At 36.8% G+C, this 144,179-nt stretch overlaps 2 protein-coding genes and 1 non-coding gene across 5 annotated transcripts in view; 1 reads left to right on the top strand and 2 right to left on the bottom strand.

Annotated features, from left to right (window-relative positions):
• Positions 1 to 23,114: 23,114 nt before the first annotated feature.
• On the bottom strand, positions 23,115 to 105,362 carry STAM (signal transducing adaptor molecule). Of its 3 annotated transcripts, XM_036097072.2 has the most exons (14): positions 105,144 to 105,361; positions 84,902 to 84,986; positions 61,366 to 61,441; positions 61,186 to 61,281; positions 59,432 to 59,578; positions 51,668 to 51,758; positions 48,968 to 49,160; positions 47,440 to 47,534; positions 43,682 to 43,770; positions 41,702 to 41,789; positions 41,424 to 41,478; positions 40,706 to 40,859; positions 38,538 to 38,713; positions 23,115 to 24,441 (listed from the first exon to the last, which is right to left on the bottom strand). In XM_036097072.2, exons 1-14 carry the CDS (start codon positions 105,181 to 105,183, stop codon positions 24,216 to 24,218), a joined length of 1,611 nt encoding a protein of 536 aa, XP_035952965.1. In that variant the 5' UTR covers positions 105,184 to 105,361; the 3' UTR covers positions 23,115 to 24,215. The 3 variants fall into 3 exon arrangements, with proteins under 3 accessions (XP_035952965.1, XP_077931314.1, XP_077931313.1); XM_078075188.1 differs by lacking the exon at positions 84,902 to 84,986 and having other exon boundaries at positions 105,144 to 105,362; XM_078075187.1 differs by lacking the exons at positions 84,902 to 84,986; positions 105,144 to 105,361 and adding an exon at positions 66,655 to 66,826.
• On the bottom strand, positions 47,190 to 47,292 carry LOC118538846 (U6 spliceosomal RNA). The gene has a single exon (XR_004918797.1). It is a non-coding gene; the product is annotated as a U6 spliceosomal RNA (small nuclear RNA).
• Positions 105,363 to 124,121: 18,759 nt separating the features above from the next.
• HACD1 (3-hydroxyacyl-CoA dehydratase 1) overlaps positions 124,122 to 144,179 on the top strand; it is a 20,890-nt gene continuing 832 nt past the window's right edge. Inside the window, exons 1-6 of the mRNA XM_036097065.2 lie at positions 124,122 to 124,485; positions 133,265 to 133,382; positions 133,564 to 133,582; positions 133,659 to 133,747; positions 136,699 to 136,820; positions 141,431 to 141,609. Of these exons, the coding sequence (XP_035952958.1) occupies positions 124,229 to 124,485; positions 133,265 to 133,382; positions 133,564 to 133,582; positions 133,659 to 133,747; positions 136,699 to 136,820; positions 141,431 to 141,609 (784 nt within the window). The 5' untranslated portion in view covers positions 124,122 to 124,228. The remainder of the gene's footprint in view (positions 124,486 to 133,264; positions 133,383 to 133,563; positions 133,583 to 133,658; positions 133,748 to 136,698; positions 136,821 to 141,430; positions 141,610 to 144,179) is intronic.

The following is a 144,179-nucleotide window of genomic DNA, read 5'->3' as shown; positions in this document are numbered from 1 at the left end:
CCTGAAATATTTTTTCTATTAAAATTGTCCAGATCTCAAAAATTTAAAGAAAGGAAGGAAGGAAGAAAGGAAGAAAAATGATTTAAGATTTCCCATTACACAAATTGTGTGTAGTGGCATATAAATGGGAGCTATTAAAAATAGACCATTAAAGAAAAGAGGAAGTCACTTCATTCTGTACAACAATCCTCAGATTTTATTTTTTAAGAGATTACAACAATCTGGGTTAGCCTTTCAATATTCCAAAGTAACAAACTTAAGCAAATAAATAAATCCTATTTAAATGTAGATGCAGCCCTAATTAATTACTGTATATTCATCCCAAAGTTCACAAAAATGGGTGCCTGGGTGGCTCAGATGGTTGGGTGTCTGCCTTCGGCTCAGGTCATGATCCCTGGGTCCTGGGATCGAGTCCTGCATTGGGCTCCCTGCTGGGCGGGGAGCCTGCTTCTCCCTCTGCCTCTGCCTCTCTCTCTCTCTCTCTGACTTTCATGAATAAATAAGTAAAACATTTTAATAAAATTAAAAAAATGATTTAATCTATATTTCCCAAATCTTCGCTGCTAAGGACTTGGTAAGTTTGTAGCTCTTCAATTTTTTCTTACTTAAGATAAAATAACTTGACAACAATGTTAGTAGACATGGCCATATCTTTGCCAAGTACACAGAAATGACAACTATCCAGTTATTTTGGTTAATGTAGATAAAAGGTAAAATTTCCAAGTGGGTTGCCTAAATGCAGTGCTCCCTAACTCCACTGGGTGGTGCAAGTTTTATTTTGTTTTAATCACAGATTTTAAGTCAGTATTTTTAAAATGATATTATGGGTTTGAAATCTTCTAACCTAAATTACTCATTTAAAAATTTAGACTATAAAGGCATACAAATTATGTGTCTTCTTGTACTATGCATATTTGGCCCATTTAGTTCCAAAAACATTTAAGTTCGCTTATCTCTTCTCTGTCCAAAGCAGCCCACTGGCTTCCCATCTCGTTTTGAGTAAAAGCCCAAGGCTTTACCAGAATTTTCAAGGCCTTCCACAATCTTTCCCAACCACCTTTCTGTCTAACTTAATTTTCCATTACTCTCCCTCTCACTGTTCTCTTCGATGTTCTCCAAACATGCCAGACATATAGGCTTCACCCATTATGAAGCCTTTGTCCTTGCTATTCTCCCCTCCAAAAAACATCCTAAGAGCCAAGTACCTCATTTTCTTTAGGTCTTTACATGACACTTGCTGCCAGACTGCTTATCCAAAATTTCAACACACCCCCCTCCTCAATTTCCTAATCTTTTCCCTCCTTTATTTTTCCTCTCATTACTTAACAACATGTTTATTTGACTTACTATATTAACTGTCTGCTCTCTCAACTGTAACATAAGTTTCTTTAGGGCAGAAACTTACCAGTTTTGGTCTCTGTTATATACTCAAACCTAGACTAGTGCTTGGCACATAATAAGATCTCAATAAATATTTGTTGACTGAGTGACAAAATGAATTCACAAATGAACTGAGTGGACCCTCCATGCCAGCTATTGTGCTTATGCCAGGGTACAAAGATAACCAAGACACACTCTCTGCCCTTATAAGCTTACAGTCTAATTGAACAGACATTTCCTCAAGTAATTTCAATAGAAGCACAATGAGAGATGTACACCCAAGTCATTATGGAAGCAAAGAGGACAGCAACATGGAGGTTCAGGTAAAGCTTCCTGACAAAAAAAAAAAAAAAAAAAAAAAAGAAAGAAAATAGGCACATTTTCTGTGCTCAGGAAACTAGTCTAGCTACAGAAATACGATACTCAAATACAAAGATCAAAAGGGAAATTTTAAAATATCTTGAGACTAATGAAGACAAAAACACAACATACCAAAGCTTAAGGGATATAATAAAAAAGGTACTAAGAGTTTACAGTGATAAGATCTCAAACATACAACCTAAATTTATACCTCAAGTAACCAGAAAAAGAAGAACTAAACTCAAAGTTAGTAGAAGGATGGAAATAATAAAGGTCAGAGAGGAAATAGATAAAATAAAGAATGGAAAAATACAAAAATAAACTGAGAGTTGGTTTTTAAAAAGACAAAATCAACAAACCCTTAGCTAGACCAAGTATGAAAAAAAGAAAGACTCAAATAAATAAAATCAGAAATTAAAATATGAGACATTACCATTTATGCCACAGAAATAAAAATATCATAAGAAACTATTATGAACAATTATATGATGAAGAGTTGGACAACCCAGAAGAAATGAATAAATTTTTAGAAACATAAAACCTAAGAATAAATCAAGATGAAACAGAAAGGGCACCTGGGTGGCTCAGTTGGTTAAGTGTCCAACTCTTGATTTTAGCTCAGGTCATGATCTCAGGATCATGAAATTGAGCCCTGCATTGGGCTCTGCGCTGGGCATGGAGCCTGCCTAAGAATCTCTCTCTCCCTCTCCCTCTGCCCCTTTCCTTGTTCACATGCGTGAGTGCATTCTCTCTCTCAAAAAAAAAAAAAAAAAAAAGGATGAAACAGACCAATAACAAATACTGAGATTGATCAATAATCAGGAACCTCCCAGCAAAAAAAAAAAAAAAAAAAAAAAAAGCCCAGGAGCTGAGTGCTTCATAGGTGAATTCTATCAAACGTTTAAAAATAATTAATGGTGGGGCGCCTGGGTGGCTCAGTCGTTAAGCGTCTGCCTTCAACTCAGGTCATGATCTCAGGGTCCTGGGATCGAGCCCCGCATTGGGCTCCCTGCTCCGCAGGAAGCCTGCTTCTCCCTCTCCCACTCCCCTTGCTTGTGTTCCTTCTCTCGCTGTGTCTCTCTCTGTCAAATAAATAAATAAAATCTTTAAAAAAAAAAAAATAATTAATGGTAATCATTTTTAAACTCTTCCAAAAAATAGAGGGAACACTTCCAAATTCATTTCATAGGCCAGCAATCACCCTCATATCAACACCAGACGAAAACACCACAAGAAAACTACAGGTCAATATACTTGATGAACATGGATGTAAAAATCCTCAACAAATGGGGTGCCTGGGTGGCTCAGTCCTTAAGCATCTGCCTTTGGCTCAGGTCATGATCCCAGGATCCTGGGATCAAGCCCCGAATTGGGCTCCCTGCTCAGTGGGAAGCCTGCTTCTCCTTCTCCCGCTCCCCCTGCTTGTGTTCCCTCTCTCACTGTCTCTCTCTGTCAAATAAATAAAATATTTTTAAAAAATAAAAAAATAAAATCCTCAATAAATTATTAGCAAACCTAACTCAACAGCACATTAAAAGTATCACATACCATAACCAAGTGAGATTTATCCCTGGGATGCAAGAATGGGTCAACATACATGGATCAAACAATGTGACACATCACATTAACAGAATGAAAGACAAAAAACAATCACATGATCATTTAAATAAGTGCAAAAAAAATATTTAACAAAATTAACTACCTTTTCATGGTACTCTCAAAAAAAAAAAAAAAAAAAAGTACGGAAGGAACTTGCCTCAACTCAATAAAAGCCATATATGAAAAGGCCAAAGCTCACATCACACTCAATGGTAAAAAGCCCAAATCTTTTCCCCTAAAATCTGGAACATGACAACACCTGTTAGGATGGCTATTACTCCACAGGTACTTTAAAAACCAGTGGGTTTAGCCCAGGGAGAGCCAGAGAGCAAGAGGAAATGGAGTCCCTGCCCTTAAAGAGCCAACATAATAAATAACCCTGCTGAGACAGCACAGAAACAGCAGTTTGAAAAGCGCCTGTGGTATTACATAAGGTAGATTCATTTACTAATCTCAGAACACGCCCTATAGGGGAAGAGATCTTCAGGAGACTTCTCCAAGAATAAAAGTGCCGGTTGGTGCCATTTCTCTTCCCAACCCCCGCCTAGATAGTCATACATTTGTGGGAACCAGTGTAAACATTCTTCACCGATTTTGTTGGCACTGCCCTCACATTCCCCTGTGGTCCTGCCTTATCCAACCCACCATTTTAGCGGATATCCCTCCAAAGCCCTTGCCCTCGCCACACCCTATAAGCTGCCCCAGTAGGGACTAGTGCCACTCCCAAGTGATTCCTTCCCTAGAAAGAGGGGGAGATAACCCCACACACCAGTGTGCCCACAGTTCCAGCAGGTGAGACTTTCAGCTGGCTGTGCAGGGAGAGAGCCCTGCTGTTCAGGGCATAGGGCTAGTATGCTCGCCAGCTAGTCTGACTAATGACATCACCCACCTACAAGCCCATGGTGACCTCAGAAAGGCCACTCAACAATGCAGGACCGAATCCTGCCCAGTGTACTCACAGTAGGCAAAGTGGGTCATTGCAGCTGACTGGAATGAAGCAAACAAGGTTCAGCCCTAACAAAAGAAAGTGTGTGGCCCACAGAGGGGACACATCCGGAATGCCTGGTTCTGGTGGCCGGAGGGCACTGTGCTACAGGGACCTCTTCTACACAAGGCAACTACTTTCAAGACCAGGAGATGTAGCTAACCTTCCTAATACACAGAAACAAACAGAGAGTAAGAAAAAATGAGGAATATGTCCCAAATGAAAGGACAGGTCAAATACGCAAAAGAGCTAAATGAAATGGCGATCATCAATATCTGATAAATAATTCAAAGTGATGATCATAAAGATACTCACTGGACTTGACAAAAGAGTGGAGAATCTCAGTGAGACCTTCAACAAAGAGAGAGAAAATACAAAAAGGAACCAGTCAGAGATGAAGAACTCAATAGCAGAAATAAAATCTACACTAGAGGGCATCAACAGCAGATTGGAGGATGCAGAAAAACAGGCTGGCAATCTGGAAGTCAGAGTAATGGAAAGCAACCAAGCTGAACAGCAAAAAGAACAAAGAATAATAAACAAAAAATGAGAATAGGTTAAAGGAACTCAGTGACATCATCAAGTAAAATGCAACAACATTATAGAGATCCCAGAGGGAGAAGAAAGAGCGAAGGGAGCAAAAAACTTTTCTGAAGAAATAATAGCTGAAAATTTCCTTAATCTGGGAAAGAAGAGACATCCAGATCCAGGAAGCACCAAAAAATCCTAACAAAACCAACCCAAGGAGGTCTGACTCTTGATTTTGGCTCAAGTCATGATTTCAGGGTCCTGGGATCAAGCCCTGCATCAGGCTCCCTGATTAGCGGGGGTGGGGAGGGGGTCTGCTTGTCCCTCTCCCTCTGCCCCACCCCCTCCGGTTGTGCTCTGTCTCTAATAAATAAATTAAAAATTTTTTTTAAAAAAAGAAAGTATAGGGATGGAAAAACATATACCATGTAAATGAGAACAAAACAAAAAAACATAAAAAACAGGAAGCAATACTTATATCAGACAAAACAGACTTTAAAAAAAAGATTGTGGCAAGAGACAAAATGGAGCACTACATAATAATAAAGGGAACAATCCAACAAGAGGATATAACAATTGTAAATATCTATACACCCAACAGAGGAGCACCTAAATACATAAAACAATTATTAACAGACATAAAGGGAGAAATTGACAGTAACACAATAATAGTAGGGTACTTTAACAAACCACTTACATCAATGGATAGATTATCCAGATGGAAAATCAACAAGGAAACAGGGGCTTAGAATGACACATTAGACCAGATGGGCCTAACAGACGTATATGGAAGAGCCCAGCCAAAAACAACAGAATACATTCTTTTCAAGTGCACATGGAACATTCTCCAAGATAGATCACATGTCAAGATAGAAAAAAAGTCTCAATAAATTCTAGAAGCCTGTAATCATATCAAGCATCTTTTCTGACCACAGTGGTATGAAACTGGAAATCAATTACAAGAAAAAAATCAAAATAACAGAAATACATGGAAGGTTAAAAAAAAAAAAAGTCTACAAAAAATGAATCAACAAAGAAATCAAAAAGGAAATAAAAAAATACATAGAGACAAATGAAAATGAAAAACAATGGTCCAAAATCTTTGGGATGCAGCAAAAGCAGTCCTGAGAGGAAAGTTTATAGCGATACAGCCCACCTACCTCAAGAAACAAGAAAAATCTCAAATAAACAACAACCTTATACCTAAAGGAGCTAGAAAAAGAACAAAGCCCAAAGTTAGTAGAAGGAAGGAAATAACAAAGATTAGAGCAGAAATAAATGAAATAGAGACTAAGAAAAGCAATAAAACAGATCAATGAAACCAGGAGCTTGTTCTTCAAAAAGGTAGAGAAAATTGATAAACCTTTAGACAGACTCATTAGGAAAAAAGAGTGAGAACTCAAATAAATAAAATCAGTAATGAATGAGAAATAATGACCATACCACAGAAATACAAAGAATTGTAAGAGAATATTATGAAGAATTATATGCCCACAAATTGGATGTGTAAGAATTGAATAAATTCCTAGAAACATACAATCTTCCAAAACTGAATCAAGAAGAAATAGAAAATTTGAACAAACTGATTACTAGCAATGAATTTGGATCAGTAATCAAAAAACTCCAAACAAACAAAAGTCCAGGACCAGACGGCTTCACAGGTGAATTCTACCAAACATTTAAAAAAGAGGTAATATCTATTCTTTTCAAACTATTCCAAAAAAACATAAAAGTTAGGAAAACTTCCTAAGTCATTCTACAAGGCTAGCATTACCCTGATACCAAAACCAGATAAAGATGCTACCAAAAACAAAAACAAAACAAAACAAAAAAACTGCAGGCCAATATCTCTGATGAACATAGATGCAAAAATCCTCAACAAAATAATAGCAAACTGAATCCAACAATACATTTTAAAAAATCATTCACCATGATCAAGTAGTATTTATTCCTGGGATGCAACAGTGGTTCAATATTCACAAATCAGTCAATGTGATACACCACATTAATAAAACAAGAATAAAAGTCATATGATCATCTCAATAGATGCAGAAAAAGCATTTGACAAAGTACAACATCCATTCATGATAAAAATTCTCAATGAAATAGGTTCGGAGGGAAGATACCGCAACATAATAAAGGCCGTACGTGAAAAACCCACAGCTAACATCAGACTCAATGGTGGAAAACAGAGCTTTTCCTCTAAGATCAGGAATAAGACAAGCATGCCTGCTCTTGGAACTTTTATTCAACAGAGTACTGGAAGTCCTAGCCGCAGCAATCAGATAATAAAATGAATTAAAAGGCATTCAAATTGGTAAGGAAGAAGTAAAACTGGATGTGCAGATGACATGATACTGTATATAGAAAACCCTAGAAACTCCACCAAAAAACTTATAAAATGAATTCAGTAAAGTTGCAGGATACAAAATTAATATACAGAAATCTGTTGTGTTTATATTCACTAATAATGAACTATCAGAAAGAGAAATTAAGAAAACAATCCAACTTATAATTATACCAAAAAATAAAATACCTAGGAATAAACTTAACCAAGGAAATGAAACATGTGTATTCTCAAAACTATAAGACGCTGATGAAAGAAATTGAAGATGACATAAACAAATGGAAATATATTCCATGCTTGTGGGATTAGAAGAATTAATATTATTAAAATATCCACATTACCCAAAGCAATCTACAGATTCAATGCTATCTCTTCACAGACCTAGAACCAATAAGACAAAAATTTGTATGGAGCCACAAAAGACTGGGCAATCAAAGCAATCTTGAGAAAGAAGACTAGAGATGGAGGTATCACAATCCCAGATTTTGAGATACATTACAAAGGTGTAGTAATCAAAACAGGATGGTACTGGCACAGAAACAGACACATAAATCAATGGAACAAAACAGAGAACCCAGAAGTAAGCCTATGCTTATTGCAGCATTATTTACAATAGCCAAAATATGGAAGCAACCCAAGTATCCATCAATAGATGAATGGATAAAGATATGGTATATATATATATATATACACACCCAAAAGAATATTACTCAGCCATAAAAAAAAGATGAGATCTTGCCATGTGCAGCAACACGGGTAGACCCAGAGGGCATTATGCTCAGTGAAATAAGTCAGAGAAAGACAAATACCATGTAATTTCACTTACAGGCGGAATCTAAAAACAAAAACAAAAACAATCAAACAAAATAGACTCTTAAATGCAGAGATCAAACTGGTAGTTGCCAGAGGGGAAGTGTAGTGGGGGATGGGTGAAACAGATAAAGGGGATTAAGAGGTACAAACTTCTAAAGTATTAAATAAGTGCACAGAAAAGTACAGCACAGATAATATAGCCAAAAATATAACAACATTTAGTGACAGATGGTGACTACACTTGTGGCGAGCACTGAGTAATGTACAGAATTGTTAAATCATTACGTTGTACGTCTTAAACGAATATAACACTGTATAATTAAACTTCAGTTAAAAACGCAGAAAAATGTAATAAATAAGTCAAATTATACAAGTAGAAAATAGGATGGTGGTTATCAGGGGATGGAGGGAGATGTGGGAAGTTCATGTTCAATGGGGATGAAGCTATAGTTCTACAAGGTAAGTCCCGGACATCGGCTGTACAACATTATGCCAATAGTTAGCAATAAGGTATTTTGCACTTATACAAGGACAGATCTCATGTTAAGTGTTCTTACTACAAAAACAACAAAACAATTCCAGGAAACTTTGGGCAGTGATGGATATGTTCATTACCTTGAGTGTGGTGATGGTAATATATATGTGTACACATATATCCAAACTCACAAATTTGTCTCTATTTAAATATAAATATAATTATTTATATGCCCGTTATCACATCAATAAGCAGGGAAAATTTTTTTGTTCCAAAGCATTAAAATGATTAATGCTTATATCTATCTGACTTCCCAGTTGCAATATTAGCACCATCTCCTTATAATACTTAACACATTACTAAACTCCTCCCTGTGCTGTACTTTTAAATGCATGTGTTTTATTTCCTTACACATTTATGACATCCTTAAAGGCAGGTAGAGTATTTTGCTGCATTTCAAGGACCCCACCACCACCCCCAGTTTTGATGGTTTACTAGGAGGACTCACATGTTCAGCATATTGTACTCAAGGCTATAATTTATTACCCCAAAAGGACTCCAAACCAAATCAACAAAGGGAAAAGGTGCTTGGGGTGGTGAAGTCTAGGGGAAACCAGGTACAAGCTTCCAAGAGCCTCCTCTCAATAGAGTAACATGGGATGAGTTTAATTCCCCTAGCAACAAGATGTGACATGTGTGAAATGTTGCCAACTAAGAAAGCTCATTAGACTTAGTGCCTGGGGCTTTTATTGGGGGCCGATCATGCCATCTGCCTGGCATATGCCCAAATTCCAGACTTCCTAAGGCAGGCAGGTGTTCAGCATAAACCACATCATTCGTGCAAATAGTTTGGGCACAGTGGGCCACTCTTACCAATTCTGGGAATGGTGGGAAAACTCCCCAAATCCAAGCCAAGGGCCAACCTTGTAAATGGGACTTTGAAAAGATAGCAGTCAGACCTGCTATACTTTTTTCTTTCCACTTGGTCACTGTTAAGTCCCACTAGTGTTCAAATATCTGCTGAATTCCATTCCCAGTATTGATAAAATGAGACAACAGGAATCAAAGAAATAAAAATTTCATACACATGAAGAACTATGTTTATATCTTAAAACTGTCTGCATGTGTTTTTAAAAACTGTCTTGCCACGTAATAGGAGTTTGTTCCGATATTACCTGAACTTGGATAAACCAATTTCCTGTAAACATCTAGCTAATTATAATATAGAAGTCAACAATATGTATTGGTTAAATCACCACCACAGAGATAATGGCCCAGATATAATATCTATTTTTTTTAAAGATTTTATTTCTTTATTTGAGAGACTGAGAGAGAGAGAGAGAACACACACAAGCAGGGGGAGGGGCAGAGGGAGAGGGAGAAGAAGACTACCCACTGAGCAGGGAGCCCAACATGGGGCTCAATTCCAGGACCCTGGATGCTTCACCAACTTAGTACCAGAATGACTTTTGCTGTGGTATGACATGGCCACCTCCAAATTATGCTCTAAACAAGAGGCCGGTCTTTGAGAATAGAATAAATTGATACACATACCTTGACAGATCAACACAGTCTACTTTATCAGAAAAAGCTGATTGCAAACTATAAAATCTACCTAGAGCACTGCCTTAATAGATTATGTTCTGTATTTTTAAAAAGATTTTATTTATTTACTATAGACAGAGAGCAAGCAAGCACAAGCAGGGGGAGGGGTATGGGGGAAGGGATAAGCAGACTCCACGCTGAGCATGGAGCCCGACCCAGGGCTTGATCCCACAACCCTGAGATCATGACCTGAGCCAAAGCCAGGAGTGGGTTGCTTAATGGGCTGCACCACTGAGGTGCCCCACATTATATTCTGTATTTTGACGAACTCATACAGGCTTTAAGAAAAGCATACTGGTTCCTTTGATTTTACTTTTTCCAAGTGTCCGGGAATATAATCTGAAAAATTTGCTCATTTTTACAGCTCCTGAGTATCATGGGTATAATGAGGCAAAAGGCTCAATCAGTAGGGTAGACCAAGATTACGGGAAACCCTGAAATCTAGCCGGGGAATTTTAAACTGATTCTATGAGGGTTTGTAAAGTAGGTGATGTAGATGGACTCTAAGGATCCCTGAAGCATCTGAAATTGTATGTAAAGCTCTGGGTAGGAACATTTTTTTGGGAGAGGGTCCCAGGTGACTATCACTCTAAAATGTTTGTGAAGTCTCAGGCCAAGTATGTAAGGAAATTTAGGTCAAAGGGAAGCTACACATATATCAGTATTTTCCAAACCAGTGTGAAAGGATCACTTGGGACACTTATTAAATTATATATTTCCAGCCTACCTCAGATGAACTAAATCAGAATCTCCAGGCAAATGGCCTAAAAATCTGTATTTTACCAAGTATCTAATTTGAGTGATAGACTTCAGCGTCTTTAAAATCCATGCCAGGTTGTACATTTTACAACTCCATGGTTTTTATGGGCCTACCCCTATTAGTAAAGGCCTGCACTACTGTGTTTCCTGAGGGGTGACAGGAAAATGGTATCTCAGTGGGTCAACAAATCATTGCTCCTATTTGTCTCATGAGATGATGCTGTCAGAGACAAAGCTGTTAAGTTCCTTGCATGTAATTCTCTTCTCCAGAAAATTCAAACAACGAATCAGAAACTCACTGGATTGTAACCTTCCTTCCCAAATAACCTATCTGAATCCTAGATAATCTTCAGTTAAATGTCTAGTTTTATATTTTTCAGGATTCAATCCCAGCAGCACCACCTACTGATGATTTAAATTCAGTACTTCCTGTAAATTCTTAGCAATGTGAATATTAAACAACTGGAAAACTTAACTAGCATGCACTTGGCTTTTCATAAAATATGCATGATAACTGAGAGAGGAAAGATTGAGTAATTTTTGCAAACGGGGAATCAAGTTGCATTAAATGACAATGCATGCTTCGATCCTGCTATCTAATGAATGTGTGCCCCCTTAAAATTAATCTTGAAATCCTAAGCCATAACTTGATGGTATTAGGCAGTGGGGCCTTTGAGAGGTGATCAGGTCATATGAGCAGAGTCCTCGTGAATAGGATTAGTACCCTTACAAAAGAGACCCGAGAGAAGTGCATACCCTCTTCCTCTTGCCATGTGAGCTTGCAGGAAGAGGACAGCCTTCTATGAATCAGGAAGTGAGTCCTTACCAGACACTGAATCTTGCCAGAACCTTGTTCTTGGACTTCCCAGTCTCCAAAACTGTGAGGAATAAACTTCTGCTGTTTATAAGCCACCCGGTCTATGGTATTGTTATAGCAGGCTGAAAGCACAGAGACAAATCCAGGTATGTTTCTAGCATGCTGGCTATTTTCCATTTGTCCCCTACCCTCCCTATCATTCAATATTCCAGCTGGGTTCAGCCACCAAGAGGATTATTGGCAGGAGATCAGAGGGTGGCAGGAGACACGGGGATATCTATCTCCCTTGTCCCTCTTTCCTGCCTGCTGTGCCAGTCACATCTGGCCCTCCTCCGTAAGTCCCACCTCTGCTCTCACTGAGCTCTATGCAGTTACTGTATAATAGTTGCCCCCTTTGACCTAGGAGTCACGACAGCAGAGAGTGCCTTGCCTCAACACCCCTTGTTTCTTCCCTTTGTCGTAAGTAGTTCTTTCATGCAAGTCTGTTCAGATGGACCTCCTGAGTGTAATTCTGCTTCCTGAAGGATAAGGAGAGTCACCTTGTATCCTATAAAATAGATCATTCACTCAACACTTAGGTGAATACAGCGAAAAAATACTGTCTTCGGTGCAACACAGATACAGACACAGAGATGAAAAAGATTCCACTGTTATCCTCAAGAAGCTCATACTGACATACGTAAATGAGACGTGGGTTGACTAAAAACTTTCAAAGAAAATGATACAGTGTAACTATTTCAATTTCCATACGTAATTTTATTAATCTTATTTTAGGTATCAAACAGGTAAGCCTTTTGGCCAATTATGTCTGCATAGTTCCCTAAAAGTCTCACCGAATTTATTCTTACCAGATTAGAACCCTAAGGTTTATTTCAACAACTTTAAATAAGATTTATTTAGAAATTTAGAAATTTAGAAACCTGGAATCCAATTACTTAACCTAAACATGTACGTACACTTTTACATTCTAAAGAGGTATTCTTACATATGAATGCTTACCTTGGAGTCCTCCTGTGGGACACATTCACACATACACACATACACAGCACAAAATTCTCACTTTGTGTGAAGATTCTGGAGAGCAGGGACCTGCCTTATTCTCTCCTGTGGCTTCCAGAGTTCTCACAGGGCAGAGAGTGAATCATTTTTTCAGTGAAAAGCTGGGAGCAGCACAGCATGGTGGAAAAGAGTACAAATTTTACCTAGGTTTGAACCCCAGCTATGGCATCTTCTAGCGGGATGACCTTGAGCAAATTACTAAACTCCCTGCCTCAGTTTCCTCACCTACATCATCTTTGTTTAAATGATTTTTGAAAAGCACTTAAGAGTGGTACCTGTCCTGGGGCGCCTGGGTGGCTCAGTCGTTGATCCCAGGGTCCTGGGATCGAGCCCCACATCAAGCTCCCTGCTCAGCAGGAAGCCTGCTTCTCCCTCTCCCACTCCCCCCTGCTTGTATTGCCTCTCTCACCGTCTCTCTGTCAAGTAAATAAATAAAATCTTAAAAAAAAAAAAAAAAAGGGTGGTACCTGTCCCATAGTAAGAACAATGTAAGTGCTCGTCCAATAAACAAAATTAAAGGGATGCTGTTTTCTACATTGCCTAGAAGTACTGTAGTTGGAAACGACCTTAAGAGATAATGATTCTCTCATTTGTCGGTGATATAACTGAAGCCGGGAAAAGTTAATACAATTAGCTAGTGTAGAAGATGTGACTGTCTCAGATAACTTCACTCCTAGGAAGACTCACTCATTGATACGACATGCGTAAGACATAAATGGAGCAATTTTATCCAACAAAACAAATAAAAATCTTTTTTTTCCAGGGAGGAGAAAGACATATGGGCACCCAATCCATTCTGGAAAAGGTTTAGTCATGAGTAGATTAACGTTTGTTCTGCCAAAAAATAAAATCTTGAGTATTATTAACCAACACAAGTTTCAAGACCTCTGAAGGCTCTGAGATTTTACCTTACTTGCAAGCTAACAAGCTAGTCTGCACCATTCCATGAATGCTGAAAAATGAAGACACAAGACCCGTGGGTCTAAGACAAAGGACTGTATCATTTACAGCACTAGCAGGAGCCAGAATATCAGCATTTTTGTTCCAAAGGAAGACACTAAGTCTATCTTCTATCTGCCCACCCACCCCCCTTTTCCAGGCTATGTGTTTTGTTACTGAACAAGAAATTACTACAGTTAGTGGCTTAAGACAATATACATTTATTATCTCACAGTTTCTGTGGGTCAGGATCCTGGGCCTGGCTTATCTGGGTCCTCATCAAGGCTGCACAAAAGATGTTGGCCAGAGGTGGGTTCTCATCTGGAGACTTGACAGGAAGGCTCTGCTTCCAAGCTCAGTCTGCTAGCAAGATGGGAGTCTCATATAACATAATCACAGGAGCAACATCCCCTCACCTTTCCATAGTCTGCTGGTTATTAGAAAGTTACAGGTCCTACCCACACTTAAAAGAGATTAAACAAGGCATGATCATCAGGAAGGGATCATGGGGGAATCCACTCTAGAGTCTACTAGCCTCATCACATCAGACATATTCTTGAGAATTACATGATCAGGTCCTAGAAGCCTTAGATCAGCACTGTCCAATAGGAGTAGAATGTGAGACACGTTATTTAATGTTAAGCTTTCTAGTAGCTACATTAAAAAAGTTTAAAGTACACAAACACTACAATACCATATTGTGACCCAATGGTTACAGTGAAATACAGTCCTACTGAAATGATAAAGTTATGTTTAAGGGGGAAAATATTTTTATGTTGCTTCAGGTTTAAATTTAATTAAAACTAAGATTTAAAATTTAGTGGGGCACCTGGGTGGCTCAGCCAGTTAAGCGTCTGCCTTCAGCTCAGGTCATGATCCCAGGGTCCTGGGATCAAGCCCCGTGGCAGGCTCCCTGCTCAGCAGGGGAGTCTGCTTCTCCCTCTCCCTCCCCCGCTCATGTTCTCTCTCAGTCTCTCAAATAAATGAATAAAATCTTAAAAATAAAAAAAGATTTAAAATTTAGTTTAATTGCACTAGCCCATTACAAGTGCTCAAGAGTCCAATTGGACGGTGCAGCGTTAGATTCACTCACTCTTTAAAGCAGGAATCAAAGCCTCAGGTATCTCCAGGGGTCAGGCAAAAACAAATGAAGTGGTAACAAAATGCTCTTTGACCAAACTTTAGTCAGGCTCCTTTAAGCCCTCTTCTCGACTAGACCTTGACATGGTCCCTGTCCTTGCCAGGCCTGAAAAACCTCACTTTAGCAAGAATTCTGCTAAGTCAGTTTAGAGAGAATCCCCCTCTCCCTCGAGAGGATTGCCTTGGCCTGCCCTCAGCAAGGACCCCCCCATCCTTGATGGCTCTTCTTAGAGACTGTCCATCTATGGATCGCCCACACCCGTTCTACTCTGCTTCTTAGCTGTAACTCCCTAGTTATTTTATTCTGGATTGAGTCCAGTTTTATACTGAGGTCATTTCCTCTACTGCAAGTTTCTGATTAAAATCTGTATCATATTAACTAGTATCTGGCTCTAGTTCTCTTTGACAACGGAAAGGGTGAGGTTTTAAAAAATGGAGGGCTCAGTGGCAAACCAGAGATGCAAAACCAGCTGTGGGAATAATATAGGCCTCGTGTTGTCAAATCATGATTTTTTTTTTTTTTCAAGGAGCAAAAAATTCTGTATTTTTCATGGGAAATCACCTAGTCTTAACATTTATTTTTAAAAAAAACTCTAACCCTATGCAGGCCAAAGAAAACATGTTAGCTGGATTTGGTTGAGCCATTAGTTTTTAATCTCTGCTTTAAGGTGCCTATCCTTCTACTGTGGTTCATTCTGTATTAATTTTTGTTTGAATCACAAGGGGTAGTCTTAATTTCCTTTACTTCCAAAGTTTTGGGGAGCTACATCACTATAGTTCCTAAGAACTGACCACATCCAAGGAAAAAACGCTTCTCCTGGGCTCCAAGAATCTCTCCTCCCAGCCTTTCCTTTGCAACCCGACCCCATGCCTACCTTTTGTCTCACTCAAAGACAGTCCAGGAAGGAAACAGGGAAGATTGCCTCTTCTTCTTTACTCTCTTCCTGTAACTCTTAAATGTCAAGGAAAAAAAGGGGCATGGTTTTCTGATTAATTTTACTTCATTCTTTGGTACATGTGCCATTTTCCCCAAGTATGAATGAAAAGCAAGAAAGGGCAAAACGGGAACTAGTTTACCTTGGTGCTTCCTACAGCTGAATTAAGATATAACATGCCCTCAAATTGTTGAAATCATCAAGGAAATGAAAACTCCCCTGCTTGTGTTCCCTCTCTCACTGTGTCTCTGTCAAATAAATAAATCTTAAAAAAAAAAAATCAATGAAAATAATGACATAACGGTTATGCCCACTCAGGTCAGAAAATGATGGTTATCTGCAATTTTCTTTTCTTTCCCTTTGAGGTGGGGAGAGGGCAGGATTTTTTTTTTTTTTTAAGATTTTATTTATTTATTTAAGAGAGAGAGAGAGTACGAGTAGGGAGGGAGGGCAGAGGGAGAGGGAGAAGCAGACTCCCCGCTGAGCCAGAAGCTGGATGCGGGGGCTTGATCCCAGGACCCTGAGATCATGACCCAAGATGAAGGCAGCCACTTAACCGACTGAGCCACCCAGGTGCCCCAAGAGCAACAATTTCTCACAGACTGTATTTAAGCAAAATATATAATTCTTTGAATCTAAATGTGTTCACATGTTCAATTGGGATACTTTCTAATCTGCTAAGGAGGAAGAAAGCGTTCTGTCCTACATGTCCATAATTCTTATCAATCACTTAAAAGTTTAAAAGGAATTTTTCTAACGTTAGAAATAAATGATGACTAGCCACTCATTCTCTAAATCACTCTCGGAGTCAGTTTTGATATAATGATTATTTGGAAACCACAAATTTGTTGCAGGAGATTGATACACTAGAAAACAGCAGGAGCAAAATGCAAATTTCAGTTGGCTTGTACAGGAGAAACATGAGGCTAAAGGTAGAAAACGGCGCCTGGCTGACCTGAGCCACGTAGGAATACTCAAAATCCACACACTCCCCCCTCCTACCAGCAGCAGTGCCCTCCACTCACCGCTGGGGCTGTCACACTCCCCCCACACCTGGTGTCACAACTTGCCCTCAGATTCCTGCAGCCCCGCCTTCCACCTTCCCCAAACCCGCAAACTACAACCCTTCCGACACTCACTTCCACAGGCACACTTCAGGTCTTTTTCAGAGTAAAGTGCCATCCTTGTGGTAATATTTATTAAACATTTAATAAAGGTGTTAAAACTGTGCTACTGTTTTTATTAGATTCCTATTTTTATTCTTAAGTGTTGTCATTGCTGAAATTTTGGAGTGCTGTGGCTCTAACCCTGTTTCTCCCATAAAGTCTTAGTAAGGCTTTTTTATTGCACAAGAGTGCATAAGATGATTTCAGAACACATATTAGCATTACAGCCGAATCCACTGTGTACTATGATGACCTCTAGTTCAAATGAGTTATAACAAAGTCCAATATACAAGAGTCAATGGCTGGAAACAACTGCCCACATTCAGGTGTCTCTTCAGGTGATTTTAAGCATTCTGTACAGAATTTATATTTCTCGTATACATTTATATACAACAGCTCCTGGAATAAGTATCTAGAAAACAATGAGTTATAAACAGCATTTGATTAATAAGCCATGAATTAATAGAGAAAAAGAATATTTAGAAATACCACTTTCGAAAGATATTAAACATAGTATCTAGATCATGCTACTCAATTTTAATTTAGTGATGCTTATCTCTTGGTCAAATATGGAGAAGAGCACTTCAAAGTTTTTAATCTCAAAATGTGTACTTTTGACAAAACTGCTAAAACATATTACCTAAACTCAGCTCCTTTAGCATTTCCCTCTTTGGCTTAATTTTTGAAAACAATTTCCCTGACCATTTTGAATTATTATAAAAACAAACGAGTATAAACCGGACACTTAACTCAATTTTAACCTTTCCCTACTGAAGGCATCGACAGACCATGTTACAGTTAAGTATTCTTCAGCAAATAAAAACTGGGGGGTATTTTCTGCCTTTCAAATATATCAGTCAGAAGAGTTAAATACATACAAATGCTGGATGAAAGTTAAAATAAAAACAGAATTTTGTCCTACCATGCTAAAAACCTTGGGGAAATTATCATCTTTCAAATGCATGAAAGGCATGCAGGGAAGAAAGTTTAATGGAGTAAGCAAAAGCACAGTAACTGAACTTGCAGCGTGATGTAATTCCATTCCACCTACTGGGAGTCTTCCTATTTCAAATCCACATTTAATTTCACCTAAAGAAAATCCATTTGCCTACCTGCCCCCCCCATGTAAATTAATATTTTGCAACCACATGAATAAAATTAAATTATCCTGATATTTTGATACTACAACATTTCATTAAGACCAATCAAAATCTAAGGAATCTTTTTTTAAAGATTTTATTCATTTATTTGACAGAGAGAGAGAGCCCAAGCAGGGAGAGTGGCAGGCAGAGGAAGAGGGAGAAGCAGACTCCCTGCTGAGCAGGGAGCCCAATGTGGGACTCCATCCCAGGACCCCGGGATCACGACCTGAGCCGAAGGCAGATGCTTAACCGACTGAGCCACCCAGGCGCCCTCCAAGTAATCTTTTAAAAAGAAGAAAAACATATTAACTGTACAAAGACAAAATTAAAATTAGTCTTTACTATGATGTAAGATAAAGAACTTTTTCTAGTAAAACCCAAAAAGTATTCATTTCTGGGACAATGACTGAAAAAAATTAGCATAAGGCAGCAAAGACTCTAAACAAGGCAGTGACTATTCCCTTTGACACAAGCAGTGATAAACAACTGGAAACAGTTTATATCTCCCCCTCTACAGAAAAGAGCTATAAAAAGCTTATCTACTTCTTTTCTACTTTATTAAATATTTGATATGTCTTCTTTATCAGATTCCTTTAACATAAATCTAGTAAAGAAACTTTTTTAATGTTAGCAAGATATCTTCTAAAGTACAAGAAAACTAAAATTTATTCTTAGAATTGTTTTATATAACTATATATATAAAATAAAAGATCCATATAACTGACTCACACACAAGAAAAAGGTTGATTAGGAAAAAAAAAAACCACCTTTCTTTAACAGCTAGCTAATGTTTTTTTTCGAGTAATAACGTGTAACCAAACAATGTATAATGGCATTTTTCCCGACCAAATATGTGTGATGTAAAAAAATGCAACTGCTGATTCTACATCTTATTTGGAATATTAGAAATAAACGCTCAGCCAGCACTTTAATGTCTCAAGCAATCTGCTTACTAAACAGCTGAAGGAAGGCCAGAGTAGCACATGGACTCCAGCATCACCTACTTTGTCTACGAGAACATCAAGAACAGTAACATTTTACATAGTCTGATGCTACCTATCTCCTTTAGTTTGAAGCAATATACAAAAACTATATGCGGGGCGCCTGGGTGGCTCATTCTGTTAAGCATCTGCCTTTGGCTCAGGTCATGATCTCTAGTCCTGGGATTGAGCCCTGAATCGGGCTCTCTGCTCTGCGGGGAGCCTGCTTCTTCCTCTCCCTCTCCCTCTGCCCCTCCACCATGCTCGTGCTTTCTCTCTCTCTCAAATGAATAAATAAGATAAAAAAAAAAGCCACAAAACTACTGAGCTATGGTTGTATCAATGAGCTGAGCATACAGCCTGTTATATACTTTAAGGTTATACACTTCAAGGTTAATAATGTTCATTTCTATGTACGGTTTTCTGATATGAGCCTGAAAATTTTAATAATTTTTAACCATAAATCATATGGTTCTAACTCTAATTCCTTTAGGATTAAGTAATAAAGTACTATAATCAAAATGGAGCATTAAGTCTAATAACACCATAAAGAGATAAATCCAGCATGTGGAATTCTGTGCTACAACTAGTATACATCTTTAAAAAATCAGTAGCAGGGAGGAAAAAAGGCAAGAAGATTAATACAGATTAATAAAGAATAAAGAAGAAATGTGGTGCATATTACTGGATATTCAAAAAAATTAACTATATATAACAGTTTGGGGACATCTGATAACAATAATATCATAGAATTACGGTTAATTTTCTTAGATGTGATAAAGGTTTAGGTTATGTAGAAGAATGTACTTATCCTTACAAGATACATGATAAAATACTTAGGAGTATGGTTCACAATGTTTGTAACTTCTCTATTCACACAAGACAGTGTGTATGTACACATACAGACACACATATATATACACATGTGCATCTAAACATACATAAAGAAATAAAGCAAATGGGACAAAATGTTATTGATTAGTGAATCTAAGACAGAGTATTTGGGTGTTCAATGTATTAATTCTTTCAATCTTTCTGCAGGTCTGAAAATTCTCAACATAAAAAGTTGCTGGGAAAAGCACCAGATACTTAGTATCAGATACTTACTTCAACAGGCCAATTTAGTAATAATCTCCCACTCCCTCTCTCTGTCTAATCTTAACCTCTAAAGCAGTGGTCTCCAAATCAGATAGACACATCCTAGGACACAGACAAAATGAACCAGAGATATGGAAGGAAAATATTAGAATTTCTATTAATATTCTTTTTCTCTGACTCTTCTAAGATGTCTATTTTTCAGAGTGTTGCATAACGTACAATATATATCGCCACAGTAGAACCTGTACAATTTGTAAGTACATATACATATATATTTTGAAGCTGTATACTTAAAAATATTTGTTACTGATGAGGGTATCTGATAAAAAAATTGGGATACAATTCTTCTCTAAAATAGACATATCTATTTTTAAGTTTCTGACCACCAGAAGACCATTAAAACCAGTCCTTTTTGCTTTTATCAGGGAATGCTGACTCAATAATTTAATATGTAATCCTTATCTGAAATTCTAAGAAACTACAAGAAGCAGCAAAGAGACAACAGTGGTAGTGGGAAGTATTAGCGTAAGCTAAAGAGTCAGAAAATCAGCAAAGTACAGAATGACCACAAGTTATCACAAATAAAATGCAAAATTTTGTTCAGCAAGGAAATCTATGATTTTAAATACTAAAATTTAAAATGCTCTAGAACATAAGGAAAAAAGTGCTGAATCTAGGAAAACTTCAGAAAAAATTACTTAAGTTTTATAATTTCAAAGAAAGGTCATACTAAAAAAGAATACATAAAACTCAGCTTTGATTAAAAACTGGAGGGAGCATATCATCATAAATAGTATAGAAAATAATCTAATACTTGACAAGAATACTTAATCAAACCATGATTCTAAAATAAAAGATAACTGAACATAAGGCCTTCAGAAAATATTTAGCTAAGTTTCTTCTATATATTTTGAAGGGTGAAGGCAGTTAGCTGATTAAAAAAAAAAGGAAAAGAAAATGATACAAGAATGAAAACTTTAAACTACATTTTTCTTATTAAATATTTAAAAAGTGATATAACAGAAAGCTATAATTATTAGTACAATTGCTAATAAAATAATAAACCAAGGAAATAGATGAGAAAAGAAAACAGTGATTTTAAAGTATTAAAAAGATGAGCATTTGATCAGTAATACCAATGGACCTCATTTTAGAAAATAACAGTTTTTATAAAGCTGCATAGTTTATCATATAGGACACTAATATGTCTTATATAAACTTGAAGCTTTGGACTAAAGATATTTCAGAGCTGAATTATACATGTCACATATACATGAAAATTGTACCAAAAAAAAAAAAAAAGTTAGTGGTCTATTAAGCATTTTAAATACAAAAATTAAAAGGTATAGAAACAAAGTTCCAGAAGTTTGTAACATAAAGACTGGAATCTCTAGGCCCCTAAAATGGTACCTCACTGAGTAGGAGAGAGAGGTACAGAGAAGGATGATCCTAGAGTTGGGAAGACTGTAAAATCACAGTAAGTACATACTACACATTAGTCCTAGAAGGTTTATGGCACGGGTAAGATTATAACATCCAACTGGCCATGGGTATGTCAGTTACTTATGCTAGACCGTACCTGGCTGAATATTTCCATGAGTGTATATACACTCACGGAAAAATTCATGTTTATGTATACACACTCAAATTCTATAAAGGAAATAAACTGAGAAGTAAAATTTGCTTCACAGAAATCTACGTTATAGTTAATTCATTTTATAAATAATATAAAATTTATATTTAAGAATTATAAGTAACTCTATACCTTAAATAATAATAAATAAAGAATTATAAATAATATAAAATTTATATTTAAGAATTATAAATTAATTCTAAATAAATTATAAATTAAGAATTATAAGTAATTCTACACCTTAAAAAAGGGAGGGGGCAGCTATATTTTAAAAAGACTTTTTGAAAGTATGACACATACACTGGTTACAGAACAGAATCATTTGTGCTCCTAAATGGTCCTTTCTTATTTCTATCCTTGACATGTCATCTGAATGATGGAAAATCCAGGGGTTCCTTTCCAGTGGAATTTTTCTATGTGGTACTTTTATACCAAATAAATGCAAAGCACAAACTAATACAGTATCAATTTTAAGTGCTCATCATTTAAACCTTTATAAGGCTAGTAATAGGTAAGAAAAATGTATATGCATTGTAATAAGGGCAGCTTTTTAAAATCTCACCATTCATTGACTTTTATAGGTCAAAAAGCATTCTAGAGACTGTATAATTGATGTTACAGCATGAAGGATATCAAGATAAACTGGGAAAATGATACATTTGCCATTGGTAAACAGAAATTTATCAAAAGACAAAGAGAAAAATACAACATGACTTGGCAAAAAGTCTATCAGTTAAACTAGAATATTCAAATTGGAGTGAAAAAGATTATAATCTGTTTGACAATGTTTATCAAGAAACAATATATTAAAAATGTTTTTAGTGTAAAGTGTGAATTCAAGTTTTAAAATTACTGTTTTGAGGGAAACATACTCTAAACTCAGGATAACACAACACTAGGGTGACATAATGAAGTTGAAGACAATGCTGTAAATTTGAACCTATAACATTAGTCACCATTAAGATTACTTGCCACAGATGGAATCATTTGTCAAAAAGGAAAGGAATGAGTTACCTGATTACAGTAGTCTTAGAAAATACAAATTAAATTTTCATTTATGGTGTGAAACATATTAAGTCAATTCATTTAATATAATGCTGAACTCAATTTTTCATTTGTTTAAATAGTATTAAATAGCAGTATAGCACAACTAGGGAAATGATAAATATTTAAGAAGATTAAAATGTCAGTGGAAAACATATTTCATGTAGATCAAAAGGAAAGCCTTCCTTCAAAAATACTCCTGAATAGGAAGCCAAAATAATTCCATTAGAACTTTGAGAGGAGCCCCAAAAGTCCAGTTTGAAAGGTAAGAATAAATATACAAACTCTTAAGCAAAACCAGAATATAGAATACTTTGAAACATCTACTTATATCCATTTTAATGAACAATTAAAGGATACAATTGTTAAAGACATATTTAAAAGACTAATAGTGGGAAAAGACAGATGAATCAAATTTTGTTTATATCCTAAATAATTACAAGAGACTTTGAAAATGTAGTGTAATTCATGTTTTCTTTCCAGTTTAAAAATTTCTATCCATTGCCTCTATCTTTGGTGTCACTGCCACCAATAAACACAGTATACAGCTTAGAAATCTAATTACTATCTTCAACTAGGAAAAAGTAAATCAACATTATTCCTTTAAAAATAAGATATAAAGAATGTGATCCTACTTAATTTTGTCTCATGGTCCCACAATATTCTGAAATATCATGCCGAAATGTAAAAGTTTAAAAGGGAACATCATCATTTGCTGTACGTGAACCAAAAATTTAGCTACTGTACGCTGGTATGATGACAGCTAGTAGTATGCAGAGGCTACAGAAAGACATAAAATACATAAGTTTAGCTCACAATTAGTCAAAGGAAGGTTCAGTTTAATGTGAAACTGAAACATGGACAACATAATGCCTTCATGTAAATATGCTACAGCTTTGTTCTCTTGCAGTTTAAAGGGACAGTGTAATTATCTTAAATTTACACAAAACATTATGAGACATGGTAGTTGTTCATGATTAAAATAAAATAGCAATGTAAATTAATTTAACAGTGTTAAATATATTCACATGATCACCACTGTGATTCAAAATGGCCACCAATGAAGTTACACAGCAATATATGTACATAACATTTGCCACAACAGTTTTTTGTAAGTTTGACTTTTGCAGACCAGGTAATTTCATGAGACAAATAATCTTGTATCAATTCTTTCATATTATGAAAGGAATTAAATGTTGTAAGTAGTTTCAATCCTCTAGGGGAGGGGAAGGGAGAACCCCAAAAAGTCAGTGCAAATTGAAGAGAGTTCTACCTTCTTGAATATTTGAACCTGTAGACCAAGATAGATTCCTATAAGCTGAGGATAAACAAACCTTACGATATTAAAGAACCTCATAACATTGTCAGCGGCATTTAGCGGATTATTTGCCACAAGAAGGAATCCCAAGTCCTATAGCAGAGCCTTCTGAGAATACGGTTGCTGTGGCTGAGGTGGCTGTTGACTGCCTCCTGGCTGAGGCAGCGTTGATGATGTCAAATTATAGTTCGGCACCTGGGACATATTAGTTCCTGCATTCTGGTATATAGTGACATCGGCAGCAGCAGCAGCAGGAGGAGGACTATATACTGAAGCCTGGTTGGGGTACGTATTTCCTTGAACAGAACTGACCATTGTGCTGTGGAGGGGGCAAAAAACACTCAATTAGATCAATACTGACTTACATAGCCATTTAGAGATAAACATGAAAGCTATTCATTAAACATTCGTTCATTCAATCCGTCCCATAAATATTTACTAAATACATATAAGAGCCAAACATTTGCTAATTTAGGTACTGGGATATTATAAAGAAAGAAGGAAAAAGAGTCCTTATCGTCAGGGACCTTAAATTCTAGTAGGAGAATAAAGATATTAAATCTATAAAGGGGTCAAGTGGTAATAACTGGTATCAAGAAAAATAAAGCACAGTAGGAGGACCAGCAGCACCTGGGACAAGAGATTCCAGTTTATGAACAGTGGTAGGGCAAGACCTCTCAGATAGGACAACATTTAAAAGACAGCTGAAAAACATGAGAGAGGGAGTCATACTGATTATCTGGGGTGGGGTGGGGGGAGTACATCAGGCAAAGAGGACAGCAAATATAGAAGCTTTTGCGGAGAGAAAATGCCAGGCATGTTCAAGGAGCAGAAAAGGAGCCATGATGGAGACAAGAATGAGCAAAGGGGAGAACAGCATAACATAAGGTGGCAGAATTAAGCGGGAGGAGAGCCTTAGAACATGTGGTGCCTTGTAGATCGTAACAAGGATTCTGGCTTATATTTGAGTGAGATGAAGATAACTGACTGGTTGGTTTTGGACAGAAGACTGATGGCATTTGATTCAGGTTTTAACAGACTCACTTTGGGCCAATGATAGATACAAGGATACCTGAAAGGAGGCTACTACAATTGTCCAGATGAGAGATGACAGGTAGCTAGAGCCATGGTAGACGTGGTAAAGAGGAGTGGAAAGGGTCAGATTCTGAAGGCAGTGCCATCAAAATTTGCTAATGGGAAGTGGTCAAGATTGCCTGAAGTTTTAGAACTGAGTACCTGGCAGAGTGGCCATTCACTGAAAAGGAAGACCACAGATAAGGACTACAGTAGATTTGGGAGGGAGAATCAAAGCACAGTTGTAGACACATAAAGCGAGAGGCCTAGGAGATTCACAAAAGACAATGGACAGGCCTGGAGTCCAAATGAGAGGTCCAACAGTGTTCAGAGTCATGGGCCTGAATGAGATCCCCTAGGGAGTGACTACGAACAGAGAAATAAGTAGTTCTTATTTAAACCCTAGACCTAGAAAAAAGGAAGATAAAGAGGCACTAGGCAAAGAAGATTGAGGAGTGGCAATAAGGTGGAAGGAAAACTAAGAGAGAATGGTCATGGTCAAGTGAAGACAGTATTTTGAAAAGGAAGTGACCATTGGATCTAACAGTACGGAAATCACTAGTCCTTGACAAGAGCAGTTCTAGTGACTAGGGGAGATGAAAGCTTAATAACCTTGTTTCTCTTATTTCCCTGAAAATAAAGCAGCATTTTAAGAGGCCTCTTGGGGTGCCTGGGTGGCTTAGTCGGTTAATCATTTTGATTTCGACTCAGGTCATGATCTCAGGGTTGTGAGAGTGAGCCCAGAGTCGGTCTCTGCAACTGGGCTTGGAGCCTGCTTAAGACTCTATCTCCCTCTGCCCCCCCTCCCAACTAAAAAAATAATAATAATAAAATAAAAGGGGCCTTCTATCTACTCCCACCACATTTACTATCTGTACCACACCCACTGATAAGACTCTGCATTCCCTCCTGCTGAAACTGATCAAGGTCAGTGCTCCCATCCAAGGCACCACCTTCCACTGTGCATGGCTCCTATTCCACCAAAAACATTCCTTCAGAGTTGTTGCTCTCTGCTTCTTCTCTTCCTGTTCCCAACCTGCTATTTGAGTTTCTACTCTGTGTAAGACACTAGGTTAACTAAACAAAGAAAAATATTAAGAGCTTTAATATTGAGATTCCCCCCATACTTTTTATTAAAAATGTAAAACAATCTATACAATGGGCAATTGCCCCAAATTTTCAAAATACTGCCTACTTCTAAACTTTTCTCCAATTGCTACACTGTTTATAAATCATTTGTAAATTCAATGCTCTTCTACTTTGCAAAAAAAAAACAAAACCCAATTCATTATTATAATAGTCATTTACTGCTACATTCCACCTACTAATGTAACCACTTAAGTAACGGTTTAAAAGCATTACCCATCATCATTCTATGTGTTGTGTTGTGAGATATAAAGTATAACAAGAAGTTGGATTTGATGCCATTACTTACATCAGTAAGAGTCACAATACTAGTATAATAAATACAATGTTGAGACCAAGTGTTTAGCTCTGGAGCCAAAATGCCTGGTTTTGTTATCTTACCTAAGTAGGACTTTAGTCCTCCCCTCCATGTCCCAGTTTCCTCTCTATAAAATGGGTGACAGTGTATCTACTTCACAGGTTATTAGAATAAAAGAGTTATAATACATGTAAAGCATACAGCACAGTGTCTGGTGCTTATTGAAACACCCCCTAAGTGTTAGCTATTACGGCAGTCATTCCCATTTTGTACTGTATTTCCTATCTCATTTATAGTTCTGCCATCTAACCTGAGGGCAAAACCCAGCAATTCACCCAATACTCCTCTTTCATATGGCTGCTCTACCCTAGCTCCCCACCTTTCACCCACATGTAATCATTCGTTAATCTCCTGAATAACTCTTTCCCCATCTCTTATCATTTTGTCCTGCAGTTGGACAATCATTTCTTGCCTAATATATACAATCTCCCGGCTTCTTACCTAGGACCTAAAAATTCATCTATACTACTGCCATTTAAAGCCCTTTAACAAGCTTTCCCAGGTAAGACCCAACCTCCTCAACATATCTAGAACCATTCATTATCCTTGCCAGTAACTCCAAGTGTATCTCCCCCCATCCCACTGAAGACTTTAATCCTTTAGTGACACCCCAAAATGTGCCATGTACTGTCACAACTCCTCAGTTTACTCAATTCCGTGGGTACCAAGCCATTTCATACTACCAAGTCTTTGCTTATGATAGAAAATCTTTCTTTTTTCCTCCAGGCTAAGAATAACAAAGCTTGAGCATATTTTCTTGTAAATCTTCCCTGAATCACAAGGCTCCTAAAGCACCTTGCAAGTACCTCTATTTGTAATTTGTTATAATTACATATTTTTTTGTGTCTGTCTCTACTAACCAGTAAGCACCTTGAGGCTAAGAAACTCTATAAACGGTCAACTAACATTTGACCAGAGAACCAAGAATATTCAATGGAAAAAAAAAAAGATAGCCTCTTCCATAAATGGTGTTGGGAAAACTAGATAACCACATGCAGAAAAATGAAATTGGACGTCTGTCTTATATCATTCACAAAAACAAACCTGAAATGGATTAAAGACATTATTTAAGACCTGGAACTCCTAGAAGAAAACATGAAGAGCTCTTTGACATTGGTCTTGGCAGCAATTTCCTGGCTAAGACAACAAAAGCACAAGCAACAAAAATAAAAATCAAAACAGTGGGAGTACATCAAACTAAAATGCATAGCAAAAGACACAGTCAACAAAATGAAAAGTCAATCTACAGAATGGGAAAAAATGTTTTTAAATCATATATCTAATAAAAGATTAATATTCAAAATATATAAAGAACTCATGTAACTCAACAGCAAAAAAACTAACAACCCAGTTAAAAAATGGACAGGGGAACTGAATATACAGGTTTCCAAAGAAGACATAAAATGATCAATAGGCACTCAAAAGTGCTCAATATTACTAATCATCAGGGAAATGGAAATGAAGAGCATAATGAGATATCACCTCACACCTGTTAAAGTGGCTGTGGGAAAAGAGAATCCTTCGGCAGTGTTGCTGGGAATGTAAACCGGTGTAGTCGCTATGGAAAACAGTATGAAGGTCCCCCTCCCCAAAATTAAAAATTGAACTACCATATGATCCAGCAGTCCTAATTCTGGATATATATTCAAAGGAACTGAAATCAGGACCTCGCAGATTATCTGCACTCTTATTTTCACTGCAGCATTACTCACAATAGCCAAGATATGGAAACAACCTAAGTGTTTGTCATTGGATGAATGGATAAAGATGTGGGGTACACACACACACACACACACAATGGAAATATCAACCACAGCAAGAAGGAAATCCTGTCATTTGTGACAACTTGGATGAGACATAAGGACATTGTGCTAAGTAAAATAAGTAAGATACAGAAAGACAAATACCATATGATCTCACTTATATGTGGAATCCAAAAAAGTCAAACTCAGACAGAGGAGAGGGGTAGTTAGCAGGGCTTGGGGGTTGCTGAAAATGGGGAAATACTGAACAAAGGGTACACACTTTCAGTTATAAGATGAACAAGTCTGGGGACCTACTATATTGCATGGTGGTTCTAACTAATAATATTGTATCATACACATGAATGCTGCTAAGAGTAAATCTTAAATGTTCTCACCACAAAAAAAGAAATGGTAACTAAATGAGGGGATGGCGGTGGTAGCTAATACCACGGAGTGGTAATCATTTTATAACATATAGATGTATCAAATCAACAAGATGTACACCTTAAACTTACACAATGGTTTATGTCGATCATATCTTAATAAAGCTGAAAAAATTCTAAATCATACTCTGGCAGAGACGAAATGTTCAGTAAACATCTGTTTAATAGAAGTAAACTGAAATAAGAGACAAGTACATAGCTTTGGTCACCTTAGTACTATCACTGCCATCATCGCTACAGGAAGGTTTAGGAAACTGCATCAGTACCATGTTACCAAACTATCAGTAAGATCGTCCTAGGGGGACAGAAGTCTGGACAAGTGATGACCCTAGAACCAAAATTATATATAAAAGAGTAAGAAATTGCCTTCTAGGTATGAACTAAGGGACACTTAAAAACCTGCCTACCAAAAATAGAAGAAAAAATAATTCCTCATTGACTATAATTTGTAATTACAAAGCTCAAGTCGAATCTGCAGTACACCTCTATCAAGTGTACTTCCAACCCCAATTCTTGCTCCTCCCAATTTCGTTTTCCTACATTTACTTTGTCCAATTTCGTTATCCTACATTTACTTTGTCATCAATTTCCTCATTTAAACACACAAAACACATTTTTTATATATTTATAAATATGTTATACATACGTGTGTGTATGTATGTGTGTATATATCTTTTTAAAAACTTCCTCAAAGCCTTTGTGAAGCCTTCGCAAGGAATTAAAAAATATATCTCATTGGCCTAATATAGCACTTGAAATTCCCACCAACACTTAAACATTTATTTATCAAATATTTACTGAGTTTCCAGCAGGTGTAAAACTCTATGCTACATAGTGTGCATACAAAGGTGAAAGAGACTTAGCTCCAGCTCTCAATATATAATAGTTCAGTGGGAATATAAACAATTAAAAAAGCGACAAGACAGTACACGCTGTGCTGGGGTCCTGTGACAGCAACAGAAGAGGAACAGTGTTGGAGAGGCGGGAAGGTAAAAGGGGCACTCTGGGAAAGATGAAGGTCAGCCAAGAATAAGAACTACAGAATAAAGAGGAATTTGCCAGGTACAGAGGGCTAAATATTTCCAGGAAATGTTCTACTAGGCACCTCTAAAAGGCACCTATTGAAATGTGCCTGTGTTTCTTGAGAGCGGACACTGATAGCTACAGTCTATCAGTGGAATCAGGCCCCGGAATACAGAGCAGGACCTGCATCTGGGATTTCACATGCTCACTGCTGAAGCAGACAGAGCAACCCACAGCAACAAAGCAACACGATGCTACAGTGCTATAGCATTACACAGTTTAAGCACCTACCAACGGATTATCTCCAAGGACAATTTCTCAAGACCCTGACCAAAAAATGGTTCGGAAGCAAGCTCTATTAACAAGGGTGTTAGAGCAGTATGTGACACAGTAACAACAGACTAGCTGGGAGACAGACAGCGTTTCTGGCTAATAGTAAAGTATCTACATTAACTCATGCACATTCTCAACAATACCCACCTACTTTGTATCTAGTTTTCTAAAAAGCATGTTATTCCTTACCAATTTCCTTATTTTCCATGTAAGGGTATTCATTTTCATCAAATTTCAATTTAAAAAAAAAAAAAGTCCTAGAAGAGAAAGAGCTATACCTAACATTTTTTTCCCCATGCTATATAACCCAGTAGGAAATGCCCTGTCTTTTGATGTCTATAATAGGCCTCCCCATTACCCTTCCTCTTAAGGTCACTTAGGAATACTAAATGTGATCACAAAATGATGTGTAAAAATCCCCAAGCATCCCCAGTGTGACTCTTTTGAGGATGGATAATACAACAGTGATGGTAGGAGAGCGGCATTCCTGGGCAACTTCAACACTGATGGAAAGGTTTCTACAAACTGTGCCTGTGCCACCAAGAAACTTCTGTTATGAGTCAGAATATCATGACTTTTAGAATGACACACTGCTGAATTCTTAATGCCTATATTTTATTCACTTCAAAAGAAAAGACTTCAGTTTAAATTCTCATTGAAGCAGAAGAAACACTTACATAATTATAAATTTTATCATACATAATCACTTAACTATGATTGGAGGCATTATAAGTAAATAGCCAAAACACTGGTCTGTCATTTCATATTCAGCTACCGGACGCATGAACTACAGAAGCATATGACTTCTTGTATCTCTCCTTTCAAACGGTTTATCTTGCTGTAATATACTAAATTCTGACACAGGGCAAAAAGAAGGAAATATCTGTCTTAGGAGATACCCCAGAACTGTAAATTCTAGAACAATAATGATAAAAACATTTAGATTTTATATGAAATTTGTGGAGGATAAATTATAGTTACCAAATTTAAGTTTCATTAAAGTCCTTCAAATATCATCATATACTCAAATAAAAACAAAACCAGATTATGGGTTGGGTTCAAGATGGCAGTACAGGAAGACCCTAAAGTCACTCCAATCCATGAATGTAACAAATACACAACTACATATGAAATAATTTATTCTTAAAAAGACCAGAAACCTGGACAAACAGAAGCTCTCCAACAAAGGACAAAAACCACTGAGACAGACAGGAGAGGCAGAGACACCATCTGGACAAAAAACCCCATCCCTGGGGCGCCTGGGTGGCTCAGTTGGTTAAGCGACTGCCTTCGGCTCAGGTCATGATCCTGGAGTCCCTGGATCGAGTCCCGCATCGGGCTCCCTGCTCGGCAGGGAGTCTGCTTCTCCCTCTGACCCTCCCCCCTCTCATGTGCTCGCTCTCTCTCATTCTCTCTCTCTCAAATAAATAAAATCTTTTAAAAAAAAAAAACCCATCCCAGGCACTGTGATCCACAATTGGGAGAGATCTCAAATATACATACATTTTCCCTGAGGAGAGATCTAACCTTTAGATCCCACATGAAGGGAGCCCCCAAAATGTTGGGCTTTGAAAACCAATGGCAATTATATCCAGGAAAACCACAGACTGTAGGGAACAAAGAAACTCGTTCTTAAAGAGCTAGCCATGCAGACTCACTCAAAATCCAGCACTACAACACCAATTTGAGAAGGGCCTACACCATATGTAAACAAGAACCACTTAATAATCTTGAAGTGCCTACCAGAGAGGCAGGAAACTGTTGGGACTTTCTTCAGGGACAGAAACACAGGTAGGAGCCATATTAGTGACCTCACCCTACCTTGCTAATGTGTGCCATTCTGGAACTATCCTTTTAACCTGCTAGAGCCAGTAGTCATGTCCAGTGGAGAACTCTGCCCACACCCACAGCACGACCATGAGGAACAATCAGGCGAGGGCAAAAGCTCTGCCTACCATCCTGACACAGCACATCTGCGAGACACAGCCCAATCAGGCACTAGCCCCACCCACTCCCACACCATAGACTGGGCCCTGACACAGCAGACACGCACACACAATCCACATAGGGGACACCCTATAAGCACCTAGCTCTGCTCAGACGGGATTGTGCTTCTGTGCTCTACATGAAATTTCCTACACAAGGCCACTCCTTCAAGACAGAGAGAAGTAGTCAATTTACCTAATACAAAGAAAAAAACACAGGAGTCAGGCAAAACGAAGAAACAGAGGAATTATGTTCCAATGAAAGAACAAGAAAAAATATGAGAAAAAGACATTAATGAAACAGCAATAAGCAAACTGACAGAGTTCAAAGTAATGGTCATAAAGAAGCTCATCACACTCAGGAGAAGAATGGATGAACACAGTGATATCTTCAACAAACAGAAAATATAAGAAAGTACCCAACAAAAGTTACAGAACTGAAAAATACAATAACTGAACTGAAAAATATACTGGGCAGGTACAACAGCAGCCTGGATGAATCCAAAGCTGTAATACAAAGCAATGAGAACTCATCCAGAAGGAATAGAAAAAAAGAATAAAAACAAATGAATACCTTGAGTAAAATATCAAGCAGAATAGCATTCCCATCATAGGATCCCAGAAGGAGAAGACAGACAGAAAACACCAAAAAACTTATCTGAAGAAACAACAGTTGAAAACTTCCCTAATTTGGAGAATGAAATGAACATGCAGGTCCAGGAAGCTCTGAGAGTTCCCAAGAAGATGAACCCAAAAGATACACACCAGGACATGTTATAATTAAAATGCTGAAAGTTAAAGATAAAGAGAAAATCCTAAAGCAAAAAAAGAAAAACAACTTATTCATACAAGAGAAACCCCATGAGGCTATTAGCAGATTTTTCAGCAGAAACTACAGACAGAAGACAGTATTCACAGTGCTAATGGAAAAAAAACTCCAACCAAGAATTCTCGACCAAGCAAGATTATCATTCAGAATTGAAGGAGAATAAAAGTTTTTCAGATAAGCAAAAGCTAAAGGAATTCATCACCACTAAACCTGGTTTTACAAGAAATGTTAGAGGGATGACTTTAACCTAAAAAGAAATGGCACTAATTAATAACAAGAAAACATACAAAAATAAAAATCTCATTGGAAAAGGTAAATATATAGTAAAGGTATATCAATCACTTATAAAGCAAGTATGAAGATTAAAACACAAAAACAGTAAAATTAACTAAAACTGCAATAATTAGTTAAGGGACATATAAAATAAAAAATGCAAAATGACGCACCAAAAATATAAAAAATGGTAGTAGAGGGGAAAATGTAAAGTTTTGAAATGTGTTCAAATTTAAGTTGCTATCAAGTCAAAACAAAGTTATATGCACAGCAAGTTATATGTGAACCTCATGGTAACCACAAAGCAAAAACTTATAGTAAATATACAAAAGAAAATGAGAAGAAAAATCTAAACATACACTAAAGAAAGCCATCAAGCCACAAGAGAGGAGAGAAAGAAAAGGAACAGAGAGGAACTATGAAAATAGCCAGAAAACAACTAACAAAATGGCAGGTAATCTATACCTATCAATAATTACTTTAAATGTAAATGGACTAAACTCTTTAATCAAAAAAGATGGAATAGATAAAAAACATGACCCATCTATATGCAGCCTACAAAAGACTTACTTCAAAGTAAGGACAGAAACAGACTGAAAGGGAAGGGCTAGAGAAAGATATTCCATGCAAATGGAAACAAAAAGAAAGCTGAAGTAGCTATACTCACATTAGACAAAATACGCATTAGAAGACTATAACTAAACTGAGCCTGGGTGGCTCAGTCCATTAAGCATCTGTCTTCATCACAGGTCATGATCTCAGGGATTGAGCCCCATGTCAGGCTCTCTGCTCAGGAGGGAGTCTGCTTCTCCCTCTCCCTCTGCATCCCCCACACTTGTACTCCCTCAAATAAATAAATAAATAAAACCTTTTTTAAAAAAAAGACTATAATAATAGACAAAGGGCATTACATAATGATATAAAGGTCAATCCAAAAGAAAACACAACATTTATAAATATACATGCATCCAACATAAGAGCAATAATATATATAAAGTAAATATTAACAGACCTAAAGAGAGGAATGGACAGTAATACAGTAACAGTAGGGGACTTTAACATCCTACTTATATCAATGGGTAGATCATCCCAACAGAAAGTCAATAAAAAAACATCAGCCTTAACCAATACATTAGACCAGATGTACTTAATAGATAATTACAGAACACACCATCCAAAAGGAACAGAATACACATTCTTCTCAAATGCATATGGAACATAGTCTAGGACAGATCACATGTTAGACTACAAAACAAGTCTCAATAAATTCAAGAAAACTGAAATCACATCAAGCATCTTCTCTGAGAAGAAAACTAGAAAAACTACAAATAGATGAGATTAAACAATATGCTACTAAACATCACTAAATCAATAAAGAAATCAAAAAAGAATCAAAAAATACCTAGAGACAAATGAACAGAAATATCTATGGGATGCTGCAAATGTGGTTTAAAGACAGAAGATCAAAGCAATACAGGCCTATCTCAAGATACAAGAAAATCTCAAACAATCTAATCTTCCATACAAAGGAGCTGGAAAAAGAAGAGCAAATGAAACACAAAGTCAAGAAAAGGAAGGAAATAATAAAGATCAGAGCAGAAATAAATGAAATAGGCACATTTAAAAAAAAGTCAATGAAACTAAGAGCTGTTTCTTTGAAAAGATAAAGAAACTCAAACCTTAGCTAGACAAACCAAGAGAGAAAGAGAAGGCTCTAATAAAATCAGAAATGAAAAAAGTTTTAACTGACACCACAAATATACAAAGGATGAAGAGCAACGACTACAAACATATGCCAACAAACTGGAAAACCTAGAAAAAAATGGAAGAGTACTAGAAACAATCTTCTACGACTGAATCATAGAGAAATAGAAAATGTGAATAGACAGATTACTAGTAGTATGATTGAATCAGCCATCAAAAACCTCTCAACAAACAAAAGTCCAGGACCAAACACCCTCACACTGGTGAATTCTACCAAACATTCAAAGAAAATTTAATACCTATCCTTCTCAAACTCTTCCAAAAAACTGAAGAGGAGGGAATACTTCCAAAACGATTTTTTGAAGCCAGCCTTACCCTGATACCAAAACCAGATAAGGAAACCACACACACACACACACACACACACACACACACACACACACACACACACACACACACAGGTAATTACAAGCCTATCACTGATGAACACTGATGCAAAATTCCTCAACAAAATATTAGCAAACCAAATTCAACAATACATTAAAAGGATCATACACTAGGACATCAAGTGGGATTTATTCCAGGGATGCAAGAATGCCTCAATATCCACAAATCAAACAACATGATATACCACATTAACAAAACTAATAAAAATCATGATCATTTCAGGGGCGCCTGGGTAGTTCAGTCAGTTAAGGGTCTGACTCCTGATTTCGGCTCAGGTCATGATCTCAGGATCCTGGGATCCAACCCCGTGTCAGGCTCCATGCTGGGTATGGAGCTTGCTTAAGATTCTGTTGCTCCCTCTGCCCCTCCCATCATCCTCCACTCCTTCACAAATAAACAAATAAATAAATAAAAATTTAAAAATCCCATCATTTCAACAGATGCAGAAAAAGCATTTGATGAAATACAACATTCACTTATGATGAAAACTCAATAAATAGGTACAGAGGGACCATTACTGGACATAAGAAAACACATAATGACACAGCCACAGCTAACATTATACTCAATGGTAAAAGAAAGCTTTTCTTTTAAGATCATGAACAAGACAATGATGCCCACTCTGGCCACTTTTATTCAGATACTATTGGACGTCCTAGCCACAGCAATTAGGCCAAGAAATAAAAAGAAAGCGGGAAGAGGAAGGGAGAAGAGTAGAGAGGAGAGGAGAGGGGAGGAGAAGAGAAAAGGAGAATGCATCCAAATTGAAAAGGAAGAAGTAAAACTGTCACTATTTGTAGATGACAGGATACTATATGCAGATAAGCCAAAAGACACCACCAAAAATTTGTTAGAATACATAAATCCAGCAGTCAAAGGATACTTGACAAAGATATTATAAACACACAAAATCAAAATACAGAATTGTGGCATTCTTATATACTAATAATGACTTATTAGAAAGAGAAACTAAGAAAATAATCCCACTTACAGCTGCATCAAAAAAAAGTAAAACACCTAGAAATAAACTTAACCAAGGAGGTGAAAGACTTGTACATTAAAAACTATAAGACACTGATGAAAGAAACTGAAGATGACACAAATAAATGGAAGGATATTCTGTGCTCATGGATTAGAAGAATTAATGTTAAGTCTCCATACTACCCAAAGCAATCTATAGATTCATTATAATCTCTATTGAAATTCCAAGGGCATTTTTTACAGAATTAGAGCAAATAGTTCTAAAATTTGCATGGAACCAAAAAAGATCCTGTATAGCCAAAGCAATTTTGAGAAAGAACAACAAAGCTGGAGGTATCAGGCTTCCTGATTTAAAACTATACTACAAAGCTACAGTAATCAAAACAGTACAGTATCAGTATAAAAAGAGACACACAGATCAGTGGGACGTCACTGAGAGCTCAGAATTACACCTACACACATATGGACAATTAACTTACAACAAAGAAGCCAAGAACATACAATGTAGAAAGGACAGCATCTTCAGTAAATGGTGTTGGCAATATTGGACAGCCAAATGCAAAAGAATGAAACTGGACTACCAGCTTACACCATACACAAAAATTAATTCAAAATGGATTAAAGACTTGAATATAAAAACCTGATATCATAAATTTCCTAGAAGAAAACACAGGTGGTAATAAGCTCTTTGGCATCAGTCTTAGCAATATCTCTGTGGATCTGACTCCAAAGGCAAGAGAAGCAAACAAAAAAAATGAATGAATGAATGGGATTACATCAAAATAAGCTTCTTCTGCACAGCGGAAGAAACCATCATCAAAATGAAAAGGCAACCTACTGAAAGGGAGAAGGTTTTTGCAACTCATATATCTGAGATGGGATTAATATCCAAAATATATAAAGAATTCATGTAACTCAACAATAAGAAACCAAACAATCCAATTTAAAAGTGGGAAGATAATATGAATAAACATTTTTCCAAAGAAGACCTAAAGATGGCCAAGAGGCACAGGAAAGATGTTCAACATCAGTAATTATCATGGAAATGCAAATCAAAATCACAATGAGATATACCTTACACCAATTAGAATGGGTATTATCAAAAAGACAAATAACAAGTGTTGATGAGGCAGTACAAAAAAGGGAATCATCATATACTGTTGGTGGGAATGTAAAGTGGTGCAGCCAACAGTATGGAGATTCCTCAAAAAATTAAGAATAGAACAACTATATGGGCCAGCTGTTCCTCTTCTGGGTATTTATCTGAAGAATATAAAAATATTGATTTGAAAAGATATATCCACCCTTATGTTCAATACAGGATTATTTACAATAGCCAAGAAATGGAAATAACCAAAATGTCCACTGATGTATTAATCGCTAAAGAAGATGGGGTGTGTGTGTGTGTAGAGTAGTATATGTAGTGTATATATACTACTCAGGCATAAGAAAAATGAAATCTTACCATTTGAGACAGCATGCATGGAACTTAAAAGTATTGTCATGGTAAGTGAAATAAGTCAGACAGAGAAAGACAAATACATGATTTCACTCATATGTGAAATCTAAAAAAAAAAAAAGAACCCAACCACCACCAAACCAAACTCCTACAGAGAACAGATTGGAAGTTACCAGAAGGGAAGAGGGTGTGGGGGTGGGTGGAATGGCTGAAGGAGGTCAACTGAATAGTGATAGATGTAACTAGACTTTATAGTGCATACAGATAAAGAATTAAAGTGTACATGTGAAACTTACATAATGTTATATGCCAATTTCACCTTGATAAAAAGAAAAATGATAGGAAATTTTAAAAATACAGAACCAAGACTTGAATAGAGCAGTTCAATGAGTCAGTAAGACAGAAGACTAGCTTGCTGGCTAGTAATGCAATAACGCAGGGGTTCATGTAGAATCCACTCATCACCACACACAGGGCTGACCATCTGGTATTAGTGATGGCATCTATCCTAGGTTTTTATGTAGCTCTTATGGTTACAGGTGATTGGACGCATTTAAGAGTTATAACAGCACTAACTCCAAACAACAGTAAAACAATAGTCAAAACTCAAATTACTTAGGGTAAGAAGCCTGAGTCTGCTGACTGGGAAGGGCTGGGTTTACAGATGGTGGAACTGCTCCTTGGCTGAGAGAAGACAGCTGCTCTGGGGGAAGACTGTAGCTCTGGAGATGGCTCATCTGTGCACTCCCTGCAACCAGGTAAGCACCACTTTGGGGAGGCCCTGGATAGACCTAGAACAGTTCATGATAAAAAATAAATAAATAAATAATACATTTTCTAAGATTTTAAAAGGTATGCCAAAATTTCTTTGTAAAGGCATTCAATTGCAAAGTGAACAATGAAATCTCTGAAATCTTTTTGAAAGTTACTTCTTCTGATAGGCATTTAAAAAAATACTTTTCAGTGAAGTGAGCTTCTGATGATTTTTGTTCTTAGGTAAACATGAACTAAACTCGTGTTTATCTCATACAGAAGCAGTAAAGGAACTTACCTTGAAACTTTATACTAATATCATCCCTCTTTCCATACCGATATTTTAAGTACTCTCCTAAAAGGAATCCCAAAAAATGTATAAGAAGTGTCTTTGAATTCACTGTTTCATGTCAATAGACTGCATTTACTTATAGATACAATTTGTATTTCCTATATTACAGTTCAGTGAACACAAAGCAAGCTAACTTTCAAAAGCAGGGGTCAGCAAACATTTTTACAAAAGTCCAGATAATAAATATTTTAGGCTTTGTGGGCCTCTCGGAACTCTGCCCACATAGAAAGCAGCCAGAAACAATGTATAAACGAGTGAGAATGGCTATGTTACAGCAAAAGTTTATTTAAAAAAAAAGAGGTGGGAGGCTGGATTTGGCCTTTGGGCTATTGTCTGACCACTCACGCATCTAAAAACTATACTTATTTTAATCTAAAGAGACTGACTTCTTAAATGCCCAAAATCTTAAACACACATAATATTCTAATTTTCTATGGTATTCACTAGATCCTTCCATTTCATATATCTGAAAAGAGAACTCCACTGTCTATGTAGTGAGACTTTTACCAGCTGTTAAAATAGTAGTAACACAGTTATCAGGAGATAAGACAATCATCTTAGCACTTCTTTTAAGCCATAAGAGACTCACCATACATCAGAATACAGAAGGTCTTAATTATAAACAGAGCTATTCCAGTCTTCTTAAACGCCTTGTTTTTTGTACTTTGCAAATGAAACATGAAGAGTTTTTGTTTTTTTCTCAAACTGGTATCAAGAGCCATGAATAGGTATCACCTAGCCCCATGTTGCTCAAATCTGACTGCTCAGCCCCAGGCATCTGGCCCCTCATTTCTGGGGAAGTGGGCCATTTTTTAAGAAAAAAATTAACTGCACAAAGCCTGTGCCACTCTGCATAAGTAAAATGGAGTGCCTGGCTAATTATTCCCTATACAGTAAACTTGCTGAGTTTGTGGAAATAGGGCTCTTGAAATAGTTGCTTAGGGTGAATAAGGGGGAAAAGGGCTCTATAATACATTCTACATCTTTTCATGTAAAGGAAGAGGGAAAAACTCAGATTAAAGCAACTTTATATAAAACCAAAAACTGCAGATACCCAGAAAAATTTAGTAATAACTTAGTAATCAGACAAAAAAATGTGGTTCTTAACCAGATAATTACATATGAAGTTTTAGAAATATATAGATGTTTGGGCCTTACTCTTGAACACTTTAATAGGTTTCGGGTGGGGCCAAGGAACCTGTATTTTTGTTTTTTTAAGTTTGATTAGTGATTCTGATGCACACCCTTGAAGAAAAACAACTTTTTAAAAAGAATTACTGGAATAATTAGTGTATTATACACTGTACTTATCAAGTAAAAAATTATTTTAAACTTTATTCTAAGATTACTTTCAGAAAGTTCATATTTTACAAAAACACAGTTATTCCAAATAATCTCAAATATATTGAGAATTTAAAATTATATACTTGAGGGGCTACCTGGGTGGCTCAGTCGGTAAGCATTCAACTCTTGATTTTGGCTCAGGTCATGATCTCAGGGTCTGAGATGGAGCTCTGAGTCAGGCTCCTCGCTCAGCGGGGAGTCTGCTTGAGACTGTCTCTCTCCCTTTCCCTCTGCCCCGCCCTCCGTTCACGTGCTCACTCTCTAAAATAAACAAAACCTTTTAAAAAAATAAAATAAAAAATAAACTGATATACTTGAATTTTTAAAAGCTTACCTGAGAACCAGAAACACCAGATGACTGCATATAATACTGCTGATTCTGTAATTTTGCATACATGGAATACATTGGATCTTCATTCATTAACTTGGTATACAGTGAAAGTGCTTCCATCACTTTAACATTAAGTTCTGAGAGTTCTGAATGTTTTCTGAAATATTACACAGTAATTTCAAACATAATTGCTATTTAAATGATATGATGCTCTAAATAAGAAGGCACATAAAATAGCAAAAAGTAATATAAGCAGACATTACTAAAAATTTAACCTTATGGCAGAAAATATCCTGTATTTTAGCTCCAAGATAACCAAAACTGCTTAAGGTACTATGCTGTGAGAACGCCAGCTTATTATTGTACTTGACTTTACCTGGAAATAACTAGGTGTCCCTAGTAAATAACAGACGGGGTGGGACATTTGTGAGCTCTGGTAATGCCACTTACAGCATTACAATGATTATAATAGGTAACCATTATTTTTTAAAAAGACTAATATAATTAAGGTCAAATATATGCTCACCTTAAAAAAAAATAGGCAGATGTATCTAATTCTAATTCCCATATCTATAGTGGAAAACAACTGAATGAGAACTGGTTCTTCTGGCATATCTTTAAAATAAAAAAATAATAAAAAGGCAGCTCTATCCCAATATGCACTTAAAGAGAACTTCAGGGAAGAAGATATACAACATAGATATAGCACATGTTCTTTTACCTATCAATATCTTCCAGCTTTTCGTCAATGAGAGGTCCCATCTGGTGACACATTGCTAAGATAACAAGATTTAAAGAAATATAAGAAAACACAGCAAAAGAAAGCATATCTCTCATGGATATTCATATAAGTGAGACTGGGTCATGGAAGAGTGGAAATGTTAACATTTTTTATATCATTCCCAATTGATTTTAAATATAAAACTATTCTGTAACAAAACACCAGATATAACCTCTGATTATTCTTTATGTGTAAGGTTAATGGAAAACAAAGTTTACCTTCAAGATGAAGTAACTCTGGAAGATCTGGCTGATCATCACTGGGATCTGTACTTTGCAACATCTGTAGCAATTGGTCCATTTTGTCCTACAGGAATTAAATAGTTAATAAAAAAGCAATAAATCATTATGCAACAATATGGTCTCACTTCATTAATTAGATAATGGATGGAGAATTTTTGTGATTCATATGGAGACTCCAATTTTGCTTTGACGTATTTAGTATTTGTGTTCTCTTTAGTACCATGTGAAGTCAGAGGCCTGAAAGCTTTTCCTACTTACTTTTGAAACTGCTAAGAGAGACTTTCTTAAATGAGAAGAAACAGAACCATATTTAAACTTAAAATGTGTGAGTTCTTCAATCTGTTATGTCATGCTTGTGGATTTCTGTGTCATTTTGTTCTGGAGCGGCTGTAGCCTTGCCATACTGACAGGTGTAACTTCTCTCTCAAGATGGCATTACTTATGACTAACAACTCGTTATCACTTCTCCACCATGGTGAATACAGCAGCTGTTTTAGCAAGGCATAGCTCAGCTATATTACAGCTCTTCTCCTTCTAAGTAGGGCCATACGATTTTATTCTACATTTTCTTTCCACCAATATTTCAGTCTGTCATAAAAGGAAAGAAGATTTGTGGTTTCTCTATTTTCCTATGTGAGAAGGCTGAAAGGTATCTCAAAGCAAGGACTCAGATCTATTTCAGAATCTTCCCTTATAAAAACCAATGGAACTAATGAAGCCATCATTATATTAATACATCTATATTATTACACAAGTATACATGTACTTATATGTAAGTTTTTAAGAATCAAAATACTGATCTCATGTACCAAAGAATAATACTATAATAATGACAAAGTTTTCTCCATGCATGGTTTTTACACGGTTATGTTACTAACCACAGGTACATTAGGTAAATAATGTAAAAGACTACCAGTTTTATACAGTCATTTAAGCCAAAGCAAAAACTCTGTTTCTGCAAAGAACAGCTTGAGAGATAAAGTAAGCACTGGACAGTGAAAGGGACACAAGTACATAAAAAACTCTTCTAAAGTCAAAAGAATTTTATATGTTGAAATGGATACTATTTTTCAATGTAAAAGATGCATAATTTTCATTTTAAGTAGCCTAGAAAAGAAGGTATGTGTCAGAAAAGTTTGCCTACAGCAAAGAAAAAAAAAAGTGGGGGAAGTGGGGGGTAATATGATGAGAGTCAACTAACATCTGGATAATTTTTATTTGTTTACAGAATATTACACCTATTTGAAATTAGTTAATATCACAAAAATGAGATTTCTATACAGACCACTAGGCTGACTCTACACACATTTTCTTATGCAATGCAACTGGCCAAACATAACTTTCCCTGATCCAGATTCCCTGGCTCTCAGCACAGTCTTCAACAGTCTGTTTCTCTAAAAGAGAAACTTCAAACTTTATGGCTCCTCCCAAAGAAGGCTAAAAACCTATAAAATCCCTTCAAATATTTTTTTTTTTCCCCTTCAAATATTTTAAAGATGACATATCATTTTTCATCATAAGTTTAAAATGTTACAAAGAATGTAATTGCCAGAGCATTAAATACTGATCTTCACAAATAAAAGTCACATATTCTATTAAATATATTCCATCCAAAAAAATTTCACAAAATTGTGTTTGCAATAATTAAAAAAAACAAAACAAAAAAACTGCAAAAAACCTTAGTTCCAATAGTAAAATAATTAAATCATATAAACCCATTCTATGGAATATTAAGCAGGAATTTTAAATAATGAGGTACAGAATGGGACTAGAGAGACAGTTTCAAGGACTTTGTCTTTGTCTATATTCAAGGACTTTGCTTTGTCTATATTGCTCGAATTTTATAACCTAAAATATATGCACTAATCAAGTAATCAATTTTTTTAAAAGAAAACAGTAACAGCACTTTAACTTTAATACCAAGTATGAACAACTCTCACAGAGGAAATCACTTACTTCATCAATATAGGCTTGCTCCGGTTCTGGCTCTATTGTTTCTACTTGAACATCATCACTAAATTGTACCGTCTTCTTCTCCGTTTTAACTGTAAAACATGTAATATTTATCTTTTCCTTATAATAAACTTAAAATTCTATTCTAAAGCACTTTAAACTGCATGAGAGAATTTGGATTTTTCTTTTATTCCCTTCAATCTGAGAGACTAAATTTAAGGAATAAACTACAGATTTAGGCAATAATGAGAGAACATTATTTTATGGAATTCTGTGAAGATTTCTTAATTTTCTCTTAAGAATTTACATTTTCCATAAAAGATACTTCACTAAAAATAAGAGGTATATTTCTGAAACAAAGATTAGTTACCTACTACATATGAGAGCTTAGTAAATTGGTGGACAAAAAGTAAAGTTTTACAAGGACATAAATGAACTCTACAAATTAAAATAAGTCCTCTTTTAAATTACCAGTCCCTTCAAAGAAAAATCTCATTTGAAAGACCATGCTATTTCAATGTAGTGAAATGGAAAGTCAGCTATACGTTCTCTGGCAAGCTACTCAGACGTTTTACTAGGAGAATGACATCCAGGTCAATGGAGAACTTTACAAGTGGCATGGGCAATGATCTGAATTTTCCACTAAATCAGCCCGCATTTTTTAGTTCCATTATTCTTTGAAATAAAAATGTGGTTATGAAGGGATCTGCAAACCACTGGCCAGAAGCACATATTTCTCTTGCTTAACAAAGCAATCTTTAAAAACTATTCAATATATCATTAACTAGTAAATATAAGGTTATGATTAATAGAGCAATTAATCTTCTCCCCCAACATACTGAGAGGCTCATACGACTTTAAAGGGATGAACTTCCTTTCTGCATTTCTCATCCTTGTACCAATGTGGTTAATCAGTATTCATAAAAATATTAAGAATCAAGATGAAAAGGGTTTGGGAACGGAGCAGAATTATGGAAAAGAAATATATTAATTAAACTATTAAATGTGCGTAACAGAATATTACATTTCCTCCCAAATGAATCTCTTCTACCATTTTAACAATGAGGTTAACAGCAGCACAGTAATATTAAAAACGCTTGCGCAGGAAAAAGCTAATATATGACACTGCCTGGATTTAAATACGAATCTATCTGGTGCTACTAGCCCATATACTGAAATCTGGCCGATGATTTTTTACTCTGAGAACAGGAACTCATACCACTTATGTATTCGGTGCTGTAAGCTTCTGTATAAAAATGTACGTAATTTAATTTCCATTCATCCCATTCAAATCACCATAAAACAAAATTCTATACACACACAAAAGTTTCAGCTGATTTTATTTTCTCATGGGGGTAAAAGAGACATGTGCTAGAGATATTTCTGCTTTTTATATCTTGAGCTGTTAACAAGTAGAGAGCTGGGAAAGCACCACATTGGCTGCTACCCATAAGAGAACACATCCTAACAGCTGACCATGCACAAGTTTTCAGTGCTTTTTCTCAAAGGCACTAATACTATTACCAAATATGCGTGCGTGCATGCATGCGTGTGTGCGTGTGTGTATGCATGTACACAAAATAAACTATTTTCACAATATGTTCCTACACTTCCAAAAGAAAAACAAGCCAAGCAGGGCAGGTACTTGTACAGGACATTAAGTAAAGTGGGCTTCTGCTAAGGTGCCTGGGTGGCTCAGTTGGTTAAGCATCTGCCTTCGGTTCAGATCATGATCCCCGAGTCCCAGGATGGAGCCCCACATCAGGCTCCTTGCTCAGTGGGGAGTCTGGTTCTCCCTCCAACCCTCCCCTCTCTCATGTTCTCTCTCTCAAATAAATGAAATCTTAAAAAAAAAGAAGAAGAAGAATGCTAAGAAGATCATGCTAACACTCATTTCCCAAGCTCAAGAACTAAAATTCCATTATAGAAGCTCTCCTATTCCTGCTCTTCTTTTCAGTAGTCCAGAGTGAAACACAGGAAGAAGAGCTAGAATACTCATTTTAAAGCTGCATTGCTATATGATGGGGAAAAAGAGGAGTTGGCTACATGATCCATATGAGATCTTGGATTTCAAGAAGTCCAAGACAATTCCATCTTTTCCAATAGCTTATTGAGGACAAAACAAAAACAAAAAACCCAAACCTCAAAAAAAAGCAAAGAAAAAATCACCACCATAAGCCCAGGTTAAAAAGTTGGCACCCAATACACTGCCATTTAAAAAGGGTTCTACAACATATTTTTTGAGTTCTAACAAAAAAGAACTCCATTACTAGAATGGGTATCAGGAATCTGTCTGTCATAAATCGGTCATAAAATGACATGAGACAACTTGGCAATAATTGGGAGACAGCTTTGTTTCATCAAAGATAAAAGTAATGTCTGCTTTGTTGTTAAAGCCTTCTCTTGAAAGAGAAGTGTTCTTATTCAAGGAAAAGTATATCTTTTACATATATATATATGTAAACATACACATACTTATGCACCATTTATTGATAAATATTTAGATAGTCTGTATTCTAGGTAAGATTCAGTACTATGTGCTGTTGGAAACGAAAAATGAAAAGATGACTAAGACAAAGATCCTTTCTTAAAATTCTTATAAACTAAAAAAGACCTAAGCATCCTGTAGCTTATAACTCTTTGATACCTTCTACTGGCATTATAGAAAGATGAGATGAGGTGAGATATTTTGTCAGATAACTATAGCTTACCAGCTTATATACACAAACTCTTAAAATTCTAAACCTTTCAACCACTAATGGAAATCTTTCTACACTAGAACATATTTCTGTTTCCTTAAACAAAGGGAGATTATGACTTAATCTTGATGACCCAAACTCATCATTATGAAGAACAGTGAAGTATAGTATTATGTAGAAATATAGTGAACTGCCTACCAACATGTTGGTAGGTTCCAAGTAGTTACATCTCCTGCAACTATTATGCCTGCCAGTAACATCACTTTTCCTCCTGGGCCCTACTTTCTAGTTTATTTCCCCTAGTAGCACACACTTGGAAACCAAACAAAAAGGTATTCACATGATCAGTTATGGTTCCTTCTGACTCTCTGACATGGGGGCTTAGGAAAGCCATTATATTGCTTACAGGCCACTGCTTCCAAGTTTGGGGCTAGACACTAAAGAAATGGCCTCAATCTTAGAACAGAAAGAATCCTCTATGAGAGTACACTGTATTTGTCATACTTGATCAACTGATAATGAAAATACATAGTGCATAAATTTCCTAACACTTCTTAATCTTCAGTTTTATAATGCTATATATCTAGTATTTTTAAAGAAAAGTCCACAGTCTGCCCAATTATCTGATTAGGGATAATCTTGGTAGATAATTTCAATCTGTAGATAATTAGATGATTTCTGGTAAATAATCTACTGACTAGGAAGCTGCATTTTTTTCTTTTTAAATTTTTATTTAAATTCCAGTTAGTTAACATACAGTGCAATATTGGTTTCAGCAGTAGAATTTAGTGATTCATCACTACATACAATACAAAAACATGGAACACTTCATGAATGTGCGTGTCACCTTTGCACAGGGACCATGGTAATCTTCTATCACTCCAATTTTAGTATATGTGCTGCCGAAGCGAGCACGCAAGCTGCATTCTTAATAAACACTCTGGAGGCACTAACATCTGAGAGTCCCAGCTCAGCTTATAACTTTCCATGAAGTTGAATTTACTCTTTTATTAAGAAGACAGTTGTGGATTATCATCCACTTACAGACTGGAAAATACTTACTCATTTCTGGTTCAGCAGTAAGATCAGCAGTCACAAAATTAGAGGGAAATAACCCCATGCCTTGATGGGTTTCACCTTTCCACCAGTTGGGATCACTAATGAGGAGCAAAAAAGAATGCCTGATTATAATAAAGATTTTCATCTCTATATATTCTCTACCTTTTACAATGTTTAACTTGGATTATTACCAGATTTGAATCCCCCAACAATCCAATCAGGGAAGAAATGAATGTACCATTATTATAAATAGAAGATGAAGCCTCAGAGAAGATAAAGAGGTGTTAAATACACAGCTCTTTATCTTTTGGAGGGCTGGTGAATGCTTTGAGGATTTAATACAAGGTTCTGAATTCACTCCCAAAAACAGAGATCTCTTCAACTTCAGGTAGTTCATGGGCTCCCTGTAAGACTCCTTTGTAGTAAGGTAATGGTAGGCTCTTAATTCAGATCCATTCCTAAATTAGTGTGCTCTCTTGTTCAACTAGCACCTTTTTCCCCCACAAGAAATAACATAACAGATGACACTGTTTATAGCACAAAATGTTCACAATGAACACACACTCAGATACATCCCATGGTTCACCACTGTATCTTTGGTATAAGTATAGGAAAGCTAGCAAGCTCTCAATGAACATTTTTTGAATGAATCAATCAATGATCAAGGTTTTGTGCAATTTCCAGCTAAACAGCTCAAACTTTACTTCATTTTCTTTCACTCAAGAAAACAATGTAAGTGAGCTACTATAGGAATAACCTAAATTTTTTTTGAATTTATTTTTTAAAACCACTTGCAAATTTTAGTACTTAATTATCAGCAACAATCATCAGTAACAAATTTTGAGTAAACACAAAACCCAGATGTACTTAGAGGAAACAAACTGAGGGTTGCTGGAGGGCGGGGGAGCATGGGGGGATAGGATAATTGGGTGATGGACATTAAAGAGGGCACATGATGTAATCAGCACTGTATTATATAAGACAGATGAATCACTGAACTCTACCTCTGAAACTAGTAATACGCTATATGTTAATTAATTGAATTTAAAATAAAAACAATAAGACAAAAAAAACAGAGGTACTGAATCACCTCCCATAATAATGTAAATGTATATAATTCCAAGTAAAATGAATTTGACCCATGGATATGCTATTCTTTGTGAATAAGTTCAATATATTACGCATTTCTAACAAATTCCATAAATACATAGACATATTTGGCATATTTTCTAAAATCTTAACCTTACTAATTTAATAATTTATATTATTAGATGGAACAAAAAATGAATAAACTCGGCCTCCAAAACAAAAACTTAGAGATAAGAAAAAAAATTAAACCACAAAATAAGAATCCAGACAGTATGATACAAGCAAAGCAATCAAACTGTCACACACAGGAAATATCTACATCAAAATTTTTTCTTATTACCTTTGGTAATGGCATTCAACAGGATTAATATGAAACACAGAAGTAATGTTATATATTTTCATATGAATGTCAACTTAATATCAATTTGATATTATCCATCACCTGTCATCAAGAACTGTAATTATTTCTCCAGCTTTAAAAGTAAGTTCATTATCTTCAGCAGCTTCAAAGTCATATATAGCACGAACTTTTCGGCCTTCATGCTGGTGGTTAGTTAAGAGATTGGATGTGCTTGGGTACAAAGTAGAAAGAGCGGTTGACTGCTGCCTTTGTTCCTTCAAGGACAACTCAATAGCTGGAAAAGAATGAGTTAAAAAGGCCCAAAATGTTAATATATCCAACAATCCAAAGAAGTACAAAAAGGTATCTGAAGGTAGAATGTATTCTTTTAAATGTGGAGATGGGAACTAGGACATATCTTGACATACTGAATAAAAATAATTTCATCAGTTTTATTCATTCATTCACAACTGAAAGTTTAAAGAATAAACTACAAAAAAATTGAACAGAATAATGACTATTTTTTAAGAGTTTATTTTTTTCTGTAATCTCTAAACCCAACATGAGGCTTGAACTCATATAAGAGTCACATGATCTACCAACTGAGCCAGCCAGATGCCCTGCACAATGACTATTTTTACTGAATGGATAAAACTTAAATTATTCTGGGTACTAAAAAGTTATAATCTCTTAGATACACTTTTTTTATTTAGCTGCAGATACTTTCTTTCATCTTTTCAATATATTTCTATAGCTTCTGTTCCCAAAATGATAATCAAAATCACTTGGGAAGTCAAGAGTCCCAAATCTCAATGAAGACTTACTAAATCAGAGTGTCAGAGGTAGTATCCAAGAACCTGCATTTTATGGCTCCAAAGTTAATTCTTATGTGATCAGTCTAAGAAGTGGAACTTGGAAATAACTACAATGAAGTTTCACCTAACAAATTCCTCCAAAGAGATTTCAAATGTGTCTCTTTCTTTTGGTGGGGGGGGCAGATGGAGAGGGAGAGAGAATCTTGAGGCAGGGCTAGATCTCACAACCCTGGGATCACGACCTGAGCCAAAATCAAGAGTCAGACACTTAACCAACTGAGCCACTCACCCAGGCACCCCTCAACTGTGTTTCTTCTATCGATTCCACTCCTCCCCCAATGCAGACCATCACCATGTGTCACTCAGCCTTTGCAATGTAATCTGAACAGACTGATTACCCTGCTTTCAACTCAAACCATAACCTCCTTCATCCCTTCCACCTCTGTTCTACATTGATAAAATACCTAATAGGAAAAAGAAAACTTTAAAATGATCATAAGAAAATACAGGAAAGTACCTTTTAGGATTTGGGGTAGGGAAAAATATCTTAAGATATAAAAAAGCAAAAATCATAACAAAAAAGCTAAAATTTTGACATCAAAATTTAAAACTTCTGTTTGATAAAATACACCATTATCAAAGTTAAAGTAAAAGCCAAAAATCAAGAGTAGATATCTATAATAGAAATAACAGGGGGCGCCTGGGTGGCTCAGTTGTTAAGCGTCTGCCTTCGGCTCAGGTCATGATCCCAGGGTCCTGGGATCGAGCCCCACATTGGGCTCCCTGCTCCGCGGGAAGCCTGCTTCTCCCTCTCCCACTCCCCCTGCTTGTGTTCCTTCTCTCGCTGTGTCTCTCTCTGTCAAATAAATAAATAAAATCTTTAAAAAAAAAAAAAAAAAAAAGAAATAACAGGCAAGTGTGCCTGGGTGGCTCAGTCAGTTAAGCAACTCTCTTCAGCTCAGGTCATGATCCCGGAGTCTCAGGATCGAGCCCACATCAGGCTCCCAGCTCCATGGGGAATCTGCTTCTCCCTCTGACCGTCCCCCATCTCGGGCTCTCTCACTCTCTCAAATAAATAAATAAATACTTAAAAAAAAAAAAAACAGGCAAAAAGTTTAACATCCAAAATTAAAGACTTTCTATATATCATTATCTTAAAAAAAAACAAAAACTCAATAAAAAGAGAGATAATCAGAACAGCTAATAAACACACAAAAAAAGACCCAGCCTCACTAGTAATCAAGGAAATAAAAGTCAAGATAATTGGGCATTATTTCCAACATATCAGAATCACAAAAATTAAACTCTGACAATACTAAATGTTTTCAGGAGATTAAAAATATTAATAATAACTTTCATATACTGCTAATGGCAAAGGAAATAATAAAACTATTTAGCAAAGTTGAAGATGTACCTCCCCCATGAGCCAAAAATACCAGTTGCAGTCACACAACACACATACGAAAATATTTACAAGAATACTCAATGCAGCCTAATTATAGTAAAAAAAAAAACAAAAAACAAGACAAACAAAAAACCCCAGAAAACTCAAACATCCATCAGCAGCAGGACAGATGAACTACAGTATATATTTATTAGCACACTGGAATACTACACAATAGTTAAAACAAGTGAACTTGATTTATATGTTTTATTATGATTAGATCTTATACTGTCACATGAAAAAACTAAATGGTATATATAATTATTTATGAAAAAAGAATTTGTTGGACACATAAAAGTATTTGGTATTGTTTATGGATATACAGTGTAATAAAAACAGTATTACAACATAGACTGAAAAGACATATATGAATAGTAGTTATCACAGAAGAGTATTATTTGATACTGTAGAAGGGCACAAAGTAGATTTCAGCATTAGGGTAAAGCCCTATGTCTTTTACTTTTAAATATCTCAGGAAAATAATATTAAGTAAGGGACCTATTTTCTTCCCACCTTTCCAGTACATGGAACTTAAAAACATACCTTTTGCTAAATCTTCTTCTTCTTTTTTGTTAGCCACAGTACCAGGATCTTTGGCAACCAATGCTGGGCTCGCTTTCGCTTGTTCGGCAGCCTAACACAAAAAAAAGGAACACAATATTTGAGGATTGTCCTCAGATTTTCCTACCTCGAATTGATCTAAGAACTTGCAAGACCCTTCTTATCAATCTACCACAGACTTCTGAGGCAGAAAATAATCCAAACTAGAGCAATCTCCACCTTGAAAGGAGAAGAGTTGGAATTGGAGAAAAAAGACTGAAAGCAACTGGATACTGAGGGCTGACAGTCTAATCACACTCTCCTACATTTGTGTAAAGGCGGTAAGCTAAAAGACGACAGCATGCAAACAAGAGAAGAAAGACTAGAAGAGATTTAAAAATTGTTAGAAAACTCCTGAAACCCATAGCAGCAATGTCCACAATAGCCAAACTGTGGAAAGAGCCAAGATGTCCACCGACAGATGAATGGATAAAGAAGAGGTGGTATATATATACAATGGAATATCATGCAGCCATCAAAAGGAATGAGATCTTGCCATTTGCAACGACGTGGATGGAACTGGAGGGTGTTATGCTGAGTGAAATAAGTCAATCAGAGAAAGACATGTATCATGACCTCACTGATATGAGGAATTCTTAATCTCAGGAAACAAACTGAGGGTTGCTGGAGTGGGGGGTGGGGTGGGAGGGATGGGGTGGCTGGGTGATAGACACTGGAGAGGGTATGTGCCATGGTGAGCGCTGTGAATTGTGCAAGACCGTTGAATCACAGATCTGTACTTCTGAAACAAATAATGCAATATATGTTAAGAAAAAAAAGAAGATAGCAGGAGGGGAATAATGAAGGGAGGGAAATCAGAGGGGAAGACGAACCATGAGAGAGGATGGACTCCGAAAACAAACTGAGGGTTCTAGAGGGGAAGGGGGTGGGAGGATGGGTTAGTCTGGTGATGGGTATTAAAGAGGGCACATTCTGCATGGAGTACTGGGTGTTATGCAGAAACAATGAATCATGGAACACTACATCTACAACTAATGATGTAATGTATGGTGATTAACATAACAATAAAAAATAAATTAAAAAAGAATTAACACCTTCCTTCAGAAGCCATTCCAAAAAACTGAAGAGGAAGGAATGCTTCCAAACTCATTTTACGAGGCCAACATCATCCTGATACTAAAACCAAAGACACCCCCCCCAAAAAAAAAGGAAAAAAGAAAAAGAAAAAAATGTATAGACCAATATCCCTGATGAACATGCAAAAATCCTCAACAAAATATTAGCAAACCAAATTCAACAGTACATTAAAAGTATCATACACCATGATCAAGTGGGATTTATTCCAGGGATGCAACGATAGTTCAGTATCTGCAACTCAATCAACATGATACACCACATTAAAATAATGACGGATAATAACCATATGATCATCTCAAGAGAAGCAGAGAAAGCATCTGACAAAATTCAACACTCTTTAAAGATAAAAACTTTGAACAAAGTGGGTAGAGAGGGAACATACCTTAACATAATAAAGGTCATATATGATAAACCCACAGCTAACATCATACTCAGTGGTGAAAAGCTGAAAACTTTTCCTCTAAGATTAAGAACTATTGCTCAACATATTGTTGGAAGTCCTAGCCACAGCAATTAGGCAAGAAAAACAAAAAAATTGGCTCTCTGCACCTCCCAATTTGACCAACAGTTGCATCTTCTTGTGCAGTGCCAACTGCGTCTCTGAGACAGGATGGTGAAGGTTGGAGTAAATAAATGTGGCTGTATTAGGCACCTAGTCACCAGAGCTGCTTTTAACTCTGACAAAGTGGATAGTGTTGCCGTCACTGACCCCTTCGTTGAAATCAACTACATGGTATACATGTTGCAATATGATTCCACCCATGGCAAATTCAATGGCACAGTTATGGCTGAGAACAGGAAACTTGTCATTAATCGAAAGCCCATCTCCATATTCTAGGAGTGAGATCCCACCAACATCCATTGGGGTGATGCTGGTACCAAATATGTTGTGGAGTCCACTGGGGCCTTCCCTACTGTGGAGAAGGCTGAGGGCTCAATTGAAGGGTGGAGCCAAGAGGGTCATCATCTCTGTCTCTTCAGCTGATGCCCCCATGTTTTTGATGGGCATGAACGATGAGAAAGATGACAACTCACTCAAGATTATCAACAATGCCTCCTGTACCACACCAACTGCTGGCCCCTCTGGCCAAGGTCATCTATAACAACTCTGGCATCACAAAGGGACTCATGATCACAGTCCATGCCATCAGTGCCACCCAGAAGAACATGGATGGCCCCTCTGGGAAGACCATCCCTGCTTCTACTGGTGCTGCCAAGGCTGTGGGCAACATCATCCCTGAACTGAATGGGAAGCTCACTGGCATGGCCTTCTGTGTCCCCATTCCCAGTGTATTGGTCGTGGATCACACCTGCCACCTGGAGAAAGCTACCAAATACGATGACATCAAGATGGTGGTGAAGCAGGAATCAGAGGGCCCCCTCAAGGGCATGCTGGGCTGCACTGAGGACCAGTTGTCTCCTGCCACTTTAACAGTGACACCCACTCTTCCACCTTCAATGATGGACCCGCACTGCCATCAATGACCACTTTATCAAGCTCATTTCCTGTTATGACAATGAATTTAGCCACAGAAACTGGGTGGTCAACCTTATGGTCCACATGACCTTCAAGGAGTAAGAACCCCCTGGACAACTGGCCATAGGTAGAGCATAAGATGAAGAAAGAAGCCCTCAGATGCTATGGAGTCCTTGCCCCAGCTCATCTCCCAACACATTGAGAATCTCCCAACCTCAACAAGGTTTTCATCCCAGACACCATGAAGAAGAGAAGCGGCTTAGGGAGCCCTACTTTGTCAATGTACCATCAATAACATACACTGTAGCAAGGCAAAAAAGAAAGACAGACAAGAAAAGGACATCCAAATCATAAAGGAAGTAAAACTGTCACTATTTGCAGATGACATGGTACTATATATATAGAAAACCCTAAAGACTCCTCTGAAAATCTATCAGAACTAATACATTAATCCAGTAAAATTGCAGAACACAAAATCAATATACAGAAATCTGTTGCATTTTTATACACTAATGACAAACTATCGGAAAGAGAAATTAAGAACACAATCCCATTTCCAATCCCATCAAAATGCATAAAATGCCTAGGAATAAATTTCACCAAGAAGGTGAAGAAAGACCTGTACCCTGAAAACTGTAAGATAGTGATGAAAACAATTGAAGATGATACAAATAAATGTAAAGATATGCCAATCTCATGAACTGGAAGAATTAATATTGCTAAGATGTCCATACTACCCAAAGCACCTACAGATTCAGTGCAATCCATATCAAAATCATAATGGTATTTTTCACAGAACTAGAAAAGACAGTTCTAAAATTTATATGGAACCACAAAAGATGCCGAATAGCCAAAGCAGTCTTGAGTAAGAAAAATAAAGCTGGAATATCACACTCCTGGATTTCAAAATATACTATAAAGTTATAATATAATCAAAACAGTATGGTACTGGCACAAAAAGAGAAACACAGATCAGTAGAACATAAAAGACAACCCAGAAATAACACTTATGTGGTCAATTAATCTATGACAAAGAAGGCAAGAATATACAATAGGAAAATGAGTTTCTTCAATAAATAGTGTTGAGAAAACTGGACAGCTACATGCAAAAGAATGAAACTGGACTACTTTCTTAAACCATATACCAAAAATAAACTGGATTAAAGACTTAAATGTGGGGCGCGTGGGTGGCTCAGTTGGTTAAGCGTCTGCCTTCGGCTCAGGTCATGATCCCAGGGTCCTGGAATCAAGCCCCACATCGGGCTCCCTGCTCAGCGGGAAGCCTGCTTTTCCCTCTCCCACTCCCCCTGCTTGTGTTCCCTCTCTCGCTGTGTCTCTCTCTGTCAAATAAATAAAATCTTCAAAAATAAAATAAAGACTTAAATGTAAGCCCGAAACCATACAACTCCTAGAAGAAAACATAGGCAGCAATAAGCTCTCTGACATCGGTCTTATCAATATTTTTTTGGATCTATCTCCTCAGGCAAGGACAACAAAAGCAAAAATAGACAAATGGGACTACATCAAACTAAGAAGCTTTTGCACAGCAAAGGGAAACATCAACAAAACAAAATGGCAACCTACTGAATGGGAGAAAATATTCATAAATGATATATCCGATAAGAGGTTAACATCCAAAACATACTAAAAAGCTCATATAACTCAGTATTATAAAAATAAGTAATATAATCTAAAAATAGAAAGAGGACCTAAATAGACATTTCCCCAAAGACGATATTCAGGTGACCAACAGGTACATGAAAAGATATTCACTAACAATCAGGGAAATGCAAATCAGGACCATAATGAGATAATTACTTCACATATGACAGAATGGCTAGTATCAAAAAAAAAAAAAAAAGAATTACAAGTGTTGGCAAGGATGTGGAGGAAAAGGAACCCTTGCATTGTTGGTGGGAGTGTAAACTGGTACAGACACTATTGCAGGTTCCTCCTCAATAAATTAAAAATAGAACTATCATAAAATTCAGCAATTCTGGTTTTTATCTGAAAAATAGGTTTTTAACCAAAGGACAAAAAAAAACACTAATCCCAAAAAGACATCTGCACCCCTGTGTTCACTGCAGTACAAGAGCCAAGACTAGAAACAACCTAAATGTCCATCAATAGATGAATGGGTAAAGAAGATGTGGTATACATGTTCACACGCACAGACACACAGACACACACAATTACTCAGCCATAATAAAAGAATAAAATCTTGCCATTTGCAACAACATGGATGAACTTAGAGGGTATAATGCTAAGTGAAATAAGTCAAACAGAGAAAAACACATGGTATGATTTCACTTTTACGTGGAATCTAAAAAACAAAACAGAAACAGACTCAGATACGGAAAAGAAACCTATGACTGCCAAACAGTAGGGAGGTGAAGGGGATGGACAAAACAGGTGAGGGGGACTAAGAGATACAATCTTCCAGTTATAAAATAAGTAAGATGAGGGAGGGGGATATAATGTACAGCACAGAGAATCAATAATATTTTAACAACTCTGTAAAGATGGTAACTAGACTTATTAAAGTGACCATTTCATAATGTATATAAACACTGAATCATTATGTTGTACACCTAAAGCTAACAAAATATTTTGTCAAATATTCTTCAATAAAAAAAAGAGAGAAGGAAGTACAGAAATAACCTACATTAAGTCCTATATTCCTGAAATGCACACTTTTCAAAATTCCTTCCTATCATCAGGTTCTAATTGTAGCAATGATACCTATGTTATTAATCAATCAAATATAGCCACAGTGCTAGCATTACTTTTATCTCTATGTCAAAAGTTAGTGCTACAAGAACTGCAGCAGAATGAGTTAGCTGACTGAAGTATGACTTTTCTTAATATTTTTGTATTATTTTCTTCTGTACTTGGGATGAAAAATTATACTTTAAAAATTCCTTATATTTTCAGAGGCTTTTGTTAAGTATGATGACAAAGATCTGGTCTGATTAAAATGTAATAATGATTAAGCGACTGAGCTTAAAATCTAGAGGGACTTGTGTAGATGATCCTACATGATACATTTTTCATTAAATACGAAGTTCTTCACAAACATGGTTTTCAATAAGCTATCAGACACCATTATTTAAAAAAAAATCACCATTCTACCTCATCATACTTTACTTTATATGCATTTTATATATTTCTTGTGGCTGAAGATAGTAACTACAACAAAATTAGCTTTCATATATTTTATAACATCCAGCCAAAAAAAAGCAAAGTAACTCTTAACTTTACTATTGCTGATGTATGTCCTGAACCTCTTGAACAGGAGAGTAACCTTCTGTACCAGTCAATAAATAAATGCTCTTGCCAGTGTTCACTCCACTTCTTGTCCTTTGAAGCCTAGTCTGAACATACACATATCCACTAACCTCTATATCAAACAGAAGGCAGGATCGTGTAGTGGAAAGAACACTGGACTGAGAGTCAGGAGGCCTGCGTTCTAGTTCCAACTCTGTCAACTATGAGCTGTGGACCTGGGAAAGTCACTTAACCATTCTGGGTCTCAGTTTCCTCATCTGTAAAATGAGGGGATTAGATTAGAGAATCCCTAAAGTTGTTCACGCAAACTATCTGAGATTCTAGGTTAACCAAACAAAGCTACATTATCACACAGATCATTAGTTCTTCTTCCTTCTCTAATTGGAACAAGTTCCTTTGTGGACTGAAAAGCAGTAAAGCTGTACTCAAGAGCAGTGCTTCCCAAACTTTAACGTGCACATGGAATCATCCGGGAATCTTGCTGAAATAGAGATAATGAATCCATAGGTCTGAGTGGCACCTGAGATGCTGCATTTCTAACAAGCTTCCATGTGATGATGATGATGGTCAACAAAATACATTTTAAGTAACAAGCTCTAGAATAGCTTCTCAGGGCATAGAAACTGCAATCTCACTAATCATCTATACTTTTTGGTTTTCTATAGTGAGACTACCCTTTTATAAGTAAACATTGCCTCTCTTGTCAAGGAACTTACAAGATATCTCGGATTTTTCTGCATAAAATTATTCCTTAATTATACAGATTTTAGAAAATATTCTGAGTCGTAAAAGCCAGCTATGAATTATGAATAAATACTTCTTAAAGACATATTTTATCACTGTAAAACCATTCATAAGCCAATTTTTTTTCAAGTAAGAAGAAAAATATCCTTTCCTTCCTTCATTTCCCAAACATATTTCTGGATCTTGACATCTCAAGAATATTCAGATAAACTAGAAGAGTGCTTTGGGTAGAAATCTAGGTAAGTCTGCATGAATCACTTCATGATTCTCTGAAATGGTCAAAACCCCGAACTTGAGCCCTCCATAGCTTGAGAGTTTTCTGTGCATGCTTTCACACCACTTGTTCCATTCTACCCCAATCCATGCAGTAGGGAAAGGCAGTATAATAAATTACCACACATTTTAAGCATCCTAGATTAGCTGGTGATCCCAAAGGACGGTTACCCAGAATAGGGAAAATAAAATAAAATAAAAGAGATACCCTTCAATTTTTTCTTGATGACATAGAGATTGATCCCAATACATAAACTGGGGGAGGGAGGGGCAGAAAGGAAATTTAAGCCTTTCACTCAATCGTATTTATGTACTGGTCGGCTCTTATTAAGAGAAAAGATGCTTTGTGTGCTTCTCTCCTTATTGACTCCCTTATCTCTGTCTCATTTTTAATACAAGTAGTCATAAATTTCATAATCAAAAGAACCTCTAAACTCATCCTTAAATTTCAAGGATATCCTGATTTTTAAGCTTTCATTCTCTGTAGATAAAATTAAAGCACTAAGAGTATTTAAGAAGACTGTCAGTACTACCTGATATCATAAAGCAATTCTGACTATATTATTAAAAACTCCATAAAAAATTTTTAAATTGCAAAATGCTAATCTAATTTATTTACAAGGAAGGAGAAACAGTGGGAAAGTGGAAGTTGGAACACATTAATATTCCCCTGTATTTTTCTGGCACCACTGAATGCAAGATTATTAACAAAAATTCCTTTGGAGAAGTAAAAACTACCTGGGTTTGGAGGAAAAAAGAAAAATTCATATAAATGTGGCTACTTTAGAGAAACAAACTGTAGCACACAATGCAACTTTACAAAATACCTGAGAGCCAACAGCTGGAAATGTAACTCCTTGTTCCTTAAGGTTCTTAATCATTGCTGATATTAGACTAAGCTGTGGATCATTCTTAAATTCATCTGTCCATTCAACCATAAGAGCCTTTAATTTTTCACAGACTTTAGGATGACCCTGAAAATAGAGAAAATTTTAATAAAAAAGTACTAATTTCCTGGCTAATGATATAACACAGATATGTTTAATATAGAAATTATAAAGTGCTATAGACATTTTTTTGAATCACAAATAACCCCTAGCTATAGATGATACATAAGAAAACAGAGTTGGTTACTAGAAATAATCAAATTTTTTTCACACTATGAAAAAACAATAGATGATACCAACATACATACCTCATATCAAATTAAAACAGATTAAGTATGTAATAACTTATTTTGGAGGTCAGAGAGATGGAAATTTTCAGAGTACTTTGCAACTAAATGAGCTTTCTACATCAGGAAGACACAGAAAAGTACTCTGTTTTGTGTTGGCTATTTGCAGACCAATAAAAAATAAGTTGGAAAAGAGAAAATAAATGATACAATTCCTTTATTCCTAATCTCTGACTTTTAAAAATATGCTTGACTGTGTATTTTTTCCAAGTTGTTTAATTATCCAAGGCCTGGTTTGAGGCCCACTGTATGTTAATATTTCTAGAAACTTCATTTCTTCAAAATAACATCTCCCCCTCAAGTATAAAAATCACTCTGTTCACTGTAAAACATTTGGAAAATGAAGAAGTCCTTTCTCTTATGTGTAGCTGTTTGCTTTTCAAAACAGTTGTTTGTGCTACTAAATACAAGTTTGAATATCTCATTTTCAACTAAATTACAGAAAACATTATACTAAAATCTCTTCATAAACAGTCATACATTTTGATGGACATTCAGGACATTAAAAGAATGATTATTAACTAGTAGAAAATACCTAAATGTAACTGAATAAAGCAAAACAGGAAAAGAACCATAATCATGCTTGACAAGGAAATACAGAAATTCTGTAAAGAATTATGTAAATTATCTCATTTCTGTACTGTTTTCTACTAAAACCTGGAAATAATCATTTTCCCAAAAAAATGAGGCATTTTCCCTTTTAACATCTTAAAATTTTTCTTGATTATATGATATCCCATCCTCCCTCCTCCCAAGAGTCAGAAATAATTACCTGTAGAATGCACAAATTTTTACTGGGAAAACTCATACATTACTTAGTAACTTCATTTTTTTTAATTCCTTGAATTGCATAAATTGTATTCTTTATTCTACATTCAGTTAAATAAAAAGCATAGCATTAAAATCCTGCCATGGTCAGGTAGTGGCCTTACTCATGTCACAATGAAAACAGTGTCATATTTTGGCAGTACTTCTGTTCTACATTGGGAAAATACCTCAGTGGCTACACAAACGGTTACAAAAACTGTGCCTAAAACAGACTGGTATTAATTAACCAGATGGAGAAATACATGTATTTTCTTATTAGATGAAAGGAATGATCAAGAAAACAGGTTAAATATACTCTAACCTGGTTTAAAAAAAAAACAACAATTCTCCAAGTATATAAATTTATAGTCTCTTCAGCAAAACATTTACTTTACTTACATACTGGATAGACAGAGCCTAGGAAGGATTATAAAAAAAACAAAGCACAAACCAGTCCTTTGTGATTTAAAACGTGAAAAACTGAACAATAAAATACACAAAGAAGACTGTGCTAATTCATTTCTGGAAATAATTCCTTACCTTGTTTAGTACGTTGCTCACCTCACTAGCAAAATCTCTTGAACATACTTCTAAATGAAAAATTTTGCCACAGTTTGATACACATGCTCCTAGAAGCTAAAAGTATAAAATCACAAGTTAAAATAAGGGCTCAATTTTAGCAGATAGTTTTGTGGTAAAACTTAAAATGAAATCACTTACAGTCAGAGCCTGCATAGCAACATGAGGATCTTTATGGTTCACCCTCCTCATAATAGACCGAAGACAATCTTTAGGTCTAAAAAATGAGAAATGTAACAATCAATTAGTAGTATATCCAGGTTTTTCGCCCCTTAACTATAATAGGCAATAGACTACTATACAAAAGGTAGACTACGGTAGTTTAATTTTTATTAATGACACAAATGAACAGTACACTAACAAGTTCCTTTAAATTTTTCAAATAAAATTAACAGGCTCTCTTCCTTAGCAATCATAGATTAGGCATTTCACACTAATCCTGGATGAAAAAAAGTTCTGAAAATGAAATGACAGACCAAAATTTCCACTTCCAGTCATGATGGAATAATTGGAACTAGACTTATACTCTTGCTATAAACAATGAGAAAACTGGAAAAATATATTTAAAGTATACACTCAGGTCACTGTTTGGGACATTAGGCCACAGGCAGTGCTGAATAATCTCTAAGAAGGAATATAATTAGATAAGCCAGACATTTGCCACAACTTTCCACTCAGAGGCACTTTCCAGATACCAGTACAGACTTTCTGCCTAAAGGCAGTTTCTGAATCCTGGTGCAGAGATGGTGATCCCAAGAAGAGAATAGTGATCTCACTGAGTTGAAGGGAAAGAAATCAGAATTCAGGGAGGCTGAGGAAGCTAGAATTTGCAAGACAGAGTAGAAGGAGCTATATGAAGAAATAGTCCTGGATACTTGCAAAGGAGTCCACTTAGGTCTACTGTGGAAAGAACCACACATGCATAGATTAAAACCTCCTAAGGCTGAGCAAAAAGTGACTGTGAGCTGTATGCTGAAGAGTTCCCAAAGCTCACAGAGTTGTCAGAGTTCGTATCAAAATGGAAAGTCCTTGTTAAATATATAGAGCATCCTGTGGATACACAAGAGTTTAGGCCTTGGTACTGGGACTGAACTATCGAAAAGACTACTCTAAATCCATCCTATAACTACCTAAAAACAAGCCACAGAAGGATAAAGTTGATCCAAATGTAACGTATGTTCAGAGAGAATAAAGTCTAATACTCTTTAACAACAACAAAACCTGGTACTTGATATAAAATTCATGACACTAAACATTCAGTCAAAAATTATTAGATATGATACAACACACAACTAGGAGAAAATTCAGTCAACTGAAAATGAAGAAATGAGAGATAATGGAATTAGCAATCAAAGACTCTGTATAAACTAATCTAAGTATACTCAAGGATGTACATCAAATCATCAACATAATGAGGAAAGAAATGGTGTAAAAAGGATAAAACTTAAAAAAAGAAAATACTTCTGGAAATGAAAAATGTTTTTAAAAAGAATTAATCAGATAAGAATAAAAGATCAGTAAACTTGAAAACATGCTTGAAGTACATGAATTTAAGTACAGAGGAAAAAAAGACAAAAAAATTTAATATAGAACCATCACTAAATACATTTTTAAAAGAGAAATGGAAATTTTAAAAAATCACAAAAAATATTCAATTGATATATAAGACAATAAACAAAAGTTCAACAGAAGAAACATATCATCTAGAAAAATGGCAAGTTTTAACATTTTAATCCAACCATATCAACAGTTATATTAAATGAAAATGGTCCAAACACATCAAATAAGAAAGATTGCTAGACTGGATTAAAAAAACAGGACTGGGGGTGTCTGGGTGGCTCAGTCAGTTAAAAGTCTGCCTTTGGCTCAGGTCATGATCCCGGGATCCTGGGCGCTTCTTGCTCAGTGGGGAGTCAGCTTCTCTCTATCCCTCTGTGTGTGCGCGCTCTCTCTCTCTAGCTCTCTCTCTCTCTCAAATAAAATCTTTATTAAAAAAAAAAAAGCAGAACCTACCTAAATGCTCCCTACAAGAAACTGTTTAAATATAAAGACATATGTAACTTAAAAGTGAAAGAATGGAGGAAAGAAAGATATACTAAGCAAACATAAACCACAAGAAAGCTGGGGTAGCTATATTAGTATCAGGCAAACTGCACTTCAAAACAAGCCACATCACCAGGGATATAGAATAAAATTACAAAATGATAAAGGGATCAATTCTCCAAGGAGACATAATAGACCAAGATGTATAAGTCTTATTTAAAAACAAAGCTTCAAAATACATGAAGCAAAAACTAATAAAACTGAAGAGAGACAAATCCACAATTTAGTTGGAGATTTCATTCCTTTGTTAGAAATTGATAAAACAATTAAATAGAAAAATAGGTTTGGGAACACTCTACTCTACAATAGAATATATATCATTTCCAGTACATACAGATTATTTACCAAGACAGACCATATGTTGAACCATTAAAAAAACTTAATTTTTTAAAAAACTGAAATGATACATGCTATGTTGTTAGACCATGATAAAATTATACTACAAATGAGTAATATGAAGAAAACTGGAAAGTCTCCAAGTTCTAAATAACCACAGTTGGTCATAATACATTATCCTTTTTATATATCATTGGGCTTGATTACAGTATAATTAAGGATTTCTGTACCTTTGTACGTAACTAGTCTATGGTTTTCCATTCTTTATTTTTGTTATTGACCTATCGCAGGCCTCATAAAGTGAGTTTCAACAAAGAAAATTCTGAGCCCAGATGGCTTCACTAGTGAATGGTACCAAACAAGTACCATTATGCTAAATATACAAATTTTTTGTAGATGTCCTTTAACAGGTTGAGGAAATTACCTTTAGTTCTTAAATTAATGAAAGATTTTGTTACAAATGTATACTGAATTTTTTCAAAGGAACTTTCCACATTTATTGACATGATTCCATGGGGTTTTTTCTTTAGTCTGATGAGATGGTGAATTACACTGATTTATTTTCAAGTGGTGAACCAGGCTTGTCATGCCTGGGATAAATTCCACTTCACTTTTCTTTAAAGAACCAGCTCTACTTTTGAACTTTCTCTACTGTTTTTCTCTTTTCAATTTCATTAATCTCTGCTCTTATTTTCCTTTCTTTTCTTTTGCTTCCTTTAAGTTTGTTCTTCTTGTTTCTTAAGATAAAAACTTAGATCACCGACTTGAGAGATTTCTTCTTCTAATATAAGCATTTAATGATATAAATTTACCTCTATGGATTGCTGTAGCTACATCCTACAAGTGTTGATATATTTCATTTTCACTTTCATTTCACTGAAAATACTTTCCAACTGCTGTTGTGATTTCCTCTTTGACCCATAGGTTATTAGCCCAAAATGGAGATAAAACATAATCATAAAAAAGTAATTGAAAAGAAAGAAAACTGAGGAAAAAAGGGAACAGAGATAAAACATAATTGAAAACTACTAGCAAAATGGAAGCTTTAAATCCAACCATATCAATAATTACATTAAATGTAATCTCAACACTCCAATTACTAGGCAGAGACTGTCAAATTGGATAAAAAAACAAGAAACAAGTATATGCCAGCTATAAACTATCTATAAGAAAATCTATTTTCTATAGTTATAATAGATAGTTTATCTTATACATAGATAATCTAATAGATTAAAAGAAACAAGACAGAAAAAGACATATCAACATTAATCAAAAGAAAGTCAAGTGGCTTCAACAATTTCAAACAAGATAAAAAGGGACATTTCATAATAATGAAAGGGTTACTTCTCTAAGGAAAACATTAACAATTCTAAGTGCAGAAGAGAATTTCAAAATATATAAAAGAAACCTGGATAGAAATGAAAGGAAAAACTGACAAATCACCTAGAACTTCAACATACTCCCCTCTCAATAATTTGACAGTATAAGTAAAACAAATAAAAATTATGGATATGGAATAACTGAACACTACCACCTACCTGGACCTACTGAACATTCTACTCACACATGGCAGATAACACAATTTTCAAGTCTATAGAAAATTCACCAAGATAGATCACATTCTAGACTATAAAACAAATGGTAACAAACTTAAAACCATACAAAATATGTTCTTCGACCACAACAGAACTAAACTACAAATTAATAACAAAATGATTGCAGGAAAATTCCCAAATGTTTAGAGATTACACACAAATCTAAATAATTCTTACATCAAATGAAATCAAAGAAACATAATTTCACTGAACTAAATGAAAGCACACTATCAAGTATTCTGTATAAGAACGTTCATAGTGGCTCTCTTCATAATAGCTAAATGGAATGCTACAATATTTATCCTTTTGATAGTGTTTTATAATATTAAGTAATGCAAATGTTCCTCAACAGATAAATGGATAAAAAAATTGTAATATATTCATACAATGGACTGTCCCTTGGAAATAAATAGAAGTAGTGATATACATAAAAACTTGGACTTAGCTCCAAAACATATTCTACACTAGATACAAGATTACATACTATACAAATTCATTTTATGAAATTTTAGGAAAGGAAAATTTAATCTATAATGACATAAAGCAGATCAGTAATTGCTTAGGACAGCAGGAACTTTAGGAAGTGATTAAATGCTCTCTATCGTGACTGAAGAAATGCTTATAGTATATACGTCAATCGCATCAAATCATCAAACTGTATACTTACAAGGAATGCATTTTATTGTGAATAAGTCATTTATTAGTAAAACATTATTTTTTAATACCAGGCCATGTATGTGGTAAACATGTATTTCACGGGGATGCTATATAATTAGCAGTAATAGTAATAGCAAGTAACTACAACCTATGGAACATCTATGTGTTCAGGATCTCAAAATTTTACATAAGGAACTCATTCAATTTTCAAAACATTCACAGTAAACTGGAGTCTTATAGTTGTTCAATTCCTTGCCCATGATACCTAAGCAGATAGTAAGTGGTACAAACAAGATTCCAACCCAGGTGTGGCTGAGTCTAAATACTCTATTTTCTGACCACAGAACTGTCTTGCAATGAACTACGATGATGGAAGGTGGGAGCTATTCATAGAACTCAAAGGATGATGGCCTCAAAATATTAATTCATTAGATTGAAATGGCGTTTGTTTTACTTAATATTATAAAACATTATCAGAAGGATAAATATTTTATGATTCCATTTATATGAGGTCCCTAAAACAGGCAAATTCATGGAATTTGGCCTTGACAAGTAAAACTCACCAGTGGCAAGGAAGAGGAGGAAATGAGAAGTTATTATTTAATGCACACAGAGTTTCTGTTTGGGATGATGAGCGAGTTTTGGAAATAGATAGTGAAAACATACACGAAAGAAAAACCCTTATCAAGGGATTTAACGACAATGGGCCCTGAAGAAACTGGCCAGTAAGAATAATTACCCTAAAAAATGTTGGGGCGCCTGGGTGGCTCAGTCGTTAAGCATCTGCCTTCGGCTCAGGTCATGATCCCAGGGTCCTGGGATCGAGCCCCACATCGGGATTCCTGCTCAGCGGGAAGCCTGCTTCTCCCTCTCTCACTCCCCCTGCTTGTGTTCCCTCTCTCGCTGTGTCCCTCTCTGTCAAATAAATAAATAAAATCTTTAAAAAATAAATAAATAAATAATGTCTTTAAGAACTGGAATACAATTACTAAACACTGTGATAGGGGCGCCTGGGTGGCTCAGTCATTAAATGTCTGCCTTCGGCTCAGGTCATGATCCCAGGGTCCTGGGATCAAGCCCCATGTCGGGATCCCTGCTCCGCGGGAAGCTTGCTTCTCCCTCTCCCACTCCCCCTGCTTGTGTTCCCTCTCTTGCTGTGTCTCTGTCAACTAAATAAAATCTTTAAAAATAAAAAAAAATTAAAAAACCCACTGTGATAAATTTTAAAAAGTCATTTTTAATAGGGAAAAATTAAAATAAAAAAGGATTTCTTTTTCTAAGAATGTTTCACTGACTGTTGGAAGCTTTCCTCTTAAAGAGCACGGAGAAAAGAGAAAAAAATTTTAATTATATTTATTGAATACCTATTGTAATATGTCAAACATTCATCTCTTATGATTCTGAAGCTCTTTTTCTATTGATTTTCTATGACCTTAATACTACCTGAGGGGCACCTGGATAGCTCAGTCAGTTAAGCATCTGACTCTTGATCTCAGCTCAGGTCTTGATCTCCACGTCATGAGTTCAAGCCCCACACTGGGCTCCACACTGGGTATGGAGCCTACTTAAAAGAAAAAAAGTATCTGACAGCAACATTATTAATCTGAAGAATTAATATACTGTAACACTATTATTTAAATTTTGCCTTTTTCTTTTTTTTTTTTTAAGATTTTATTTATTTATTTGAGAGAGAGAGAGAGAGCACAAGCAGGCAGAGAGGCAGAGGCAGAGGGAGAAGCAGGCTTTCTGCTGAGCAGGGAGCCCGATGTGGGGCTCGATCCCAGGACCCTGAGATCATGACTTGAGCCGAAGGCAGACGCTTAACTGACTGAGCCACCCAGGTGCCCCTAAATTTTGCCTTTTTCATAGTAGGACTTGTTTTAGGAGCCAGAATCTGTGACCCCTTGCTAATTTCTGCAGTTGTGAAAATCATGCCGACATATAAAAACACAAAATTATAATTTTAAGCACCAGTAAAGGCGAAATATAAAAGGGATTATCTGAATGCTAAAATTAAAACCATTAAAAAATAATGATCCAAAGATGATTTAGCTCAGAAAATGAACTTATTAGAAAATAATCCTCTATACTTGCTTAAATTAAATTTCTGATATATTGTTTATAAACCACTTTCATTTTTTTAAAGAAAGCACTCTAAATTCTGATGACTTTTGGAAAGGGAAGTAGGAAAGGGCTTTGAAATTCAACCTTTACTTTTTATTTTATATATTTGTATATTGTTTGAATGTTTTACCACAGCCAATTTCAAAAACCAAGGCAAAAGTATCTGGCACCAAAACAATCTTGGCTATTGCACCATAGAAAGGATAATGTCATAAAAAGTCAATTAGAATGCTTGTAAGTACTGAGGAATATAGTGAGTAAAACACAAAAGTGAAAGTGAAATAATATATACACATTTGATTATTAAATCTTACAATTTAATGAAAGATTATGGCTAAAATACTGTTTTTAAAAAGGCTTGAGTTATTTTTTAATATAAACCTATGGCTTTCAATATAAAAGTAAACAAAAATATTCATGTAAATAGAATATATTCATATATGTATATGCATATACTATGTGTACTAGCTTTGGTACTAGTGAGCTCACCTGGTACCCATACCTTGGCTTCTTTTTTTTTTTTATAAGTGAATTTAAAATAAGTATACTATGGCTATTATCCTCTCAATGAAAAAATGCAAGTGGACTATAGAGACTGTATAATTTATCAACTATACAAGTACCTTTCTGAGAGTGAAGGGATGCTAACTGGGCAAAGCTCAGGAACAGTAGGCATAAAGTGAGATTATCCAAGACAAACTACATGTATAGTCACATCTGAGACATGTAGTTCAGAAAAAAGGTGAGAAAAAAAGAGGCAGCACAGAATTTTCCATCTATCTAAAAGTAGAGCATTCCTGTAAAGACTTGTATAAGCCTAAACGGCCTAAAGGGAAGAAGCAATTACAATTTATAAGGAAAATGTTTTTAGCATTCCCAGACCCCAAATATAACCTCTCTTAGGCTTTTCTGATACCTTAGGACACATCCTGCTAATGGATGCACAAAGTCAGTCAAGATAGAGCAGATGCTCACAGACACAGCTCAAAGCTACGGTGGCGTGATGCAGAGATGCCGAGTGCAGTTCCCCGCGGGGAGCTGGGCGACGCTGCTCTTGCTGCCCCAGGTGTGGGCTACCTCTAAAACAGCTCAAAGAAAAACTGAAACCATTTTCGCTTCTGGCCTTTTTTTGTAAAAGTGAAGATCCCCTTCAAATTTCTTTTAGTTAGGGTAAACAGGTACCAGTGTAGGTCCTTCAGTAAGAGTGAAGTGGCGTAACACAAATCTTCCAGAAGCAGAGGATACCTGTACTTTCATGTGGCTGTGGCTTCTCAAGACTTTTTCTCAAATCACAGACCAACCAGAAAACAGACTTTTCAGGAATGTACACAGCTGCCTTGGCATATATCAGTTCTGATGAACTAAAGCATCAAAGTCAATTTCATTATTCACAAGTATTATTCCAATCCACCTCAACAAACTACTGTGGGCTTCAGCAGAGCTTTAAGAGGGGCCTCTTTTCTATCGAATCCTCTCTACTCTGTCTCCCATCATACCACTCTCAGTCATTTGGTTTCCATGTGAAGTTACAACTACTAAAATTAAGCTACCTCATGCTCAAAAGTAAATGAAAATTAAGGCGTGAACCCTCCTTAATCTTCAGACACAATCATCACAGAGTCATGCTACTGTGCTTTCTTTTGCAATTCAGACTTTTCCAGGTTCCCACAGAAAACAGAGAATGCAGAACATGAAGCTCTTAAGGCAATTCTGGAAAGGATATATTCTTTAAATGAATTTCATCAACAATCACTCCTTTGTTCGAACAATGATTTAATAAAACTTTTCATTCTTGCTCATTCATCTTATTGGAAAAGGACCCAGAAAGCAAGAACCCTCTACATAGAGGGCCATGTGTTTATATCAGTGCTAAAGGATACCGACCCTTATGATTAATCAAGTTTGGTTACCAAAACTGTCACACTGAATCACCATCTCCATGTAAATTACAATGGCACTGTGAAAAAAATATTCACCAAGTAGCAAGTAACTCTGCTGATAACGCTTTCATTAACTAATGTTATGCCATCATTTTCATTTTGGCTTTTATGAATTTTCATAAGCTACGTTTTACCACATCATGTATATAAAACAAAACCATGAAAGGTCACGATGAAACTAAGTCTTTATAACTACCCAAACAGTTTTTACATGTTAGCTGTTCTTATTTACAAATATCTACAAATGGGTAGAACTCTCTCAACACAGAATAACAATTTTCTATTCAAAAAGTCATAAATAAATGTCAGATGAAAGTAGTAAAGGACCCTTACATCACATTTTGCCATTCAAGTTCTTAACAACTGTGTATCTCAAGTATCAAAAATGGAATTTACTATTTTGTTTACTAAAATTCACTGTTTTGTTCTCATGATATATTCATTGTTTTGTTATCTAGGTCAAAGTTCTCATTCAATATTTACAGAGCAGGCCTCTGTGGCAAATTATATATTCCAAAGATAACCACAATAATAACTCCCTTTTTTTTTTTCTAAAGATTTTATTTGACAGAGAGAGAGAGAGAGATCACAAGTAGACAGACAGGCAGGTAGAGGGAGAGGGAGAAGCAGGCTCCCCGCCGAGCACAGAGCCCAATGCGGAGCTCGATCTCAGGACGCCGGGATCATGACCCAAGCCAAAGGCAGACGCTTAACCAACTGAGCCACCCAGGTGCCCCTAACTCCCTTTCCACATGCTCTTCTATGAAGTGACCTTGCCACTTCCCATCAAGAGGTGAAGTTTAATAACCCTCCTCTTAAATGTGGGCTGACCCCAGTGACTTGCTTGACCCACAGAATGTAGTACAAGTGATATTCTGAGATGTATAGTTCATAAAAAGCTATATAGAATACACCTATATCTCTTAGAACATCTGCTCTTAGGATGCTCCCTCTAGGATCCCAGCCACCATTCTGTAAGAAACTCAAGCCACAGGTATAGGCCTTGGCAAATGTTTCAATTGATAGCTCCAGCTGAGATCCCAGTTGACTGCCAGACATCAACTGCCAGCCATATTGAGCACCCATCCCAATCAGGCCTTCAGATATTCCAGTCCCAGTCATTAGGTGACTGCAAGTTCATGAGAGACTTAAAGCAAGAAGTGCTCAGCTGTTAACCCACAGAACAGTGAAGATAATAATAAATGCTCTTTTAAGCCACTAAGTCTTAGGGTGGTTTGTTATGTAGCAATAGATAACTGGAATCACCTCTAACAAAGTATGCTGACAGTTGTTAGCTTTAAATACTACTAACTTGTATTATTTAGAATTGTTTGGGTTTTCTTCTCATTTTTTTAAAATAAAATTTTAATAAAATTGCCTTAACTGTTTATCTCCCCATCTTGAGGGTTCCTGAAGATAGGATCCAGGGCTACATTGCTCATCCTTGGCTCCCTACTCCCTAGCCACGGCACATAATTATGTTCTTAAGTGATATTTGAGGAAACAAAGATAGGAATTATTTAGCTCCTACTGCTGCTCACCAGTGACTGAAGATAAAACATTTTCATTCTGAATGTTGCCTACAATAATGCCTTCAACATGGTTGATGCTCAATAAAAAGTCACTAAGCTAAATATGGAAAACACTACTTTTCACTGCTGTACAATACTTAGTATTTAGAATAACTGAATAACCCTCCTTACAAAGCTCTATTACTGACTCCTGTATGTCTTCCACTGAGTTAGTTTTCTATGAGAAAAATGTACCTGCTTTCATAAAATCTTGTCTTAGAATTGTAATAGGATCACAGTAAGGGAAAATGCAAATTAAGTAATGCTGGGAGGAGCATGGGATGTGAGGTAAGAGATTGATGGTAATAAACATAAATGAAGTATTTTGTAAAAATACATGCTAAAGATAAAATCTGCATGTGCATTAGAAGTCCACCAATGATTCTCATCACCCACCTCTGTAAAGGGTAGTCACTCTAAAAACCTTCTCAAAATTCCATTTTGGTATTTTAAAAATTTTTGTAAGACATATCTTCTCTTTTCTTTATCTTGAGATGGGAAAACAAAAAGATTGGGGTCAGGGATAGGGATAAGAACAGGGAAAGGGAAATTATTTTTCATCTTTCCCAGTTTTCCAACCCCAGAATAACTTTGTTGCTCTTAACTTACCATGTGAGAAATGAGCAGAGCACAAATCTCACCATTGTAAAATGTAAGGGAATAGTACCATTTCCTGGGGTGTGTTTCCAAAGTCAGGGCATAGGCAAAAATTGCAGTTAATTTCTCTTGATTAGGGAGTTACCTATGAGAAAACACACTCTGCCATCTCTCAAATATGCTCAACATAGGCAACTTTTCCTCAATTATTAGAGCAAAAATGTTACTTTCAGCACCCATTGAATAAAGTGGCTTTCATACAGGGTCATGTTGTTTTAAAAAAATGCATATACTGAGCAAGAATCACACTCGATGCAGTGAGATATTCATACTCTAAGAGAAATGAAAACTGTAATGGTGAGATGGCACATATGAGCTCACTAAATGGACAATAGGGACAAGTCTATAGGAAAAATACAATTTGAGGGGGCTACAAAGAACACAGTTAAATTCAGTTAAGATAAACATGCATATGATGCAGCTCAAATCTGTAGTCAGAAGATCATGGAAAAGCAAAGCTAATTTTGTATTCCTGCAACTCTCTTTTCAAAGAACAATGAAATTTCAAATCTCTTTAAATAGCCTCAAGTAAATCTCCAAAACTGTTACATTATTCATAGGTGTCTACCTACTTACGAGTATGTTGCTGTACAGTTATGACAGATAAATAGCTCAACGTTAGTCTCTAGTCACCAGCTAGTGGGACTCCCTGAAAAGGTCCTTCCATTAATACATATGGAAAAAGCCAAAAACATGTAATGATTCTGTTGGATAAAGGAGTCAAGATTTGTGACAACTTGTGCTTTATAAAATTTTGTTAAAAACCCTCATTTCAAATATGTCCCACTCCTCTACTTCTCATTTGAAAAGTATTTTTGTATCATAAAAATATTAAGTTAAACTATGATAAGGTTTTATATCCTTAAGGAAATTACTACCACTAAAAAGACAGTAAATTTGAATTCTAACTACTGCATCTATTAATCAATCAATGATCTTAGATCAATTAACTTTTCAAAATGAGGATACCACCTTCTTCATTATCCCCTCATGGAATCTGACAAAAAAAATAATAGGACATTTTCTTCAAAATATTGCAAATATAAAAGAAAAACAGAAAAAAAATAGTTAATAATAAGGTAAAACACAGTTAATGAATGTGCTTGCATAGTTAACCTCTAATCACCTACGAAATAAGAATGAAAAAGGACAAAGACACTAGCAGTAGGTTTCTAAGTAGAAGCACTATTACGTGTTCAGAACAGAAAAATTCTTTGTAGTGTAAGACTATCTGGAGTATCACATTCCTGGGCCCCACCTAACCAGTGTCAGTACTTATACACCCATATTTTGACAACCAAAGCCATCCCTAATATATCAATATCACCCAGGCTGAGAACCACTACTAGACAAAAGCAGCACTATAATATAGCAGAAAAAGTAGAAAAGATTTGAAGCTTGACAGACAGACCTCATCTTGAAAGGGGATTCTAAAGCTTCCTAATCAGTATGTTATTCCAATACTTCCTTTAAGAATTGTGCCAGGGATACAGAAAACTTCAACAACATTAGTTCTAGTTTGTTCTTCTATCAAATTACTTTTACAACTTTAACTTTCAAATAATCTTAAAGTGATTTTTAAATTGTCATTTTACATGCTTTACTACAACTTACCATTCAGGGATTTATGTGGTGCGGTGGAAGGCTAAATGTGCACAGTCTTAGTACGGGGGTAGTACCTAGCAGGCACACACTGAAAGATACGGGAATTCAAATCTTTGCTGAAGTAATTTATTTTTAAATTAATAGATAATAAAAACCTTCCTTGAATACTGAGAAGAGTCTAGTGTCGAGGATGCCTTTCAAAAGCATAAAAGCATTACACGAACTGTAAGAGAACTCTAATATAAAATATGAAAGCAATCAGAACTGAAACAAATAACTGTATATTCAATGGCATATTCAAAATACAGATTTGATCTATAATACAGATTACATAAAACACAGCCTACACAAGGGCAGCAAGGGTGAAACAGCATAAATATCAAATTCTTGACTTTGAGCTTGTAGGTGTTTCTCATGAGATGACCAACGGAACATGAATATAGTATACAAATGATGTTATCTGGCTATTTAAAGAACAAGTTCATGATTCCAAAAGACTTCAGCAGGAAAGGAGGTAAACTAAACTTCTACATACTACATACTGAGGATTAATGGAAGGATAGATTAACAGTAACTACATACTTAAATTCAATATGGTGATATTTTGAGTTTCCTAGACCATATAACACTAAGGTGTATTTCTGTCAAGCAAAACACAATGTAATATAATGCATATGAGAGAGAAGAATCACTCAAAACTTCAATATCAGATCAGCATGTCCTGATTCATGATTTTAACTTTCAAATAATTCTTCATTATAGGCACTTAATGAAAAGTGAGAAAAAAAAACATAAGATTGGGAGTAAAAACCTGACTTCGAATTTGCCTCTGTTACTACTTTTGGAAAGTCACATTAAAATCTCAGGGTTTTAGTTTCCTTATCTGTGAAACGATCTCTATAGTCACGAGGATTCTATAGGTCTTAGCTGTAAAATATATGGTGTTTTAAAAACTGCAATAAAATACAAAAGTAAAATCACTGTCTAGGGCAAGTAAAGATGAAAAAATAAGACTGAATCAGAACCTTACCCTAATCAAGGACTTGGCTCCTGCTACTATACCCACTTTCTCCCAAATCATCATCTCAATTTCCCCCTTAAAACGGATCATTCTCTTCAGGATACACAGATGTTATAATACAGTCCACTGATGAAAAAAGAAAATTCTTATCAAACAACCAGTTTAAGAAAGACTTCACTTCAACAGTGGCAAAAAGGTCAAAATACTTCATAAGAAACTTTACCAAAAATATTCAAGACTTCTAAGAGGAAAACTTCACAACACTACTAAAAGATACAAAGATATGCGATGTTCTTGGATAGGAAGATTTAATATCATAAAGACAATTTATTAATTTAAAACTAAGCCAATTTAAAAAGAAATAGTTTTGTTTTTAGACTAGTCAAGCCAATCCCAAAGTTTATGTGGGGACAGTAGAAAGGGGAAGGAGTATTTAGAAAAACTCTGAAACCACGTGGAAGCAGCACATGTATACACACGTTCGAATAGGACAAAAGATAAAGTTCAAAAAATACACAGGGTAATACATACAGGAGTGTAATATATAAAGGCAGTATTTCAAATCAGAAAGGAAAAAGATGGATTATTCAGTAAATGGCACTGGTATTTTGGGTAGCCAAACAGAAAAAAATAAATTTTGAGCCATACCTCTTACTACATAAGAGGATATTCCAAATAGAGCAAAGATTTAAATGTAAAAAATGTAACCACAGGTACAGAGACTTTGGAAAACAGCTTGGCAATTTCTCACAAAGCTAACCACAGTCTTCAAAATGATCCAGCAACCATGATCCTAGGTATTTACCCAATTGAGTTGAGAGCCTATGTCCACATACACAAAACCTGTACGTGAATGTATTTCATAGCAGCTTTACTCGGTTACCAAAAACTGGAAGGAATCTAGATGTCCTTCAATAGGTGAATGGATAAACTACAGTACATCCACATAATGGAATATTATTCAGAAATAAAAAGAAATGGGTTATCAAGCCATGAAAGGACACAGATGAAGCTTAAATGCATTTTGCTAAGTAAAACAAGCCAGTCTGAAAAGGCTACATATATGATCTTAATTATACAACATTTTGATAAAGGCAACATTAAAGAAGCAATAAAAAAAAAAACTGGTTGTCAGAGATTAAAAGAGAGGGAGGAGAAGAATGAATAGGTGGAGCAAAGAACAGTTTTAAGATGGTGAAGCTATTCTGTGTGATACTCTAATGATAGATATATATCATTAAAGATTTGTCAAAATCCATAAAACTGTACAGCATGAGATGAGCTTTAATGGAAACAATGGATTTCAGTTAATAATAATAACAATGGTTCATCACTTATAACCCATGTACCACACAATGCAAGATATTAATAATAGGGGTAGCTGTATGTGAGGGGTAGGGTGTGTATATAGAATTCTTTGCACTGTCCACTCAATTTTTCTGCAAATCTAAAATGATTTAAAAACCAAAGTCTACTAGAGATGATGGACTCTGAAAAACAAACTGAGGGTTCTAGAGGGGAGGGGGTTGGGAGGATGGGTTAGCCTGGTGATGGGTATTGAGGAGGGCACGTTCTGCATGGAGCACTGGGTGTTATGCACAAACAATGAATCATGGAACACTAAATCTAAAACTAATGATGTAATGTATGGGGATTAACATAACAATAAAAAAATTTAAAAAAAAAAAAAAAAACCAAAGTCTACTAATTATGAAACCAAAAAAATGAAACCATAAAGAAAAAATGAGTTAATTCCACTAAAACCTTGGAGAGGGAAAGTCCTGTACAATTCAAAATTCTACAAACCATAAGAAAAGACTGATAAATTTACCTGTATAAAAATTAAAGACTTCCAAATGGAAAAACAACAAAGTAAAAAGAATAACATAATATATATACACACACACACACACAACTCAAATTATAGACAAGGTATGTCCCTAAAATATCAAAGACTACAAGAAATGAAAGGATATGAACAGTTCATAGAAAAGGAAACATAAAAATCTCTTAAATACAGAAAATGATGTTTAAGAGCCTTTGATTCAATGTAAGACTATTCCATGATGAGCCCTGAGTGATGTATGGAAGTGCTGAATTACTATATTGTACACCTGAAATTAACATAACACTGTATGTTAACTAACTGCAATTAAAATAAAAACTTTAAAAAACAACAACAACAACAAAGACTGGGGCACCTGGGTGGCACAGTCAGTTAAGCATCCGACTCTTGGTTTTTGGCTTAGGTTGTGATCTCAGGGCTATGGGATCGAGCTCCGAGTCCAGCTCTGCACTCAGCAAGAGTCTGCTTAAGATTCTCTCTCCCTCTGCCCTTCCCCACCCATTGCATGTACTCTCTCTCTCTCAAATAAATAAACAAATAAATCTTTAAAAATCAAACAAACAAAATAAAAACAAAGACTATCCCACCTCAGGCCCCTTCACCTTTACGGACAGGAGTCAAAAGAGAGCCCCAACCACTCCTTCCTAGGCCTCCAAGGTTCCATCTGCAAAGGTCAGGAGGAAGTCTTAGGCACCCAACTTTCTCTACTATCCAATAATTGAGAATTTGAGAACACATGCCTGTTTATACCAGTCCCTATGAGAAGCTGCAAACTACCCATCATTAAATAGCTCTACATATGCAGTACTTTCCACCTTCTGGAACCTCTCCACTGTGTCCTCTAGAATTCACAGTCCACCATCAACAAAAGCCCCAATCCTCAGTCCTCTGGCTCTACAGAAATCTGGCTCTCCAGGGAAGATACTACTCCCACTATATAGGGAGGTACAAGACATGGGTCTTCTTTGCCCCCTTTACTACTTCCAAATCATTCTTCCTCCCTCTTTCCTAAAACAGTCCAATTCTCATCAGGCCAGACTATCTTCTTACTGCATTTATTTAAAGAACCTCAAGTGGAGAAGGAAGGGAAAAATTAAGGGGGGGAAATCAGAGGGGGAGACAAACCATGAAAGACTATGGACTCCGAGAAACAAACTGAGGGTTTTAGAGGGGAGGGGGGTTTGGGGGATGGGTTAGCCCAGTGACAGGTATTAAGGCACATACTGCATGGAGCACTGGGTGTTATACGCAAACAATGAATCATGGAACACTACATTAAACTAATGATGTACTGTATGGTGACTAACAAAAAAAAAAAAATTTTTTTTTGTTTTCAAGCGGGGCGCCTGGGTAGCTCAGTCGGTTAAGTGTCCAACTCTTGATTTTGGCTCAGGTCATGATCCCCAGGTTGTGGAATCAAGCACCATGTTGGGCTCTGTGCTAGGTATGGAGCCTACTTCAGATTATCTCTCTCCCTCTTCCTCTACCCCTCCCTCTCTCTCTAAAAAACAAAACAACAACAACAAAAAGAAACATCTCAATTACTCCTTCATCCCTCAGTGATTTTAACTCCTGGCTCACTGCCACTCTCTCCAACATTATTCCTGTCTTAATTCTCAGAGATGTTAATTCATCTACGTAAGTGATGTTCCCAACATCTTGACTTTTCAGCTTCTATCCCACTTTATTAACTGCCATGATCACATCCTAGACCATACCATTACCGATAAGTGAAAACCCTCTATAATCTCAATTTCAAGCATTCCAACTATCACTTCTATTTTTCTAACTCACTCACTCTCTTATATCCAACTCTGTGCTCATTTAGGGCAACTCACCTCTGTTCCAGCTACTCTGTATCTTTGAAGTTCCTAGCACCAAGCATTTTCTCTCTTGCAGGATTCATGTAAATGTTATCTCCTCTGCCCGGGACCTGCTTTCAGCTCTTACATTCTTCTCAACTTTAAAATCGTAAATGTTATCCCTTCAAACTAGTCCTTCCCTGAAAAATCTAAGTAGGTCTTCCCCTTTTATTCTCCACTAAAGCACTCTGATCACTATCTTCTTAGCTTGTTATCTACCTGTTTATTTCTACTTTCTACTAACTGTCACCACCGCTGATCACAAAGGCTTTGTTGTTTTATTTAACACTGCATACACAAAGCATGATACCCAGGCAGTACTCATTGTTTTGTCAAATAAAAGAAAAAAATGACTGATGTAGAGAAAATGAAACTAAAAATAACTCCACAATGTAAACTAAAAGAGACATGGAAATCAAGACCACACTTTACAAAAAAAACCCTTTAATTTTACTCCTGTTGGGATTTCCCCTAATTTAAATTATACTTAATCCTAAATATGAATTAGATTCCATTTGTAAACTGGAAAAACCTTCAGTACCTAGAACTGCTGTGATAATTATATATATAATGTTTCTAAGGAACTTAAACAAGACCTGGCAAATAATAAGCCATCAATAAATGTTGGCTATTATTTTTAAAAGAGCACTTGATTTTGAAAATTAAGGCCTATAAGCTGAAGCTACAATTATAATAGAATATAATATATATAGGAAGAGATGTGTTTCTCTACCTGATTGAAGATGGCTGGGTCAGAGACTACTTTTTCCTTTAAAAAAAAAATCTGGAAATATTCTATCAAACTCCAGTTGAAAAACAGAAATAGTCACAGCCCAGGTCCAAGACAAGACAGACAAAATGAAAAGCATTTTTAGCAAACTCTTTTCCAAAGGTTTATATTTGTATTTTTCACAAAATGTCAGTAATAATTGTCATTATCCTTCTAGTTCTACAGGAATAAATCAAAGATTTACCGCCTAAATAGATCCCTTAACCACATAAAGGAAAAAGTTACATCATGTTTTCCACATTCAGTCAACTATATCTCTGACCAAAGCTAAGCAAAGACAGTTCAGATATAAAATAATAGCACAAATTAATCTAGATGTCAATTAGAGAAAAATTTTAACTTGGTATTGTGGATAATCAACACCTACCCTCACATTTATTTTTCACATGCGAATATAAACAAATCAATTAAAACTAACAAACAAAAGCTATTCATTATGTGAAGACATGTTAAAGAAAAATGCTACCATCATTCTCAAAGTTCTCTTGATTCTAAACAAACAGACTTTTCAGTCCATCATATGACCTCATTGGCTAGGCATTTTTCAGTACTTACTCATACACTGGAATTGCACACTAAAAGTCATGTGAATAAAAAAAAAATAAAATAAAATAAAAGTCATGTGAATATCCTAGGAAGTCAGAAGAAATTTTCAAAATGTTCTTTAAAGTTTCAAGTCCAGCATATTCAAACATTTCAGGCTTAAAAAAAACCCTCTAACCTACAGGAAGTAAACAGTAACCACATCTACTAGGTTTCCTGAGACTGATATAATTATTTGTAATTATTAATTAAATGATTTTAGTTAATAATTATTATTTAAGTGTGGTAATATTCTACATGCCACTAATCAAAAACTCATGTTAAACTACAAAATGATTTCTAAGTTTGTCAATTTAACAACCAATGCACGGCTAACAGACATCAAAAGAAATATATTCCTAAGGCTATCAGGATATATTAATGAATTAACTAATTACAAATGTGGAATCGTGTATATAATATGCTTATTATATATGAATGGAAAATATATTCGTATTTCTATAAAGAAACAACGGAAAGATACAAAAGGAACAAAAACAGTTATCTATAGAGGATGGGGGGAGAAAAACAGGGATAGGAGTTAGACTTGTCCACGTTCATCTTTTCAAGCTGTTTTCATTTTTGAGCCATGTAAATATAAATCTATTTTTAAATCAAAAAAGTACGTATTTTATATAAGCATAAGTATTTCTTGAAATCAACAAATATAAATACACTCACAAATATGTATGTATGGTTTAAAGAACAGAACAATAAAACTTTTAAAAGACAAAGAATTAGGGGTGCCTGGGTGGCTCAGTAGTTAGGCGTCTGCTTTTGGCTCAGGTCATGATCCCGGGGTCCTGGGATCGAGCCCCACGTCAGGCTCCCGGCTCCACGGAAAGCCTGCTTCTCCCTCTCCCACTCCCTCTGCTTGTGTTCCCTCTCTCGCTGTCTCTCTCTCTGTCAACTAAATAAATATTAAAAAAAAAAAAAAGAATTAAAGGAACGTTTTTCAAAACACTGGAAGCCATGTTTATGGGTCACAGTTCTGAGTAAATGAAATTTCACAATAATGGCGCTTTTTCTTCCCTTCAAAACTTGAGAATATTTTCCAGACTACAACAACTCTAAAATAGATGATACTTAAAAAAAAAAAAAAAAAAGAAGAAGAAGAAAAGGCCAAAAGGATCTAGGGGCCAGGGGGAAAAAGACTTGATATAAATTATTTTATTTATGCACTAAATAATTCCACAATATACTGATGGTGACAAATCATTTTGATAAAAATACCAAAGCTTACAGAAAAAGAAAAGCTTTTCCTAAAGTTCCCTCCACAATCCCCAAATCCACCTTCTTAAATAGATCTGTACATTTTATAAAATTAGATTAAAACCAAACGGCAATGCTTTTTTAAAAAATCTAGACTGTTACCTAGTACACGAATAACTGTATGAAACACATTCCAATCCATAACTTCCCTCTACTTCAACCTACCCTATTTAAATCTGTTTTAGGAAAATACACATTACATGGGTATGGCTTCAGGAACACCTCTCTTACACCAATGACATTTCTCAGTCTTCTCTAAAGCACACCAGATACCTAGACTACCTTGCAGACAACCTACAGTAATGTTCAATATTCTTATGCTACCATCAGCAACCCATAACTAAACGTATGTATGTAGGTTCCTAGATAACATAAACCAAATCTCCACAAGTTCTCCATATATACTAACTACAAAATGATTCCAAAAATTAAAAACAAACGGTAAGTGGTTACCAGGTGCTGGTGGGGGGGAGTGGGTGGGGGTGAGTTGTTATCTAGTAAGCAGAGTTTTAGTTAGGGATGATGAAAAGTACTGGAAATGGATAGTGGTGATAATCCCACAACAATGTGAACGTACTGAATGTCACAAACATGCCACAAAATGTTTAAAGTCATAAATTTTGTTATATATATTTTACAATAAAAACTAAGCCAACAAAAGAAATATTATGAACACCACCATAAGTATCCCACAGTTTACTGCTCACCTGAAAAGCACCTTCATAATTTTCTACTACTAAGCTGATCTGAGAATATCTAACACAATTGTGTAACACTTATCCTTAAGCATGTAGGTACAACACCTAGGACCCACAATAGTTTTAGGGGCCCACAAAAATGTTTAATTTATTTTATTTTCTTTTTTTCCAAAGCAAAGTTTATTGAGCGATAGTAAAGTGATAGTACAAAGCTCCCAAAGAGGAAGGGGAACTGAGAGGGTTGCCCATTTTAACTTATTTTAAAAGAAAAAGAAAAGAGAGAAAAAATGAACTTTTGGGGCAAAGAAAATGTTTGGATGTATAATAATACAGTTGTCTTTGTTCCAATGCAGTCGTAAAATAGTTTTATTAATTTTCATGGAGAAAGGGATCCATGAACGTAAAAGTGCCGAAGGCCCATGAAAGTGAACACAGCCCTAATGGTTTTCATTTCCTATTATGAAATTATCAAGGTACAACAAGAAAGTGAAAACACAACTGGATATGTATATAAAACATTATTCTTAAAGAGAAATCACAAACCAAATTATTATAAAAAGTATCTACAAAATGAATACCAAATTTATCTTTACTAATGTAAAGATGAAAAGAAAACTGACAGGGTGAAGAGAGGCAGGACTTGTAACTGGAATGCTAGATAAAAGTTTTATCTCCAAAATATACTAGGATGGAATTAGGTTGATACCTAATCCTTAACAGACAAATTGTCACAAAATTGAACTTCAATCAAAAAGAGGTTAAGTTGCACCCATTTAACCATGTGCCTGATACTACTATAAACACTTTATATATGTTAATTAATCTCACACTGACAATAAGCCCCCTGTGAAGAAGACACAATTTTTATTCCTACGTAGCAAATGAGGAAGATATGATACTTACCCAGTGTGACACAGCAAAGTGGTCAGAGCTAGGATGTGAACCCAGGCAGTCTCACCCCAAAGTCCATACTCTCAACCACTAAGCTATCTGCTTCTTTCCTCTGCACAACAAATATTAATGGACCTTTTCATTCTACAAATCTAAGTCTATCAGATAGACATAAACTACCATAACACAAAACAAAACACAAACAAAAATGATTTTGATAGAGTGCTTTGAGGATTCACAGGACCATAATATGATTTGCTGTAAAGGGGATAAAGAAAGCTTTGTGGAAAAAATGATATGTATATTGGGCCTGGAAAGATATGAGACACAGAAACAGAAAATGGGAGAATAAAATATTTCACACTAAAGGAATACAAGGACGAAAAGCATTAAACTAAGGTAGAAAAGCACTGGCAACTGAAAAGCTTGAGTTGAAAAAAATGGTATTTAGAGTAAATGGAAAATAAATGAGTCAGATGCCTAAAGGGAGGTCAGACAACTCACCACAGAAAGTAGGGGAGTAACATGGTCAGAGTTGTTATAGGGCAACTAGATATAAGAAGTGGACAGAAAAGAAATGGAAAGAAATGTCCGAAGGTTAATTTACTAGTCCAGGCATGGTAAGGAATGTCTCAAGTAAAGTGGGACCAACAGAAATAGAGAAAAAGGAATAGATATACATCACAGAGAAGCTACTCAAATTCCAATTAAATTAAGGAACTAACAGGGTCAGAAACAAAAAGACTCAGTACACTAAAATATAACGACAACAAAGGGGATGGGTGAGGCCACATATGGAGGCCATATTTTGGGGAACCTGACAAGGGCCGCATGTAACAGGCCGAAAAGGGCTTGATTGAAGGGGTAGAAAGACCTTGAAGACAAACTGCCCTTGCCTGGTTTGGCCAGGTTCAAGAAGTTAACTGAGAAAACTTTATAATATCAACACTCTGTGAGATATTTTGGAGGCAAATTGACAGAATTTAGCAACAGTATTAATGTGGTGGTGACTGAGGTCTTAAGTGCAAATGAAATAATCTTGTCATTAACAGAGACAGGAAACAAAAGAGGGAAAGCAGGTTTAAAGCAAAAAGAGACATGACTTCGGGTTTCTACATGGTGAGATCAAAGCTTATACAGTATGATGTCCAGAAATAATGATGTGTCCACAAGACTAATGATACGGTGAGAAAAATCAGAGTTGAAAATACAGATGTCACCCATATAAAGATATGTAGAACTTGTAAGATTTAAAAAAAAAAAAATGTACTAGAAAAGAAAAAAGTATTAGGGGAAAAAAAATAGACCAAAGAAAGTTTAAGGAACTGCCTATATTTAGGAGGGGAGGAAGGAGAGCCAAAGAAAGCATCATCAGAGGGTTAAGATTAGCACCACAAGAATCAAGTATAGGGGTGCCTGAATGACTTGGCTGGTGACGCATGCAACTCTTGATTATGAGTTTAAGCCCCATGTTGGATGTAGAAGTTGCTTAAAAATAAAATCTTAAAAAAAAAAAAAAAAAGAATCAAATATAAAACAGCAGTGTTCTCTAACATTTTTCACAGGAAAAGTACATTAATAAGACAATATTTTTGTGGCATAAAGGGGTAAATGAGGCTAATAACCAGATGTTATTAGCCTAGGAATTAAGGAAATTATTAATCTGTATACCAGTTAATCTACTTGCTGTATTGAAAGCTCTGTATTAACAAAAAGGCTTTATGCCAAAAAGTTTAAGATTATACTGTCCTAAACTCTCTTTCTATAGTCACTGATTAGTTAGGTGGAATACTGCAGATACGACAATGAAGAAAAGAACTGAAAAATAACCATGAAACTTGAGAAATCAATTGAGAAATCACTAATGGTTTTAAAAGTCAGTGGAAAAAGCTAGACTTCAGGAAGCAACTATGGACAAGGTTTTAATTAAAATATCAACATTGTTACCAGTCATGTTATCCTAATTGGTTACAGAGAGTAACTTAAAGGGGATGATTCCTCAAATCTTGCTAGCAAAAATATTCCCTTTTAAAACTAAATTGTAATATGTTTTACCTTCTAACTCTCATTTTATTCATGTTAATAAAGAGAATAAATAAAGCTCCTCTGAAACTTTGTAACACTTACCCAGTTCGAGATTGACCGACTTTATCACAAATATCCAAAATGAGGCCCCAATCCTCAGCAGTATTCATCTCACTCGTTGCTTTCTCTGTGTATTATGAAAAGAAATTGCAGAAACATTATTTTTAAAAAGAACATTCAAATGACCACATTGTGATAAGAAATCAAAATAGCTGCCAGCGGCCTGTTTAATGAGAGAGTCAAGTACATCTTCAATGATGTAATGAGCACTGGGTGTTACATGCAACTGATGAATCACTAAATCCTATCCCTGAAACTAATAGTACACTATATGTTAACTAAATTGAATTTAAATAAAAAAATTTTTAAAAATAAAAAACAAAAAAATATTTTAAAAAGAAAAAAAAATAAGCCATTGATGGGACACCTGGGTGGCTCAGTTGGTTAAGCATCTGACTCTTGATTTCAGCTCAGGTCTTGATCTCAGGGTCCTAAGATTGAGCCCCATGTCTGACTCTGCACTCAGTGCAGAGTCTGCTTGTCCCTCTCCCTCTGCTCCTCCCCCTGCCCCCGCGTGCATTCTCTCTCAAATAAATAAATAAATCAAATCTTAAAAAAAAAAGAGAAGTAGGCCATTGATACTTATTTATTTAAAAAAAAAAAAACCCCTACATACAGGTCTATTCCCTTCCCCATGAAGAAAGACTAAAATAAAGAAATACTTTCATTATCAAATAATTCTTAGGTTTACTTGCCAATGAAGAAACATGACAAGGCACAAATCTCTAACAGAAAGTTTCAGGCAATTAAACTAATTATATGATTTTGTTGATTTTCATGTCTGACATGGGGAAGAAGGAAAATGAACAAAAGAAACCAAGCTCTAACTGAGTACTTTCCATTAAATGAAAACTTAACAAATTAAGAACATCAACAGAGGTATCACAGATGGAGCCCAATCATCTCATTAAGCTCCCTCCCTTAATTAAAATAAAAGATTTTTTAAGGCAAACACAGAAGGATAAGGAAAACATGAGAAGCAGTAACAGCAACAATATCTCAAAAACTATGTAACAATATAGATACATGGTACCTACTTAGAAGACCCAAAAAAGATGCATCATATACTGGCACTAACAAAAAAGCTTAAGAACCAGCCTGTTTTACACCACTGAATTCTCAGAAAAGTCAAATACTGGTAGCAGAAGGAAATGCCTGCAGCTGACAGCAGAGAAGAAAGAGGACTTAGAATGGATTAATGCTGCTCGAAGTGTGTAGGTAGGTACCTACTTTGCCTTCCTTACTCAAAGAGCAACCACCTCTCCCCAACCCACCTGAGCAAATGAGTGAAGATTTGCTTTCTGGAAATAAAGCAAAGTTTTTCTAGACAAGGAAAGACACAAAGCATAGTTGAGACTGAAGCACCAAAAATAAGGAATTACTTCCAGTTTCCAGGACAGCATTTAAGGAACTTGGAAGTTACCACTCCATCCAACAAGTAAAAAGCTGAGTAAAGTGAAAAATAAACAACTCTTCTGAGATCCCTCAAAAGTGAGGTCACAGGCCAAATGCTGTCCCCAAATTTAGAGACACAGACAGATGGATACACAGAATACAATTTAACAGAGCAGAAACCCATAAGCAAAAATATCACCAAGAACCAGTACCACAGATCTAACCTGTAACAGACAAACTGCTGGAGGCTAAGTGTACACAATTCTAAGAGCTAAAATCCAAAAGGGCCCAGACATAGGGGATTTCCCACATTTTTGTAAATTTTATTTTCATGAGCTTTCCCAGGATATCAAGATAAATATCAGAGAAAATTTTCTATTTTTCAGCAAGGGGAAGAGGACAATAACTATTGTGAGATACACCAGAGCATTCTCTTTTTAACAAGGCCACTTGTTAATTCTTTTAACCAGCACCTAACCACCTAGGGTGTTACCAGAGATTAACCCACCTCGGGTAAGGGAAATTCCCAACTCCAGCCTGCTCCAGCCTCCCATGTGGAAGAAGGGGAATACCCAAATTCAGCCCATCTAGCCATCTTTTCCCACCTAAGAGGGGGAAAAACTGAGAAGCAGGTGAGAAATTCACACCCTAGGGGAAGAGGCTCACTTTAAAAGACTGAGACCTAATCACCAGACTATAGAACACTTCTTACCTAACACCTTACTATTATGTCATTAAAGGACGGTGTTCCTTTTTTTTTTTTTTTAGGATGGTGTTTCTTTTATCTACTACATCATGTCTAGCTTTCAGCAAGCCACACTATAAGGCAAAAAACACAGTTTGAAGAATAAGCATGAGAACCAGATTCACACATGACAGGAATGCTGGAGTTATCATACCAGGAATTTTAAAAGCTATAATTAATATGCTAAGAGCTTTAATGGAAATAGGAGACAACATGCAAGAACAGATAAAGAAAATAAGCACAGAAATGGAAATTCTGAAAAAGAATCAAAAAGAAATACTAGAAATCAAAAACAGTATAACAAAAATGAATGCCTGTGGTGCACTCATCAGCAGACAGAACGTGGCTAAAGAATCTCTGGACTTGAGCATATGTCAATAGGAACTTCCAAAACTGAAAAGCAAAGGAAAAAAAAAAAAAAAACCTGCAACAGATTATCCAAGAACTGTGGGAAACTACAAAAAGTAAAACATAGACATAATTGAAATAGCACAGAAGAAACAGAATACTTAAAGCAAAAACAACTCAACATTTCCCCAACTTGATGAAAGACATCAAACCACAGGTCCGGGAAACTCCAAGAACACCAAGCATAAGTATCAAAAAAAAAACTACAGCTGGGTATACCATTTTCAAACTGCAAAAAATCAATGATAAAGAAAAAAAAGAAAGAAAAGCCAGCAGAAGAAAAACACCTTACCTATACAGTACTAAACATAAGAATTACATCTGACATCTCAGAAAGCATGCAACAAAAGAGGAAATGGAGTAAAATAGTGTTGAGAGAAAATAACCACTGACCTATTATGTACCCTGTGAAATTATTCTTCAAAAGGAAAGAAGAAATAAAGCCTTTCTCAACAAAAAACCATTAAGGAAATTTGTTGCCAAATAAATGCCAAAAAACTGACCTTGCAAAAAAATGTTAAAAAAAAAAAAAAGCTCTTCAGAGAGAAGAAAAATATGATATAGGAGGGGTGTGTGTATTTCCATATAAGTGAAACAAATGACAGCAAGGGTATCAGGAACAGGAGAGAAGAACTGGGAATATTTTGTTAATCATTTCACTTGCCTGCACTACCAGTGAAGTGGTATAATGTTATTTGAGAGTGGATTTGGACTACTTTTAAATGTACATTGCGAACTCAAGGGGAACCACTAAAAATAACAAAAACAGAAGTATAATTGATATGCTACAAAAGAAAAAAGACTGAATCATATGAAATGCTCCATGGGATGCCTGAGTGGCTCAGTCAGTTAAGCATCTGCCTTCAGCTCAGGTTATGATCCCAGGGTCCTGGGATCGAGTCTGCATCGGGCTCCCTGCTCAGCAGAGAGCCTGCTGCTCCCCCTGCTTGTGCCCCCCACCCCTGACAAATAAATGAATAAAATTAAAAAAAAAAAAATGCTCAATTAAAATCACGAAAGGAAAAAAAAAGTGGAAGAAAAAATAGAAAGAAAACTGTAACAGATATGGTAGATATTAATCCAACAATATCAATAATCACTTTAAATGTCAGTGGTCTAAATACAAATATTGCCACAATGAAAAAAAAACACAAAATGCAATTATATGTTGTCTACAGGAAGCCCACTTTAAATATAAAGACACATATACATTAAAGTAAAGAGATGGAGAAAGATAACCATGCCAACACCAATTAAAAGAAAAATCAATACAACCAAAAGTTGGTTCTTTGAAATTATCAATAAAATTGACAGTTGAGAAGGAAAAAAGAAAGAAAAAAGATAACAAACTACTAATATCAGAAATGAAAGTGGGGATATCACTACAGATCTCATGGACATTAAAAGGATATGGCTTTTACAATGGCTCAATACTATTGAGAGGATCATGGGAACCTCCAATTTACAGCCAATCAGTAAGAAGCATAGGACATATCCCGGACTTTGACTGGCATCGGAAGTGGAGAGTGAGGGCAGTCTTGTGGAACTGAACCCTACACCTGTGGGATCTGACACTATTTCTAGTTAGATAGATAGTGTCAGAATTGAGTTAAATTTGTGGGACACTAGTCAGTGTCCACTGAGAATTAGAGAACTGCTCAGTGGTGTTGGAAAAACACACACTAGAATTATGAACTCTATGCCTACAAATCTGATAACCTAGATAAAAGGGATCAATTCCTTGAAAGACACATCTGTCAAAATACACACAAAAATAGACAATCTAAAGAGGCCTATATCTATAAAAGAAATTGAACCAATAATTAATAACCCTCCAAAACAGACAGCATCAGGCAGAGAGAGGCTAATGGTAATTTCTACCAAACATTTAAGGAAGAAATTATACCAATTCTCTCCAATCTCATCTAGAAGACAGAAGCAGAAAATACTTCATTCTGGGAGAGCAGTATTACCCTAGTACCAAAGCCAAAGATATTATTAGGAAAAAAAAACTACAGATGAGCATAGATGCAAAAATCCTTAACAAAATATTAGGCAAATCAAATCCAACAATATAAAAAAAGAATTCTACATCATAACCAAATGGCATTTATTCCAGGTAAGCAATGCTGGCTCAGTATTCAAAAATCAATAAATGTAATCCATCTCATCAACAGCTAAAGAAGAAAAATCACATGATCTTATCAATAAACTCAGAAAAAGCATCTGACAAAGTCCAACAACTCATGATAAAAATTCTCAGCAAACTAGGGATAACAGGGAACTTCCTCAACTTGATAAAGAACATCTACAAAATATCTATAGCTAATATATTTAATGGTGAGAGACTAGTAGAAGCTTTACCAAGATCAGAAACAAGGCAAGGATGTCTTCTCTCATCATACCTTTTCACCAGCATACTGGACAAGATAAAGATATAAAAGGTACAATGATTAGGAAGGAAGAAATAAACTTGTTTTTCCTTACAGACAACATGTTCATTCATCTATGTAGAAAATCCAAAAACACCAACAGCAACAAAAAAACTGGAACTAAAAAATGACGGGAGCCTGGGTGGCTCAGTCAGTTAAGCCTTGGACTCTTGGTTTCGGCTCAGGTCATGATCTCAGGGGCTAGAGATCAGCCCCCCACCCTCCCACCCCACTAGGTTCCCTGCTCAGCAGGGAGTCTGTTTCCTCTCTCTCTCTCTCTCTCCCTCTGTTCCTCCCCCTCCCAGGCTCCTGCACTCTCTCTCTCAAGTAAATAAATATATCTTTTAAAAAAATGATTTTGGCAAAATTGTACAAGGTTGATTGTACAAAAGTCAGCAACTTTCCTATATATTAGCAACAACTGTAATTTTAAATTAAAAACATAATACCATTTATATTAGCACTCAAATAAAATACTCAAGTATAAATCTACAAAATACATATAAAATCTATATGACTAAAACTACAAAACTCTGATGAAAGAAATCAAAGAATTAAATAAATGGAAAGATATTCCATGTCATGGATGTCTACAGCAGCTTTATTCAGAATCACCAAAACTTGGAAGCAAACATGATGTACTTCAGTAGGTGAAGGGATAAACTGAGGTACATCAGAACAATGAAATATTATCGAGTGCTAAAAACAAAAAATGAACAAGCCACAAGAAGACACGGAAAAGACACACTACTAAGTGAAAGAAGCCAATCTGAAAAGCTAGATAATGCATGTTTCTAACCATATAACATTCTAGAAAAGGCAAAATTATGGAGACAGTTAAAAAAAAAAAAAATCAGTGGTTGCCAGGGGTTGGAGGGAGGACAAGATGAACAGGTGGAGCACAGAGGATTTGCCAGGCAGTGAAACTACTCTGTATACAATGGTAGGCACATGTTATTATGTATATGTCAAACCCCTAGAAGATACAACACCAACAGTGAATGCTAATGTAAGCTATGGACTTTAGGTGATGATGATGGGTACTTGTGGGTTAATAGATTGCAACAAATATACCACTCTGGTGCAGGATGCTGATAGTTGGGGAGGCTGTGCATACGTGGTGACCGGAGGGATATAGGAAATCTCTATACCTTCTGCTTAATTTTTCTGTGAATCTAAAACTACTCTAAAAAGTAAAGCCCATTTTTAAAAAAAATTAATAAAGGAATTAAGCAACTGTGTAAATGCTGATACCTGCCGTGCGAAAAGAGTTAACATAGAGTGGTATCTTTAAAAGGCCTGTTTACGCATTGCCTGGTGTACAGGAACTTGGATTTAGGGAAAGTTCTCACCATTTTCAGAACTGAGAAGACTGGCTCCCAATGTCTAAACTGGTTGTACAGACAATATAGTTTATACTGAATACCTGCTTTCCTTCTGGGAGTCTGGAGTTAGGGTATGTACCAAACAGAATACGCCTACAAGATCAGCTCCCAAGAAAAACCCCAAGCACTGAGTCTAATGAATGTCCCTGGATACAACATTCCACACATGTTGCCACAGCTCACTGCTGGGGGAATTAAGCATGTCTTCATTGGAAGAGGAGCCAAGGAAGCTTATGCCTGGTATTCCCAGACTCCACCCATGTGCCCTTTCACTTTGCTGATTGCACTTTGGGTCCTTTCACTGAAATAAATCATAGCTGTAACTAAAACTGAGTCCTGCGAGTCCTTGCTGAATCCTAGAACTGGGAAGGTGGGAGGGTGGTCTTGAGGTCCCACACACCCCCATCAAATACCTGCCCTCTCAGAAATTATTCTATTTCACCCCTCACCTTCATTCGTACCTTCACCCTCAGAGAGATTACAGGACTCTTCTCTGGGGATTCCAGGTCAGCCCAAGAGGAAACACCTAAAGATCAGAGAGTGACATGGAGGGATAGAGAAAAGTTCCACAGTAAAATGCATACCACATCAACTTATGAAGTTCAGTCAATTAAGGCCTAACCACATGATCACAGGTTCCAAAGTGCTTTCTATTTCTCTAGTATTAACCATGGGCAGACAACCAAGGATTATAAGCTGTCTGAGAAAATCTTCTAACATGGAAGATAAAGGAAAAAACAAAACAGACAAAAGAAAACAGAATAAGGCAAGTTAGAAAAAATAAGAGCCTATGTAGGAGGGAAAAACTTCAGAAGAAATCATTATCTTTTGAAACAAAAGCTATACAGAAGTAGAAGTTAACCTATCTTGACTGGAACACTGTAACTCCAAGAATAGATAGGTTGAAAGACAGCATCACTATGACCCCCACTAACATTTTCGTTTTTTTTAACCTGAGGTGTGTTGGGGGTAGGAGGCCTGATCCATACCAAGATTCTTACCTGTAAGGGTTGGTCTTGGTGAAGACAGTGAAATTCCTACTCCTACTTCCCTTCAAAGCCCTGTTGCCTGGTTCAACAGACAATAATACTCATTTCCCCATTTTGATCTACTACTAAGAGCTGGAGATTTAAAGCAGAAAATAGCAAGCAGCCAATTCTGTCCAAACTCTATGCAGGCTAATAATTCCTGATCCATAGCACAGCCCCAAGGGATAGAGCAACACCTACCAATTAGTCATTGCCACTAGAGAATTCGATTAAGTATCTAATAAGGTGGCAGTGGGTGATAACCAATGAGTAGTGGGTACCTATGCCTAGTCACCCTACCATCTTCTAGTAGGGGGAGATAACAAAAGCAGATTATTCACACAAATTCCTGGTATACGAATACAAATATCCACGACAGCTGAGATCTTGGAAAGGTGACTTATTTGCAGGAAATAATAAAATTTGGACAGATATTCAACAAAATGGAATAAGTTTCTAATCTATGCCAAGCCCCATCTGAAGTAGCTTAGACAATCAAAAAAGAGATGAAACCAGCAGAGAGAGACCTAAATAGATGACAGAAAAAGTGTTACAGAAAAAAATGGAAACCCTGAAGCAAGCTGGAAAAAAAAGGTAGAGACCTGGAGGGAGAGAAAAGGAGAATCAGGAAAGGCTTCTTGATATACCTAAAAACTAAGAAGAGAACAGGATTAATAATAAACTCTTTTGTTTCTATTTAAGTAGTAAATATACAGTGGAGTATAATAAAGAATAAAGTTACGAAAACAGAAGTATAACAAAGAATCTAGGCTGGCTACGATAGCTACTACTTTGTGAAAGCTTGGAACCACTCAAAAGCCTAAAATACAAGATGAGGTGTTTGTATTAAATCAAGAAACAAAGCCAAGAGAATTTCTAGCAAGGAAATAACCTAATCAGAACTGGACTTTCAGGGGAAAAAAAAAAAGAATCTATTCCCCATATGTGAAGATGGTTTGCATGAGGGAAAAGAAGAAAACATAATGAGGAACTAACACTACTCTTGAAACTAAACAGATTACTTAGAAAGCAAATGTTGAAATACTGTTTAATTTCATTCAGGCTGCAGGGTATACCAAAAGGATAAGTGAGTCAAATTTACCTGTCACTGTTCAAGCTTCCATAATAGACTATAAATCCCTTGAAAATAATAACAATTTCTACTTTGGGCAATTCTTTCAATATTCATGTTCTCAGCCTAAGGCCTCAATAAATACTAAACCCACTCATGTAATTACAGTATGAATCCATAAAACTCAAAGAAACACATATACCTTTAATAGCATCTACTTCAATGATTTTCAAATTTTACTTTTCAGTGTGGGAAACCCTCTACAATGCAACTGTGATGCTACCTATCTGGAGTTGGTGCTGTTCACAGGTTGAGGGCACAGAACTCCACAAGTTTCCCTACTTCAGACACAAGCAACAAGCTCTGGGGTTCCCAAGTCCTATACACTTCTGCCCAGCTGGCTCAAAATCAGGGGTTCCCATTATCCCTTCAGGTTCATTAATTCACTATAACAACTCACAGAACTCAGAAAAGCATTATGATTACATTTTTATTACAAAGATACAAATCTGAACCAGCAAATGAAGAAATGCATAGACTAAGGTCTGGGACAATCCCAAACCCAAAGCTTCTGTGGCCTCCAGATGGATCACCCCCCTGGCACATCAATGTGTATCACCAACCAGGAAGCTCAACCAAGGTTTGGCGTCTCGAGTTTTTATTGGCATTTCATTATGAAAGTATGATCGGCTATCTCCTGGAACTCAATCTCCAGGCCTCCTACCCCTCCCTGGAGGTCTGGCTAATATCATATGACTCAAAGTCCCAACCATCTAAGTCTTTCTGGAGTGATCGGCTTCCATGCTGAGTCATCTCATTAGCATAAACTAAAATATTGTCCAAGGAGCCCTTCTTGAATAAGATGCTCCTACCACTCAAGAAATTCCAAAGATTTAGAGGCTCCCTCTCAGGAAACAGGGACAAAGACCAGTCATACACTTTATTTTTCAATACTCTCTTTTATAAGAAAATTTTACCTTCAACATGTAAACCAAATCCAGGTGGAACTGCTCTAACTGAGGAATCTCAGAGCTCTACCTCATAGACCCCCAACCCTTAGGAAGCCAAAGAAAATTGAGTGAATCATCCTGATCAATATCCTCTGGTCTAACATTTACTTCATCTTAGAAAAGGAAAGCAAGTCATTACTTTGATCTGATAGTGTATTTAAATAATTAATTCATCATCCTTACTGACTGGTAGAGAAGCAGGCCTTTTAAAAACATAGTGCATTTTTGTAAAAGAAAACACTTAGATCTTGGAATCTGTCACCTTCTTAAAAAATATAATAGCTAAGCTTATTAAAACTAAAAATCAATAGTTTACTAGAAACGATATGCTTATGTCTGATCAAATATAAACTGCCTATTAAGGTAGCTAAGTATGATCACACAGTTCTGAATTAAGGTGTACCCAGGAGTGTATGGTTCAGTCATCAGCAGGTACACTGAACACTCATGAACTACCTTCTTTACTCTCTGATACATAAATAGGATCAGTACTGACTCAAACTTATGTAGATCCAAACTCTAAAACTATTCAGATTATTTACTGATGCTGCCTCAAGATCATTAAGAGCAGCAGCACAGTTCTTCTCAGTTACAAAACAGGTATCTTTTAAACTGAAAGAATAAAAACTATTAGTAACAATTCAACATGGTTTTATGAGTAGCAAAGTCAAAACTATTTTCTAAGACAAAAACAGGGGTTGGAGGGAAAGTAAAAGTGAAACAAGGAAAGAGACTTGCTTCTAAAGAACTCAAAGCTTCATAATGATCTCATTTTATCCTCAGATTATCCTTACTTTAACACAGACGAAGCTCATTTTATTGCGCTTCACTTTATTGCACTTTGCAGATACTGTGTTTTTTTTTTTTTTTTTTTACAAATTGAAGGTTTGTGGCAACCTTGCTTTGAGCAACTCTATTGGCACCATTTTCCCATGTGTCCCATTTTGATAATCCTTAATATTTCAAATTTTTCATTACTATTATATTTGTTATGGTGATCTGTGATCAGTGATTATGATTTGCTAAAAGCTCAGATGATGGTGAGCATTTTTTAGCAATGAAGTATTTTTTAATTAAGATGTGTGCATTGTTTGTTAGACATGATGCTATTGCACACTTAATAGACTACAGTATGATATAAACTTAACTTTTATAATACACCAGGAAACAACAAAATTCATTTGACTCACTTTATTGAGATGTTCACTTTATTACAGTGGTCTGTAACCCAGGCCACAGTATCTTCAAGGTATGCGTGTATACAAAGATCTTTGATGTTGCAATTGTAACTGTTTTGGAGCATCAAAAATTGCACCCATATTAAGACAATGAACTTAATAGATAAAGTGTGTGTTCTTTTTTTTTTTTTTTTAAGATTCTATTTATTTATTTGACAGAGACACAGCGAGAGAAGGAACACAAGCAGGGGGAGTGAGAGAGGGAGAAACAGGCTTCCCGCTGAGCAGGGAGCCCGATGCGGGGATCGATCCCAGGACCCCGGGATCATGACCTGAGCCAAAGGCAGACCCTTAACAACTGAGCCACCCAGGTGCCCCTAAAGTGTGTGTGTTCTGACTGTCCACTGGCCATTCCCCCATCTCTCTCCCTCTCCTTGGGCCTCCCTACATTCTCTGGGATAAAACAATATTGAAATTAGGCCAACTAGTAACTCTACAATGGCCTCTAAGTGTTTGAGTGAAAAGAAGGCCACATGTGTCTTTAAATCAAAAGCCAGAAATGATGAAGCTTAGTGAGGAAGGTATGTCAAAAGCCGAGATAGGCCAATAGCTAGGTCTGTTGTACCAAACAGTTAACCAAGTTGTGAATGCAAAGGAAAAGTTTTTGAAGGAAATTAAAAGTGAATACTCCAGTGAACACACCAATGATAAGAAAATGAAGCAGCTTTATTGCCAATATGGAGAAAAGTCTGAGTGGTCTGGAGAGAAGATCAAATCAGCCACAACATTCCCTTAAACCAAAGCCTCATCCAGAGCAAGGTCCTAACTCTCTTCAATTCTATGAAGGCTGAAAAAGGTAAGGAAACTACAGAAGAAAAGTTTGAAGCTAGCAGAGGTTAATTCAAGAGGTTTAAGAAAAGAAGCCATGTCCATAAGACAAAAGTGCAAGGTGAAGCAGAAGTGCTAACGTAGAAGCGACAGCAAGTTCTCCAGATCTAGCTAAGATCATTACTGAGGGTGGCTACATCAAACAACAGATTTCAACGTCGACAAAACAGTGGCAAAGGATGCTTATAGTGGCAAAAGATGCCAACTAGGACTTTCATAGCTAGACGGAAGTCAATGCTTGACTTCAAAGCTTTGAAAGATAGGGATTACCCTCTTGTTCAGGGCTAATGCAGCTGGTGAATTTAAGTTGAAGCCAATGCTCATTTACCATTACAAAAATCCTAGAATTATGCTAAATCTACTCTGAATTATGCTAAATATACTCTGCCTGTGCTCTATATATGGAATAAAACCTGGAAGACAGCACATCTGTTTACAACATGGTTTACTAAATATTTTAGCCCACTGTTGAGACCTACTGCTCAGAAAAAAATATTCCTTCAAAATATGACTGCTCATTGACAACGCACCTGACCACCCAAAAGCTCTGACAGACATGTACAATGAGATTAATATTGTTTTCATGTCTGTTAACACCACATCCATTCTGCAGCATGTGGATCAAGGAGTCATTCTGACTTTCAAATCTTATTATTTAAGAAATACATTTCCTGGGGCGCTGGGTGGCTCAGTCAGGTTGCGTGGCTGATTTCAGGGTCCTGGGATTGAGCCCTGAGTCGGGCTCCGTGCTCAGCAGGGAATCTGCTTGCCTCTCTCCCTCTGCCCCTCCCCACTCTCATGCTCTCTGTCTCTCAAATAAATAAATAAAATCTAAGAAATATATATATATGTGTGTGTGTATATATATATATATATATATATATATATATATATATTTCCTAAGGCTACAGCTGCCATAGATACAAATTCCTCTGATGGATCTGGGCAAAGTAAATTGAAAACCTGGAAAGGATTCACCATTCTAAATGCCAGTAAGAACATTCACAATTCATGGGAAGGTCAAAAGATCAACATGAACAGGAATTTGGAAGACAGTGATTCCAGCCGTCGTGGATGACTTTGAGGGGATCAAAACTTCAGTGGAGGAAGTAACTGCAGATGAGGTGGAAATAGCAAGAGAACTAGAATTAGAAGTGGAGCCTGAAGATGTGACTGAATTGTTGCAATCTTATGATAAAATACGAACAGATGAGAAGTTGCTTCTTATGGATAAGCAAAGAAAGTGGTTTCTTGAGGTGGAATCTACTAGAAAATGCTGTGAAAACTGTTGAAATGTGACAAAGGGTTTAGACTATTATATAAACTTAATTGATAAAGCAGCAGCAGGGTTTGAGAGGATTGATTCCAATTTTGAAATAAGTTCTACTATGGGTAAAATGCTGTCAAACAGCACTGCATGCTACAAAGAAATAAATAGTTCAATGAAAGGAAGAGCCAATCGATGTGGAAAACTTCGCTGCTGTTTTAAGAAACTGCCACAGCCACCCCAATCTTCAGCAACCATCACGCTGATCAGTCAGTAGCCATCAACATCAAGGTAAGACCCTCCACCAGCAAAAAGATTATCACTTAATGAAAGCTCAGATGATGGTTAGCATTTTTTTTTAGCAATAAAGTATTTTTTATTTATTTATTTTTTAAGATTTTATTTATTTATTTGACAGAGACCCAGCGAGACAGGCAACACAAGCAGGGGGAATGGGAGAGGGAGAAGCAGGCTTCCCGCTGAGCAGGGAGCCCGATATGGGGCTCAATCGCAGGACCCTGGGATCGTGACCCGAGCTGAAGGCAGATGATTAACGACTGAGCCACCCAGATGCCCCAGCAATGAAGTATTTTTTAATTAAGGTATATACTTTTTCTAGACAAAATGCTATTGCATACTTAATAAACTACTGTATAATGTAAACATAACTTTTATATGCACTGGAAAACAAAGTTCATTTGACTCTCTTTACTGCAATATTTGCTTTACTGTGGTGATCTGAAACAGAACCAGCAAGATCTCCCAGGTATGCCTATACTCAAAAAGAGGAGATTGAGAAATCTGCCTAGCAATACCCAGAAAAACTATGCAGAGCCTCATTTGAATTTCAACAGTCTTCTCAATGGACTGGAGAACTGATAAGCAGCTACTTTTGATTTTCTCAAAATTTATAACTATCAAAGATTTGGGGAGGTGAGAAATGCTGACAGGATGACCGCCCATCATGTTCGGGCTATAGGGAAAAAAAAAAAAGATCAATCAGCTTAGAGCTCTAACAGTTCATCAAAAATGGCTAACAGAGAAAGCAAGTCTTAAAGAAATTATTGTCTTTTTTGAGATTATGGTTATCAATTTTTCCAAAATGTTTCATCTACTGTTCCTATCCCCCCCTGACCACCAGGAACTGTTTACAAAGAAAAGCAATCTGAAGCTCTACTAACCAGATAGGAAGTAGGCGTCAAAGGAACAGCATGGAAGCATCTCAGAAAAAAGCACAAAATAGAAATGAAAACCTAAAAAGCTATACAAGGAATACCTTACAGGAGAAGTAAAATCAAAACAGAAGAAACAATGAGTACAATTTCTTAACCCAATGGTTATCAGACTTTTAACAGACCTGTGTTCTAAAATTTTCACATTTCTCCCCTGAGCATGTTTTCACAGTAACTGATTCCACCCCTTAGAATCTGAGTAGCCTCTAGAGGCTCCACAGCTATTTCTAACTTTATTATAAGAGAAGCTAAAATGTATCCATTGCTTACTGCACAGCAATTACTGTGTTAAGTCCTTTATATGCATCATATCCTTAAAACAACCCTAATCAAGACTAATGAAGAGAAGGCTATGTCAGGCCAGAGGAGCCACACCTAAAAAAGTAGTAGTATAAAACCAACAAGGAAATATGCCTTGAGAAACATAGGGGAAGGTGAGGCTGAAGAGGTAAAAAAAAAAGGAGCTAAATGCTCTACATGCCATGCCGAAAAGTTCAAATTCCTGTGAAAGTTGTAGATTCACTGAAATGCTTTAATCAGAGGAGATATATGATTATTCTACATTTCAGAAATATTATCAGCCACGTAGAAAATGACTGGGGACAGACTGGAGGCAGGAATAACAGAGGCTACTATACTAATCAGAGAGTTCAGTGATCTAGCAGCGGCAGTGAGAATAGAAAGAATGGGAGGCAATGAATTGAGGGAAAATAAATGTGGATTCAAGAGCTTATTAGGAAGATAAAGCATAGAGACTATAGCAACACCGCATCCTTGAGGGCACGTTCAGTGTACTTGGCACACAGATGACAGTATGTGTTTGTTGTCTGGAATGTAGAAAATTACAACTACAGAAGTCAAGAATGACTCCCAGATTCTTGACATGTGTGACTAAACTGAAGCACCAGTAATCAGAACAGAGGAAAAGCATACTTGAGAAGAAAAGTTTGAGTATGATTTTGAACATGCTGTTGAAGCATATTCATCTCCAGTAAAGAATTAGAATGTCATGTGTTTTTATAACTATTCCTCATAGCAACTCCATGGGGTAGATATTTTAATCCCTATTTACAAAAGTGGAAAGTGAACTTAGAGGGCTTATGTACTTGCCCATATTGTGCCCATTTACTAACAGCAAATGCCACACCTGCAATTTAAACCCAAAGCCCAAAGTCTTTCCATCACACCATACTGCAGGAGAATAAATGTACCATTAACATTTATGAAAATTAAACTGGCTGTGGCTTATAATACTGAAGAGACCAGAAAAATAGACTAAAGACATGGCCAAGTCTGTGAGAGACGAACTGGTCCAAAGCACTCTGATTAGGAATGCAAAAAAGTACTATTACAAAAACAAAGACATGATGATTTAGCAGAGGCAGAGTAATGATTCAAAGATGCCTCTAGGGTTTCAAATCAGGATAACTAGAACACTGTAAAATTACCATATAATGAAAATAGAACCAGACTGGAAAATAAGTTTGGTTTTCTGATAGATTGATTTCTAGGTGATAACACCAAATAGAAATACAAGACTGGAGATGCAAAAAAAAAAAAAAAAAATCAGTAATTTATTATTTGATAAATACTTATTGAGTACTTACTGTGTATCAGATACACCAGATACTGTCCCTAGGTATTAGGGATAGAAATGAAAAGCTCTTATCCTGTGGAGTTTATACTCCACATAGGAGACAATCCATCAATTAATGTCAGGTAATTGAGTACCATAAAGAAAAATGAAATAGAACAAGGAAAAAGAGTGAGGAAGTAAAAACGGATTTTTTTTTAACAGTAGGTAATTAGGGAAAGCCTCTCTTAGAAACTCATTTGAACAGTCTTGAATGATGTAATGGACATCAAGATCTTCAAATACCCAGGGGAAATACATTGCAAGCAAAGAAGACAGCACAATATAGAGATAAAGGCAGGAATGACCTTGGAGTGTTCAGACCCAAGAAGCTTAGAATGAGAGAGTTTGGAGGTCAAAACTGTATCAGAGACACAGGAAGGGGCCTAACTGTAAGCCATTATAAGGAATTTGCATTTCCCTGTAAGTGGGATGGGAAGCTCCTGGAGGTTTCTGAGCAGGTAAGTGACATAACCTAAGATTTTTAGAAGATCACTGACCTTTGTATATAAGAACTGACTATAGGGGGCAACTGTGTAGCCCAACTATAAAACCTCTTGCCACACTCTAAGAAAGAGATATCAATGACTGGAGCAAGATAATAGTGGTAAAGTAAGAAGTGACGAAATTCTGGACATATTTTTTTTAAAGTAGAGCCAAAAGGTCTTACTGATAGAATGGATGTGCAATGTGAAAAAAGAAAAAAACCATGATGACTCCTAGACATTAGAGATGAGTGACAAGAAATAGCGATGGTGCCATCTAAAAGAAACAGGCAAGGATGAAGAAAGGAGGACGTTTAGGTAAGAAAACTAAGAACCATTTATCACTATATCCCATATTAAAGATAAGGAAACTGAGGCACAGTGTCTTTGCTGATAAGCAGCAAAGTTGGGAAATGAATTGAAGTAGTATAGCTCCAGAGTCTGAATTTTTAACACTAAGCCAAATTGCCTAGTAAGACTGCAAGGGGAAAAATGTCAAAGAATTTCTAGAACTGAGCCTGAATCTTGGTTCGACATTTGGAAGTCACAAAAAGGAGAGGCCAAAAAGACTAAAAAGGAGCTAAGCAGATAATTAGAAAAAGTTTGGTGTCCTGGAAAACAAGTGAATAAAGTATATCAAAGAGGAAAGCTAAGAGATCAACAAAGAAATAGACTAGGAATCGACCATTAGATTTGGCAAGACTGAAGTCACTAGGGACTTTGAAATAAAAACTTCATGGCATAAGTTATAATTCAAGTTGAACTGAGTAAGAAATACAACATCCAAAATGAGATTCATGTATTCAAAAAATGTTTGCTGAATGTTTTATTAGTGGTCTACGTGCTTGGGATATAGTATTGAGCAAACCAAATCCCTGTCCTCACGGAGCTCACGTTCTAACAACACATTTCAGCATTTCTTACAGGGAAAAGCTATGGCCAGTATTTTCCCTCTTTGTATAAAATGTTACATTATACAAATCAGTGAATTTCTGATTCACCAATTCAGTTTATGAATAAAGCTAAAGACAGTTAATTTTGAAGAAATACAAATGTATACAATGTTAAGAGATAATTAAATCAAGTGACTTAGTATGACTACTTTAAGGTCACATACTCATTGGACAAAGTGACAAGGAGTGTTGTTAAATTTATTCTACACACCATATTCTATATACTTTACTAGTAAAAAAAATTAATATGGGAGTCTATTGGACTCTTTCCAAGTATCATTTACTGGGAGTCTCTGACAGGTCTCCTCAGGATAACGTCTCATATTTTCATATATGGATCATGAGGAGAGAATTGATCCAAATACCAGAACCTGACTAACTTTAATAGGTAAGCTTTCCTAGAGCAAAAGAATGTCCTTACATTCAAGAAGCTTACTGTCTAGCAGGCTCAAGTGAGACAGTCTCAATTAAACAAACATTTATTAGGCACCTACTATGTGGCAACTAATAAAATAAGGAGCATAATACAGGATATAACTATCTTTAATACTAAATAATTTGGTAAAGACAAAGTGCTGCAGGAGTTTGGAAAAGGGCAAAGATTACAGTGGGCTAAAAGAGTGGTTCTCAGCTGGGAGCTATTTTGTGCCCCCAGGGGACATTTAGTAATGTCTGAAAACTTTTAAAATCATGGGGGGCAGCACTGGTGAGGTCAGGCAGGCTGCGAAACACCCTACATTGCAAAGGATAGATCTCCACAACAAAGATATTTATCTTGTCGAAACTGTCAATAGTGTCACTACTGAGAAATCCTAGGCTAGAGTAATCAGGAAATGATTCAATAACAAGCTAGACTGAGTTGGTGTTTAATCATGAGCACATGTAGGCACATGTAGAAATGTAGAAGAAATAAATTAGAAGTGGAAGTATAAAAGCTGAAGGAGCCTATGTTTGAACTGACTGGTGTAGGTACTGGGAAAGAGTTTGACATTAAGAAATTTATTTAAACCCAGTGGAAATGTGTGTTTAAAAGTCAGTAGGATATAAAAGTGAACATAGTTGGAAACTAGATTATATACGGCCATGAAAACTAGATAAAAGTTCTGGAAACAGAAGGAGGTATTAAGAAATTGTTTTATTTTGAGCATTTGCCCTAGAAATTATTGTAATGTTATGAAACTGCTTGAGAGCAGCAACCACGCCTTATTCGTCAATCTCTTATGTCACTGAGACAGTGTCCTGTAAAAGATCTTTCTAGACTTATGATGGGGTCAAGTTTCAATAAGCCCATAGTAAGTTGAAATTATCCTAAGCCAAAAATGCATTTAATTCACCTAACCTACCAAACATGGCAGCTTAGCCAGCAGAGTGCTCAGAAAACTTACTTTAGCCTCTAAATCATCTAACATAAAGCCTATTTTATAACAAAATGTTGAAAATCTCATATAATTTATTGCATACTGTACTGAAAAATAAAAACAGAATGGTAGTATGGGTGCAGAATGGTCTAAGTATATTGGTAATATACCTTCACGGTTGCGTGGCTGACTGCGAGCTGCAGGGGGGTGCCGCTCGCTGCCTAGCATCACGAGAGGATCATACCGACCGCATATGGCTTTCCCGGGAAAAGATCCAAATTCAAAATGCAAAGTACAGTTTCTACTGAATGTATATCCCTTTCGCACCATACTAAAGTTGAAAAATCGTTAAGTCGAACTACTGTGAGTCGGGGACCATCTGTACTGTGTGCTAAGAGCTTATTGAATTAAACGCAATTTTCCAATTGTTTATTAAGTATTATTGGCTATCTCTAAAGTTCCATCCACTGCTGACTCAGGCCATGCATTTACACTGGAACCAAAAATAGCAATCATTTAGTAGGTGACTACTATATAAGGGCACTATAGTAGGCCCTTTACACATATTATTTCATTGAATCACAAACAATGTGTTTTTCCACTCTTTAAAGATGAGCACTCTGGGACTCAAAGAGCTTCCATTACTTGCCCATGATTTCACTATGAGCTTGGCAGTGGCCAAGATGGGAATGAACCCTTTTCTAATCTTAACCCAAACCTCCAAGTCTCAGTGACATGCTCTAAGGAAGAGTTAAAAAGCAAAAATCAACACCTGCCACTCGTAATTAAATTATACAAAGTAACAAAAAGCAGTTTCATAAGGGTGTCCTTATATTTCTTTACCACAGTAATTAGTCATGGTATTTGGCTTGCTTTCATTCCATACTTGTGTGTCAAAGTAGTTCCTAAGTGCATTCAAATCACCCCAAAATTCTACTCCAGGAAACTCAAAGTCTTGTAATTATTACCCTCAGACCGGGGGGGGGGGGGGGGAGGAGGAGGGGGGAAGCTAACCTGTTGAATTGGTATGCTCAGTACCCAAAACCAATGACTCAGAAAACAGAAAAACAAACCAAACAAAAAAGGCATTTCAAAATCAAAACAAATCAGCATTTTCAGATTTAAGGTCCTCTTCCACACTTCTTAAAGTACTGAGAGACAGCCTAAAGAATGCAGCACAATGGCTCGGGTCCTGAATTCGGTTTCAGTTGCTGCCAAGTATTCCATTTTCATCTCTCCCAAGTTTTTGAGAGTCTACCCTTAGCCAGAAGCTCTCGCCTCCCGTTACAATTACAAAAAAAAAAAAGGATTTTAAAATCCCCTAAGGAAGCTCATCTAAAACATTCTCCTAGTTCCAAACGTTTAACGTTTATCCAGGGAAACACTATTGGAGGGCGTATAATCCTACCCTAGGTAACGTACTGCTCAGCTCTCAACTCCCTTCTTCCAGAAGCACTGTCCCAGCACCAGATGCTACACGAGCTGTTCCTCCGAGGCCCTCCACATCAACCCTCTAAAGCAGTTCTTTCGAAACCCACAGCCCTCGCCCAAGGCCCACTTCGCAGGCTCTCTGAGTCCCATTTCTTTCAAAAAGGATAAGCCAAGCCCCCAACCTCCTCCAAACTCTTCAGAAAGGAGCCTCAGGAAAGGGGAAGCACTCAGCCCCGGCCAGGGGCTCAGGAACGCACGCAGAGAGCGGGCAGGGTGGGCTTGCACTCCGGCGCGCGGCGGACAGGGAGCGGCAAAAGCACTTACCAACATCCTGATCGAAGGGATTGGTGGCAAAGAGAGGCATCTCCGCTGCGAGCCCAGGTGTCCGCAGGGGCTCCCCCTCGACACCACGGGAGTCAGGGAGCGACGCAGAAAAGAAGACTCGTCAGGCAAAAACAGCAACACAGACGGACTCCACAGGGTTCGCGACAGCTCCACCTCTCACCGACCCCCAGCAACCGCGGCAGCGGCGGCGGCGGCGGCGGCGGCGGCAACAGCGGCAACAGCGAAGGCGCAGACAAGACCCCCCGCGTGGAGCCTGTCGGGAACCTGGGCGACCTCGGCGCTGCCTGCTCAGAACCTGCCCGGCACCTGCCCCACCAAAACAGACCCCAACATAGCGCCCCCTCTGCCTGACTCCCCTTGTGATCGGTCATACCGGAAGGTGGGAGTAATGCCTGCGTTTTCTGCTTTTGCTTTGGCCAGCAGTCTCCGGAGGAAGGGGTCCTCCAGGCGCGCCGAAGCCGACTACCGAGCGCAGGAGTGAATCAGAGACTGAGAAAGAAAAGGGGTCGCGTGAGGGTTGAATGCGACCCTGTGCTCGCCTCTCACTCCTTCGGTTGTCATAATTTTATAGTCCCTATTGAGGGGGATGGAAACTCCTTCGTTGGGGGCCATCTAAGTTAAAAAGCTGTGGGTTCAGTTGCTGCCTGAGGTGACAAGAAACTTGTTTGGATGAAGTCATGTGAGCTGAACGGATTGGCCCGAATCCTTAAAGAGGGGAGTGTCAGGGCGCGCGGCTCCCTCGGAGAGGCTGAGGTAACGCTGGCACCTTCCCGAGAGTTCCTGAACGCCTGGCTTCTGAATCTCTGTCGAAAACACTTGTAGCTGGGCGTTGGCACTACTGACTGCAGTCACTAAGCAGTTGTGATGATTGGAAAATAAGTTTCATGCCCCAAGAATGTCTACGATAGCCCCCTCCCCCCCCAAGACCGAGCAAAAAAAATCAAACAAAACTGCAAATGGAGCTAGAAACGGATGAGGGATTCCTAACAACTTAAAATGTTTATTTAGTGATTTTATTTATAAGTAACAAGTTATGCCTACGTCATGTAAAAATTTTAAGGAGCACCTAGAGGTTTTGTGTCCCACTTGGAGCAAAGTAAAAGCATCTTGCACATCAGTTGGAATTATGTAAATTATACCTAAGTTAGAGCACTTACAAATATAACATGTAAACAAATATTTACAACTTGTCAACGACAGGATTACTATACAAAGAGTGTTTACAAAAATCCATTAAAAATGAAAGCTCATTTCTAAAAGTGAAAAATGCAAATTAAAGTAACATTCAGATACCTTTTTGTCAGGGATTAAAACGGGATGTGGAGAATTGTACACTCACGTTGTTGAACGAAGTTTAAATTATGTAGTCTTCCTAAAGAAAATATCTGAAAGTCTGTTACAAAAGCTTTTAGATATGTGAACAGTTTTGGACCCCGCAGTTCTACTTTTTGGAATTTATCATAAAGACATTGTTTAAGAACATGAACAATGATATTCATGGCAACGTTGTTTATAATATCAAAGCATTGTTAGCCACTAAAATGTCCAATATTAAGAGGTTGTATAAATTACTTCACCTCTTGGTACCTCAATTTTTCATCTGTGAGAAACAGGAATAATAATAGGGTTGTGAAGATCAAGTGGATGAATGCAAACCAAGCCCTTAAGTGCCTAGCATATAGTAAGCACCAAATAAGTGTAAGAAATCATTATAATTAATATTGGTCAGGTAAATTATAGTACACACAATGTAAAAACTCCACAGCTGTTAAAGGTGATTATATAGATCTATATTTTCATAGAAAGACATCTAAATACATAAGTTTTTAAAAGCAGGTAACAAAAACATGTAAAATTACAAAATACCCCCAATTTTGAAAGTCTGAAAGGAAATACATGAGAATATTATGACATGTTTATCTCTGAGTGGTAAAATTTGGGATGATTTTTTGTTCTTTACGCATTTTATATCTTCCAGATATTTTAATAATGGGCCTATACTTCTTTCGGTAGCACAGTTAAAACACAACAGTGTAAAAAATGTATTTAGTAACACCAGTTCTTAACATTTTAAGGAGCCAATGCCAGAAGCTTGTTTGTGTTTCATTATGGCAAGTAAAAATTCTTCTAAAACATCACTGTTGACATGAGAAGCAGAACATTCTCTCTCAAAAACTGATTCTTGATGACTGGGCTGACAGAATCAAGTGACAACTTGTCCATCTTAAGTTCTTGAGCAGTGTCTGGGGCACATTATCATAATCACCCTGGATCAAAGCCAAATATTTATGAAAGTGCATTTGCATGTGCCTTGTGCTTCAGTAAGGAAACTGAATTATTCTGTTGCCGGCAGTAAGCTAGTGATCAAATTGTTCAAGCCCTGATCATCAATATGTAAAAGCAATGGGAATAGTGAAGGAATTAGTCTTGATAGCATTATCCATGTCTTCTAACCTAAAAGAATTACTTTAGCTATTTGGGGCCTTTATGATTAATATACTATAAATAATAAATATTTTTAAATGTAGAACTTTTAATATTATTGTTATGTTTAACATAAAAGCCGAATACGAAAAGTGAAATGGGTTTGTATTTTGAGGTTAGCTTTCTGTTATTATCCCTTAAAACACAAACTGCAGGAGTTTCACTTTTAAGATTACCAAAGTTGTTTGTTTTTTTTTAAGACTTTGTTTATTTGAGAGAGAGAGAGTAAGAGAGAGCATGATAGCCAGGTGAGGGACAGAGGGAGAAGCACACTCCCCACTGAGCAGGGGGCCCAATGTGGGCTAGATCCTGGGACTCCAGGATCATGACCTGAGCCGAAGGCAGACGCTTAGATTAAGCCACCAAGACACCCCTAAGATTACCTAAGTTTTTAAGATATAGAGACTATATGTCAATTTCACAGTAAAACATTTCTATAATATGTGTTTACTAAATTCTATGGTTGATTTTAAAATGTTAAATCCCTTTTTTTGTTTGATTTTGAAAATTCTACATTTAAAAATGTGCAATGGAGTTATTCCAGGAAAAGTCTATAATTTTAAAGTTTAGGAAAAGAAATACCCCCAGGAAGATTATTCACACTAGGTCACACCCTCATCATCTCTTAGATGAATTATTACATCCACCTCCTACTGTTTTTCTCCTTTCTTACTGCTATGGACTGATTTGCATCCCACCCAAATTCACATTAAAGCCCTACCCCGAAATCTGATGGTATTTGGAGATGGAGACTTTGGTAAATAATTCAATAATTACATTTAGATGAGGTCATGAGAGTGGAGCCCACATGATGGGATTAGTGCCCTCTTAAGAATAGACACCAGGGAACTTTCTCTCTTTGCCTTGTGAGGACCCAGAAGAGAAGCCAGGAATAGAGTCCTCACCAGATCTTGCTAACACCCTGATCTCAGACTTCAAGCTTTCAAAAATAAATTTGGTTTTTTAAGCTTCCCAATCTATGATCATTTCTTAGGACAGCAGAGTTGACTAATACACCTACCTATCTCCAAACCATTCTCCAAACCCCTGCTGGAATGATTTTTCTAACACACAGATCTGATTGTATCATTCCTGTAAAATTCTCACATGGTTCTTCAATAACTCAGTCATTCAGTACATATTTATTAATTCCTTATGTGTGCCAGGTACCATTCTGTATGCTGGAATAACATAAGGATAAATGCTTTATATGAGATAACCGTTTTTGGAGTATATCCTATGGGGAATACAGTCATTAAGTAAATAATTAAAGTAATTGCATGATTACAAGTGTGCGGAGTAATCTCCTGTCTTCAGGATTAAATCCTGATTCTTAATAATTACATCCTTACTGAACTGGCCCCTAGCACCTCATCTCTTCAGTCTTATTTTAACATAGTCTCTAACATTTCTGATGCTCCATGGTTTCCATATCTTCAAACAAGCAACTTTTTCTGCTTTTCCTTCTCTGGTTCTATACCTTCTCTAAACCTCTGCTCAGATTTCACTTCCCAAAAGCCTTTCCTGACTCAGTACCTGACCAGTAATAGATATATAATAAATATGTGTTAATTAGTTGATTATTGGCCACCTCTGTTACAGCACTTTATGATATTATATTTGTTCCAGGTGTCTTTTATTATATTGAAACCCCTCCAAACTTGTCTTAAGACAACAGTAATCATTCCTTTTGATTGCAGATCAGAAATTTAGTCAGAGCTTTGCAGGCACAGATTGCTTTTCTTCCACACGGTCTCAGCAGGGGTGCCTCAAAGGCTGGAATGACTCTACACCTAGGGGTTGGCAATTGTTTGAAAGCTTTCGCACTTACATGTCTAGGAATTGATGCTGGCAGTTGGCTAGGTCACTGGAGCTGTCAGCTAGAACAACTATGGGACCTCCTGTGTGTCCGCTTGGTTTCTCAGCATATTGGACTGAGCATTCCAAGAGACAGGAAAAGGAAACTGCTAGTTTTCCTAAAACAGGAAAAGGAAACTGCTAGTTTCCTACGCAATAGGAAATGGGCACAGCATCATTTGAGTCATATTCTATTGGACAAGCAGTCACAGTGCCTACACTCAAGGGGAGAGGAAATAAAACCCAATTCTTCATTAAAGGAGTATTAAAGAATTTGGGGACTATATTTGAAAGCAACCACAATACTGTAACTTTTTACTTGTTTGTATAGCATTATTAGTCTATGACTCACTTACCTCTAGATTTCCACAGTAGGTGTCCCATAAATATTTATTAAATGTAGTAAAGAAATAAAAGATGTCATTATTAAAGTAGTATATTTCCAGTGACATACTTATCAGCTATGAGGCAGTAACAGGATCTGGACTTATCTTTTTACCATAACCAAATAGAACACTGAACAAAATATATGAAACAATTGATTTCAAACATGGGACAACAGACTGTAATCCCAAGGAGAAAGGAAACATGCATGAGCTCTGTGATTACCACAGCTTTCTGCCTAGAGTCAGTTTCTGGACTATGCTATAGAGAGGGAAAACTCAAAAGGAACCAAATAGTCTTACTGTATTAAAGAGAGAAAAATCAGAGTTTGGATAGGCTAAAGGACTAGAATTTGGAAGACAGAATACTAGGAGGGTGCTATGTAAAGAAAGAGCTCCAGAAATCTGTGTTGGAGTTCCCTTGAGGCTATGGCTGAATGCCAATTTAGTCATGGGTCAAGTAGAGCTCTACAAGTCTAGGTAAAGAACTTTCAGGGAAAGAGCTATCTCCAGGGAATCAAAATCTGAAAAATCCCAAGAGTTCATACAAGTCCAGGAATCATTTGAGTTCTCAAAGCCAGAGGGAAGAGACCTATTTGAACATATTGGGGGTTTAATAAATAACCCCCAAAAGGTAATGTCTTAGTAGTCAGGAGTAGCCTGAAAGAGAAGGCTACTCTAGATCTGCTCCAAAAAAGCTTAAAAAGTGCCTCTTGAAAAAAGTCAAGACATAGCTTAAATGAAGGGTAAAACAAAGTATGAAACTTAAAAGGAATATTCCACCCCCCAAAACAACACTCAAAAATATAAAATGGCTAGACACCAATAAAAAGTTACTGGACACATGAAGGCCTAGGAAAATATGACCAGTAACTATTAGGGCAAGCAGTCCATAGAAACATCCAGAAATTAAATAGATGATTGAACTAACAGAGAAATGTTTAAAGAACTATTATAACTATGGTCAATAAAGTTAAGGATTTACAGTTGAACATAATGAGGAGAGAAAATAAAATCAAAAAGAATAAAATGGAAATTCTGCAGGTAATCGAATACCTAAAATGAAACTCACTAAATAGGATTAACAGATTGGACACTGCAGAAGAAAAAATATAGCAACTGGAAGATACAGCAACAGAAAGTATACAAATTGAAACCCAGAAAAAAAAAAAGTTAATAGAACCTCAATGACCTATAAGGAAATATGAAACAATATAATGTGTAGAGTTTCGTAGCAAGAAAAAGGGGAAAGAAAAAAAAATTTAAGGAGTGCCTGGGTGGCTCAGATGGTTGGGCATCTACCTTCGGCTCGGGTCATGATCTCCAGGTCCTGGGATCCAGCCCCATGTCAAGCTCCCAGCTCAGCGGGGAGTCTGCTTCTCCCTCTCCCTCTGCCTCTCTCCCTGCTTGTGCTCTCTCTGTTTCTCTCTCTCAAATGAATACATAAAATCTTTAAAAAAAAAAAAATTTTAAATAACAAATTTTCCCTAAATTTAATGAAAACTCTATTTCCACAGATCTGAGAATATAAGTGAATCCCAATCATAACTAACAATAAAACATGATACCAAGGCACAGCATGACCAAGTTGCTGAAAATCAGTGATAAAGACAAAATCTTAAAGGCATTTTGAAAACAAAAAGACAAACAGGAATAAAGAATTAAAATAGACTTCTAATCAAACCATGCAAGATAAACAAAAACAAACAAAAAAACAGTGGAACAGTACCTTTAAAGTCCTGAATTTTAAAAATGTCAACCTGGAATTCTCTATCAGCAAAAATATTTTTCAAAAGTGAAGGTGAAATAAATACTTACATTAAAAAACCTCATCACCAGCAGATCTATACAATGAAAAATGTTAAAACATACAAATGAAAATAATTTTAGGCAAAGGATTATGGTATCTATGATATAAATCTTCACATAGGCATGAAGAACATCAGAATGGTCATGTGAGAATAAATATAAAAGACATTTCTACTTATTTTTAAATTTATTTAAAAACAAAAATCAACTGTATATATTAGAGTTGATAACATAGGTAGAAATAAAAGGAAAATAGCACAAAGGATGGCAGAAGGAAAATAGAAATGTAGGGCTGGAGGAGTCTTTACATTATATAAAGTATTACAAATATGATTTGAAAAGAGATATTGATAAGTTCAAAATGCATACCATAAGCCCTAGAGCCATAGCACCCCCAAAGAAAATCAAGCAAAGGGGTATAGATAGAACAGTGGTGGAAATAAATTTTTTTAAAAATTCAATTTTTTAAAAAGCAGTAAAAGAAGACAAAAAAAAAGAACAAATGGGACAAAGAGTAGATTTAAATCCAACCATGTTAATAACCATGTTAAATACAAAAGATCTACACATTCCAATTAAAAGGTAGAGATTGTCAGACTGGATTTTAAAAAAGCAAGATCCAACTGGATGATGTATTATATAAGAAACTTGTTTTAAAAATAAAGACAAAAGTAGGTTAAAAGTAAATGGATGGGAAAAGATATATTTTGAAAATATTAAAGAAGACTCTGGTTATATTAATATCAAACCAAATAAATTGAAAAAAGGAAACTCTCCAAGGATAATGAATGACATTTCATAGTGATGAAGGGATCAACTAACCAAGAAGACACATTAAATATGTATCAACCTAAAAACAGAACTTTAAAAAAAGAAACAAAACTTAAAGGAAAACTTGATTCATCCATAGTTTGTGTTGGCTATATTTTTTAAAGATTTATTTATTTATTTTAGAGAGAGCGTGAGTGCAGGGAGGGGAGAAAGAGAGGGAAAGAGAAACTTTAGCAGACTCCTCACTGAGCTCTGAGCTAACTCGGGCTTGATCTCATGACCCTGAGATTATAACATGAGCCGAAACCAAGAGTCAGATGCTTAACACAGTGTACCACCCAGGGGTCCCTATGTTGGCTATTTCAACATTCTTTTCTCAGGTAAAGATAGAACAAATAGAAAATCAGTAATTACTTAGAAGAGTCAACTCTATCGATTAACTTGACTTAACTGACATTTATAAAGTCACCATTTTTGTCAAGTGGACACAGAACATTAACAAAAATAGACAATATGCTGGGCCTTAAAATAAATCCATATAATTTAGAGGATAAAATCATACAGATTCTGTTCCTTGACTAAGACAAAATTAACTTAGGAATATAAGAGAAGGTTATCTGGAAAATTGCAGCTTATGTAAGGATTGACCTATGCAGTTATAAATAACTTATGTGTCAAAGAAAAATCAGAACATATTTTGAACTGGATGAAAGTGAAAACATAACCTATCAAAATTTGTGGGATGCAGTTATGTTGCTTAGAGGAATACTTCAAGCATTAGATACTAGGAAAAAAAAAATCTAACGTAAATCCCTTAAGATAAAAAAAGAATTCAAGGGCACCTGGGTGACTCAGTTGGTTAAATGTTTGCCTTCAGCTTAGGTCATGATCTCAGGGTCCTGGGATCAAGCCCTTCATCAGGGAGCTCAGCGTCTCCCTCCATCTCCCTCTGCAGCTCCCCCTGCTTGTGCTCTCTCACTCTCTCTCTCAAATAAAATCTTTAAAAAAAAAAAAAAGAATTCAAAATAAGTAGAAAAAGATAAAAATGGCCACAACTGGGTCAATAAGAAACAGAAAACCTGAAAAGATATATGTCAATAACAGAAATTAAATTCTTCCTTGAAAACACTCCACAGAAGTCTCCAGGCCCATGAATTCAAGTTATTTCTAATTCATCAATCTTGTAAGGAAGAAATAATATCAAACCTATACAAAATCTTTTAGAAAATATACCATGAAGGAATAATTTCCTACTTATATTTTATGAGACCAACATTACCCTGATAGCAAAATCAAACAACATATTATAAGAAAACTTCAAACAATATCCTTCATTAACATAAATATAATAATCCTTTAAAAATAGAGATTTACAGCAATATATAAAAACAAAAATGCATCATGACCAAGTAGAGTGTATCCTAGGAATACAAAGTTACTTTAGCATTTGAAAATCAGCACAGTTCACCATTTTAACAGAATGTAAGAGAAAAACCATATGATAATCTCAGAAGATGGAGAAAAATCAGAAAATTCAAAAGCCTTTGTGATAAAACCTGAGCAAACTAAGAATAGAAGAAACCTTTCTCAACCTGACAAAGGGCATCTTCAAAAAACTTGGAGCTAACATCTTACCCAACAGTGAAGGAAAATGGTGTTTCTCTCTATGATAAACAGCAATACAAGAATGCCCATTTCACACTACAGTTAAACATTAATATATAGTATTACAGACAAGAAAAACATAAAAAGAATATTGGTTTCAGACTTCACTTTTGGTCTAGATGGAGTAACACAGGCTAGATTTAGCCTCCTGCCTGAAACAACTGAACAACTGGACAAAATAATATGAACAACAGTTCTCATGATACTGGACATCTTACAACAAAGAACAATGATCACTGAGAGATGGGACACAAATGACATTAGTCTTATGATTGCCCTAGCTTACTGCCTGGATAGATTTTTCAGGCCATCACATATGGTATCAGTCTCCTTGAGATGAGGAAAAGGCTGGGAGTCCAGAGGGGCCAAGGCTGAAAAAGTTTGCAAGAAAGAATACCAGAGACATGCTGGAACACAAAAATATTCATCATTTGAGAAAATAAAATATACAATGTCTGACATCCAATAAAAAAATTAGCAAGCTATAAGAAACCTACTTTAAACATAAGACTGTATCATGGTATATAAAGATATGCCATGCTAACACTAATCAAAAGAAAGCTAAAATATCCATATTAATATCAGACAAAGTAGGTTTCAGTTCAGGGAATATTACCAGAGACACACAATGTCACTTTATAATGAAAAAGGGGTTAATTAAGAGAACATGACCTATATGGTTTTGCATATAAAAACAGAATTTCAGAGACCATAAAATAAATACTGATGGAACTTCAAGGAAAAATAGACAATTCCACAATTATAGTTCAAAATTTCAACTCCCTTGTTTCAACAGTGATAGAACAAGTAGACAGAAAATCAGTAAGGCTGTAGACTTGAACAGTACTATCAACCAACTTGACTTAATTGAAATTGATAGAACACTACAACAAATGAGACCTGAATATGTATTCTTTTCAAGTGCTCATAACATATAAAAAACAAATCTCAGTCAATTTAAAAGGATTCAAGTCATGCAAAATATGTTCTCTGACTACAATGGAATTAAATTAAAAATAAATAATAGAAGAATACTTAAAAGTCACCAAATATTTGAAAACTAAATAACACGCTTCTAAATAACCATTGGTCAAAGAAGAAATAAAAATGGAAATTAGAAAGTATTTTGAATGTAATGAAAATGAAAATATATCAAAATTTGTGGAAAGCAGTTAAAGCAGTATTTATAATACAAAGCTTTAATATATTTATAATATAGCATATATACTAGAAAAGAAGAAAGGTCTCATCAATTATCTCAGCTTTCATTTTAAGAATCTAGAAAAAAATAGTAAATGAACCTAAAGTAAGCAGAAGAAATGATAAACATCAAAGAGAAAAAGCGATGAAACCAGGAAAACAATAGGGAAAATAAAACTAAAAGGTTTTTGAGGAGATAAGTAAAATTGATAAAACTATAGTCAGATTGATGAGGAAAATAGAAAAGCTACAAATTACCAATTTCAGGAATAAGGGAAGTGACCATTACAGATGCTACAGATATTAAAAGCATAATAAGGGAATATTATGACCAACTTTATACTTATAAATTGAATAACTTAGAGGAAATGGCAAATTCTTTTGAAGGCACAAATTAATAAAGCTCAAAAAGAAATAGTTAACTTCAATAGACCTATTTCTACTAAAGAAATGTAATTGCTTATTAAGAACCTTCAACAAGGGTGCCTGGGTGGCTCAGTTAGTTAAGCGACTACCTTCGGCTCAGGTCATGATCCTGGAGTCCCAGGATCAGGTCCCACATTGGGCTCCCTGCACAGCAGGGAGTCTGCTTCTCCCTTTGACCCTCCCCCCATCTCATGCTCTCTCTCTCTCATTCTCTCTCTCAAATAAATAAATAAAATCTTTAAAAAAAAAAGAACCTTCAACAAAATTAATTCCAGGCCTAGATGAATTCACTGGGGATCACAAAGGAGAATGAGAAAGTTGGGGGATGGGGATTGATAGGCTATTTTCATTATTTTGAGAGTAGTGATAGTTTCATTGATGTACATATATGTCAATACTTATCAAATTGTACGTTTTATTCTTTTTAAGATTTTATTTATTTATTTTTTAATTTTGACAGAGACACAGCGAGAGAGGGAACACAAGCAGCGGGGAGTGCGAGAGGGAGAAGCAGGCTTCCCGCTGAGCAGGGAGCCCAATGTGGGGCTCGATCCCAGGACCCTGGGATCACGACCTGAGCCGAAGGCAGATGCTTAACGACTGAGCCACCCAGGCCCCCCCAAATTGTACATTTTAAATATGAACAGATTATTGTATGTTAATTAGACCTCAATAAAGAAATTAAAATTGCCAGAAATTTATCCTTCACAACACTTTATAGTTTTGATGAAAAATTTTAGATGATCATTTCAAATACGAGTGAAGGTAAAAATGTTTGAAAACCGAGGCCTCAGCCCATTCCCCAACAACCAGATTGCCCCAGCCTCTCCTAATAGATAATTCTGGAACAGCTGCTTCGTGGTTTAACATCTTTTTTGAGCAGATTGGACCAATCTAATGCCGTGTATTTAAAATTGCCTTTTCACAACAACCATAGTTTTATAATAAATATAAACTCCCTTTATTTATTATACCTCAGCTTGTCAATTCCACTTTTGCCCCCTTTCCTATCATAAAGATCATATATTTTCTTTAACTTAATAACTGCCAAACACTGGGTAACTAGATTAGCAACACTCACCAGCTGGTCTGGGTTTATAACGATTCCGCTGACTCAGTTTGCAGCTGGTATATACCAAAGGATCTTCGAAAACATCCTCACCAAGGAATGTGCTCCACCCCAGTATTTACACATTCAAAGACTTTTCAGAGGCTTTCATGCATATTAAAATAAGCCACAGATTTTTAAAACAGGTGACTCCAGTTTTGAAAGCAGTTCATTTCTTGGAACAATGAAAACTGTATATGCTTGTTGTAGAGACATTGATAGGAAGAAAAAAAGGCATCTTCATTCTAAGTTCCCTGTACTATATCTGTGTCCATATAGAAAATGTTCCCAAAAGGAGCAATTAAAATACTATTTTTTATATTATGTTTAATCTAACATAATTAATGTTTATGATAGCATATGTATTTAGTTTCATTTTCATGATCACTTTTGTAAGGTATGAACTAGTTCTTCAGGAATGAAGTTCTCATTTATAATAATACACCTATAGAACTAAAGGATTTTAAGATTTGACTTTCAGCTGACGGCCTAGAACCAAATTTGTATGATTGGTTCTGTTTTAGAGGAGATTCCAGATAAGCTCTAGATAAAGACATCACTGTCCCTCAGTTTTCACATCAATAAAAAACCAAATTAACTCCAATAGTCCTTCCAAACTACAGTGTCAATTTATCATTTTCTATATTAATACCTCTGTATTTAAGAGGTTTCTCATTCTTCACATTTCAGTTCTCATTCTTTTTCTTTGTATTTGCTTTTAACTATACTTCCATTACTCACTTGTGTTGCACTTTACAAATACTCTCCTCCTGAGTCTACCCACTTTCTTTCCTCTCATAGTCATTCCTACTGTGATATTTATAAATTGTTAAAATTCCCATTCATCCCATTAATGATATCATTGCTCTTATCCTGTTGAAATAACCACACCAAGCCCAGTCAAATTTTATCACAATATGCTAAAAACATGCATGACAGATCACTAACACTCTCATTAACCCTGATTTCAAGATTTGTTATTAAAGCTATGATAATCAAGATAGTACGGTACTTGTGTAAAGATAGAAAGATCAATGGAACAGAATAGACATTTCAGAAATACACCTATACATACATAGATAACTGATTTTTTAGAAAGATCTTATTTATTTATTTGAAAGAGAGAGTGAGTGAGAGAGAGAACACGAACCAGGGGAGGGAGAGGGAGAAGCAAACTCCCTGTAGAGCAGGAAGCCTGACATAGGGCTCCATCCCAGGTTCATGGGATCATGGCCGGAGCTGAAGGCAGACACTTAACTGACTGAGCCATGCAGGCGCCCCCCATAACTGATTTTTGACAAAGGTACAAAGGCAACTCAACAGAGAAAGGATAGGTTCTCAACAAATGGTGCTGAACACTTGGATACCTATAAGCAAAAATATGAACTTCAATCTATATCTCACACTATATAAAAAAATTAACTCAAGTGGATTATAAGCTTGACTGTCGAACTCCAAACTACTCATCTTCCACAAGAAAACTGCACAGAATCTTTTGTGAGCTTGGCTTAGGCGAAGATTCTTAGATGTGACACCAAAAACACAATCTATCAAAGACAAAATTGATAAATAGAACTTTATCAAAATTAAGACCTGCTGTTTGACACTGTTAAGAGAATGAAAAGCAACCCACAAACTGGGAAGAAATATTTGACAATCATATATTTGATAAAGGACTTAGATCCAGAATCCATAAAGTACTCTCAAGACTTAACTGAAAACACAGTTGCACCACTAAGAAAATGAGGAATAGATCTGAAAAGTCGCGAATGCAAAGAAAATATACAATTGACAAAAAAGCACATGAAAAGAAGCTTAGCATCATTAGTCATTAAGGAAATGAAAAATTAAAACCATAATAAGATAGCACAACACATCTATTAATATATGTAAAATCTAAGATGGACCATACCAAATATTGGCCAGGATATGGAGCAACTGAAACTCTCGTATATAGCTGTTAGGAATGTAAAATGGTACAACCACTTTTGAAAACATTTAGCAGTTTCTTAAAAAGTTAGAACTATATATGACCTAGTCATTCCACTACTAAGTATTTACATAAGAAAGATGAAAGCATATCTCCATAAAAGTCTTGTCAACAAATGTTCATAAATCTTTATTCGTAACTGGAAAAAACCCCAAATGTCTAAACAGGAATGGATAGACAAATTACATGGTAAATGGATAAACAAATTGTGGTATATCCATACGGAATACTGCCCAGACATAAAAGAGCATGAATTACTGATACCTACCACCTGAATCTCAAATCCGGGCCCAGCTACATAATTTGTGGGACACAGTGCAAAGGGAAATATGGACCCCCTTATTCATAAATTATTAAAAATTTCAAAACAGAAAGAAGAGCATCAAATTAAAACAGAGCATTAAATCAAGTGGCAGGCCCTTTTGAGCCCAGGATCCTGTGGGACTCTAGAAGCTACATAGACATGAAGGTGTGGATGTGCTCAAAATAATTATCCTGAGTGAAATAAGCCAGACAGAAAAGAGCATATAATGTATGATTTCATTTACAGAAAATCAGTGAAATTGCAAACTAATCTGTAGTGAAGGAAAGCTGCTCAATGGTTACCTGGTAACAACGTGAGGTGGAGAAGGAGGGCATTGAAAAAGGAGCACAGGGAAACTCTTTGAGATGATGGATGTGTTCACTGTCTTGATTGTGATGAAGGTTTCACAGATGATACATATGTCAAAGGCTATTAAGTTGTACACTTTAAATACATGCACTATATTGTATGTCAGTTATACCTCAATAAAGCTACTAAAAATTGCAAAACATTAATTGGCCTTTGAGAAGGATTTTTTAAAATATAGTTAATGAGGGGCGCCTGGGTGGTTCAGTCGTTAAGCGTCTGCCTTCGGCTCAAGTCATGATCCAGGGGTCCTGGGATCAAGTCCCACATCGGGCTCCCTGCTCAGCGGGGAGTCTGCTTCTTCCTCTCCCACTCCCCCTGCTTGTGTTCCTGCTCTTGCTATCTCTCTGTCAAATAAATACATAAAATCTTAAAAAAAATAATAAAAATAAAATAAAATAAAATATAGTTAATGATCTTTGATATGTAGTTCTTCCCCAAGACAAAACATATACAAGCATAAGTGAAAAAAGAAGACAATGTATAGGCACCTGGGTGGCTCAGTCGTTAGGTGTCTGCCTTTGGCTCAGGTCATGATCCCAGGGTCCTGAGATCGAGCCCCGCATCGGACTCCCTGCTGCGCAGGGGGAAGCCTGCTTCTCCCTCTCCCACTCCCCCTGCTTGTGTTCCCTCCCTCGCTGTGTCTTTCTCTGTCAAATAAATAAAATCTTAAAAAAAAAAAAAAAGACAATGTATAATTAACCACTAAAATGAATGACACATTATTAGTACAAACTATTTTATCTGGGGAACAATAAGGGTCCACTATAAGTTGAAGTGGCAGGGAAAGCCACTTGAAAGAGCTGGTATTAAATGCAACCTTGGAGAGTGAATGAGATTTATACAAACAAGAAAGAAGGGAAAATAGCAGTTTGGTAGGATGAAAAGAATGCTGGATTTGGATTAAAGGTTATCCAGATCAGTTTATGGACAATGAATAGACCTGCCTGGTTGGATCACAGTATTTTGGTGACAGATACTGCTAAGAGATGATGTTTGATCAGCTCCCTTGGGCTCAGGTTATAGTAGAAAATTCTGAATTCAGGCTAAGTAATCAGTTTTTATCCTAAATGCAAGGACTACTCTCCATGGACTGATAAAATAAAAGATGTTTCAAGAAATCAAACAAGGTTATATGTAAAATGCTATTCCAAACTTCCTTTGCTGTCAGGACACCTCACTTTGAATTAAGTTCCCTATCTCAAAATAGCTCTAGCTCCATTTCCTTCATCCTTATCTGAGAAAGAAGTGTCTTTTCTCTTGTTGAAAACTAATTCCTCCATCTGTCTTCTTAATCTCTTACCTTCCCACAGTCAGAGGGATTTTGCTTCGTAAATAACCTATTTCACATAGACAATCAATCTCTCCCTATTTTATGGCACTTGCACTTCAGCAAATAAACAGAACACTTTCTTTGATTCTGTTGTGTCTTGAGAGATATCATTCATTCCCTTGTTCATGCTGACCATCAACCTAATTCTGGCCTTTCTTACTTCTCTCCTAGAAGACAATTGATGTTGTTTTCTGCTGCCTAATTCATCTTTGAAAAGAGGTTTCTTTAACCTGATTTTCCTCCACCAAGTCTTCAGTTCACTGCTGCCTTTTAAAATAGAGTGGTTCTCGACGTTTCTATTCTATCCTTCTCCTGATCATTTTAAGATTTAGTCAAACTGCACAATTCACTTTTCCTCAAGCTTGTTGGTTTGTCCTGCCTCCATGTTCATGGTGAGCCCTCAGCCTGCCTCTTGCAATCTGTCTGTTGGAATCAAGTATTCAATGGTGATTTCTTGCACAAAGCCTTTTCTGATCTCCCAAACAAGTTACATTTTTTGACAGCTCTTTAACTCCCATAGCACTTTGTGATCCACTTTTCAAATTTATTTTACTCCTCATGTTGATGGACACATGGATTATTTTCAGTTAGAAGTTACTATGAATAAAGCTGCCATGAACGTTTGTGTCCAAATCTGTGTGGACCTGTTTTTGTTCTCTTGGTTAAATAACTAGCAATGAAATTGTTGGGTCATATGGTAAGCAAGCGAATGTTGATCTTTTAAAGAAATTACCAAACTGTTCTCCGAAGTGTTATTCTCTTTAGTCATATATGAGAATGCCAGTTGCCCCACATCCTTGCCAACATTTAAAGTATTAGATGTAGTGATATCTCAGTGGGTTTGATTTGCATTTCCCTAAAGACTAATAAGATTGGGTGTCTTTGCATGTGCCATTGTTATTTATATATCTTCTTTGCAACGAGTCTATTCAAATCTTTTGCTCATTAAAAAAAAAAATCAGGTTGTTGTATCATTGAGTTGTAAAGATTCTTTATATATTCTGGATACATGTTCCTTGCCAGATACATGTATAGAGAAAATCACCTTTTAAATGTTGTCTTTGGAACTACAGAAGTTTTATGTTTCAATGAAGTTCTGTCTTTTCCTTTATGACTAATGCTTTTTTGTTATTGGATCTAATAAATCTTTGCCTTCCCCAAGGTCACAATGATTCTGTTTTCTTCTGTAAGTTTTATAGTTTTAGCTTTTATGTTTAGGTCTATGGTGTATGGTGTGAGGTAAGGGTCAAGGTTTATTTTTTTCATGTGGATATCCAGTTATTTCAGCACTATTTGTTGAAAAGACATACCTAGGCATCTTTGTTGAAAATCAGCTGACCATATATATGGGCCTGGACTCTATTCTGTCATTGATTTGTCTATCCTTATGCTTACCACACTGTCTTGTAACTGTAGTTTTATACTGTCTTGAAAACAAGTATGTATGTGCCTCAACTTTGTTCTTAAGCATTTCTGTATAAATTTTAGAGATACCATGTCAAATTAAAACAATATATATTCTGCTGGCATTTGGGGAGAACTGACATTTTAACCATATCATCTAATTCATCTTCCAATTCCAATGGCTTCCAATGGATAGCCATTTATTTAAGTCCTTAATTTCTCTTGGCAGTGATTTATAGCTTTCAGTGTACAGGTCTTACACTTTTTAAAAAAATTTATCCTTACATATTTCATGGTTTTGGATGCTGATGAGCATTATATGGTTTTATTTTAAATTTCAATTTCCAGTTTTCTTTTCTGTAGAAAACAATTTTTGTTACGCTGACCTTGTAGCCTGCAACTAGTTCCAGTAGCTTTTTAATGGATTCCTTAGGCTTTTCTAATTATATAATGTTATCATTTGCAAATAGTTTTATTTCTTCCATTCCAATTAAACGTCTTAAAAAATAGTCGTTCACAGTTTTCATCAAATTTAAACATTTTCAGCCATTATTTCTTCCCAAGCACATCTCAGCCTCCCCCCCACCACACCCCATTGGAATGTCTTCCTCAAAATTATCTAAGTTTCCCAAGTAGGTTGATAGTGGCCCCTGGATCAGGAGCACAGAGCCCAGATCACAATAAAGGGATAAGTCCTCCTTTCTCTCGCTTGGTGACCTCTCCCAAGTGACTCCATACCCTGAGGAGCTACTGGACTCGTACCTATGTGGTCTTACACATAGCTCAAGCAGATAGCTTCCTGCCCAGCAGCACAAGCAGATAGCTTCCACAGGCCTGAGCAGAATTTCTTTCACTGGATCAACGGAGATCTGAGTCACCAGAATGGTGCTAATACGCTAATTTGGGTGGGGATTCCAACTGCTTCAGACCTTTAAGGGATTTATGTGGGTGATTTAAGTGTGGGTTATTTATATGTGTGCTTTATAAGTGTGAGACTTGCATCTCACAACAACCCATGACATAGGTTTATAAATTGTTCCCACTGAGGAAACTGAGGCATAGAAAAGTTTAGATGCCCAAGTTCACAAGCTAGTAAGACTGATGGAGCCAGGAATTTGGGGTTTGAATTTCAGTAATCTGACTCCGGAGCCTGTCTTCCCAACTGTGTGCTTTAAGGGGAAAGAGCAGAGAGCTATTGGGAGAAAGCACGGGTATTTGAAGGAAGATACAAAAGGAAAGGGATAAAGTAGAGAACAGTGGGATACTTGCCTGCGGGAAAGGGTTCTTGTCAGGCCAATATTTGTAGCTTGCCTACATCTGCTCAAACTTTTCTCGTTTGGTATCTTGTCATGTCCTCTTTCCTCCAGCTTCCCTCTAACATCCAACACTACGCTGCATTGAAGTCAATGCCTTTAGAACACTGGCTCCAGGGGAATCCGCACAAGTGAGGCAATTCTACTGTATTCCCCTGTACACGCCCCACTGGCCCGCAGAAGTGAAACAGACTGAAGTGGGAGATTCTTCCTTCCCCAGAAGGTCTTAATGCGTACTTAGCGGGAAGATCCTACTACCTGTCCTCACTTGCAGAAACTACCTTCCCAAAGGCTGGGTGGGGCAGGGTCATGCCAAGTCCAGGTGTGTTTCGTCCGCCCCGACTAAATGCACTAGCGAGGGGGCAAGTCACCAGCGCCCAAGACGTCTGGGGCGTCTCACTAAGAGGAGGTTCCCCCAGCTAGAGACGCGGATAACTTTCTGTGGGAGCGGAAACCATTCAGCCGCCTCGAAACCATACCCGGGGGCTCACGGGATCCCGAGCCCCGGCGCCCAGGTCTGGCGGCCAGGTCCCCGCGCCGCGCGCGCTCCCGAGGGCCGGGGGCGGGGCAGCCGGGGCGGCGGCCGGGGGCGCCCGCTCCTCCCCCTGCGGGCGGCCGGACTGGCGGCGCTGAGCCCCCTGCGCGCGGCACATGGGGAGCCTGACGGAGGCGGCGGCAGCGGGCGGTGGCGCTTCAGCGGCGCGCTCGGCGGGGCCCCCTCCCACTCCCCTTCCCCTGTCTTCCACCTCCCTCGGGTGCACGGCTACCATGGCGTCCAGCGAGGAGGACGGCACCAACGGCGGCGCCTCGGAAGCGGGCGAGGAGAAGGAGGCCACCGGCAAGAGGAGGCGCCTCGGCTTGTTGGCCACTGTCTGGCTCACCTCCTACAACATCGCCATGACCGCGGGGTACGTGCGCCGAGAAGGGCCCTCTCCTCCTTCCGCCCACCCCCCCGACATTCAGCGCTCGGGGCGCCGGCTGGGCTGCGGGCGCTCGCGGCTGCGGGAAACGACAGCGCGGGGCGGCGGGGTGGGCGCGGCGCGGGGAGGGGGCGCGGGCGGCAGCCGTAGGGGAGGGGCGCGGGGAGGGGGCGCAGGCGGCAGCCGTGGGGGAGGGGCGCGGGCGCCGGCGCGGCCGCGGGCGTTGAATGGAGCGGAGTGGAGCGGGGCAGGCGGGCGGAGAAGGCGGGGGGGAGGGGGGGTGGCCGGGGCCATGCTAGCCGGGCATTGCCTAATACGGTGCACGGCGTGGCGCGGCGGCTCGGGGCGCGGGCCGGAGGTTAAGTATAGACCCGGGCAGGAATGCGGGGCCGACCCGCGGGGGAGGTGGCTTCGGCCGGGCCGCCCCGGGCGCCGCTGCCTGTTGCTGCTGCTGAAGAAACGCCTGGGTCCGGCGGCCCCGGAGCTGTCCGGCCGGCGGCCCCCACGGTGCATTTCCTCGTGCTGCAGACCTCTGGGCAGAGTTTTCGGAACTGTTCATGTCAGCACGAGTTTTGATTTTTGATTTTTTTTTTTCCCCTGAGCCCCAGAGCTTCTTACTTGGGACGGTATTTTAAAAACCCTGCCGTATCAGAGCCTGGCCCTCGTGTCCAGCATCTTTATGGCCCCATGCTTCGTGACTGATACCCTGTACTTTTATTTCTGACTTTGAGTGTGACTTACAAGTTAAGGTTACACAATGACTATCGCTCTTCAAAGAGCTGTCCAAGTGACTTGTGTGTCGACTGCTTTTCAAGACCTGTTGGGAAAATGCTCTTCTGTTTCTAAATTGCATTGTCTTTTTAAAAAGTTATTTTGTCATTATCACATGAAGTATTATTAATCTATATAAATGTGGCGGAACGTTTACTATCTTAAACTTTCTCTGGGGCTTATAGAAAAGAATAAATGGTTTGACCCAGTACTGAGTACCTATTATGTGTTTAGTGTAAGCCTAAATACCAAATACAGTTCACAAAGAATACATTTATTGAGGATATGCTATGTGGCAGGTACTGTGTTGATTACTTTAGATGTACAATCTCATTTTTAGTTCTCTACCATCCTGTGAGGGATACATGATATTACATTTGACAGATTAGGAAACTGAGGCACAAAGAGGTTAAGTAATTTGCTCAAGATCATACAACCAGCAGGTGTCAAGACTCGGATTTCAGCCTAGACAGTCTGACTCCAGAGACATGCTACTTCTTTGCCTTTACGCTTTACTGAATTTTATAATCTCGTAGAAGAAAAATAATATATTCAGAACAACTAGAGAACAATTGAGTACCTACCATGGGCTGCTATCATTAGCTACAGTGGGAGCTGAGAGAATTTTCTCCCCTGTGATAGTCTTACCCAGTTTTTGGAACATTTTTGGAATACCTGCCGTTTGTTAACTGGTATGCTCTCCCTTTCCTTTTCAGTCCACTCTCCCTTTTGAAAACCAGGTTGACCTTTTAAAAGTGAAAATCAATGCATAAGTCTAGTTTAAAGCCTTCAATGACTCCCTAGTACCTCCACTGTAATCTAAGGGATTTAGGCTGTTGGTCATTCAAGGGCCTTTGCAATATGCTCCCTGATTCCCCTTTCCAGTTTTATTGTATTTGAAATCAACCGTAACCCATAATGTCGGCAAAGCACCATGCATTTTTATTTTCACAGCTCCCTCCATTTTTGCTCAGGCCGTTCACTCTTTGTATAATATCCTCCTTGTTCCTCATATGATTTCTAAATCAAGCGATCCTCTTTGAAAGTTTCCAGGTCTTCTACCCCATCTGGAGCAGAATTAAATGCTCCCTCCTTTGTGTTCTCACACTTCATTCCTATCTTTCCTACCTGCCCATCTGGAGCAGAATTAAATGCTCCCTCCTTTGTGTTCTCACACTTCATTCCTATCTTTCCTACCTGCCCAGCAAATTACCCCGTATCTGAAACTTATCTGTCTCCCTGCCTATATTGGGAAGGTCCCTTGTCATTTTCACCTCTGTTTAAAAGCAAAGGTAACCAAAATGGAATAATCCATGTAACCCTTGGGAGGCTTTTAGAGGCACTGAGATTTGAAGAAGGAATAGGATTGGCATATGTGGAGAGTAGATATTTCGAGTGAGATAAATTCTAGAAATAGACATGAGATGCAAGAAAGCCTGGTATATTTTCTTGATCTAATTGGAGGGTGGTGTTGGAGAACAGAGGTAAATAAAGTTGTAGTATGGAAAGTGGGACACCAAGGTATACATTGAATAGTACGGATAGCACAGGGTTAGCTGAGGTTCTTTTTGTTCACTTAATTTGTTTTTCTCTTTTAGCAGAACTTTGAAGTATATTAAATTTTTGTAATAGTTTTGAAAACAATAAAATAATAGATAAGTATTTACATAAATATAAAAAAAGAACTTGCCTAATTTTATAAGCTTAGCATGACCTTTTTTCTTATCTTTTATGTGAATATCTTCATTCAGATAGCATATATCCCCATTATGCTATTATTCCTCTTGCCTGCTTTATTTTTCTCATTGCACTTATTGCCATATAACTGTACAACGTATTTTACTACTTCGTATTATTGCTTATTGTCTGTCATGCCCTCATTAGAGTGTAAGCTGCTAAACGCATCTTATAGAGCATTGCAGTTAGGGTATCTCCTCTTTATATATTCTATTTTCACCTAATATCCTACCAAATATTTCTGTATAGTTTTCATAAAAATATTCTTTCATGGCTACATAAGAGTGTATAGATTTAATGTACAATAACAGATTAGCTCATTCCTCTAATGACATTTTGCTTTTATTTGTATCTGTTAAATTACTTAGGATGAATTCCCCAGAGTAGAATTACACCTTTAAAGGATATGAGGATTTTTATGGTACTTGTTCATAATAGGTATTTGACCAGAGAAGTGAGTATTTCTCCCTCTCTCTCTCTCTCTGGTGGTTTTTTTTTTTTTTCTTTTTCTTTTCAGGACTTTTGAGCCCCTATGTGTCAAGTGCATTGTCCTTGGTCAAATGAGAGACATAAGATAAATATTTTAGGCTCTGTCCTTGAAGAAGTATAACCCGGGGGGCATTTATATATTGCAATAAAAGACAGAATGAGTTAAGTGCTTGACAGAGGTGACAGGTCAGACAGGTAGGGGGAATCAGAGAAAGCTTTGTGGTAGAGATCATAGCATTTCAACTGAGCTCTGAAGGATGAGTAGGATTTGATAGGCATGGATGAGGAAACAGCATGAGTTAGGGTACAGAGGTGTGACATTCCTAGACATGTTCAGGCAGTAGCAAGTGGGCCTGAAGTGTAGGGGGAAGATGAAGCTCGATGGGGAGCATGGACCACTGCACAGGGCCTTAAATGCTTGCTAACATGTTTGGATTTTAATCTGTAAATAGTACAATAAGGTGTTGGTTAGAGGCTATGCTTCGCTCCTGTTTTGCTGGGTAGCCTCAGATAAGTTACTTAAACTCTCTGACCCTGAGTTTTCTTATCTGTAAATTGAAACAATACAACTCCTTTACTAGATTATTACAAAGAATAAAAAGATCATGGATATGAAGTGATCAGCAAGGTGAATGATACCGAGAGAGAAACTACTTAAGATAATTTCAGAGTATACATAGTGTGAGTTATTAGAGCACCAAACCCAAGGTTCAGGCATATACATTTCCCAAAATGTTAAGTAACAGACATATATTTTATCCCTGAGGAGGGTAGATCCATTGTATGGATCTTGTTTATCCAAGATCTGTTTTTATCTGTTGATGGACATTTTGGTTCTTTATCTGTTGATGGACATTTTGGTTCTTCCCAGTTTTTGGCATGACAAAGCTATGAATATTCAGGTACAAGTCTTTGGACATATGCTTTCACTTTTCTCGGATGAATATCTTTGAGTGGAATGGCTGGGTCATATGGTAGTCGCATTCTTGATTTCTTAAGAAACTGCCCAAACTTTTCCAGAGTGATTGTACCATTTTACATCCCCATGGGCAATGAATGAGAGCTGCTGTATATCCTCACCAAAACTTGGTATGGTCAGTCACTGTAATTTTAGACATTCTGATAGGTGTGTGGTGTTATCTCATTGTGATTTTATTTTGCATTTCCCTAGTGACTAATGACACTGAACATCTTTCCATGCATTTACTTACCATTTGTGTATCTTTTTTGGTACAGTGTCTGTTCAAATCTTTTGCCCTTTTTAATTTTTTAATTTTTATTTTTTATAATTTTTTTAAAGATTTTATTATTTGACAGAGAGAGACTCAGCGAGAGAGGGAACACAAGCAGGGAGAATGGGAGAGGAAGAAACAGGCTCCGCACTGAGCAAAGAGCCAGATGTGGGACTCTATCCCAGGACCCTGGGATCATGACCTGAGCTGAAGGCAGATGCTTAACAACTGAGCAACCCAGGCGCCCCATTTTGCCCCCCCCTTTTTTAAATGAGGTTGTTTGATTTTTCTATTACTGAGTTCTGAGAGTTTTTTATATAGTATGGATATAGGTCTTTATCAGATATGTGATTTGTAAATATTTTCTCCTAGTTGTGGCTTGGTTTTTTTATTTTCTTCACAGTGTCTCTCAAAGAGCAGAAGGTCTTACTCTTAATGAAATCCAGTTTATCTGTTTTTTTTCTTTCATGAACCTTTCAGCTTAACTCCATTGGCATGAGTGTCTATGTGCAGTACCTTGAAACCTATTGGCTGCTAAATAAAAATTTCAATTTAGTCTAGGAAAGGAAGTTTAGAGGTGTCAATGAACAATATATGAAAGTATGGATGGTATGAATGTCAAAGACCATCTCTGGGACAAGCCTCCGCAGGGTTACTTTATCGGAGGTGTCAAGAAGAAATGATAACATTAGAATATCATCATTTTTCAGTAATGCTGAAATAATGGCTCTGGGCAATGATCAGCAGTGAGTGCTAACATCATAAACAAAAGGGACGACCAGAAATTATGTGCTCTTTAGGGAAGTACACAACATAACTTAGGAATTAGCCTTGAATGTGAATCTGTCTGATCAAGCACATGGAACTGTCAACTTCACAGGAAATACAGGGGACAGAGAACATAATAAATGACATGTGGGTAACCTTGCAAGACAAACCACTCAGTGTTCTCGACAGACAAATTTCACGAGAAAGAGAGGGAAGGAGAGATGAATGGATAGAGGGAGGGAGGGGAAACCTATAGATTAAGAGTCATGAAAGACACAGCAACTAATTACAACATATGAACTTTATTTCAATCATGAATTTTAAAAATTATGAGACAATTGAGAAAATTTATATCCTGCCTCTATGTTTTGTGACCGAAGATTTTTTTTACATGGGATTGTGGTATTATGGTAATGTTTATTAAAAGCAATCCTCTTATTATGAATCAAACTATAGAAGGTATGAGATTTCCTTCAAAGTAATGAGGGGAGGGGATGGTGAGGAGAGAAGCAAATAGAGGTTTGGATGATACAGGATTGTCCATAAGATGATAATGCTTGAAGCTGGGCAGTGGGCTCATGGGGGTTCCTTATACCCTTCTCTGTATCATTGGGTATATGCGAAGTTGTTCATAATTAAAATCTAAAAAGAAGTGTTGAAATAAAAAAAGAAGATACAGGTGTAGATAAGCCAAGTTCCCTATGGAGCAGGTTGTCTCCAAGAAACCTCAGGAGGAAAAGAAAGAAGCACCAGAGACAACCAAAGAAAGAACTCCTCCTTCAATAAGATTTTTCAGGGTCATCATAGCGTAGTGACATGGCAAGAAGGCCCTGTGTTTAGTGAGTTATGATTCATACCTCCTGTTACAGCACTATTTTGTTTTCTCCACTTAACTAATTTAATAGTTCCTTGAGGCAAGGTCTAGGTCTTATTTATTTCCAATTTCCCAACATGTAGCACACTCCCTGGCTTAGCAATAAATGTTGAACGTGAAGATGAATGAATAAAGAAATGAATTAAGCTAAAAAGCAAGCAATCTTTTACATAGAAAGCACATGTTTATATATTTTCCAAAAAGAGTACTTTCTCAAAGACTGAGCACATCCATCTGGGTTCAAATTTAGGTAATCAGTCGCTCTGGCCTATTTTTTAAAAACAGAACCTTCTAGAAAATAATTCCAGGGGCGCCTGGGTGGCTCAGTCGTTAAGGTCTGCCTTCAGCTCAGGTCATGATCCCAGGGTCCTGGGATCGAGCCCCGCATCGGGCTCCCTGCTCCGCGGGAAGCCTGCTTCTCCCTCTCCCACTCCCCCTGCTCGTATTCCCTCTCTCGTTGTCTCTCTCTCTGTCAAATAAATAAATAAAATCTTAAAAAAAATAAATAAATAATTCACAGTTGCAGAAGCTCTACTTGCTTTTGCATTTTTTTTTTTAATTACAATTACTAAACCGATGAATGTAGGAAGTGCAAATTTAAATGTAGGGCCCCTATGGGAGACTTTGTCATCCCATTGTGATGGTGGGTTTAGAAAGTGAGCACTCATTAGTTCAGATAAGTTTCTGGCCACAGTGACTGAAAAACAGTTGAGAAGTTAGGATAGATGGCTCCATGTCCTTTCTCACCCCACCCAGAGTGTTAATTTCTTTTATTTCCGAACAAGTTAGTAATTGTTAAGAGCCTAATACTATATTGGGTGGTACAATGCTGCCACCTATGGAACAACAGTAAAATTTGTTACCATGTTATAATACGTGGATTTTTATATCTTGCTATTTAAAAATGTAGAAAAGTTGCCATCTAATGAATCCTTTGATGAATTCTTTGGTAGGTTAATAATTACCTCTTAACATGATCTTTTGTAAAAATCTGATTTGGATTTTCCTTAAAAAAAAAGAGAGAGACAAGTGTATGAAAAATGTGAATATAAACATCTTAATATGTTTTTTGTTTTCTTATTGTTAGTGTAGGGACTTAGAATTGAAGATGGTGAAATCATAATATTTTAAACCTAGAAGGCATATAAAACATCACCCAGATTAGCCCAGCACAGAATTCAGCATTGACCCTCATATGGGATGAAGCCATCAGTTGGTCCACATATGGGATGAAACCATCAGTTGAATCCAGTAAAGGCAGGGTATCATGGAGAGAGAATAGCATGGGGCGTTGGGAGACCTCAAGGGGTCTATTTCTACCTGGACTGTTGACTTTAAGACTTAGAGTAAGTCACTTGACACCTCTGCATGGTGACTGTCTCATCTATAACAGTGGCCCTCAGACCTTTTTGATAGCACACTACTATCAGTTAAAATATTAGAGCATAATTCTCTCTATAACTTTTAAAATTTACTTGTAATTCAAATATACCAAATACTATGATTAACTAATATCCCAAGGCACAGTATATACCTAGAGCCAGACCAGTACAGCATCGTGGTTCAAGGGCGTAGACTCTGAGCTCAGCGGTGGGTTTACATCCCCCGCTGCCTGGCTCTGTGACCATTTCTGCCTGTTTCCTCAGCAGTAAAATAGGATAATAGCAGTCCCTTCCTCACAGGGAATTTGTGAGCATGAAACATTAATATGTTAAATGTGCATTTAGAACATTAAAAGCGTTCTAAAAGTACATATGTTATTATCAGCGTTGTTGGTATCATTAACATTTCCATCTTTGGAAGGTCTTGCTGATAATTTCAGATTTTACCTGACTTCTTGTCACACCTCATAGGAACGTACATCCCTGCTTTCCCCTCAGTGTGTGCTGAGGAGGAGTGGAAGTGCCCAGAGGAGAAGCACAAGCCTCCATCTTCTTCCGTTGACCTTGTTGACCGTGTTCATCGTATTCAATCCGTAGTTCCTTTGTGGGGAATCTTTAAAGCCATTTGTCCTTTTTATGAGTGTTCTTTAATTAAAAAGTTAAAGCCATATAATAATGTTATCATTCATAAACCCATGTAAGTAGACACTTTGGAGACCATCGAATTAAAAAAGCCTGGAGTAGCTATTCCTTTCCGTGGGTGGGTTACTAAAGATTTTAAAAAGTTACAGATGGTGTAACTTTTTAAAACTTAAAAGTGCTTGTAATTGTGAAGGAAACTGGAAAAAAATGAACTCTCCTTAGTGTCTCCAGCAGATTGAGTGTATGGTGAGAAAGCTGGTCTTCGCAGGCGCAGCTTGTGTGTGGAGTGCCGGTCATTCACAGCACACAACCTGTCGCATAGAAGTAGAGCTTGAAAAGGCAAGGTATATGTATTTTGTCCTTTTTGTAAAACGAACTCTTTGAAAGCAGGCCCATATCTGACCTTCTGGATGCCTTCTGTGGCACAACAGTTATTATTTAGTGCAAATTCTAAAAAAAATTATTATGAAAGATTTTTACTTATGCTTACATATAAATATATACCATATATTTGTATAAGTACATACACACTCACAGGTTTTTACCTTAAGAAATATTTATGTAATTATGAAATGCTTTATAATAACCTCATTTTGGGTACATCACTTCTTCAGTCTGTCTGCTGAAACCAAACATGAAAGAGACATTGTTTGACATTTGAATCTAGTTGATCTCCAACATGTTCTATTCATCCCCTTGAAGAGTCAGTGTAAAAACAATGCCATTTCTTCCTGTGGGTTTTGTTAAATAGAATAATGAACTGAGAACATAATAAAACAACATGTTACTATATAAACTATGCCATTTATTTTCAGGAAGATCCTTGGTATTCATTTTGATAGAACTTTATGAAATACTTTTATTTCTTCTAGGTGGTTGGTTTTAGCTATTGCCATGGTACGTTTTTATATGGAAAAAGGAACACACAAAGGTTTATATAAAAGTATTCAGAAGACACTTAAATTTTTCCAGACATTTGCCTTGCTTGAGGTAAGTTTTTAATGACGCTGTTTTCCTATTGTAATATTTATTTGAAAAATTATTTGTTGAGCAAAATCAGCCTCATTTTGCTGATGACAAACCACCTACGGATTTGTAGAAAACCAGTGTTCGCAGGGATTTATATTATGTTGCATGCTATTGACTTGTGATTTTTTTTATTTGCTTACAGATAGTCCACTGTTTAATTGGTGAGTTTCTGATTTAATTTTTATTGTCAGTATAAATTGCCTTTAGGGCAATGGTTGACCTGTTTTTCTCTTTAAGGAATTGTACCTACTTCTGTGATTGTGGCTGGGGTCCAAGTGAGTTCAAGAATCTTTATGGTGTGGCTCATTACTCACAGTATAAAAGCAGTAAGTGACACTAACATGTTCTCTTCATGAGCCTGCAGGAAAGCTTTTTTATTAATAGGAATCTAAAATACTAACATTGCTATATTTCAGGAAGCAGAACCACTAGACAAAAAAGGGGCTGGGTTTGGATTTAAGTGTGATTGTACATTGACTTAGTGCATTAGTAGAATGACCTTGAAACACAAGCAAAACTAAATATTTATATCCATAATCTATTCTCCTGATGTTTCCCAGTTTTTAAAATTGATATTCATATTCTGTCAAATAGTTAACTGAAAATTTTTATTGATGTGTATTCTCTTTGATTATGTATTGAAGTCGCCACTATAAACAGTGTGTTTTTCCTCATTCACCATGGAGTGTTGTAGCAACAGGCGTAAAAAGCAAATATAGTTCTGTAGATCTGAGCAAATGGGAAAGACTAAATGAAAAGTTGGAAGGGCTGGGAGCTTAGGGGAAATTAGCATATTATTTATTGAGGCATGACAGGAGACAGACCTGAATCTAATTAATGGCTCAAACCCTTCTAGACAAACACACACCACGCTCACTATGTCAAGACACTGGGCCTTTTAAACCCATGACAGAAACATTTCCCAGATGGGCCCTTCTGACCTTCTGACAGCCTCCGGCGTCTCCTGGCTACTTGAAGACAGATCTCTGGCCTTCTTTCCATTCCTGAGATGCCTTTCTTGTCCCTCGTCTGCTTGAAATGATACCTTCACTCCCTTCCCTTGCCTATGAGACTCACTGGCCCCCATCTGCACAGGGACAGATCACTGCCCTTCTGCTCTCTCACCACTCTGCCCATTAGCCTCTCCAGATCACCGTCTTTCATTCAACTCCCTCGGTCCACCTGGCCCCTCACCAGGGACTGCTGTGCACTTAGCAGTGAGTGCAGGCCACGCAGAGAGCCAGACTTTGTATTCAGATTGCTGTATAGTTTAAAAGCAGGAGTCCACCATAAGCAGAATAAAAGAAAGACTGTTCCAGACAGTGAGCGAATATAATAGCCGGGCCGGGACTACAAAGAGTCTGAAGACTGAGGAAGAAGAGAGACCAGACAGGGTGGCCAGCATCAGCTGTGGAAAAGAAGTGAGAGAGAATCTAAAGGGTTGCTAGCCCCCAAGAGAAAAAAGACCCATCCGCTCTTTTTTATCCTCCAAAGGATCTCTGTCTTAGTCTTACTATTTAATTTTCTCCAACAAGAGTTTCCTACCGGTACCTTTCCACCCCTCTTTAATTAATTCAGCCAACATTTACTTCTATACATTTGACATTGTGCTCATGTCTGGATTTACAAAAATGGATAGGGCCATTCCAGCTATATGCGTACTGGTTGTTGGGAAGTGGGGGGCAGTCTTACAGATGTCCAATCATTCAACAAATACTAATCGCACAGCTGTTCTACACCTGAGACTTTGCTGGGGATCTGGCAGTTAATACAAATATAGTCCCTGCCTCGTGGATCCTGTAACTGGGAGAGGTGGTAAACAAGTAGTTGCACAAATACAGCTGACCTTGAACAACACGCGTTTGAACTGCGCATGTTCACTCATACATAGAATTTTTTTCTTTTTATAAATTTTTTTCTGATAAATACAGTACTATGTGTATTTTCTTTTATGATTTTGTTAATGACATTTTCTTTTCTCTAGCTTGCTTTATTGTAAGAATACAATATATAACATACAACATACAAAATATGTGTTAATCAACTTTTTACAGGTTATCGATAAGGCTTCTGGTCAACAGTAGGCTATTAGTTGTTAAGTTTTGGGGGAGTCAAACCTGCGTAGGTTTTTTGACTACGCAGCAGGGGTCGGTGCTCCTAACCCCCACGTTGTTTAGGGGTCAACTGTAATTGTTTCATTATGTTAGTGTTAGTGCTTTGAAATAAGAGTATGTATTACCATGTACCTGGGGACTTAGCCTGACCTAGGGAGGGAAGGCAGGCTTACCTGAGGAAGGAATGTATAAGGAGAGCACTGATGCATACACAAGAGTCAGGTAGACAGACTTTCATACAAATCGGCAAGTGTTATAATACAGATATGAACAAGGAAAGTGAGCAAATAACTGCTCAGGGCGAAAGGAGGGGTTTGGGAAAAGTTTTCCAGAGGGCGTGATGCTTTAGCTGGATCATAAAGGGTGAGAAAGGGTTTCCCGTGGGAACTAACAAGGGAGTAAGTAGCATTCTAATTGGAGGGAATAGCATGTGTTAAGATGCAAACGTTCAGAGGATGTTCTGGAAATAATACTAAGTTGGTGTCACCAGAGAGAGAGAGCTGGTAGTGGGAGGTTGAGAGATTGCAGATGAAGTTGGGGAGATTCCTGAGCTCCAGATTGCGGAGAACCTTGAATACGATCCTTTTCTCCTGTTAAGCAATAGGGAGCCAAAGAAGCTTTTAAATCACAGAATCACTGCTTCCAAATGTGTTTTTGTTTGTTTTGCGCTTAAGAGAAGACGTCTGTTCATGAAGAGAATAAAGAGTGGAGAGGCTATTTAGCAGGCTGTTACAGTAGTGTGGATGGAGACGGTGAGGCCCTGAATTCAATGGTGGTCACAGGACAAAAGACAAGTGGACATATGCAGTAGCTAGTGCTCTAGTAGGATGGGTACCCTCAGACGACCCATAGAAAGTTGGAACATCAGATTGTTCCCACGCTGGTTTTGAGGGGGTGATGTTGTCACGGGTTGGTTGAGTTAGCGGCCGGAGCAAAGGCTGAGAAAGAGAAACCAGTAGAAATGTGACCATTCCTGTGCCTAGGACATATTTGTGTGTTGTCATGAATTATGTAATGGTGACAGCGTTAAGTTTTCTGTCTTGCCTCTGTCTGCCCCTGATATTCCAGCGTAGTCAAAGACACATAGTAAATAACTAAGATATCTTCATGGAGAAAAATGTTGAAGGTTAAACCACACTGTGGGTTTCTCTGTGGTTCTGCAGATCCAGAATGAGGAGAGCGTGGTGCTTTTTCTGGTCGCGTGGACTGTGACAGAGATCACTCGCTATTCCTTCTACACATTCAGTCTTCTCGACCACTTGCCATACTTCATTAAATGGGCCAGGTGGCGATGTCTTGCCGTTTAGTTTCTCACTAGTGCATGCGTGTTGTGTGTGCTGAGCTAACACCAGAGAAGGAAAATTTGTGTCTTAGCCCATGATGCCAGGATGCTGTGTTTTTGGCTATTAGCAGAGCTATAACTTGAATTCTAAAAGCTTAATTTAATGATCAGAGAAAAATCACATTTAATATATATTTTGAGTAAAATCAATGCCAGACAAGTTATATCAGTATCCTTACATAACATGAATTGGTCATTCATTTTTCTTTGCAAGCAAAACTTAAAATTTTTTTGAATTATATTAAATTCTGTGCCAAAAATATGGCATTTTTTTCTGAATGATTTAAATTATTTTAATAATCTAGTATCCACAATTTTTAGTATCTTATGTATACAATCTCAGTTTCTTTGCAGAGACAGACATTTTTGAAAGTCACAGTTAAGCTGTATTTTTGGAATGTGGACAAAATTTATATTTCAATGGTTCTAAATATATCTATCCTTTTTTTAAAAAATGATTTTATTTATTTATTTAACACAGAGAGCGAGAGAGAGAGCGAGCACAAGTAGGGGGGAGCAGGCAGAGAGAGAGGGAGAAGCAGGCTTCCTGTGGAGCGGGGAGCCCAATGTGGGACTCGATCCCAGGACCCTGGGATCATGACCTGAGCCAAAGGCAGCCGTTTAACCAACCACCCAGGTGCCCCTAAATATATTTTTAAAGTGAAAGATGTTCCGGTTTTTTTGTTTTTAAGTTTGAATTCTTTGAGCAACCAATATTTTACAAAGTTATTATAAAAACAAGACTGCAATTTGAAGAACAGATCACAAACCAGTGTACATTTGTTCCTTTTGTTTCCTGGGTTGTACTTAGAGTCACAACAACAATAACACGTGTTGTGTACTGAATGCATGCCTGAGATGCAGGGTTGAAAACAAGAAAAACTCTGTCCTCTTGAGACATAGGAGACCAAAAAAATAAAACAACTAACAGATATGTGAGATGCCAGGTGTGGGAAGTGCAAGGAGGCAGCTGGGGGAGGACAGCTATATCCCCTATGTATCTCTGTCCCTTATATGTCTCTTCCACATAGGTAAAGTAAAAGGGTTTGACGGTATTTTCATTCTTTAAATTTTTTGTTCAACTACAGAAGTAATACGTTTTCATTGTAAGAAATTCAAAAAAGCGCAGAAATATATAGACTCAACATGGCAAGTTCCTGTTTATACTCCTCCCTGACCACTACTTTCCCCTGGAGGGAAAAAGCTTGGCGTTTACCTGTCCACACTTTTTCATATTAATGAAAATGTGAACACACAAACATGAGTTTCTAAAAACATAAATAGAATGACATTATGTTTGCTTTTTGTTTATATCTTGGAGCTCTTTTTTTTTTTTTTTTAAATCAAAACAGGAACGTTTAGATCTAGTTGTAACTCTTAATGCTGCCCAATATTCCATAGTATGACTGACCTGTTCTCTGTTGCCCGAATTTAGATCATTTCCAGTTTGCCAATATTATAAATCCTGTTTTGAGATATTATAAACAATACTATGTCCATATGTCTATTTTTTAAAACTCTGATATTTATATTAACACATTCCTAATTTGTTTGAAGGTAACATACAACCAGTGTCAGATTTGTTTTTGATCCCTGTATAATAAGAGCCTAACACTTTTTCTTAAGTTATTACTCCTTTTTCATAACTCATATATTATACATGTTCAAATATAATGAGCTATATAATATATAAAAAGTCCAAAATGAAGGGAAAAAAGACCTTTTGAATTGCTTATAATCCTCCTCCGTAAGGATAATCACTGTTAATTATATTTATACTCTAAGACTTTTTTATATGCTCTTGCTCCTTTGTAGACAGTTTTTGTGGCTTACCACTTTGTTTATTGAAATGCTTTAAAATTATAATTTGAGCTGAAACCTATTGTTTCTCATAAGAAGGCTGCGCTCCCATTTCTATACGTTAGGTTGGTTTTATTCTTACTGTAACCGAGCACTTTTTCACTTGGAGTGATTGGGCCTTTCACACGGTTGGCAGTTTGGAGTGTTGCCGGACTAATCCTAGAATCCATCTCAGTGCATCTTGCGTCTTGCATGACCTCAGTCTTCTGGACCTCCAGCACCTTTGAAAATTCTAAGTCATGATATAGTCTCTTCATTTACTGTATTTGTAAAATTTATTTGTGAAAAATAATGGTCTTTAATGTTTTGTCTGTCTGCCTTTTGGAATGCATTTTGCATGTCTTGAATTTCTGGAAAAGTTCAAAACATGTTTAAATTTGCTGTTTAGAAATCCTTTGTCAATTGCATTAATGTTAAACCAAGTACTACAAGATCTCTCAATTTTGAAATGTACGTGTTAGCATAATACATGTCAGTTAATCATAATCATGAGTAATTATATTGCATGTTAAAAATCATAAAAGATTCCAACCATCTATATATATTTGCCAACCTCATTAAAAAACCTGAAATAATATTTGTATTTATAGTCAAATGTTGAAGCTGTCATTCTCAAATAAAACTTCACGGTAAGAATGGCTTCTTATTTATAAATAGCTGGCCTATTGTGACGGTTTGAATATACTTCAATTCTACTTACGTATTAGAAGTGTTCCTAGATAAGTCCACTGAATAGGCACTTGTATGTTATTATGTTCCATGTTAATTTCAAAAATGCATTCCCTTCAAAAAATTTTTAGGTAACAATTAGGAATCTTTAACGAGGAATTCTTTTTCTGAATAGGTAGTTAAATTTCTCATGCTGCCATCAAAACTTACAGAGTTGGTGACATGCAATCTTTTTCAAGAGCAAAGAAAGTAAATTATATAATTTGTTCTCATTGCATTAAAAATAATCAGTGGCTGAAGGCTTTAAAAACTAGTTTACTCGAGGAGTGATAATGCTTTTTTCTGTTGAAGAACAGTGCTTCCAGAAAAATCATTGGAGAGTCACATAAAGTTTAAAAACTATGTAAATAAGTTTGAATGTTTTACTTGAGAAGGGATTATAAAATGTTGTTATATGATTTTTAAATTGAGCTAGGAAATTAAGATTGGAAGAGAGTAATTTAAATAATATACGAATAACTACACAAGACTAGGAAGAAACCAGGTGATATACCCACGGCAAGGAGGGGATAAACAGGGACAGTAAAAGGATCATTGGTCTTTCCTTTTACCACTGAATCTATTTTGGCAAATAATTCTGTTCCTGCACCATCTCTTAGCTGTGTATATCCTTGACATATAATAATAAGGTGATTTTTAAGTTGTCTCCAAGTTTCTCATACTGATAAATTTAACATTTCTTTACAAATATCTTAATGCCAACTAAATGATGAAATAAAGTGCGGATTAATTTGATTTCTATCCTTGTCCACCAACATTTTAACCTTTATTTTCTGTGGTAACTGCCTTGGAGAAAAGTGATTTTCTTTAATGGAGAAAGGTTGTTGCCTTGGGTCCTTGAAGCTCTTCCTGCTGGAGGCCCATAGAAACCTGTAGAACCTTCCCCTCACCTTAGGCAAGAGTAATGGCTGGCCTACCGGGCATTAAAGACCTTGCCACAGCCCAAATGAACAAACTGTGATTTGGGATTTTGAATAGAATTTTCTCAGTTTTAAGCACACTGACAGTTCCTTTAATGTGGGAATTTTGGAAACAACTTGTCTTACCTGTTTTGTTATGAGAGCTTTAGTTTTAGACAATATATTCATTAGTAGTTACTGATACTTTAGTATTATTTATATATTAAATACACTAAACATATAAATATGTATTTAGTAGTATTATTTCAGTTTTCTGAAGTAGTAATTAATTCTCTTTTAATTAGTAGCCACAAAGGGGTTTCCAAATGCCTCCAAGAACCACTTTGGTAATTTCAAGATTTAGATATAAAATTAAGATCATAACTAATCTTCTAAAGCACAGCACTTGATCAATAAATGACTAGCTGAAGGGAAAAAAAAAAAACCCACTCAGTTTTTTTTTTTTTTTTTTTTTTTTTTTATTTATTTGCAAGAGAGAGAATGAGAGAGAGCACGAGAGGTAGGAGGGTCAGAGGGAGAAGCAGACTCCCTGCTGAGCAGGGAGCCCGATGTGGGACTCGATCCCGGGACTCCAGGATCATGACCTGAGCCGAAGGCAGTCGCTTAACCAACTGAGCCACCCAGGCGCCCCATAAACCCACTCAGTTTTGATTCCAAGTGTCAAAGAAGTTACCTTTACAATACCTTATAATACTTACAGGTACTTTACAATATAGTATTTACAACACTTATGTCCTTTACAATACAAAACTACATACATATACATTGTTAACACATATACCACTATTTCAGTACTGTAAAGTAAGTTGACTTCTTGTTTTATTAAGGTCTTGCCATCTAAAATGGAAACTGCTATGAGAAAAAAGGAGGATAATTAACTTTATAAGCAAATGATTAAAGTAGAAAAAAATTAACCTTCTCCTGTGAGGGGCACTGTAAATATGTATATTTTTAAGTTTAAAGGCAGTAGTAGCAAAAGAACGATCATGTCAAATCCAGTCATTATTCTAGAAAAATAATTCTCTGGGGTCTTTCTTTCTCCAGATATAATTTTTTTATCATCTTATATCCCGTCGGAGTTGTTGGTGAACTTCTTACAATATATGCTGCCTTACCATATGTGAAGAAGACGGGCATGTTTTCGATAAGACTTCCTAATAAATACAATATCTCTTTTGACTACTACTATTTTCTTCTTATAACCATGGCCTCATATATACCATGTAAGTATACGGTCATTAGTACTTTGATTAAGCATATGCTACAAACGTTTCGTGAAGTATCATGATACGCTAGTGTAATAAACAATGAGACGTGATGGCTTACAAATACATCAAAACCTCTGTTCAACCCCACGTGTAGTCATAATTTTAAATAATGGAAGAGTTGAGTGAGTCAAAAAGGACTCTTTCCTAGTTATAAGGAAAAAGGTAAGTAAATCAATACACAAATGATTGCTTTCTCAGAATCATTTAAAGAGAAGCTGAGGGCGCCTGGGTGGCTCAGTTGGTTAAGCGACTGCCTTCGGCTCAGGTCATGATCCTGGAGTCCCGGGATCGAGTCCCACATCGGGCTCCCTGCTCAGCAGGGAGTCTGCTTCTCCCCCTGACCCTTCCCCCCTCTCATGCTCTCTCTCTCTATCTCATTCTCTCTCTCAAATAAATAAATAAAATCTTTAAAAAAAAATAAAATAAAGAGAAGCTGAATCTGACTTTTTTTTTTTTAAAGAAAAGATAGAACACACATCAGTGAACTGTTTGCCAGCGTTTAGTTATTTATCTGAAGATAAACATTTTGTCCCTAGAAAATGTCAGGTCAGTTCTGTCTAATCCTTGAGCATACACTTGGAAAAGTTATTTAGGAGTACTTTTTAGTCTTGTGTGTGTTGCTCGATATAGTAGAAAATAATGAGACTGCTTTTCTTAATATATTTTGAAAAACTCAGCCTCTTCACTAATTTCTCATCACCTTTCAATAGTTGCTGTGAATTGGTGAAGCTTTACTCATTTCACTTAAATGGCAATAGTGGTAGGTTTTTAGGTCAAATTTTGATAGTCACTAGCAGGGAATGTGAAAGTAAAGCAAGGCTGTTCTTTACCCTTCTCGATAAAATTAGAGGCTCTGGTGTCAGTGAGGGAACAAAGGAAATAAGAAAAGTTTATAGCATCTAAAATCTGCATTGACGTGATATTTAAATAAAACATAAAAAAAATATGTAAAGGGGGTGAGCATAAAACCTGGCTAGTCCCTTGAGGCCTCCAACTTTTAAACTCTTTCAAAATCAAAACTGACCTGAGAGTCAGCCTGTTGCCCTTTCCCTCATCTGCTGCCATTTCAGCCTGACTCTCATCAGATTGTCCCCCAGGAGGGGGCGCGGTCAGGAGGGCCCAGGGGTTGGTCACCTGCAGCCCCGTCCACCTCCCCAGCCGTGTCTGGAGCAGAGCTAGAGCTCGCTTCCTTCCGTTCATATCTCAGTTAGAGGTTTGGGGGTCGGCTTCCCCTCTTCCTTACGACTAGTGCGGCATCTCCACGGAAACCCAGGGCCCAGCAGGTCATGGCTTGAAAGCATCAAACAGTAACTGTTGGCTGGGTGTTTTCAGGTGTCCTGGGAGACGCAGACTCTGGCCTGTGTCAGCGGCAGCTTCTCAGTTCACCCTGCTGACCGTTTCGTGAGGGTCCCACTTGCTGGAGCAGTCCACCAGGGGGATGTTTTCCACCTGATTATTAATATTAGCAGTCATACAACTAGTTGTATTTTGTTTATTAAATTTTGTGTTAATTAAAGGATTTAAACAGTACTCTGAGTACTTTAGCACTCAAAAGAAGTGCTGGTAGTTTTCAATAATGACATCACAGATTAGAGGGCATTTCAAGGAGGGTGTTATAGGCATCGCTTAAAAATCACCCAGCTAGTAAATAAGGCTAGTATTTGAACTTAAGCCCATACTTCTGCTACACTACTCAGAATGTTCTAGACATATTTTCAATAATCAATCAGTTAGCGTTAAGTGTATTTTACCTGAATATATTTAGACCCCTGGGTATGGTATGATGATTACATTTATCAGGATGGGCAGTACCTAAATTTAAAAAAATAAATAAATAAACTCTGTTGTGCATTTTTGCTCCATTTGGGTTAAGTTCTAAAAATGGTTCACCAAAGTTGCCTAAACAAGATATTCAGCTTTTTTTTTTTTTTTTTTGTCATTAGGTTACTTGGTTTTAATCGTTCTGTCCATCAGTCTCAGAAATATTTTTACATTTGTATTGTTTATAGCTGATGTTAATTTGTTCATCCTCTAGCTCTGACACTATAAAGCACTATAATTTGAGCAAATCTGAGAGGGGCTCCTGCTCTGGGCCCTGTTTTAGAGGGCCCTATTCTGGCCCTCCACTGATCCTGATCACTCCTCCACACAGGCCCTCCCTCCCTTCTAGACCACATTCTAGAAACCTGAGACCCTGGAATTTGCTGCCCACAAGGCACTGAGTGTGCATCTAGGGACTGCACGGATAGATGTCTTCCCCGTTCTGTTCTCCTAAGGGGTAAACCATGTCACCAGTATACACATCCCTGAGATCAAGGGGTAGCCAAGGGGCAGCTCTTTGTGAAGGGTATGGATGAAGCTGGATTGTGTGGGCTTAGATACCCACATATGTTCATGAGACCCCTCATGGTACAGGACAGCTGATGGACCCAAGAAAAGGGGGCCAGGCAAGGCAGTCTTCCTTGTGCTGGAACATTCTGGCACAGCATCCCAGGTCATTATGAAGGTATATTTATCAAGATACT

Source organism: Halichoerus grypus, chromosome 6 (assembly GCF_964656455.1).
Source record: "Halichoerus grypus chromosome 6, mHalGry1.hap1.1, whole genome shotgun sequence".
NCBI lineage: Eukaryota > Metazoa > Chordata > Mammalia > Carnivora > Phocidae > Halichoerus > Halichoerus grypus.
Note: the sequence above shows the minus strand (reverse complement) of the source record. Positions and strands in the feature narration are given on the sequence as shown.

Excerpts from the sequence above, each read along its gene's own strand:
- STAM (XM_036097072.2), bottom strand. The coding sequence starts at position 105,183 with ATGCCTCTCTTTGCCACCAATCCCTTCGATCAGGATGTTG. Across the intron at positions 49,161-51,667 it reads AGAAGAAGATTTAGCAAAAG|CTATTGAGTTGTCCTTGAAG; the intron begins GTATGTTTTTAA and ends ATTCTTTTCCAG. Across the intron at positions 47,535-48,967 it reads ATTACAGTTCTTGATGACAG|TGATCCCAACTGGTGGAAAG; the intron begins GTGATGGATAAT and ends GCTCCTCATTAG.